The 144,179-nt window shown below is 44.4% G+C and overlaps 2 protein-coding genes and 1 long non-coding RNA gene across 3 annotated transcripts in view; all 3 read left to right on the forward strand.

Annotated features, from left to right (window-relative positions):
- The first annotated feature begins 1,268 nt into the window (after positions 1–1,268).
- On the forward strand, positions 1,269–7,726 carry LOC143766160 (uncharacterized). The gene is made up of 2 exons (XR_013213543.1): positions 1,269–3,274; positions 3,358–7,726. It is a non-coding gene; the product is annotated as an uncharacterized LOC143766160 (long non-coding RNA).
- Positions 7,727–18,725: 10,999 nt separating this feature from the next.
- Positions 18,726–83,466, forward strand: LOC143766156 (gastrula zinc finger protein XlCGF66.1-like). The gene is made up of 6 exons (XM_077253622.1): positions 18,726–18,776; positions 36,591–36,738; positions 36,868–37,047; positions 37,131–37,254; positions 45,147–45,296; positions 81,109–83,466. The coding sequence occupies exons 2-6, from the start codon at positions 36,658–36,660 to the stop codon at positions 81,810–81,812; spliced, it is 1,239 nt and encodes a 412-aa protein (XP_077109737.1). The 5' UTR covers positions 18,726–18,776; positions 36,591–36,657; the 3' UTR covers positions 81,813–83,466.
- A 47,629-nt stretch (positions 83,467–131,095) lies between these two features.
- Positions 131,096–144,179, forward strand: part of LOC143766157 (gastrula zinc finger protein XlCGF66.1-like) — an 82,015-nt gene continuing 68,931 nt past the window's right edge. Inside the window, exon 1 of the mRNA XM_077253623.1 lies at positions 131,096–131,143. The gene's annotated coding sequence lies outside the window, so the exon portion shown is untranslated. The remainder of the gene's footprint in view (positions 131,144–144,179) is intronic.

Raw genomic sequence — 144,179 nt, forward strand, 5'->3', positions numbered from 1 at the left:
GGTTACAGCTGTTATGAGATTTTGATGAGACCTTGATTGTTGCAACCTCGGTAGAACATGAGACTGAGGGTGTATTGTTCTACAAAACTTTGACGCACAGATTGTTCCTGTATTCTTATAGGCTAAGAACCGTGAGCGTGTTCTTATGCTGATTGGTTGAAGTGTAATTTCTATGACTATGATAAAGTCATGCAAAATAAACGGGGGCTAGAGATCAGCTCGATCCCCCATACAGAGACACACGTCTCCGTCTGGTCATTTTCAGTTGCCGGCAACACTTTATATATTAATTTGGAAATCACTGGGTTAACCGTGAAGGATCACTTTAAATCCTCCCTCAACAGTTGGTGCCGAAACCCGGGACCTAAGCAGGAACGCCTCTGCCCCCCCCCGGAGGACAACAAGACAAAGGACCCTCGGACCGGACGCAGGCACTGGAAAATTGGGACTGATCATCCCCCACAACAACCACGGTAAGTTGGCAGTTATACTGTCCAGACTGACCGTTTGGTGTGGTTTTCCTGTGTTTGTTGCTGCAAAGAGGATCTGAGGTTTGTCCCCGGAGTGGGATGATTCTTGGGTGGAATCATATAGAGGTGTAGTTCCGTTGGAAGCCCAGTGCTTGAACCGTACCTCATAAGGGACGGACACCCCGGATTAACCAGTGATGTAATTCTCTTTATAGTCAAAATATCCTGAATTCCTGATCACTGTTAGAATCAGGCGCGGTGAGGTGATCGAAGATTGGGTAGGATGCGTAACTCAGGAATACATAGATATATATGTGTATGTCCAGGGGCGTCCGGAGGGTTAAGTCTAAGACGCCCTCCTCCTTTCACTGAGTACCGCGATTTTGGGTTGTCTCAGCGGGGGACAGGTAAAAACCCTAGTGGAATAGGCTACACAGCTGCTCTGGTATCTATACACGACTAAGTAGGGGTATTTCGCTTTAAAGGAGAATCAGTCCGTGGAAGAAGAAGACTTTGAATTGTGTGATAAAAATTTTATATTGTTAGCCCAAAGAAGGGAAAAGAAATCTGTCAGGAATGCAGGGAAAATATTCTCAATCTGGTATGTGAATTGTGCGATGAAGATTTTATAGAAATTAATTAAGTCTGAGAACTGCTGTATTTCCGGTTCTGTGTTTGTCTCTAAAATATCCGATGGGCGGGGGGAGTTATACAGCTGCGTTATGGCTTTCTTCTGTGCTGAGGAATGCTTTGATTCTTCCTATTTCCGTGTTTCTGGTAGGGAGGGGCAGCAGCAGGTCGCTGCGCTCTTGAGTCTCTCTGTGTTTTCTCAGTGTAGTACACGCTGATAGATCTGTGTTTTGTTTAAAGCGACAATATTGTTTTGAAGTACAAAGAAATATAATCTGGAAAATTGAAAGTGAAATCTAGTGTCTAGTTTTAGAAGGAAATTTGTAAGTGATTGAAAGATTGGTAAAAGTAAGTTGAGTGGTTGATATATAGCAAATTGAGGATCAACAGAGAAAATGAATTCTGATTGTTTTTTGCTACGTTGAAAAATGAAAGCTGTCTACTCCTATGATAAAGTCTGGATGTTTTGTGGTGCAGGAAGGTATTGAGAAAGCGTTTGAGAATAATGTGTCAGAAAGACAAACAATTAAAAATGATGATCTGGAACAGGGGGTCTCCCTGCTTGATGATAAGGTCCCTCCCCAGGAAATCAAGCCTCTTCTCCCGACCGTAAGCTCTGTGGGTTGCCAAAACTTAGTGCGCCTCCACCCTATGATCCGGCTGCGTGGATCTGTGATGTATGCGGAGTTACTAATTCTCAAGAGAGGTCTGTTACCATTGTGAAGCAAGAAGACCCGGAGTTGTAGCCCCCACCTTTCCCTTGCTAAACGCTGACAGCAATTCCCCCGCTCCAAATACAGCCCCCCTTTCACAGCTGCAAGGACGCTCATTATCAGCGGTTCATGTAACAGATTCTAGTTTCTGCCCTCCTCCCATGGTACACAAGTCCAGTCTCATACTAAAATATCCCTTTTAACCCTGTCTGGGAATCTCCCTCCCCAGCCCCATGTCAATTCTCAGATCAAGAGCTTGTTTTAATTAGAGTAGATAACAGACCCAATAAATATACTCTTATAAAACCTATCCCTGTGGGACCTTTCCCTGAAGTTACTGCTCAGTTCGTAATCTCTCCCTCATGTCTGGTAAATTTACTGGGGGCAGATTTATTATCACAGTTCCGCTCCAGAATACAATTCCAAGATGATGGTCAGATGGTCCTTACGTTATATAACCCCTATGCAGATGAATATAATGAGATCTGTATCCTACATGCCCTTCCCACAGTTATGATGGTCCTGATAGACCCAGATTCTCCCCCAATAATGCCTGTAGAACCAGTAAAAGTGTTTCTCAAACCTGGTGCCCCTTTTTCTAAAGTCCATCAATACCCTTTGAAATATGATCAGGAGCAGTGTCTCAAGGGGCAAATACAAATGTTATTCGATAATGGTGCCCTGATACCCTGTGTTTCCCCATGTAACACACCCTTGTTTCCCGTTAAGAAAAAGACCCCACCCGGCCAACCCCCTGTGTACCGGCTGGTACAAGATCTACAGGCATTTAATGCAGTTACTGTTCCAGAAACTCCGGTGGTGCCTAAGCCACATACTCTTTTGTCCCAGATATCTCAGGATGCTGCTTGGTTCATGGTTACCGATCTTGCCAATGTCTTCTTCAGCATTCCATTACACCCAGATTGCCAGTTCTGTTTGCATTCATTTATCAGGGATGACAATTGACGTGGACAGTTATGCCAAAGGGGGGCCAGTCATAGCCCAAGAGTGTCAGGCCTACCTTGCCACTTATGGCCCCTTGCAACCAGGAGAGGCTATGGCCACCCCACACGATGTATATAGTATCCTTAACCAAGTACAACCTAGCCACATGTCCATGGCTGGACAGCTGCGACTTCAGTGTGCTATTCTCATGCCTACTAATGTGACTTTAAAAAGGTGCACTGTCCTAAACCCCGCTACTCTTCCCCTAGTTCCTATGGATCCAAAGGGGGGAGGAGTAGGTGATATGAAAAAGGACTCTTTCTTTCTAGAATGGATCCAGAGGAACAAGATTAGGTTTCCAAACCACATGATTGTCTAGAATTGATGTTTCAGGAAACGGCTGGTCTCTAGTGTGCCTATTCTAATGCTGATTTTGAGCTTTTTGTAGATGGATCCCGTCACCAAGATGACCAAGGACGCTTCTGTACCAGATATGCTGTGGTCTCAGAACATGAGGTAATCAAGGCAGAGTCAATGCCAGCTCATATGTGTGCACAACTAGCAGAAGGTAAGACTGTAAATATCTACACTGATTCCAGGTATGCTTTTGGCATTACACACGGTTATGGGCCTATCTGGAGAGCCAGGGCTTTCCTGACAGCAAATGGCCACCCCTTTAAACGTGCTGAGGCAGTCCAGCAACTTATGAATGCACTACAGCTTCCCACCCAAACAGGCATCATAAAGGTAAAGGCACGTACCAAAGGCACTGATGGACGGACAAAAAGGGTAACGCACTGGCAGACCAGGCTGCCAAGAAAGCAGCAAGCACTCCTGTAGCCTCTCAAGTACATCACCTAGACACCCCACCATCTCCATTTGTGTTGAAAGACATCTTAGCCCAGTTACAAGAACAGGCAAGTAAGGAGGAGAAAAATAGGTGGCAAAAGATAGGGGCTTGCTCTGATACCGTCACTGGACTATGGGGGAGGGGTGAAAAGGTCTGCCTACCACAGGTACTGTACCCAATGATGGCACAGGTTCTGCACGGGAATGTGCACCACTCGAAGACGGCCATGTGTGACACCCTACAGAAACAATGGATTGCCCCCGGGTTTTCCACCTGCGCAGAAAGGCAGGTACAGAGCTGCATGATATGTGCCACACATAATCAGAGTAGGACAGTGAAAACTCCATCCAAACACACTCCCCGGCCCCTTTACCAATTCCAGAGACTGCAGATTGATTATATTCAGTTACCCAGGGTACGGACGTATGAGTATGTGTTGGTCTGCATTGATTTATTTTCAGGTTGGCCAGAAGCCTACCCAGTTGCCAAAGCTACGGCTAAGACAACAGCGAAGAAACTGATGGCTGAGATCATAAGCAGGTATGGAGTTCCTGAAGTCATCAAAAGCGATCGGGGTTCCCATTTTACTGGAGAGATCATGTCAGAGGTAATGGCAGCACTGGGGGTAAGTCAAGCATTGCATACTCCATCCGCATAGTAGTGGAAGAGTGGAGAGACTAAATGGAACTCTTAAGCTTAAAATCCAGAAGGCAATGGCAGAGACTGGTAAACCATGGACAGAATGCCTTCCTCTAGCTTTGTTTTTAATAAGACATACCCCAAACAGGAAGACAGGACTGTCACCATATGAGATTCTGTTTGGCAGGGGCCCCAATCTTGAATGTTTCTTTCCACAACAGTTGCAGCTCAAGTACCAGGACTTGACTAGCTATGTGCAGGCCTTACATGGACACCTTGCCAAAGTGCATTTAACCGTTTTCAGTTCTCTTCCAGACCCAGACAAGGTTCCTGGACACCATCCCTTTGTGCCAGGAGACCTGGTGTATGTGAAAAAGTTTGTGCGCAGAGATTGTCTCCAGCCGAGATTTGAAGGACCCCACACGGTGATCCTGGTCACCCCCACGGCAGTAAAACTCGAAGGAAAAGAGCACCTGGATCCATGCCTCACACTGTAAAAGAGACTGTTGTTTTTGATCCTGGAACTGAGGGCTATCCTCGCCCCTACCTCTTTGGTCCCTATTGTAAAAATAAGAATTCTGGTCCCACTATTCTCTGGGAAACCTGACAGCCCCGGCAAATATCTGGCGATTTGATTTTTGTGATGTAGTCAAGTGCCTCGAGACTGAACGGGTGGTAGAGGGGACCATCCAGTTTTATATGTGTGTTACCAGAAATGACAACAATAACCGTTATTATTGGTCAGATGCTGCCTGGAATACGGGAGATGATTGGGGATATAAATCTAGTGAAGCCATGTTCCCAAGGATGGGACGGGTAGGAGTCTCCGTGAGAGAATGCATCTAACAGCCCTTCTGCAACCACTTAGGGGCTGTAAATGGGGTAAAAGTTGTCACCCCCTCCTCCTAAATCTCGAAAGCCCCCAATCTGCTGACCTGCAGACATTTGTACTGGGAAGGCATTATAATTATGTATTTAGTAGTGGATACCATGAGAATTTAGGCCATATACAGCTCCAGGATATTAGTTTCAGACCAACCATGACCCCTGTTACCAGTACAGCTAAGACAGGCCCAGGTGAGCGTTTGAAAAATGTAGTCAATGAAGTGATCCCCATTCCAGGTCTCAGTTGGCAAGAAGTTCTCCATAGAAACACAAACAACCCCAAGGAAAAACCTATGGTTCGAATGGGTGAGATACAATGTAAGAGTCCAAAATATCTCTGTAGGATGTATTGCTTGTGCTGCTGCGAATACACACCTATACATATATGCATTGCTTTTCCCTGATGACAACACCACTGCCTGTGTCATGAATCTGTTGAAAGGTTTGAAGTCCACTGATTGCCCAGATTATGTCCCACTAATTCATGAGGAACCTAAACTAAAGGTTCCAGGAGAAGTAACCGTATTAGCTGACAATTACACCTGCTATAATTCCCACGACACCACAGGTACACTAGTAGGGATCTTCGAGACAGGTTTCTGCAAAGGGAGCAGTTCTCTAGATACTGATTTGCTAATCAAACATACAGAATATATGTACGACATTTATTGGTTATGTGGAGACGGTAAGCTCCGTCCTAGGTTTCCTAATGCCTGGATAGGCCAATGCACCCTTGTTAAACTAGCTATGCAGTTCAAGATTTTACTTTTGGGATCCAAAGATACCTGATGAACTTACCAGAAAGAGGAGAAGTTTTGATCAGCTCCACATGAGTTATGAAGAAGATCCACTAATATATATTGATGCTATTGGAGTGCCAAGGGGGGTGCCTGACCAGTTTAAAGCCCAGAACCAGATTTATGCCGGCTTTGCTTCTATAATCCCACAGGTGCAGATTAATAAAAAATGTTGAATGGATCAAATATATATATATATTACAGTGAACAAAGATTTGTCAATTATAGCTGTGATGCCTTTTAGGGTATAGTTGAGGATTTGGGCCCTAACATTTGTATGACCCGTGCTGCAACCCAACCTAAGAGAATTACACTGAATCCTGTCCAGACAAGATCACATGCAGTGACATAAGCTGACACAGGATTGTGGTTGGTGGATACTGGAGACATTAACTTTTGGGAGTAGGCTGACAGTAATCCTTTTGGGAAGGAGCTGTAGACCAGCATGTCATGTCACCCCCACCACCAGAGAACCAACCACATCAGGTAGGGTAAGACAGATACAGGAGTATTATCCCTGGAGGCCCTCTGACTAGCTATGCAAAAACAATTGGCTGACCCTGAGAACCAACCTTTCTCATTTTACAAACAAATAATGATAATATGATGGACGTATAAGTACACCTGGGCAGGCCTAGGTAGTTAGTGAAAGCAACTCCGACTGGCACCTTCCTCAATTAAGAAGTAGACCCACCAGAGTACGATGGTACTGATCCAGGGGAGATCCCTAAGTATGTCCCCCTCAAGAGAGTAGACAAAACCCCCCATTCTCAGATGATGTTAAGAGATTTAGTTTAGGGACAGTGGGAGAACTCCATGTGAGGTTAGTGAAGGGTTCAGCTGCCTGGAGGCCTCTCGCTAGGGGAGAGTTTCTGAGGTGTCTGGATGAAGAAATCCACCTCCCCTTTTCCCATCACATGGACAGTCTCGAAGGATCTTTCTTTAGGAAAAAAAACTTAGTATTTAGGGGGGATTGTCAAGGTGAAAATATATTTTCTTATACCTTTTTGTACTGCTATACTCATACTGTGAAACAATAACTTTTTCCTATGCTTGCAGATATAACTGTATTTAAAATGGCTGCCAGTATTCACCTTTATCTTTGTCATGTATGTAATACTAAAACTTGTTTTTTGGTGTATTTCTGTGTGTATTAGGAAATTCTGCACTAGGATAACTAATGATGAAACCAAAAGCGTTGCCACCCCTGCTCTTCTCTACACCGATTTCACAAAGTTACCTGATGAAGATGTTGAAGCCAAGCGCATGGCTGTCTTCAAAGGATCCCCACTACTGTTATCAATAATTGTTATTCGTAAATTCTAGTATACAGGGGGGACGGGTACGCCGCAACAGCCATGGCTGGTAACATGGCACCAGCCATGTGAAGACCAGTACCCCTCGAGCTTAGAGCTTGGGATAGTATCTCTGATGCTGGACATTAATTAACAAAATTTATCTAGGGGGGAATGTGAAGGAAGAAATTAAGAAAGAATCTCCATTTTGTGCTTTTCGACTCCATTTTGTTGTTTTGATATAAATTTTGTTAGTAGGCTAAAGGTTACAGCTGTTATGAGATTTTGATGAGACCTTGATTGTTGCAACCTCGGTAGAACATGAGACTGAGGGTGTATTGTTCTACAAAACTTTGACGCACAGATTGTTCCTGTATTCTTATAGGCTAAGAACCGTGAGCGTGTTCTTATGCTGATTGGTTGAAGTGTAATTTCTATGACTATGATAAAGTCATGCAAAATAAACGGGGGCTAGAGATCAGCTCGATCCCCCATACAGAGACACACGTCTCCGTCTGGTCATTTTCAGTTGCCGGCAACACTTTATATATTAATTTGGAAATCACTGGGTTAACCGTGAAGGATCACTTTAAATCCTCCCTCAACAGTGGGAAAGTGTCACAAGAGGTGGAGGCTGATGAGACACAATTGCCAAAAAAGGAGGAGGACCAGGGTGCTTAAGTGAAAGACAAGGTGGTGGATGATATAGGAACTGACCCAACCTGGCAGGAGGACATGCAGAGTGAGGACAGCAGCACACAAGGGGAGGGAGGCATAGCACCCCAACAAGCAGGAAGAAGCAGTGTGGTGGCGGCAGACAGAAGGCGGGCAACCTTCCCTGTAACACCAACACGACAGAAGTTGCCAGTACAACTGTTAGGTCTTCCCGAATCTGGTTATTTTTTAAAGACTGCCGATAACCCCAAAAAGGCCATTTGCACCACCTGCCAGGACATCATCAGCAGGGATAGCAAAATTACCAACCTGACCACCACCAGTATGATCAGGCACATAGCAGCAAAGCACCCGACTTTGTGGGCTGAACCTCAGGGTCCAGGAACAGTGTCTGCGGGTGACACCACTGCTTCTTCCTGCAGTTGTGCATGCAAGCCAATCCCCTGTCCATGGTGCATGCGAAGATGCTACCTGCCCTGCACCTGTCATTGCACACACTCAACTAGCACCATCATCAAGCATGTCCATGACCTTGTCCCAGCGCAGCGTTCAGTTGTCCATACCCCATCCTTGTAACGCAAGCGCAAATATGCAGCCAACGCCCAACAGGCCACACTACTAAATTCCCACATTTTGTGACTGCTTGCACTCGAAATGTTGTCTTTTAGGCTCGTGGAGACTGACGCTTTCCGCAACCTGATGGTGGCGGCCTTCCCAAGGTACTTGGTCCCCAGCCGCCCCGGTGTGCCGTCCCAGCATTACAAAAGCACGTGTCCCACAACATTAGCCATGCCCTCAACAATGCAGTTATTGGGAAAGTGCACCTAACCACAGACACCTGGACAAGTGCTTGTGGGAAGGGACGGTACATCTCGCTGACGGCACACTGGGTTAACATAGTGGAAGCTGGGACCCAGTCGGACCTTGGGTTGGAACACGTCCTCCCTACGCAGAGGATTGGTGGCCCTACATCAATCAGGGTTGCCCCCACAGTCTACAGCTCCTGCACCTCCTCATCCCCTTCAGCCTCCGTCTCTGAAATTACCACATCAGTCACAAGCTGGAAGCACTGTAGCACTGCCAAATACAAGTGTCAACAGGCTGTACTGAAGCTAATATGCCTTGGTGACAAACCGCACAATGCTGAAGAGTTGTGGACAGCTCTGAAAGACAAGCAGATGTGTGGCTGACGCCGCTGAACTGACAGCCAGGCATGGTCGTGTGTGACAATGGCCGGAATCTGGTGGCGGCTCTGAGGCGAGGTGAGCTCACACACATATCAAAGCAAAAAAGGGGAGAAGCCAGAGCTGCTTATGGTCAGAACGCAATACATAAAGTGCACATGCACATATTGATTTCTAACTGTATTTCACAATGAGATATTTAGCAAACAATTGATCAATTCTTTGAGCCACCCCGCCACGTCAAGGCATTCAGGTACAGCATGCATTTAATGTGGTCTTGCTTTTAATACATTTAGGAGGCCTTTATGTCACAGCGAATATAAAAAACGTAGAGTATGACTGCCCCATTATGAGAATGCCTTGACGTGGCAGCGTGCCTCAAAGACTTGATCAATTGTTTGCTAAATGTCTCATTTTGAAATACAGTTAGAAATGAATATGTGCATGTGCACTTATGTATTGCGTTCTGACCATAAGCAGGGGCTTCTCCCCTCTTTTGCTTTAAGCTCACACACGTACCATGTCTGGCCCATGTGCTTAACCTCGTGGTTCAGCGGTTTCTCAAAACCTACCCACAGCTGCCAGACCTGCTTGTCAAAGTACGCCGACTGTGTGCCCATTTTAGGAAGTCAGTAACAGCTTCCGCCGCCCTTGCCGTGTTTCAGCAGCATTTGTAGCTTCCGGCTCACTGACTGGTGTGTGATGTCCCTGGTTGTTGAAACTCTACACTGCAGATATTGGGAAGGATTTGTGAGCAGAAGAAGGCAGTTTTAACAAGGCCCTCTGTATTCAGTTCAGACTCCACACATAAGACCTCAGGAGTGGACATGGATGTCAGACATATGTACCATCCTCCAAAACTTTGAGGACTCCACCAAGATGTTGAGCGTCGATGATGCCGTAATTAGCACCACCATCCCGCTTCTCTACTTTCTGAAAAGCTCTCTGCTCACAATGAAGGAGGATGCATTGCAGGCGGAGCACGATGAGATGGACCAAGGTACCATACAGGGTGAATAAACACAGCCCAGCCTCATGTCATCCCAAGTTGGATTGGTTGACAATGAGGAAGAGGAGGAAGAACAGGAGCTACTTTCATACGCTATAGACGGTACAACAAGCACATCTGTCATACTGTCTGTTCAACGTGGAAGGTCTGAGGACAGGGAAGAGGACAGCATGGTCAGTCATCCTGTTGATGTGGACACGGAAGTTTTGCCTGTTAGCAGTCTGGCACGCATGGCTGATTTTTTGTTGCGCTGCCACTTATAAAATGTGTTCAAAGTGCTGCCCATTGTGTTGGATTGTCAATGCAACCCTCTTCCCCCACTCTTGACACACTGATAGCAACACTGCAGAAGAAATGTTTTAACAACATACAGAGAAAAAGCTACAGACCACAAACTGGGTATCACCAGACATAAATAAAGGAATAATAATTTTATTGAATACACACCAACAAACTTATTAAAAACAATTAAAAAGTCAAAAATGACTTGAACATGAAAACACTCAAACAGCTTATAATAAAGCCTGAGGCTGCCCCTCCCAAGGCTGATAAAGAATCCAAATGACTTTTGTAATGTCACAAAGTGAAGTAAGACTATTGCTAATAGTAATCAAAACGATATATATATATATATATATATATATATATATATATATATCTCAACAATGTGAGTCCCAATAAAACACTTGAATGATAACCATGGATATACACCTACAACATAGTAATAAGTCCAACAGTACCAAAGCTGCTATGTATAAGTTCTGCCTAGTAAACAAGTGAATGCTGCATAAACTGGCTGAAAAATACTAATATCACCAAGAGTGCTCGCACAACTATGAAATCATGCTGTGCAGCATGGCAGAGTAGCTAATACAGACCCAAAGCAGCACATGGTACATGAAAAGAGCCTGGGAGCGGGGAGCTCGTGGAGATGCCCCGCAGAAGAAATGCTATCACAGTGATAGCAACACCACAGAAGAAATTCTAGCACAGGCTTCCAGTATCCATTGTTTTCAGATGCTGCACATGTTGTATCGTAAGGAAATTGTCTATGCTGTGAAGATACGAGATGTGCAGAATCTGAAACAACGGATACTGGAAGCCTGTGCTAGCATTTCTTCTGTGGTGTTGCTATCACTGTGTCAAGAGTGGGAGAAGAGGGTTGCATTGACAATCCAACACAATGGGCAGCACTTTGAACATATTATATAAGTGGTCATAAACTTGTAAATAACTAATGAAAGAATAAGGTTACGTTATAACCAAGTACACTATTGTGTTTCTTGTGAAATTCTCAATAAGTTTAATGTCACATGACACTCTTCCCATTGAAAAAAAGTTGGAAACAAAATGGCCGACTTCAAAATGGCTGCCATGGTCACCACCCATCTTGAAAAGTCTTCCCCCTCCCATATTAACGTGCCATAAACAGGAAGTTGATATCACCAACCATTCCCATTTTATTAAGGTGTATCCATATAAATGGCCCACCCTGTACTTCAAAATCATATGTTAGCCAGATTGGTGACTCTGAAAGTACTTTACATCACCAGCATAATTATCCCCTATCTCCATCTGTTACCCCTTTAATTTTGACATCAATACCTCGTCAAACACCCACACTCCAGCCCCGAATGTATAGAGACCAAATGGCCACACACTCCTCCAGCCCAGAATGTGGAAGCGCAGAAAATCCCAGGGACGAATCACCAGTCATGATGATTTTGTTAATTTGTAAAGAAGCTAGAGAAATACATAGCTTCATTATCTGATTTACAATTGTTTGTTTTTTGATCCACAATCAAAAAAATACACGTGTTGTGAACAGAATAAAAATCCTTGGTTAATTGTTCATATTCTTAAAAAATGGCAATTATACTGCATGTTAAATCAAACACACAGTAATCAGAACAAATAACATTTATGACAGTTTGTTTGGTAAACAAAAACAATGGCACACAGCAATTTCTGACAAAAATACATAAGGGATCATCTTTAGTAAATATGTGGCATTTTAATTCACATGGACAACAACAAACATTACTTTAAACACATTGTGATGAAAGAAGGTACATTCATGGGCTCACAGTTTATTTCCACTTTGGCAAAGTGTTACTTAGTGCTCATTCCCCCTGGTGACGAAAATTGTGAAATGCTAACAAAATGGATTTTTTTTGCATTTGGAACAATGTTGGTCTATGATAGTGCATTAATTTGCTTATTTCTTGCTAGCTCGCAGTGGATCAAGATCCGACTGAAAAGAAGTCACGGCATTGTGCAATTGTAATTTTAAATAAGATGGCAACACACAATAGAAGTGAATGTGTCGTCACAATAAACAAATCAAACACTTGTGCCATACAAGTGCTGTTGTGTTTTGACACAACAAGCGCATTGTAAAAGCTGGCAAATCATGCGCCGCATACATTACACACTGTCAGGTTTCAATATACTAGATATATACGCATACAATACATATACGGTATATTTCTCAGTGACACACACATATATATGTTTATACAATACATACATAGATATATCGAGAATATATAAAAAAGCCAAAATGTTCTCAGGCATGTTGTATTAAATCCCAGCATGAGCTGAAAGGATAGAACACATGGTTTTCACAGAGTTAATACATATAGAATGTGTAGATATATAGAGGTCAGAGACAAATACAATTAGTTTGTGCCAATTACTGTACATGTATTTACTTAGGCTCATTTTATTTTGAATAACAACAATGGTGTGTCCTCCAGTGCAATGTTTGAAACCAGCAAAGTGAAAGGCAGCGTCTGGGGGGCAGATGATTATAGCCTGGGAAGGGGTAAATACCTATATAACTTCCCAGGCTAGTAATATCAGCACACAGCTGTATATTTAGCCTTTACTGGCTATAAAAAATTGTGGTCACCCCCCAAAAAAATTTACATTGTGTCTCCCTCTATTAAATAACCAGCAAAGGGTATACAGACAGCTGTGGACTGATATTATTCGCCTAAGAAAGGACCCTGGTTATTGCAACCCACCCTTGCTACAAACATCAGCTCTCACCCACACCAGAAAAGGAGCATCTCTAAGATGCGCCAATTCCAGCCTCGCTCTTCTCACTTGCCCTGTAGCGGTGGCAAGTGGGTTAATGAGGGTTAATCTCACCTTTGTTTTGTAAGGTGACATAAAGGGCAACTTAGTAATGGAGATGTGTCATTAAGACACCTATCCATTAATAATCATATAGATGTTAAGTGGCGAAATTAAGACACAGCCAGGACCATTTATTACAATAAAACAAAACACAGTTTAACATCTTTATTATTATGCTAATTCATGCGATGCCCTCGTTATCCTAAATAACATAATGACAAAAGAAAACAACAAGATAACATACCTGTCCACCGTTATGTCCCATGCAGTAAACCATATCTGGGCCATAGACCATTTACAACCAGGACGGTGCTAAGATGCAACCGCCCCGGCTGTAAACGACTGTGAAATGAGGAGATGCTGGCGGCGCGCGCAGCTTCAGTGACTAGAGGTGAAGTCACTGAAGCTGCATAGCCTCAACTGCGGTGAACTATTGACCGTGGTAAAATGCCAGGGAAATTGGATGCTTCCAGGTCAGTATCTGCACAAGCTGATCTGCAGGTGTCACACTCTCCTTCAAGACCACAGACAATGCTTCAGGGTCTTTTTTATTTTGTGAAGCACAAAAATTAGCCAATCAAATACATACTGTACTACATTTAATACTTAGCATACCAAAAGTAAAAACATTATAATGAGGTATTAGTAATTTGTTATGGGGAACAAAAAGCCTTGGAGAAGGCCATGTATCAGTTAACCACATCAAATGTAAGCTCGCAACCCACGTCAAGGGTCCTCATTGTCTTGCGAGTCCCTAACCAATTTTTTTTAAAAATCATGAAATTGTTAACAAAAAATAAACCATAAACCTTTGTACTGAATACATATGTAATGCTAACATTAGTTGGTCACCTCCATTTGCCATGGCACACTATCCTCTGGTGTCAAAAACTAATCTGCAAAAATATTCCTGACTTGAAGGCCAGACTGAGCAACTCGGGGAGCATGCTGAGTGTCCTCTGGTAATGGCACATTTAACACTCTCCCATCCTCAACATCTTCCAAGGATGCTTCTTTTCGGCAAAAATAATGCAAAATTAGGACAGCCTTTATGACTGCCTGGACATTGTCTGGATTTGTGTCTCAAAGATACGCCATTTACAAGTACAGATCCCAAAAGCACACTCAAGCAATCGACAGGCTTTCAACAGTCGAATGTTAAAAATTCGCCTATGTACGGGACATTAGAGGAGAAAGTGGCTCTCTACGCCGATGACATTCTCCTGTTTTTGGCTGACTCTGACGAATCGCTCAATGGAGTAATGTCACTTTTTGCTGCGTTTGGGGCTATATCGGGTTTGGCCATAAATTGGGAAAAGTCTGCTATTTTACCATTAGACCCAACTGTGGTTAGAGCTCCACAGGTGCCAGTAGTGTCATGTTTTAAATACCTGGGTATTAATGTATCAAACAACATATTAGATTATGAATGCTTAAATCTTTCCCCACTTGTGGCTAGGATTAAACAGAAGATTAAGGCCTGGACTAAGTTACATTTGTCAATAGTTGGGAGAGTGAACCTGTTGAAAATGGTGATTATGCCTCAGCTTTTATATGTTCTTCATAACTCCCCAATTTGGCTTCCCCAAAATAGGTTCTTTAAAATTAATGCACTGTTTAGGGAACTTATATGGTTGAAAAAGGGTGCGAGAATTAAGTTAGAGCACTTACAAAGGAGTAAGGAGGAAGGAGGGTTGGCATTGCCTAACCCTTGGCTATATTTTTTATCTTCCCAGTGTCAACATCTGGCAAGTAGAGTGGAGGCACATCTGTGGAAATATGGGGAGGTCGAGGGATTTTTCGGTTTCTTGGGGGTCGAGGTCCCCTATTGTCTAAGTTAGAGGCGAATAAATTTAAACCGTGGGTGTCTAAATTTCCGACGGTAATGCTTATGGTCAAAGTGTGGGGTAAAATTAAAAGTTTAAGGGGAATTACTGGGTTCACAAGGTATACCCCTATATGGGATAATCCATATCTGCCGCAATTGAGGACATTGAAGGGGTTTGCGCAATGGCGACGAGTGGGTATCTGGTGGCTCTCACAGCTGATAGATGGGGGTGTCTTTAAATCATTTGAGGACTTACGAAAGGAGTTCTCACTTCAGCATTCTATATTTTATCAGTATTTACAAGTAAGACACGCTTATATAATGCAGACTCATATACACCCTATTATTATACATCATGATACTGTTATTAATAGGCTCGGTTTACAGGCATCTACAAGGGGACTAATTTCATTCGTGTACGGGGAGCTCCTCTCGAGGGTGCTATTAGGTCACCCGATGATGGCATTAGCGAAATGGGAACATCAAGTGGGGGGGATTTCGGTAGATCAATGGCAATCAATAATGCAAATGATAACTAAGTTGTCCCTCAGTGAGCCTAACCGTCTGTCTCAACTATATATCATTTATAGGGTTTATAGGACTCCTAAGTGGCTGTTTGATTTAGGTCTAAGGCCAAATTCAAAATGTCCCAAGTGTACGCTCGATAATGCAGATATCCTACTGGACGTGTCCCTGTATACAAATATTCTGGATTATGGTTCTCAACTTAATATATATGGCCACAGAGCAGGATATTCCCAGAGATCCTATTGTCTGTGTGCTTGGATATGTTGAGGAGGTGGGAGGAGATGATCATTCACAAATAGCTGTTGCCAGAATGCTTTTTACTGCTAGAAAATTAATAGCATATCACTGGATCTCAGATACAGTTCCCACGAGGAAAGAATATGTAAATAAGCTAAACCTCATACTATGCAGAGAGAAGGCCATTTATCTTAAACGGGGTAGACCGGCAGTGTTCGAGAAAATTTGGGCAGGATGGTTGAATGTTCCAGGCTTACCGTCTGTAAGTTTATTCTCGTGATACCATGTTTATATCACCCTGAAAGTGATTTAGTTGTACTCCATGACTGGTGCCTTGGGATATCTGTCTTATCTATGTATGTATTTTTCTTGTGATATATTTTATCATTGGACCAGGGTTGGGTAGGGGGGGAGTTGTTGGGAATGGGAAAAGATTGTGGGGTATTTTGGAAAAAAATTCTGTTATGTTCTGAAAACTTTAATAAAAAATATCTGATTAAAAAAAAAAAAATTTGCCTATTGGTGTCCAAACCTCGACATGGAAATGGTCGAAGAACATGCCTTGAGAGCACAAAACCCTCATCAGCAACCATAATAAACGGTGCAGGTGGGGACGAGGCTCCTGGAAGCACGCATGGTTGGGGAAGATTTAAATTTGTCTCAGCAAGTCGCCTAGCTAATCTTGAATATCGAAATATGCGAGCATCAGAGGCACTCCCATATGCCCCAATGTCAGCAATTACAAAACAGTAGCTGCTGTCAGCTACAGCCAGCAGCATTACTGAAAAATATTTTTTGAAATTAAAGTAAGGGGAACCAGAGTTTGGCGGCTTCTTCACACGAATGTGATTACCATCCAGGGCACCAATGCAATGTGAAAACTCTGTGGCTTCCATGAACCCCTGGGCAATCCTCAGCCAGTCTTATGTGGTTGGCAGAAGCATGAAGCGTCTCTTTAGCTTGTCACAAATAAGGTCACAGGTTGAGCGTACAATCCCAGATATGGTTGACATGCCAAGGAGGAACTCAAAATGGAGGGAAGCATATGAATTGCCAGTAGCCAGGAATCTGTTAACAAGACCATAGTTTAGGTGGATAATCATCACCACAAATTACATAATATGATGGAAATTCTACCAATATTTAACATGGTGAAGCTTATACAGCACATATAAACATAATATATTGAATATGTTGCCTCAAATATAAACAACACCCATGAAGGAAGCACATAGGTGTAACTTATAAAATATACAGCTCCCAAATTGTGCAGGTTATGAGTTTGGGTGAGGGGAGTACTATTAGGTTGTTTGTAATAATATGAAAAGTATATGGTGGTCTTTAGTTCTAGGACAATGGTAATCAAAGACATGAATGGCAGATAAAATAATGTTAAGTGCCTAACCTAGTGAATTCAAACATTACACAAGATATCCTTAAACCACGAAAATAATGTGTTGTTCCAAAAATTTACCTCAAGGTTACTAGCAAACGCTCCTCAGGAGAGATGCTTAGTCAGATGCAGGTGTCTTGTCTGAGAAGGTAGGGACCCAAATACTCAAGTAAGGTGTCAAATCCACTAGTGGAGAGATGACAAAAAGCAACAAACTTCAACGGGTATTTGCAAAGTTCCATTTATAAATTTTAAAACTGACCATGTGCCCCATGTAGCAATAGTAGAGGGTGAACCCGTTGTGGTTCCTCAACAAGCTTATGTTGCCAAACCCCAAAGCGACGTGACACAAGCCATGCCAACCACAACAACGCCTCATTGGAAATAGACATATTTGTGACACCAAAGGACTAAGAACACACAACCCTAAGCTAATATGTCAGGGTACTGAACATTTTTCCAATGGTTTTAACACATAATCACTAATGGCTCACCCCTTTGACATTTCAAACCATTTAATAAATGCATTAACCCTTCATTTGGACATAGAAATCTTTGGGTGTGATACGTATTCACATGGACTGCAGACGGATCACACCCAGATGTGACACACGGACACGGATATCTCCGGTACTGTTTTCCGGGACCGGAAATATCAGGAAGTGTGAAACCGGCTTGATGGTGTCCCATGAAGAGCTCCAGCTCTGCTACATCTGGGTGGTTTGTAGAGCGGTGGCTTGACGTGAGCACTCAGCAAGCCAGCCAGAACACATTGAGACATGAGCGTGAGAACGCCCCGGCAGTGTCTAGTGCTGACGTAAGGTCACCGGATGTCAGATGGATGGTAGGTGAGGAAAACCACATTGTACTCGAATGACACTCGTCCTACTTTTCAGGAACAGCATCGGACCTATTTTATTTATGCTGATGAGTGTGAGCTCTAAGAGGAAAACTCTGATATCATAGAAACAACAGCAACTAAAAATTGTCATTGTCAGAATTGAAGTCAAAATCATTAAGAAATGGCTCATTTCATGACTGACTATGTAGAACAGTGTGCTCAATTTCTCACAGTACACATCATACACACACGGCTCCACTTGGTACACAAATGGCACCACCCTGTACATGTCGTATACACGGCTCCGCTCCGCATAAGTTGTACCCACACACTTCTCCACTCCGTACACACACGGCTCCAGTTCCACTCTGTACATATCATACACACGGCTCTGCTCCGTACACCTCGTACACACACGGCTCCGCTCCGTACACCTCGTACACACACGGCTCCGCTCCGTACACCTCGTACACACACGGCTCCGCTCCGTACACCTCGTACACACGGCTCTGCTACATCCACCCTGTAAACCCCTCCTGACCCCACACAGAAACTTCCCCTCATCCAGCACCATGACAACCAGCACAGCAGAGTCCTGCATACACTGAGGGCCCTGATCATGTGACCCCTGACTCCTCCCATCCTGTGACCTCATCACAGGTCCTGTGCGCACAGAACAGCCATATATGTGGTGTGCGGCTCTGCAGGTGGAGGTAGGTGCTGGAGATTCCCCATTACTGGGCGGGGGCAGGGGGCAGTAACCCCTCCATTCCCGGAGATAGTGCCCCCAGCTCTGCCATGTGTATATAGATATCTGCCAACTATAAAAGATGAGAGGGACAGATTGTGGTGAGTGCAGGAACAGGAAACAGCTGGGGCAGACTCCTTATTAGACACACACCAGCTGAGTCTGGCTGTCCTCACTGACTATAATGAGCTCCAGGGATATAAAAAGCAGCCCTGCCACACAAACCCCACCAGCCCGCGTTCTATAACGCTCCCCCCACACCCAGTCAGTGGATTTTGCTATACTTTGTCGTGCCCTTCTACAATCCTTTGAAAGGCATTATTTGAAGAGCCACATGTGAATGGCGCAGCAGTGTGCATGATCGACCACAGCTTATTTACATGTTGCTCTTTAGAGCTCCAGCTCTCGGGATCATGGGGGTTCTAGCGGTTGGACCCCAGCGCTTGGAAAGTTCTCGGGAGAGGGGATTACTAAGCTTGCATAATTGCTTTAAATGATTTTTCCAATTTTTTTTTATTTTCCCATAGAAATATTGAAAATAATAAAACAATATTGACCTTCCTAAAGTCCAATGTCGCCTCTCTGAGAACAGAATAGGACAGGAGGAGCGGTAGTGTGCAGTGTATATATACAGGACAGGAGGAGTGGTACTGTGCAGTGTATATATACAGGACAGGAGGAGTGGTACTGTGCAGTGTATATATACAGGACAGGAGGAGTGGTACTGTGCAGTGTATATATATATATACAGGACAGGAGGAGTGGTACTGTGCAGTGTATATATACAGGACAGGAGAGGTGGTACTGTGCAGTGTATATATATATATAGGACAGGAGGAGTGGTAATGTGCAGGGTATATATACAGGACAGGAGGAGTGGTACTGTGCAGTGTATATATACAGGACAGGAGGAGCGGTACTGTGCAGTGTATATATACAGGACAGGAGGAGTGGTACTGTGCAGTGTATATATACAGGACAGGAGGAGTGGTACTGTGCAGTGTATATATACAGGACAGGAGGAGTGGTACTGTGCAGTGTATATATACAGGACAGGAGAGGTGGTACTGTGCAGTGTATATATACAGGACAGGAGAGGTGGTACTGTGCAGTGTATATATATATATATATAGGACAGGAGGAGTGGTAATGTGCAGGGTATATATACAGGACAGGAGGAGTGGTACTGTGCAGTGTATATATACAGGACAGGAGGAGCGGTACTGTGCAGTGTATATATACAGGACAGGAGGAGTGGTACTGTGCAGTGTATATATACAGGACAGGAGGAGTGGTACTGTGCAGTGTATATATACAGGACAGGAGGAGTGGTACTGTGCAGTGTATATATACAGGACAGGAGGAGTGGTACTGTGCAGTGTATATATACAGGAGGAGTGGTACTGTGCAGTGTATATATACAGGACAGGAGGAGTGGTACTGTGCAGTGTATATATACAGGACAGGAGGAGCGGTACTGTGCAGTGTATATATACAGGACAGGAGGAGTGGTACTGTGCAGTGTATATATACAGGACAGGAGGAGTGGTACTGTGCAGTGTATATATACAGGAGGAGTGGTACTGTGCAGTGTATATATACAGGACAGGAGAAGTGGTACTGTGCAGTGTATATATACAGGACAGGAGGAGTGGTACTGTGCAGTGTATATATACAGGACAGGAGGAGTGGTACTGTGCAGTGTATATATACAGGACAGGAGGATTGGTACTGTGCAGTGTATATATACAGGAGGAGTGGTACTGTGCAGTGTATATATACAGGACAGGAGGAGTGGTACTGTGCAGTGTATATATACAGGACAGGAGGAGTGGTACTGTGCAGTGTATATATACAGGAGGAGTGGTACTGTGCAGTGTATATATACAGGACAGGAGAAGTGGTACTGTGCAGTGTATATATACAGGACAGGAGGAGTGGTACTGTGCAGTGTATATATACAGGACAGGAGGAGTGGTACTGTGCAGTGTATATATATATATATATACAGGACAGGAGGAGTGGTACTGTGCAGTGTATATATACAGGACAGGAGGAGCGGTACTGTGCAGTGTATATATACAGGACAGGAGGAGTGGTACTGTGCAGTGTATATATACAGGACAGGAGGAGTGGTACTGTGCAGTGTATATATACAGGACAGGAGGAGTGGTACTGTGCAGTGTATATATACAGGACAGGAGGAGTGGTACTGTGCAGTGTATATATACAGGACAGGAGGAGTGGTACTGTGCAGTGTATATATACAGGAGGAGTGGTACTGTGCAGTGTATATATACAGGACAGGAGGAGTGGTACTGTGCAGTGTATATATACAGGACAGGAGGAGCGGTACTGTGCAGTGTATATATACAGGACAGGAGGAGCGGTACTGTGCAGTGTATATATACAGGACAGGAGGAGCGGTACTGTGCAGTGTATATATACAGGACAGGAGGAGCGGTACTGTGCAGTGTATATATACAGGACATGAGGAGTGGTACTGTGCAGTGTATATATACAGGACAGGAGGAGTGGTACTGTGCAGTGTATATATACAGGACAGGAGGAGTGGTACTGTGCAGTGTATATACAGGACAGGAGGAGTGGTACTGTGCAGTGTATATACAGCACAAGAGGAGTGGTACTGTGCAGTGTATATATACAGGACAGGAGAAGTGGTACTGTGCAGTGTATATACAGTGGGGCAAAAAAGTATTTAGTCAGTCAGCAATAGTGCAAGTTCCACCACTTAAAAAGATGAGAGGCGTCTGTAATTTACATCATAGGTAGACCTCAACTATGGGAGACAAACTGAGAAAAAAAATCCAGAAAATCACATTTTCTGTTTTTTTATCATTTTATTTGCATATTATGGTGGAAAATAAGTATTTGGTCAGAAAAAAATCAAGATTTCTGGCTCTCACAGACCTGTAACTTCTTCTTTAAGAGTCTCCTCTTTCCTCCACTCATTACCTGTAGTAATGGCACCTGTTTAAACTTGTTATCAGTATAAAAAGACACCTGTGCACACCCTCAAACAGTCTGACTCCAAACTCCACTATGGTGAAGACCAAAGAGCTGTCAAAGGACACCAGAAACAAAATTGTAGCCCTGCACCAGGCTGGGAAGACTGAATCTGCAATAGCCAACCAGCTTGGAGTGAAGAAATCAACAGTGGGAGCAATAATTAGAAAATGGAAGACATTCAAGACCACTGATAATCTCCCTCGATCGGGGCTCCACGCAAAATCCCACCCCGTGGGGTCAGAATGATCACAAGAACGGTGAGCAAAAATCCCAGAACCATGCGGGGGGACCTAGGGAATGAACTGCAGAGAGCTGGGACCAATGTAACAAGGCCTACCATAAGTAACACACTACGCCACCATGGACTCAGATCCTGAAGTGCCAGACGTGTCCCACTGCTTAAGCCAGTACATGTCCGGGCCCGTCTGAAGTTTGCTAGAGAGCATTTGGATGATCCAGAGGAGTTTTGGGAGAATGTCCTATGGTCTGATGAAACCAAACTGGAACTGTTTGGTAGAAACACAACTTGTCGTGTTTGGAGGAAAAAGAATACTGAGTTGCATCCATCCAACACCATACCTACTGTAAAGCATGGTGGTGGAAACATCATGCTTTGGGGCTGTTTCTCTGCAAAGGGGCCAGGACGACTGATCCGGGTACATGAAAGAATGAATGGGGCCATGTATCGTGAGATTTTGAGTGCAAACCTCCTTCCATCAGCAAGGGCATTGAAGGTGAAACGTGGCTGGGTCTTTCAACATGACAATGATCCAAAGCACACCGCCAGGGCAACGAAGGAGGGGCTTCGTAAGAAGCATTTCAAGGTCCTGGAGTGGCCTAGCCAGTCTCCAGATCTCAACCCTATAGAAAACCTTTGGAGGGAGTTGAAAGTCCGTGTTGCCAAGCGAAAAGCCAAAAACATCACTGCTCTAGAGGAGATCTGCATGGAGGAATGGGCCAACATACCAACAACAGTGTGTGGCAGCCTTGTGAAGACTTACAGTAAACGTTTGACCTCTGTCATTGCCAACAAAGGATATATTACAAAGTATTGAGATGAAATTTTGTTTCTGACCAAATACTTATTTTCCACCATAATATGCAAATAAAATGATAAAAAAACAGACAATGTGATTTTCTGGATTTTTTTTTCTCAGTTTGTCTCCCATAGTTGAGGTCTACCTATGATGTAAATTACAGACGCCTCTCATCTTTTTAAGTGGTGGAACTTGCACTATTGCTGACTGACTAAATACTTTTTTGCCCCACTGTATACAGGACAGGAGGAGTGGTACTGTGCAGTGTATATATACACAGGACAGGAGGAGTGGTACTGTGCAGTGTATATATACACAGGACAGGAGGAGTGGTACTGTGCAGTGTATATATACAGGACAGGAGGAGTGGTACTGTGCAGTGTATATATACAGGACAGGAGGAGTGGTACTGTGCAGTGTATATATACAGGACAGGAGGAGTGGTACTGTGCAGTGTATATATACAGGACAGGAGGAGTGGTACTGTGCAGTGTATATATATAGGACAGGAGAAGTGGTACTGTGCAGTGTATATATACATATATACATATATATAATTGTCCAAGGGGTACTTCCGTCTGTCTGTCCTTCTTTTTGTCTTTCTGTCACGGATATTCATTGGTCGCGGCCTCTGTCTGTCATGGAATCCAAGTTGCTGATTGGTCTCGCCAGCTGCCTGTCATGGCTGCCGCGACCAATCAGCGACGGCTACAGTCCGATTAGTAACTTCCCTACTCCCCTGCAGTCACTGCCCGGCGCCCGCTCCATACTCCCCTCCAGTCAGCGCTCACACAGGGTTAATGCCGCGGGTAACTCACACCGTTACCGCCGCTATTAACCCTGTGTGACCAAGTTTTTACTATTGATGCTGCCTATGGAGCGTCAATTGTAAAAACATCTAATAGTAAAAATAATTTAAAAAAATAAAAAATCATTATATACTCACCTTTCCCGCTCCTCGCGAAGTTCCAGGCAGGTTCCGGTGGAAGGATGGTCTGCGAAAAGGACCTGCCATGACGTCACGGTCATGAGACCGCGACACGGTCATGTGACCGCGACGTCATCACAGGTCCTGCGCAAGAAGCAGGCAACAGAACTACAAGGGTACCATCGCAAGGTGATTATGTTTATTTTTTAACCTGTCACATACGTGGCTGGGCAATATACTACGTAGCTGGGCAATATACTACGTGACTGGCCAATCAATATACTACGTAGTTGGGCAATATACTACTTGACTAGCCAATATACTACATGGCTGGGCAATATACTACGGGGCTCTGTGCTGTATACTATGTAACTGGGCAATATACTACGTGGCTGGGCAATATACTATGTCACTGGGCAATATACTACATGGGCTGGGCAATATACTACGTCACTGGGCAATATACTACGTCACTGACCAATATACTGCGTGGCTGGGTAATATTTTACATCGCTGTGCAATATACTACGTGGCTCTGTGCTGTATACTATGTAACTGGGCAATATAATACGTCACTGGGCAATATACTACGTCACTGGGCAATATACTACGTGGGCTGGTGCAATATACTACGTCACTGGGCAATATACTACGTCACTGGGCAATATACTACGTGGGCTGGGCAATATACAGTGGTGTTCAAAAGTCCTGCATAGGTATAGGATAAATTGATTTTTCAAGTTTTAAACGTTTTCTGTTGAATATCTTCGATGCTAATATGACATATTATATATGGTTTTGTTCAGAATACAATTTTGCATTCTCTCCCTGTAATATTTTTAGCTTTTGAAGCAGTTTTGCATGAAATTATTGCAACAATATGGGAATTGAAAGCACAACTAAATATTGTACAGCTTCAGATCCAAAATTAGCCAATCACAGATGAGGTTCTTGTGACCAATCATAACCTGGATATGGCAGCCAATCACATTACATCCCATCTGCTGCTTTGTTTGTTTGTTTTATCTGTTGGTCTATCTAGTGAATCATACTGTAGAGTTTTATGATGGGAGCCTTCAGATTTTTGTCAGCGGAGGATCGTGTGCGAGTTGTGGTGCTACATGAAGAGGGTTATACTGGCCCCCAGATCGCAAGGAAGGTCGGCTGTAATCAGAGTACAGTCGTAAGAATTTTGCAGAAACATAAGCAGCTTGGAATTACCCAGGACAGGCCCAGATTTGGTCGGCCCAGAAAGTCAACTAAAAGGGAGGATAGAGTACTGATAAGAACATCCCTTGCCAATCGAAAGCTCACCTCTCCTCAGCCTCTGCGAGAATGGCAAGAAAAGTGCAATATTGAGGTAGGAACATCAACTGTTAGGAAGAGATGTTTGGAAGCAGGATTGAGAGGTGCAAGGCCCGAAAGAAGCCATTGATGACAGCCATACAAAGACAAAGGCGAAAACTGTGGGCATTGAAATATTTAAAATGGAGGAAGGAGGAGTGGGAAAAAGTGCTATTTAGTGATGAAAGCACTTTTTGCATTTTAGGAAATGATGGCAAGTCTTATGTGAGAAGGTTCCCACATGAAGAGTACAAGCCAGAGTGTTTGAGCTGTGTGAGTGAGGTGATTGAGGCTCTGATACAGGCCTGGAACCACATCATCACTCGTGAACATCTGCAGAAGCTTGTTCACTCAAAGCCACAGAGATGCAAGCTGGTGCTCAAGAGCAAAGGCTGGCCAATAAAGTATTAGAAGCTAAAGATGCACTCAAAAGGCCCTTTTCAGGACTCTGAAATAAAAAATAATAAATCTTAAAAAGTAAAATTTAAGTCTGTGTGAACTTGCATTGGAAGTTAATGAACTTAGAAACCTGTTCACCATTCTACACACTGTACTGGTGTAGGTATGGTTATGCTGTAAAAAAAATTATCAAAAATGCGCATACCATAACAATTTATACACTTGGGACATTCAAAAATGAGTATGGCATACAATGAGGGATTACAAAAACATATATGTTCCATATGTTCCACCAGTTTCACTGTAGAGATGCAGAAGTATGAAACATATAGTTTTCTTCATGCCTATGCAGGACTTTTGAACACCACTGTACTACGTGGGCTGGGCAATATACTACGTGGGCTGGGCAATATACTACGTGGGCTGGTGCAATATACTACGTCACTGGGCAATATACTACGTCACTGGGCAATATACTACGTGGGCTGGGCAATATACTACGTCACTGGGCAATATACTGCGTGGACATGCATATTCTAGAATACCCGATACGTTAGAATCGGGCCACCATCTAGTATATATATATATATATATATATATATATATATATATACACTCACCGGCCACTTTATTAGGTACACCTGTCCAACTTCTTGTTAACACTTAATTTCTAATCAGCCAATCACATGGCGGCAACTCAGTGCATTTAGGCATGTAGACATGGTCAAGACAATCTCCTGCAGTTCAAACCGAGCATCAGTATGGGGAAGAAAGGTGATTTGAGTGCCTTTGAACGTGGCATGGTTGTTGGTGCCAGAAGGGCTGGTCTGAGTATTTCAGAAACTGCTGATCTACTGGGATTTTCACGCACAACCATCTCTAGGGTTTACAGAGAATGGTCCGAAAAAGAAAAAAAATCCAGTGAGCGGCAGTTCTGTGGGCGGAAATGCCTTGTTGATGCCAGAGGTCAGAGGAGAATGGGCAGACTGGTTCGAGCTGATAGAAAGGCAACAGTGACTCAAATCGCCACCCGTTACAACCAAGGTAGGCCTAAGAGCATCTCTGAACGCACAGTGCGTCGAACTTTGAGGCAGATGGGCTACAGCAGCAGAAGACCACACCGGGTACCACTCCTTTCAGCTAAGAACAGGAAACTGAGGCTACAATTTGTACAAGCTCATCGAAATTGGACAGTAGAAGATTGGAAAAACGTTGCTTGGTCTGATGAGTCTCGATTTCTGCTGCGACATTCGGATGGTAGGGTCAGAATTTGGCGTAAACAACATGAAAGCATGGATCCATCCTGCCTTGTATGGAGCATCTTTGGGATGTGCAGCCGAAAAATCTGCGGCAACTGTGTGATGCCATCATGTCAATATGGACCAAAATCTCTGAGGAATGCTTCCAGCACCTTGTTGAATCTATGCCACGAAGAATTGAGGCAGTTCTGAAGGCAAAAGGGGGTCCAACCCGTTACTAGCATGGTGTACCTAATAAAGTGGCCGGTTAGTGTAATATATATATGTATATATACACTCACCGACCACTTTATTAGGTACACCATGCTAGTAACGGGTTGGACCCCCTTTTGCCTTCAGAACTGCCTCAATTCTTCGTGGCATATATATACAGTACAGACCAAAGGTTTGGACACACCTTCTCATTTAAAGATTTTTCTGTATTTTCATGACTATGAAAATTGTACATTCACACTGAAGGCATCAAAACTATGAATTAACACATGTGGAATTATATACTTAACAAAAAAGTGTGAAACAACTAAAAATAGTAACATAGTAACATAGTTAGTAAGGCCGAAAAAAGACATTTGTCCATCCAGTTCAGCCTATATTCCATCATGATAAATCCCCAGATCTACGATCTTCTACAGAACCTAATAATTGTATGATACAATATTGTTCTGCTCCAGGAAGACATCCAGGCCTCTCTTGAACCCCTCGACTGAGTTCGCCATCACCACCTCCTCAGGCAAGCAATTCCAGATTCTCACTGCCCTAACAGTAAAGAATCCTCTTCTATGTTGGTGGAAAAACTTTCTCTCCTCCAGACGCAAAGAATGCCCCCTTGTGCCCGTCACCTTCCTTGGTATAAACAGATCCTCAGCGAGATATTTGTATTGTCCCCTTATATACTTATACATGGTTATTAGATCGCCCCTCAGTCGTCTTTTTTCTAGACTAAATAATCCTAATTTCTCTAATCTATCTGGGTATTGTAGTTCTCCCATCCCCTTTATTAATTTTGTTGCCCTCCTTTGTACTCTCTCTAGTTCCATTATATCCTTCCTGAGCACCGGTGCCCAAAACTGGACACAGTGCTCCATGTGCGGTCTAACTAGGGATTTGTACAGAGGCAGTATAATGCTCTCATCATGTGTATCCAGACCTCTTTTAATGCACCCCATGATCCTGTTTGCCTTGGCAGCTGCTGCCTGGCACTGGCTGCTCCAGGTAAGTTTATCATTAACTAGGATCCCCAAGTCCTTCTCCCTGTCAGATTTACCCAGTGGTTTCCCGTTCAGTGTGTAATGGTGATATTGATTCCTTCTTCCCATGTGTATAACCTTACATTTATCATTGTTAAACCTCATCTGCCACCTTTCAGCCCAAGTTTCCAACTTATCCAGATCCATCTGTAGCAGAATACTATCTTCTCTTGTATTAACTGCTTTACATAGTTTTGTATCATCTGCAAATATCAATATTTTACTGTGTAAACCTTCTACCAGATCATTAATGAATATGTTGAAGAGAACAGGTCCCAATACCGACCCCTGCGGTACCCCACTGATCACAGCGACCCAGTTAGAGACTATACCATTTATAACCACCCTCTGCTTTCTATCACTAAGCCAGTTACTAACCCATTTACACACATTTTCCCTCAGACCCAGCATTCTCATTTTGTGTACCAACCTCTTGTGCGGCACGGTATCAAATGCTTTGGAAAAATCGAGATATACCACGTCCAGTGATTCACCGTGGTCCAGCCTATAGCTTACCTCTTCATAAAAACTGATTAGATTGGTTTGACAGGAGCGATTTCTCATAAACCCATGCTGATATGGAGTTAAACAGTTAGGGTACTGTCACACAGTGGCACTTTGTTCGCTACAACGGCATGATCCGTGACGTTCCAGCGATATAGTTACGATATCGCTGTGTCTGACACGCTACTGTGATCAGGGACCCCACTGAGAATCGTACGTCGTAGCAGATCGTTTGAAACTTTATTTCGTCGTCAAGTGTCCCGCTGTGGCGGCATGATCGCAGCGTGTAACAAAGGTGTGCACGATATTCCCAATGTCCCGTATGACTTCTACATCGCAACTACGTCATGAAATTATCGCTCCAGCGCCGTGCGTGTGACCGCAGTCTACGACACTGGAGCGATAATCAAGTGACGCTGCAACGTCACGGATCGTGCCGTCGGAGCGATCAAAGTGCCACTGTGTGACAGTACCCTAATTCTCATTGAGATAATCCAGAATAACATCCTTCAGAAACCCTTCAAATATTTTACCAACAGTAGAGGTTAGACTTACTGGCCTATAATTTCCAGGTTCACTTTTAGAGCCCTTTTTGAATATTGGTACCACATTTGCTATGCGCCAGTCCTGCGGAACAGACCCCGTCGCTATAGAGTCCCTAAAAATAAGAAATAATGGTTTATCTATTACATTACTTAGTTCTCTTAGTACTCGTGGGTGTATGCCATCCGGACGCGGAGATTTATCTATTTTAATCTTATTTAGCCGGTTTCGCACCTCTTCTTGGGTTAGATTGGTGACCCTTAATATAGGGTTTTCATTGTTTCTTGGGATTTCACCTAGCATTTCATTTTCCACCGTGAATACCGTGGAGAAGAAGGTGTTTAATATATTAGCTTTTTCCTCGTCATCTACAACCATTCTTTCCTCACTATTTTTTAAGTGGCCTACATTTTCAGTTTTTATTCTTTTACTATTGATATAGTTGAAGAACAGTTTGGGATTAGTTTTACTCTCCTTAGCAATGTGCTTCTCTGTTTCCTTTTTTGGCAGCTTTAATTAGTTTTTTAGATAAAGTATTTTTCTCCCTATAGTTTTTTAGAGCTTCAATGGTGCCATCCTGCTTTAGTAGTGCAAATGCTTTCTTTTTACTGTTAATTGCCTGTCTTACTTCTTTGTTTAGCCACATTGGGTTTTTCCTATTTCTAGTCCTTTTATTCCCACAAGGTATAAACCGCTTACAGTGCCTATTTAGGATGTTCTTAAACATTTTCCATTTATTATCTGTATTCTTATTTCTGAGGATATTGTCCCAGTCTACCAGATTAAGGGCATCTCTAAGCTGGTCAAACTTTGCCTTCCTAAAGTTCAGTGTTTTTGTGACTCCCTGACAAGTCCCTCTAGTGAAAGACAGGTGAAACTGTACAATATTGTGGTCGCTATTTCCTAGATGCCCGACGACCTGCAGATTTGTTATTCTGTCAGGTCTATTAGATAGTATTAAGTCTAAAAGTGCTGCTCCTCTGGTTGGATTCTGCACCAATTGTAATAGATAATTTTTCTTGGTTATTAGCAGAAACCTGTTGCCTTTATGGGTTTCACAGGTTTCTGTTTCCCAGTTAATATCCAGGTAGTTAAAGTCCTCCATAACCAGGACCTCATTATGGGTTGCAGCTTCATCTATCTGCTTTAGAAGTAGACTTATATGTCTTATATTCTAGGTTCTTCAAAGTAGCCAACTTTTGCTTTGATGACTGCTTTGCACACTCTTGGCATTCTCTTTGTGAGATTCAAGAGGTAGTCACCGGAAATGGTTTTCACTTCAAAGGTGTGCCCTGTCAGGTTTAATAAGTGGGATTTCTTGCCTTACAAATGGTGTTGGGACCATCAGTTGCGTTGTGCAGAAGTCTGGTGGATACACAGCTGATATTCCTACTGAATAGACTGTAAGAATTTGTATTATGGCAAGAAAAAACCAGCTAAGTAAAGAAAACCGAGTGGCTATCATTACTTTAAGAAATGAAGGACAGTCAGTCCGAAAAATTGAGCAAACTTTGAGGCCATGTGCACACGTTCAGTATTTTTTGCGTTTTTTCGCTATAAAAACGCGAAAAAAACGCTTACATATGCCTCCTATTATTTACAGTGTATTCCGCATTTCTTGTGCAAATGTTGCATTTTTTTCCGCGAAAAAATCGCATTGTGGGAAAAAAAGCAACATGTTCATTAAATTTGCGGAATTGCGGGTATTCCACACACTTAGGAATGCATTGATCTGCTTACTTCCCGCACGGGGCTGTGCACACCATGCGGGAAGTAAGCAGATTATGTGCGGTTGGTACCCAGGGTGGAGGAGAGGAGACTCTCCTCCACGGACTGGGCACCATATAATTCGTAAAAAAAAAAAGAATTAAAATAAAAAATAGTCATATACTCACCTTCGATGGCCCCCGCAGTCTTCCCGCCTCTCAGGTGCATGCTGCCGCTTCCGTTCCTATAGATGGTGTGGTGAAGGACCTGCGATGACGTCGCGGTCACGTGACCGCGACGTCATCGAAGGTCCTGCACCACACCATCTATAGGAACGGACGCCGCTGAGGAGATCGGCTGTCTGCAGAAGGTGAGTATAACCATTTTTTTAATTTTTTTATTATTTTTAACATGATATTTTTTACTATTGATGCTGCATAAGCAGCATCTATAGTAAAAAGTTGGTCACACTTGTCAAACAGTATGTCTTTTTCAAGCGATGCATCTCCCTGAGGCCGCGCGTGCGCAGATGGAGTGCTCTGCTTCCCGGGGCTTCAGGAAAATGGCCACGGGATGCCGCGCGCGCGCAGATGGAGATCGCGGCGGCCATTTTCCTGAAGCCGAGTTCGCATCTTGGGAAGCAGAGCACTCCATCTGCGCACGCGCGGCCTCAGGAAGATGGCCGCCCCCACCGATAAATCTCTGAATAACACAGATCGCGCACTTTTTTTGCCGTTGCGCAGTGCATTCGGCTGTTGCGCATGCGCAAAACACTACGCCAACGCCGGGAAGATAAGCAAGAGGTGGGGTAGAAACAGCCATTTCACCACGCCCTTTTGACCAGACCTGCATGATTGACAGCCAAAAACGGCGACTTTACTAAGGTATTTTGGCAGCAAAGGTGGGGAATCGGGATAATAAAGACACTATTGTCCAGCACAGCTCAGGCCCTATTGAACACTATTTTTACCTCATATTGAAGAAACGGGGTGACAGGTTCCCTTTCAGCTCTGCTGCGAGCCTGATTTGAGTGTCAGTTCTCTGTGCCCTGATGGTCTCGCAGCAGAGAATTAAATAGCAAAGCCACTAAAGACTCAAAGTCTCCAAAAATTCGATATAAACAGCAGAAAAAAAGGCAGCAACACTTACCTGTCTAGATCTTGGAACAAATTCACTACAGGGTGCTGCCAGCCCATAAAGCAAGATGTTAGCAACACAGGTGCAAAATACCAGATCAACAGTCGCTCTCCACCTACCCATTCCTGGAGGGGGTGACTGCCCAGTATACAAGTGCACAATAAAGGCCTGTATAGGGCATTGTTCAGACAAGGGTACTGCATAGTGTCTGGTTCACAGCCTATTAGTCACGCCCCTACATTTCGATCAAGCGGAAAAATTCCGGGATGGGCAGATTATCAATCCGGGCCTGATGAGTTCCATTAACGTTCTGTCAATATTCCCATTGTATGTCACATCTACCATATATACTTGAGTATAAGCCCACCTGAGTATAAGCCGAGACCCCTAATTTTGCCACAAAAACTGAGAAAACTTAATGACTCAGGTATAAGCCTAGGGTGGGAAATGCAGCAGCTACCGGTAAATTTCAAAAATAAAAAGATACCAATAAAAGTTAAATTGATTGAGACATCAGTAGGTTAAGTGTTTTTGAATATCCATATTGAATCAGGAGACCCATATAATGCTTCATACAGTTCAGGATGGGCCCCATACAAAATACGCCCCATATACAGTCATGGCCAAAGTATTCACAACCCTGCAATTCTGTCAGATAATACTCAGTTTCTTCCTGAAAATGATTGCAAACACAAATTCTTTGTTATTATTATCATCATTTACCGTATATACTCGAGTATAAGCCGACCCGAGTATAAGCCGACCCCCCTAATTTTGCCACAAAAAACTGGGAAAACTTATTGACTCGAGTATAAGCCTAGGGTAGAAAATGCAGCAGCTACCGGTGAATTTCAAAATTAAAAATAGATACTCCATACCATTCATTATGGCCCCATAGATGCTCCACATAAAGCTGTGCCATATATAATGCTCTGCACCGTTCATTATGGCCCCATAGATACTCCACATAAAGCTGTGCCATATATACAATGCTCTGCACCGTTGCCCCATAGATACTCCACATAAAGCTGTGCCATATATACAATGCTCTGCACCGTTGCCCCATAGATAGCTGTGCCATATATATAATGCTCTGCACCTTTGCCCCATAGATAGCTGTGCCATATATATAATGCTCTGCACCATTGCCCCATAGCTGTGCCATATAGTGCTCTGCACCGTTGCCCCATAGCTGTGCCATATATATAGTGCTCTGCACCGTTGCCCCACAGCTGTGCCATATATAGTGCTCTGCACCGTTGCCCCATAGCTGTGCCATATATATAGTGCTCTGCACCGTTGCCCCATAGCTGTGCCATATATATAGTGCTCTGCACCATTGCCCCATAGCTGTGCCATACAGTGCTCTGCACCGTTGCCCCATAGCTATGCCATATAGTGCTCTGCACCGTTGCCCCATAGCTGTGACATATAGTGCTCTGCACCGTTGCCCCATAGCTCTGCCATATAGTGCTCTGCACCGTTGCCCCATAGCTGTGACATGTAGTGCTCTGCACCGTTGCCCCATAGCTGTGCCATATAGTGCTCTGCACCGTTGCCCCATAGCTCTGCCATATAGTGCTCTGCACCGTTGCCCCATAGCTCTGCCATATAGTGCTCTGCACCATTGCCTCATAGATACTCCACATAAATCTGTGCTGCTGCTGCTGCAATAAAAAAAAAACAAAAAAACACATACTCACCTGTCTTGCTTACAGCTCCTCGGCGCCATCTTCCCGGCGTCTCTCCGCACTGACTGATCAGGCAGAGGGCGGCGCGCACACTATATGCGTCATCGCGCCCTCTGCCTGCACAGTCAGTGCGGAGAGACACCGGGAAGATGGCTCGGCGCCCGGCGTGTGGAACGAGGACAGGTGAATATGTCATACTTACCTGCTCCCGGCGTCCCGCTCCTTCCCCCGGACAGCTGGTCTTCGGTGCCGCAGCCTCTTCCTCTATCAGCGGTCACCGGCACCGCTTCATTAGAGAAATGAATAGGCGGCTCCGCCCCTATGGGAGGTGGAGCAGCCTATTCATTTCTCTAATGAGCGGTCCCACGTGACCGCTCAGGGGAAGAGGCTGCGGCACCCGGAGACAGTGGGACGTGCAGGGGGGGCGCCAGGAGCCCCGGAAGCAGGTAAGTATATGACAGTGCTCACCCGCCGACCCCACCACCGATCATGACTCGAGTATAAGCCGAGGGGGCACTTTCAGCCCAAAAATTTGGGCTGAAAATCTCGGCTTATACTCGAGTATATACGGTAATTTGTCTTAAATGAAAAAAACACAAAAGAGAATGAAGCAAAAAGCAAAACATTGATCATTTCACACAAAACTCCAAAAATGGGCCAGACAAAAGTATTGGCACCCTCGGCCTAATACTTGGTTGCAAAACCTTTAGCCAAAATAACTGCGAACAACCGCTTTCGGTAACCATCAATGAGTTTCTTACAATGCTCTGCTGGAATTTTAGACCATTCTTCTTTGGAAAACTGCTCCAGGTCCCTGATATTTCAAGGGTGCCTTCTCCAAACTGCCATTTTTAGATCTCTCCACAGGTGTTCTATGGGATTCAGATCTGGACTCATTGCTGGCCACCTTAGAAGTCTCCAGTGCTTTCTCTCAAACCATTTTCTAGTGCTTTTTGAAGTGTGTTTTGGGTCATTGTCCTGCTGGAAGACCCATGACCTCTGAGGGAGACCCAGCTTTCTCACACTGGGCCCTACATTATGCTGCAAAATTTGTTGGTAGTCTTCAGACTTCATTATGCCATGCACACGGTCAAGCAGTCCAGTGCCAGAGGCAGCAAAGCCACCCCAAAACATCAGGGAACCGCCGCCATGTTGGACTGTAGGGACCGTGTTCTTTTCTTTGAATGCCTCTTTTTTTCTCCTGTAAACTCTATTTTGATGCCATTGCCCAAAAAGCTCTACTTTTGTCTCATCTGACCAGAGAACATTCTTCCAAAACGTTTTGAGCTTTTTCAGGTAAATTCTGGCAAACTCCAGCCTGGCTTTTTTATGTCTCGGGGTAAGAAGTGGGGTCTTCCTGGGTCTCCTACCATGCAGTTCCTTTTCATTCAGATGCCGACGTATAGTACGGGTTGACACTATTGTACCCTCGGACTGCAGGGCAGCTTGAACTTGTTTGGATGTTAGTCGAGGTTCTTTATCCAACATCCGCACAATCTTGTGTTGAAATCTCTTGTCAATTTTTCTTTTCCGTCCACATCTTGGGAGGTTAGCCACAGTGCCATGGGCTTTAAACTTCTTGATGACACTGCGCACGGTAGACACAGGAACATTCAGGTCTTTGGAGATGGACTTGTAGCCTTGAGATTGCTCATGCTTCCTCACAATTTGGTTTCTCAAGTCCTCAGACAGTTCTTTGGTCTTCTTTCTTTTCTCCATGCTCAATGTGGTACACACAAGGACACAGGACAGAGGTTGAGTCAACTTTAATCCATGTCAACTGGCTGCAGGTGTGATTTAGTTATTGCCAACACCTGTTAGGTGCCACATGTAAGTTACAGGTGCTGTTAATTACACAAATTAGAGAAGCATCACATGATTTTTCGAACAGTGCCAATACTTTTGTCCTCCCCCTTTTTTATGTTTGGTGTGGAATTATATCCAATTTGGCTTTAGAACAATTCTTTTTGTGTTTTTTCATTTAAGACAAATTAAATGAAGATAATAATAACAAATAATTTGTGTTTGCAATCATTTTCAGGAAGAAACTGAGTATTATCTGACAGAATTGCAGGGGTGTGAATACTTTTGGCCATGACTGTAATGCTCCATAAAGTTCATAATGGACCCCATAAGATGTTCCATATTAAAATATGCCCCATAAAATGCTGCACAAAAGGTTAACGATGGCCCTTTAAGATGCTCTATAGAATTTTATGCCCCTTATAATGCTGCACAAATTTTGATGGCCCCATAAGATGCTCCATAGATTATGCCCCATACAATCCTGCACAAAGGTTGATGGCCCCATAAGATGTTCCATAGACTATGCCCCATATAATGATACACAAAGGTTGACTGCCCCATAAGATGCTCCATAGATTATGCCCCATATGCTGTTGCTGCTGCGATGAAGAAAAAAAAATGACATTCTCACCTCTCGTCGCGACGACAGGTGAATATCGCATGGCTCACCCTCCCCCGTTATACTCACCCTCCTGAAGCGGTCCCTGCTTCTCCGTTGTCCCTGGCCGGCAGCTTGTTGCTGTGTTCAGCAGTCACTGGTACCGCTCATTAAAGTAGTGACTATGTGGCTCCACCCTTATGGGAGTGGAGTCGCGTCCATATTCATTACTTTAATGAGCGTACCATGTGACCGCTGTATATACGAAGAGCTGCGGGCACCGGAGAAGCAGGGACATGCAGAGACGCGCCGGGAGCAGGTGCCGCTCCCCCTTCCCCGCCGACCCCCTGGGACAATGACTCGAGTATAACCTGAGAGGGGCACTTTCAGCCTAAAAAAAGGGCTGAAAATCTCAGCTTATACTCGAGTATATACGGTAAGTTCTTTTTCTGATAAGTCCACACTCGCGCCTTCTCAGCGTTCCTCTGTGACCTTTTGTTGTTACATGGGATCTTTATGATGTTACATCGTCATCTTCTTCCCATTCAGGTCCCTACAATATTGGATCCTTTCGGTAGAGATCTTCTATAAGAGAATTTTCCTGATTGACCCGTCAATGATGGATAGTGGCAGGAAAGAGATGGCAAAGAGGCTGTTAAACCTCACCCTAGAGATCATCTTCCAGCTTACTGGTGAGGTGAGAGATTCTGATGACGTCACATTACATCATTCTTATGTATGGGAATAACAGATGGACAGAACTGGAGAGGTGAGGACTCTGGAAATGTCTGTAGGGAGATTTATTAATGTGTCTCTCCATGACCAGGATTACACAGTAGTGAAGAAGACCTCTAGTGAGCGCTGCCAGGACCCTGTGTCTGAGGGATGGGAAAGACCCATGAGCCCAATCACAGGGCCTCCACCTCACCCACTGATACATGAGGACATCAATGACCAGAAGATCCTGAAACTCACCTACAAGATGATTGAGCTGCTGACTGGAGAGGTGACACTGCTGGGAATGCTGGGACATTATATAGTAACGCTATGAAGGGATCGGGGTGATGACGGTATCATTGTGTGTGTCAGGTTCCTATAAGGTGTCAGGATGTCGCCGTCTATTTCTCCAAGGAGGAGTGGGAGTATTTAGAAGGACACAAGGATCTATACAAGGATGTAATTGTGGAGGTTCCCCAGCGCCTCACATCACCAGGTAATTGATATGAATAAATTCACTGCTTTAATAATAAATGCTGAAGTAAAGCTAGTTTTACAGAATTTTCAAACCCACAGGTTCTCTAAACCTATATAGTGAGTATGTAAATTTGTTTACATCATTTTTGATGACTATAATAAGAATTGTATTTTTTTTTATTTCTATTGCGCCAACATATTCCATAGTATTTTACAATTCATAGGGGACTTGTACAGACAATAGAGATATGACAGAGTAACACATAATTCTACACATACCAAGAGAAGTGGGGGCCCTACTCACAATCTTACAATCTATGAGGAAATAGATGAAACCACCAAAGGTGAATGGTGAAAAGTGTGGTTAAGCCATCAATTAAACAACCGGGTATTCAAATAACGCTGCATGAACTGGTCACCAGCACAGAGTGCTACTAAGTGTATGGAGGGTGTATAAACAGATAATGCCAGATTCTGAGGAAAATGTAATAAGGGCAAAAAGGAAATAGATAAATCAGGTATTTGGTAGTCTAAAGAAATGCGTTTTTAGAGCATGCTTAAAACTGTTGATACTCGTAATTAATTGAATTGTTTATAGTAATTCACTGGAGAACTAGTGCAGAGAGCATAGCGAGCGTGGTAGACAGAGATGAGGCAGAAGATCTTGGATGGTGCAAAATTGTGGCAAGCTTAGAGTGTTAGAATAATACGTTTATATTGTATTCAATAGCGGATGGTCAACCAGTGTAAAGAGTGGCACAGGGTGGAGGTATCATTGTAGCCCTTTTCTTATTTATTGCAGTATTCCCATGTCCTGTCACAAGTGTGTATATATCTATATATATAATTGTCTAAGGGTTTTTCCGTCTGTCTGTCTGTCCCGGAAATCCCGCGTCGCTGATTGGTCTCGCCAGCTGCCTGTCCTGGCTGCCGCGACCAATCAGCGACAGGCACATTAGTCCCTCCCTACTTCAGTCCAGTCAGTGCCCGGCGCCCGCTCACAGTGCCTATGCAGCATCGATAGTAAAAAGATGTAATGTTAAAAATAATAAAAAACAAAAAACCTGCTATTCTCACATTCCGTAGTCCGCTGAGGAGCGTTTGGCTGCCGCCAGCTTCCGTTCCCAGAGATGCATTGCGAAATTACCCATAAGACTTAGCGGTCTCGCGAGACTGCTGTCATCTGGGTAATTTTGCAATGCATCCTGGCAACGGAAGATGGCGGCAGCCGCGCCCGCATCAGCACAGCTTCGCTGGATCCCAGCGGGTGAGTATATAACTATTTTTTATTTTAAATACTTTTTTAACAGGGATATGGTGCCCACACTGCTATATACTACGTGGGCTGTGTTATATATACCGCTTGGCTGTTATATACTACATGGCCAGTGTTATATTCTGCGTGGGCTGTGCTATATATTACGTGGCCAGTGTTATATACTGCGTGGGCTGTGCTATATATTACGTGGCCAGTGTTATATACTGTTTGGACTGTGTTATATACTACGTCGCCTGTGTTATATACTGTGTGGCTGTTATATACTGCGTGGGTTGTCTTATATACTGAGTGGCCACAGTTATATACTGCGTGGCCACAGCTATACACTGCATGGCCTGTATTAACACATCAGGAATTCTACAATATGTATGTATGTACTGTATATAGCAGCCACATAGTATATAGCACAGGCCACATAGTATTTGTCTGCTATATACTACATGGCCTGTGGCTATATACTATGTGGCTGCTATATACATAGATACATAGATATTCTAGAATACCCCATGCGTTAGAATGGGGCCACCATCTAGTGTATGTGTGTGTATATATATATATACACTCACCGGCCACTTTATTAGGTACACCTGTCCAACTTCTTGTTAACACTTAATTTCTAATCAGCCAATCACATGGCGGCAACTCAGTGCATTTAGGCATGTAGACATGGTCAAGACAATCTCCTGCAGTTCAAACCGAGCATCAGTATGGGGAAGAAAGGTGATTTGAGTGCCTTTGAACGTGGCATGGTTGTTGGTGCCAGAAGGGCTGGTCTGAGTATTTCAGAAACTGCTGATCTACTGGGATTTTCACGCACAACCATCTCTAGGGTTTAAAGAGAATGGTCCGAAAAAGAAAAAAAATCCAGTGAGCGGCAGTTCTGTGGGCGGAAATGCCTTGTTGATGCCAGAGGTCAGAGGAGAATGGGCAGACTGGTTCGAGCTGATAGAAAGGCAACAGTGACTCAAATCGCCACCCGTTACAACCAAGGTAGGCCTAAGAGCATCTCTGAACGCACAGTGCGTCGAACTTTGAGGCAGATGGGCTACAGCAGCAGAAGACCACATCGGGTACCACTCCTTTCAGCTAAGAACAGGAAACTGAGGCTACAATTTGTACAAGCTCATCGAAATTGGACAGTAGAAGATTGGAAAAACGTTGCTTGGTCTGATGAGTCTCGATTTCTGCTGCGACATTCGGATGGTAGGGTCAGAATTTGGCGTAAACAACATGAAAGCATGGATCCATCCTGCCTTGTATGGAGCATCTTTGGGATGTGCAGCCGACAAATCTGCGGCAACTGTGTGATGCCATCATGTCAATATGGACCAAAATCTCTGAGGAATGCTTCCAGCACCTTGTTGAATCTATGCCACGAAGAATTGAGGCAGTTCTGAAGGCAAAAGGGGGTCCAACCCGTTACTAGCATGGTGTACCTAATAAAGTGGCCGGTGAGTGTATATATACATATATATATATATATATATATATATATATATATATATATATATATATATATATATATATATATATATATATATATATATATATGTATATATACACTCACCGGCCACTTTATTAGGTACACCATGCTAGTAACGGGTTGGACCCCCTTTTGCCTTCAGAACTGCCTCAATTCTTCGTGGCATAGATTCAACAAGGTGCTGGAAGCATTCCTCAGAGATTTTGGTCCATATTGACATGATGGCATCACACAGTTGCCGCAGATTTGTCGGCTGCACATCCCAAAGATGCTCCATACAAGGCAGGATGGATCCATGCTTTCATGTTGTTTACGCCAAATTCTGACCCTACCATCCGAATGTCGCAGCAGAAATCGAGACTCATCAGACCAAGCAACGTTTTTCCAATCTTCTACTGTCCAATTTCGATGAGCTTGTACAAATTGTAGCCTCAGTTTCCTGTTCTTAGCTGAAAGGAGTGGTACCCGATGTGGTCTTCTGCTGCTGTAGCCCATCTGCCTCAAAGTTCGACGCACTGTGCGTTCAGAGATGCTCTTAGGCCTACCTTGGTTGTAACGGGTGGCGATTTGAGTCACTGTTGCCTTTCTATCAGCTCGAACCAGTCTGCCCATTCTCCTCTGACCTCTGGCATCAACAAGGCATTTCCGCCCACAGAACTGCCGCTCACTGGATTTTTTTTCTTTTTCGGACCATTCTCTGTAAACCCTAGAGATGGTTGTGCGTGAAAATCCCAGTAGATCAGCAGTTTCTGAAATACTCAGACCAGCCCTTCTGGCACCAACAACCATGCCACGTTCAAAGGCACTCAAATCACCTTTCTTCCCCATACTGATGCTCGGTTTGAACTGCAGGAGATTGTCTTGACCATGTCTACATGCCTAAATGCACTGAGTTGCCGCCATGTGATTGGCTGATTAGAAATTAAGTGTTAACAAGAAGTTGGACAGGTGTACCTAATAAAGTGGCCGGTGAGTGTATATATATATATATATATACAGTACGGACCAAACATTTGGACACACCTTCTCATTTAAAGATTTTTCTATATTTTCATGACTATGAAAATTGTACATTCACACTGAAGGCATTCAAAATTATGTCTTATATTCTAGGTTCTTCAAAGTAGCCACCTTTTGCTTTGATGACTGCTTTGCACACTCTTGGCATTCTGTTGATTAGCTTCAAGAGGTAGTCACCGGGAATGGTCTTCCAACAATCTTGAAGGAGTTCCCAGAGATGCTTAGCACTTGTTGGCCCTTTTTCCTTCACTCTGCGGTCCATCTCACCCCAAACCATCTCAATTGGGTTCAGATCTGGTGACTGTGGAGGCCAGGTCATCTGGCATAGCACACCATCAAACCAGATGGAATAGCATGCCAACTGCAAAATGCTGTGGTAGCCATGCTGGTTCAGTATGCCTTCAATTTTGAATAAATCCCCAACAGTGTCACCAGCAAAGCACCCCCCCGCCATCACACCTCCTCCTCCATGCTTGGAGTCCATCCGTTCACCTTTTCTGCGTCGCACAAAGACACTGTGGTTAGAACCAAAGATCTCAAGTTTGGACTCATCAGACCAAAGCACAGATTTCCGCCAGTCTAATGTCCATCCCTTGTGTTCTTTAGCCCAAACAAGTCTCTTCTGCTTGTTGCCTGTCCTTAGCAGTGGTTTCCTAGCAGCTATTTTACCATGGATGCATGGTGCATAAAGTCTCCTCTTGACAGTTGTTGTAGAGATGTGTCTGCTGCTAGAACTCTATGTGGCATTGACCTGGTCTCTAATCTGAGCTGCTCTTAACCTGCGATTTCTGAGGCTGGTGGCTCGGATAAACTTATCCTCAGAAGCAGAGGTAGCTCCTGGTCTTCCTTTCCTGGGGCAGTCCTCATGTGAGCCAGTTTCTTTGTAGCGCTTGATGGTTTTTGCCACTGCACTTGGGGACACTTTCAAAGTTTTCCCAATTTTTTGGACTAACTGACCTTAATTTCTTAAAATAATGATGGCCACTCGTTTTTCTTTACTTAGCTGCTTTTTTCTTGCCATAATACAAATTCTAACAGTCTATTCAGTAGGACTATCAGCTGTGTATCCACCAGACTTCTGGACAACACAACTGATGGTCCCAACACCATTTATAAGGCAAGGAGTTCCACTTATTAAACCTTGCAGGGCACACCTATGAAGTGAAAACCATTCCTGGTGACTACCTCTTGAAGCTCATCAAGAGAATGCCAAGAGTGTGCAAAGCAGTCATCAAAGCTAAATGTGGCTACTTTGAAGAACCTAGAATATAAGACATAATTTCAGTTGTTTCACACTTTTTTGCTAAGTATATAATTCCACATGTGGTAATTCATAGTTTTGATGCCTTCAGTGTGAATGTACAATTTTCATAGTCATGAAAATACAGAAAAATCTTTAAATAAATATATATATATATATATATATATATATATATATATATATATATATATATATATATATATATATACATGTATGTATATGTGCGTGTGTGTGTGTGCATATATATATATATATATATATATATATATATATATATATATATATATATATGTGTGTATATATATATATATATATATATATATATATATATATATATATATATATATATATATATATGCATGTATGTATGTGTGTGTATATATATATATATATATATATATATATATATATATATATATACACACATCTTCAGATTTTGTGTTATACTACGCCTGGTGAAGAGACCTGAGTCGTCTCAAAAGCTTGCTATTTGTTACCTTTTTAATTGCTAACTGAAGATATGGTAAAAACCACTGAGGACTCTCAGATTTTAATATTTTTCAATCTACTGGCTAACACAGTACAAAGATATATTTTCCTTGTATTATGAGCTACAGTAAGAATTTTTGAACAGACAAAAGTCAGGAAAAGGTCAAATTCTAGTGATGTTTTTTGAGATACAGGTGACATGAGCAAGTGAATGATCAGATATATGTAGTTAAAGAAAGATCTGAGTAAAATGTAAGCTCAAATGTGACATTTGCTAATCTTTTTGAGATATACTCTTTCATAGCAGGCCAGAAAGATTGTGCAAATGGGCCTTGGGCAAATTAGCACCCGGGATAAGATTAATAGTACAATCATAGGGGCGATGTGTTGGCAAGACCTCAGCCTCTTTTTCTGAAAACACTTCTCAAAAATCTTTCAGGTACTCCAGAATACCCTCCAGATTAACGGACGACACCAGAACAGCAAAAAAACAAACATTAGAACAATTAAGACCCCATTTAACAATATCACGAGATTCCCAGTCAATAACAGGATTGTTCAACTGTAAGGCTAAGTTCACACTGCGTTAGTAGCAGCCCGTTCAGCACATACACTAACGGGCTGCTGCTAGCGCAAGTGCCGGCGTTTGCATCCCGCTAGCGCAGATAGAGCTCTGCTAGCTCTATCTGCGCTAGCAGTGACGGACCCGGAAACGCTGCAGCCCGTGTCTCGGGTCCGTCACTCAATGACGGCACATCGCTAGCGCACGCCCATTGTGGGTGTGCGCTAGCGATGCGTCCGCCATTGCATTCAATGGCAGCGTTAACGGACTACGTTACACCGCGTTATGCCACGGTGTAACGTAGTCTGTTAAACGGTTCACACTAACGCAGTGTGAACCCAGCCTAACCAGGGGAATCCCAACACTAGTCCCGCTGGAAGGTTATCCAGAACATAACATGAAAATTGTTCCTAGTGCAAGGACCTCACCTTGAGGAGGAACTCCTCAGAGACAAACTTAACCACATTTTGAGCTAACGGGGTCTTATCAATGGCAATGATATGAAAGGGAGTCTTTAGCCTAACTGTCCCTAGCTTATTCTTGGACACCAGACTAGAGTCAATAAAGTGCATGGATGACCCACATTCCACAAAAGCTGAAGTGGTTGCGTAACCATCTCCACAACAAAGTTCCACCTCTAACAGAATCTTTTGAAATGAGGAGAATGGTACCTGAGAGTCTAGGTGACCTCCTCGACAATCACCCAGACTTAAGTGTTTTCCCGGCAACTTGTTAGTCGGTGGGCAAGAGGAGCAGTCCTTCTTCCAATGTCCTGGATTTCCACAATAAAAACATCTCCCCTCGCGACACTGCTTCTTCTCCTTCTCCTTGAAGTTAGTGGCCCCAACCTCCATAGGTTCTGTATATGGCATAACCTTGGATTTAGGAGGATATACTGGAACCTCTCGCTGGATAACGCCTCTCTCCCTCAATCTCCGATCCATGCGAATGGCCTGAGTCATGGCCTCCTCCAAAGAACTGGGTGGCGGATGGAGCACCAGAGCATCCTTGTGATGATCCAAATGTCCAATCCTGAACTGGCATGTTAAAGCAGAGTTATTCCAGGACATCTCAGGGGACCACCGTCTAAACTCTGAACAATACCATTCATCAGTGAGTTTACCCTGGGAGAGATCCATGATCGTGTCTTCTGCTACCCTGACCCGGTCTGGTTCATCAAAAATCAGACCTAAAGCTTCAAAGAACATATCCACATACATACATTCAGGGGCAGTAGGAGGCAAAGAGAAAGCCCAAATTTGAGGACCCTCCCAGAGTAAAGAAGTAATTATCCCCACCCATTGACTCTCTTCTCCTGTGCGACCGGACGCACAGGATGTGTTCCCGGCGTTGCCAAGGTTGCGAAGACGCGGCCCAGACCGCAAGGTGCCGGCGAAGCACTCGCACCACTGGGGGTATGACATGAGCAGTATCAGATTTTGCGAGGTGTTCAGTCAGTTATACGCACTGCTGGAATTAAAGTGGGCGGTGATAAGTAAAGGATGTAGTGAAATGTGCAATAATTGGATATGTAGTATGTGACACTGACAATTAGAGAATAAAATGTAAAATGATAAATAAAAAAATAACAATAATTAATAAATAATACAATATATATGAGAAAAATACAAATAAATCAATAGTGTGTGTAATATATAGGCGACACCTTATAATAATAAAATACACTAATTCATAACAATGATACAGGATAATCATAATAGAAAAAGAGATAATTAGTGACAACTACATGATGTAGAGCAAAGAATTGTTTCATAATAAACATGATTTCAACAACTATTTAATCATTATTTCAACAGTCCGATGTGTCCAAACCGGATCAATATCTAAGTCGGAGTCCTCACAGTCCGGTCCGGACCAAGGAATAAGAAATCCCCGAACAGAAATACCCAGGTCATACAAGCGAGGTCCTTCCAATAAAGTCCAGCACAAAAGAGACCCTCGCAAAGGTAAGTAGTCTAAGATCACCTATAATGGTATAAAAAATTAAAAATTAGTACAGGATAATTACAGTATAATAAACATCTTCCGGTTAACAATAGTAAAATGCAATATATACATATTTCTTAATAAAAAGAGTAAAAAAATCGAAATATAAATATTCATAAAAATGGTATACAAGGATGGAGTAACTATTAATACAAGAACATATACAGAAATGGAGCAAAGCTCAGATGCTCGTTTAGGCCATTGGGAGAAACTGCTCTGGAAGTGCATGTAATTGAGTGTTTGATTTTATATGTTACAGTACCTTTAGTATTTTTACAAAATTGCGTTCTCACAATATTAGGGCAGGCCACACAATTTACGCATGGTCTGCAGCCCAGTTGAGGTTTAACTTTAGTTAGAAAAGAAGACGTAGAGTCCCTAACATAGTGGCTTTTTTTTTTTTTAATTCGTTTATTAATTGCAGAATAAATCATACACACAGTAGCTTTGTATCCATCATTATCCTTAAATTACAGACAATTACCATGCATTGCCATGTCTAAAGTGTTACAAAGATAGCAAACAGTGCATATTGATCATTAATATCCTATTTTATAACCTTAATTACAATAACCTCAAATAAAAAAAAAAAAAAGAACCTTCTAAAACTAACATACAGTGCCGCCAAAGGAAGGAATCTGTATTAAATTCCGCCCTGCAAGTAAGTAATGCCTCCAAAACCGTACACCCCACCACTCACGCATATACTGTATTATTACTGCCTATAAAGTATGACAGGAGGAGTTCCATCTTCCCCATATTTTTTCAAATTTAGCTGGACATCCTCTATTTTGATACAATGTCCGCTCATACGGAATAATTGAATTCACTAATTCAACCCATGCTTTGAGAGATGGGCTAGAACCACCCATCCACCGTAGTGCCAACACCTTTTGTGCCATAAACAGTGTCTCTCTCAGAAAAATCCCAGTGTAATGGTCCCAGGCCTCCGCTTCCCATACTCCAAACAAACATATCAATGGCTCAAGTGGGACAGGGATCGATACCAAGGATGTCAATAGTGTCGTCACCTCTTTCCAATAATGGAAAACAATAGGACATTTCCAAATCATATGAGTGAAATCCGCATTACTGGAGAACATAGTGGCTTTTTACAAGTGAATCACCAAGTGTAATAATTATAGGGGATAACTCAGGAGACTCTTTGCGTGGAACAAGACAACTACAGGACACAGTTTTATAAGTGGTAAAGTCTATATTATCACAAGGTGATTCAAACAGGTGCAGAGAGAAACTCAAGTCCACAACACTTGGAGTAAATATTAAATGCAGCTTAGCAGTCTATAGGAAACTTCAGAGGAAAATGCAATCACGCAGAAAGTCTATGAAGCACAATTATTCTTGAGGATACTTGACACGAATAAGTCCTTGCTTAGTCCAAAACACAGATAGATATGCTTATAAGGCAGCTCAAATAATATCTTAGCTCAACCAGGGAGGCCTGGTTATTAGTCTCAGGTTTAAGCAGAGCAGCAACAGCTTACATGTCCAGCAAATGCAGATGGAAGTAAACACGAGCAGCAGATGAAGGAGGATTACTGGAACTGGTGTATGCAGCAGGAACTCAGAGCAGGGTAGCAGGATAACCCCACAGGTTCACAGGAGCAGGTATATAGCCAGGGAGTCACCAGAGGTCAGGAGCTGGATGCGAGGCAGAATACTATAGCACAGACTGAAGGCTGGGGTGAAGTTTTATAGCAGGAGGACACAGTGCACATGAGACCAAATACACCATCTTGGAAAAGGGCAGTAATGCACAAAAGGTAATAAAAAATGTTCAGAGTCCTGACACCAAGATTGCGTGGTTGCCTGAACGTGATGTTGGGATATTTACCAATATATTGTGTCAGTACTGGGTCACTTTGAAGGATCGACCAGGATTTTGTCAAATAATGGTGCATTAATTTGGTCTGGCCATGGAAGTGGGTAATATACCTAATTGGCTGTATCGCATTTGATGATTTTATGGTATATAGGGCCTAATGAGCTTGGTATGTTTTGCCCTGTTATATGCCTTTTTTAATTGATCGGCGACTATATCCCCGCTCAAGAAATCTCCCTTTTAAATTCATTGACTGTTTTTCAAAATCCTCTTCATTCGAACAGACCCTCCGAAAGGCGTAAAAATTGGCCTATAGGTATAGAATGTATCATGGCTTTGGGATGTGAGGATATCGCATGCAAAAATGAGTTTACTGATGTCGGTTTCCGATAGAGATCAGTTTGAAGGAAATTATCTTCGCCCCTCCTTATGCTAACATCTAAAAACTCATTTTGATTAGGATCATATTTGTATGTTATAATATACATCTATGGGTTTTGATTGAATTGAAGCATAAAGGATTCAAGGGATGTCATAGACCCCTGCCAGATAAAGAAAATGTAATCGATGAAACGTACCCACAGAAGGATACGGTCCATCTCTGGCATAAGGTCAGACAAAAGGAGGTCCTTCTCCCACAGCCCCAGGAACAGATTTGCATATGCCGGTGCAAATGAAGCACCCATGGCGGTGCCCTGGAGCTGCAGGTAGAAATAAAAAAATTATGCCACAAGGAAAACTGTAGAAGTTTCAGAGTCAATTCACTCATATTCACAGGTATAGAAGAAGAACTCAGAAAATATTGTACCGCTTGCAGTCCATCGTTATGGCGTATGTTAGTATAGAGTGACTCCACATCACATGACACTAAAAAAGTGTCACTGTCGATGTGTAAGCCATCCATTTTTTTGAGGAAGTCATTCATATCCTTAATGAATGATGGTAATTCCTCAACAAGCGGTTGTAATCTGGAGTCAATTAATTAATTAATTAATGTTCTCCATAAAATTGCCACAACCCGAAATGATGGGCCTGCCCGGTGGTGTAGTATGATTTTTATGAGTTGGTATCACCGCTTTGATAATTTGTAGGGCCAGAAATAAATCTTTGGTTATTACCTCATTATCCCTAGCCTCTTTAAGAATCACCAACAATTCATTACGAAATTTCTCAAGTGGGTTAAAAGTCAGCTTTTTATAGCATATATTAACCTTTAGCTGTCTGAATGCCTCTGCCTCATAAAGTACTTTAGGCCAGATCACAATATTTCCACCTTTATCGGCAGGTTTAATTAAGATGTCATGCTTCCCCTGTAGTCTTATCAGGCTCTTCTTTCCTGATAATGGTGGAAATTTACATGAGCGTGGTTGTATTGAACTTGGGATCTTACCTCCCTCGGGTTCATTATGTTCACGTGCCAGTTCTTCCAGGGTATTCAGTGCCTCTTGTTCCGCCCATGTAGGGAATAGTTGGGTTATATCCTCATTATGAAAATGTTGTTTAAGAATTAATTTCCTCGCAAATAAATGCAAGTCTTTGATAGCAGTAAACTTGTCAAAATTAGTTGTAGGGCAAAACATCAAACCTCTATTTAACACATCAATTTCTGTTTGTGAGAAATTATGAGAGCTTAAATTAATTACCTTATTTGTGTTTCTATTATTTTCGGGAGAGTATCTGAAGTTTCGTTTTGCTGGTATATAGCGAGGTTCCCGTTTTTGTTTTGGAGTAGAAATAGTTGAAACAGAGGTTGAGACGGAAGAGGAGGCACATGAAATATCACCGTAGGTTATATTAGATGATGTAGACATTGTGCACTCACGGATTATGTCCTTTGTTGGAATTTTACGCCATCTATAAATTCTCCCATTGGCAAGATCCCTCTGATCTCTAAGTAGTTTGCTCGTTTGTTTGCCCTGTATATCCTTGACCCACTGGTCTACCAATTTCTCCATTTGGGGATTAATTGATTCAAACTGTTCAATAATAAGGCTCACTTTAGCCTTAGTAAGGGCCTCATCCAACAATTTATCAATTTCAGTTAAAGTCTTCATGTTGTACTGTATAAGTAACTCCATTAATTTTTTTGATGTCTCATTACATATAGTTTCCCACTTCTTTATAAAGTCTTCATCATCAATTAGGAACGATGGTGTGATCTGAATCCGCAGGCCTCTTAGAATAAGCTGGCTGTGGTTGGAGCATGGCTCTTTTAGTCCCTTTTTAGTGGTTTCACTACACTGTTTGCACATATGGTGACCTCTTGGTATTTCAGTATAATTTAATATTTTCCTATAGATATCAGGAGACTTTATATAATACTTGGGTGTCACTACTGTGTTTAATTAGCTCCTGAAGATCTGTGTCTAAGGGAGAAAAGTAGCTTATAACTCTCTCTGAATGTATGAAACTTCTCTCTAAAGAAAGTATCTAGGGGCCTGACCGTAGGTTCAGGAGAGTGTAAAGAAATATCAATGGGGTCAGATTGCCTAAAGGCTGATTGTGTCATGGAACCCTGAAAAGATTTAATAGTTTCAGTAATTTCCCTCTGGCGTTGATTATGGGAAGTGGCAAGAGCTCTATGTTCCACTGGCAATTCTTGCATCATTTGGGTCAAACTTGACATCTGATCCGCCAGGGTATGAAGCGGATCCGTAGAGAGAAAATAAAAAGTGAGGCCGGTTATAATGTCACGCTGTGATACTGAGGCTTAAACAGAGAACACAAACTCCTCTAGATGGCAGCAGAGAGGAGTGAATAGAATAGTGAATAGAATATCTTGCTTTCAAGCAGAATAGTGGTAACACTGCGAAGCTACCACTAGGTGGCAGCAGAATAGTCAGAGAGACAAGTCGTTACCAGAGAATAACACAGTACAGAGGGAAATCCAAAACACCGAGTCAGGAGAGCGCAACAGGTCAGTGCCGGTCAGTAGCAGCGGTATCTAAAGGGAGAGACAGATCAAGTTAGCAACGAGTCAAAGTCAAATACCGGGGAATCCAAACACACAGGGAGATAAGGAGCAGGAGCTTGAACAGATAGGAAGGGGTAAATAGACATGGGTAAAGTCAGGTGTAAGCAGTAGGACAAATCAGGAACTCAGCAGAGCCAGCTGCACACGCCGAAGGCAAGCAATATAACTGGCACTGCATACAGGTAACAGCACAGCTAAATAGCAGACCGGAAACAGGAATGAGGCAGGGAAAATTAACCCCTGACATGACCAGACCGGGAAAGGAGAGGCAATACAAAACCTGGCCTGGATCATGACAGGTACAGTAGTAGAGGGGGAAAACACAAGGAGTTCAGTTTTTGACAAATTTAGCGTTAGATAGAGGAAAGACATAATTAAAGTTAGAGACGACAGATAATCATTGATATTTTGTAGTAATGTTTGGGTGATGTAAAGAGAAGTGTATAATTTGGTATCATCAGCAACAGAGATGGTACTGAAAAGCGAATCTGCGTATGGTTTGTCCAATAAGGTCAGTGAGGTGAGGAGGAGGGGAAGAAAAGCCAGTAATTGGTACACCAAAGAAGCTGTCAGAGAGGTAAGAGGAGAAGCAGGAGAGCTATTGTCCTTGATGACAGTAGTGCAGAACATAGTGAGGAGGAGCTATTGATCCATAGTGTCAAATGCTGCAGAGAGATCCAGGAGAATCAGTAGAGAGTAGTGACCATAAGATTTCGATTTTAGTCGATCATTAGAGAGTTTGGCAAGTGCGGTTTCTGTAGAGCAGGGGTAGGGAACCTTTTTCCAGCCGAGGGCCATTTGGAAATTTCTACCATCATTCGGGAGCCACATAAAAATGATCACCTTGGAAATTACCCCGGTATATTTAGTCAAACAATTAATTACAGTAACTCACCCTTAATGTGACAGCTGGAGCTGCTTCTCTTTGGTGCAGCTGTGATGTTAGGTGATGCTGATCATGTTGCTTCTCACAGCTGCTTTTCTAGGGGTGGCACGAAGATCACAGGGGGCACAGAAATCACAGGGGGGCACAAAAATCAAAGGAGGGCACATAGCTGGGGAAACAGAGATCACGGAGGGGCACATGTTATGACCCCAATGGCGAGGGTCTCAGAGGAACAAGTAAGTCTGCGACGTACAAAAATCCAGCTCATAGGGCAGTGGTAACTGGGTTGACCATATATCTACTCCTAACGCCAACACTAGAAGTAGCCGGGGAACATGCCTACGTTGGTCGCTAGATGTCTCGCGCCAGCCGGAGGTCTAACTACCCCTAGAAGAGGAAAACAAAGACCTCTCTTGCCTCCAGAGAATAGACCCCAAAAGTAGGATACAAGCCCCCCACAAATAATAACGGTGAGGTAAGAGGAAATGACAAACACAGAGATGAACTAGGTTTAGCAAAGAGAGGCCCACTTACTAATAGCAGAATGTAGTAAGATAACTTATATGGTCAACAAAAACCCTACAAAAATCCACACTGGAGATTCAAGAACCCCCGAACCGTCTAACGGCCCGGGGGGAGAACTCCAGCCTCCCTAGAGCTTCCAGCAAGGTTAGGATACAGATTATGTACAAGCTGGACAAAAATGCAAACAAAAACAAATAGCAAAAAGCAAGAAAGCAGACTTAGCTTAATTTAGCAGGAACCAGGATCAGTAGACAAGAGCACAACAGATTAGCTCTGATTACAACGTTGCCAGGCATTGAACTGAAGGTCCAGGGAGCTTATATAGCAACACCCCTGACCTAACGACCCAGGTGAGCATACAAGGGATGGCAGACATTCCCAGAGTCAAATCACTAGTAACCACTAGAGGGAGCCAAAAAGATAAATTCACAACAGTACCCCCCCCTTAGTGAGGGGTCACCGAACCCTCACCAAGACCACCAGGGCGATCAGGATGAGTGGTGTGAAAGGCACGAACCAAATCGGCCGCATGCACATCAGAGGCGACCACCCAGGAATTATCCTCCTGACCATAGCCCTTCCACTTGACCAGGTACTGAAGCCTCCGCCTGGAGAGACGAGAATCTAAGATCTTCTCCACCACGTACTCCAACTCGCCCTCAACCAACACCGGAGCAGGAGGCTCAGCAGAAGGAACCACAGGCACAACGTACCGCCGCAACAAGGACCTATGAAATACGTTGTGGATGGCAAACGACACCGGAAGATCCAGGCGAAAGGATACAGGATTAATGATTTCCAATATCTTGTAAGGACCAATGAAGCGAGGCTTAAATTTGGGAGAGGAGACCTTCATAGGAACAAATCGAGAAGACAGCCATACCAAATCCCCAACGCGAAGTCGGGGACCCACACCGCGGCGGCGGTTGGCAAAATGCTGAGCCTTCTCCTGTGACAACTTCAAGTTGTCCACCACATGACTCCAGATCCGCTGCAACCTATCCACCACGGAATCCACCCCAGGACAGTCAGAAGGCTCCACATGTCCCGAGGAAAAACGAGGATGGAAACCAGAGTTGCAGAAAAATGGCGAAACCAAGGTGGCGGAACTAGCCCGATTATTAAGGGCAAATTCAGCCAACGGCAAGAAGGTCACCCAATCATCCTGATCAGAAGAGACAAAACACCTCAAATAAGCCTCCAGAGTCTGATTAGTTCGCTCCGTTTGTCCGTTAGTCTGGGGATGGAAAGCGGATGAAAACGACAACTCAATGCCCATCCTACCACAAAAGGATCGCCAGAACCTGGAAACAAACTGGGATCCTCTATCCGACACAATATTCTCAGGAATGCCGTGCAAACGAACCACGTTCTGGAAGAACACAGGAACCAGATCAGAAGAGGAGGGCAGCTTAGGCAAAGGAACCAAATGGACCATCTTGGAGAAACGATCACATATCACCCAGATGACAGACATGCCCTGAGACACCGGAAGATCAGAAATGAAATCCATAGAGATGTGTGTCCAAGGTCTCTTCGGGACAGGCAAGGGCAAGAGCAACCCGCTGGCACGAGAGCAGCAAGGCTTAGCTCGAGCACAAGTACCACAGGACTGCACAAATGACCGCACATCCCTTGACAAGGAAGGCCACCAAAAGGACCTGGCCACCAGATCTCTGGTGCCAAAAATTCCCGGGTGCCCTGCCAACACCGAGGAATGAACCTCGGAAATGACTCTGCTGGTCCATCTAGCAGGCACAAACAATCTGTCAGGTGGACAAGAGTCAGGCCTACCAGCCTGAAATCTCTGTAACACACGTCGCAGATCTGGAGAAATAGCAGACACGATAACTCCTTCCTTAAGAATACCCACAGGTTCAGCGACTCCAGGAGCATCAGGCACAAAGCTCCTAGACGGAGCATCGGCCTTCACATTCTTAGAACCTGGTAAATACGAGACAAAGTCAAAACGGGAGAAAAATAATGACCAGCGGGCCTGTCTAGGATTCAGGCGTTTAGCAGACTCGAGATACATCAGATTTTTGTGATCAGTCAAGACCACCACACGATGCTTAGCACCCTCGAGCCAATGACGCCACTCCTCAAATGCCCACTTCATGGCCAACAACTCCCGATTGCCCACATCATAATTTCGCTCTGCCGGCGAAAACTTCCTAGAGAAAAAGGCACAAGGTCTCATAGTAGAGCAACCAGGGCCTCTCTGCGACAAAACGGCCCCTGCCCCAATCTCCGAAGCATCCACCTCAACCTGAAAGGGAAGTGAGACGTCAGGCTGGCACAAAACAGGCGCCGAAGTAAACCGGCGTTTCAACTCCTGGAAAGCCTCCACGGCAGCAGGAGCCCAGTTAGCTACATCAGAGCCTTTCTTGGTCATATCCGTCAGCGGTTTAACAACGCTAGAGAAATTTGCGATAAAACGACGGTAGAAGTTAGCAAAACCCAAGAACTTCTGAAGACTCTTAACTGACGAGGGTTGAGTCCAATCATGAATAGCTCGGACCTTGACTGGATCCATCTCCACAGCAGAAGGGGAAAAAATGAACCCCAAAAAGGGAACCTTCTGTACACCAAAGAGACACTTTGAGCCTTTTACAAACAAAGAATTTTCACGCAGAATCTCAAAAACCATCCTGACCTGCTCCACATGCGAGTCCCAATCATCAGAAAAAAACAGAATATCATCCAGATAAACAATCAAAAATTTATCCAGATACTTCCGGAAAATGTCATGCATGAAGGACTGAAAAACTGAAGGTGCATTAGAGAGCCCAAATGGCATCACCAAGTACTCAAAATGACCTTCGGGCGTATTGAATGCGGTTTTCCATTCATCGCCCTGCCTAATGCGCACAAGGTTGTACGCACCACGAAGGTCTATCTTGGTGAACCACTTGGCACCTTTAATCCGGGCAAACAAATCTGACAACAGCGGCAAAGGATACTGAAATTTGACAGTGATCTTATTTAAAAGCCGATAGTCAATACAAGGCCTCAAAGATCCGTCCTTTTTGGCCACAAAAAAGAATCCCGCACCAAGAGGGGAAGAAGAAGGACGGATATGCCCCTTTTCAAGAGACTCCTTGATATATGAACGCATCGCGGTATGTTCAGGTACCGACAGATTAAACAGTCTCCCCTTAGGAAACTTACTGCCAGGAATCAAATCTATTGCACAGTCACATTCCCTATGAGGAGGCAGTGCACTGGACTTAGGCTACGTTCACATTTGCGGCCAGCGCCGCAGCGTCGGGCGCCGCAGCGGCGCCGCATGCGTCATGCGCCCCTATATTTAACATGGGGGCGCATGGACATGCGGCGCACTTGCGTTTTGCGCCGCATGCGTCGCTGCGGCGCCGCGTCCAGGCGCAGAGGACGCAGCAAGTTGCATTTTTGCTGCGTCCAAATTCAATGAAAAAAACGACGCATGCGGCGCAAAACGCAGCGTTGTGCATGCGTTTTGCTGCGTTTTTGTTTGCGTTGTGCGCTGCGGCGCCGACGCTGCGGCGCACAACGCAAATGTGAACGTAGCCTAAGACTCGCTGAAGACATCCTGATAATCAGACAAATACGCTGGAACTTCCGAAGGCGTAGAAGAAGCAATAGACAAGGGCAGGGAATCTCCATGAATTCCATGGCAGCCCCAACTTGACACTGACGTAGCCTTCCAGTCCAAGACTGGATTATGGGTCTGTAACCATGGCAAACCCAAAACAACCAAATCATGCATTTTATGCAGAACAAGAAAACGTATTACCTCCCGATGTTCGGGAGTCATGCACATGGTAACCTGTGTCCAAAACTGCGGTTTATTTTTTGCCAATGGCGTAGAATCAATACCCCTAAGAGGGATAGGATTTTCCAATGGCTCAAGAACAAATCCGCAGCGCTTGGCAAATGACAGATCCATAAGGCTCAGGGCAGCACCTGAGTCCACAAACGCCATGACAGGATACGATGACAGTGAGCAAATCAAAGTTACAGATAGAATAAATTTAGGTTGCAAATTACCAATGGCGACCGGACTAACTACCTTAGTAAGACGTTTAGAGCATGCTGAGATAACATGTGTAGAATCACCACAGTAGTAACACAAGCCATTCTGGCGTCTATGAATTTTCCGCTCATTTCTAGTCAGGATTCTATCACATTGCATTAAATCAGGTGCCTGTTCAGACAACACCATGAGGGAATTTGCGGTTTTGCGCTCCCGCAACCGCCGGTCGATTTGAATAGCCAGGGCCATAGAATCATTCAGACCTGTGGGAATGGGAAAACCCACCATCACATTCTTAATGGCTTCAGAAAGGCCATTTCTAAAATTTGCAGCCAATGCACACTCGTTCCACTGGGTCAGCACGGACCATTTCCGAAATTTTTGGCAATACACTTCAACCTCGTCCTGGCCCTGAGACATCGCCAGCAAGGCTTTTTCTGCCTGAATCTCAAGATTGGGTTCCTCATAAAGCAAACCGAGCGCCAGAAAAAACGCATCAATGTCAGCCAATGCCGGATCTCCTGGCGCCAGCGAGAAGGCCCAATCCTGAGGGTCGCCCCATAAAAAAAGAAATAACAATTTTTACTTGCTGAGCGGAGTCTCCAGATGAACAGGGTCTCAGAGACAAAAACAATTTACAATTATTCCTGAAATTTCTAAATTTAAATCGGTCTCCGGAAAACGGTTCAGGAATCGGTATCTTAGGTTCTGACATAGGTTTTCTGATAACATAATCTTGTATGCCCTGCACACGAGCAGCAAGCTGGTCCACACTTGTAATCAAGGTCTGGACATTCATGTCTGCAGCAAACACAAGCCACTCAGAGGTAAAGGGGAAAAGAAAAAAAAATGAGAGAGAGAAAAAAAAACTCAGAACTTTCTTTCTTATAATCCCGCTTCTGCAATGCATTTAACATTTAATACTGGCCTGGCAAACTGTTATGACCCCAATGGCGAGGGTCTCAGAGGAACAAGTAAGTCTGCGACGTACAAAAATCCAGCTCATAGGGCAGTGGTAACTGGGTTGACCATATATCTACTCCTAACGCCAACACTAGAAGTAGCCGGGGAACATGCCTACGTTGGTCGCTAGATGTCTCGCGCCAGCCGGAGGTCTAACTACCCCTAGAAGAGGAAAACAAAGACCTCTCTTGCCTCCAGAGAATAGACCCCAAAAGTAGGATACAAGCCCCCCACAAATAATAACGGTGAGGTAAGAGGAAATGACAAACACAGAGATGAACTAGGTTTAGCAAAGAGAGGCCCACTTACTAATAGCAGAATGTAGTAAGATAACTTATATGGTCAACAAAAACCCTACAAAAATCCACACTGGAGATTCAAGAACCCCCGAACCGTCTAACGGCCCGGGGGGAGAACTCCAGGGGGGAGAACTCCAGCCTCCCTAGAGCTTCCAGCAAGGTCAGGATACAGATTATGTACAAGCTGGACAAAAATGCAAACAAAAACAAATAGCAAAAAGCAAGAAAGCAGACTTAGCTTAATTTAGCAGGAACCAGGATCAGTAGACAAGAGCACAACAGATTAGCTCTGATTACAACGTTGCCAGGCATTGAACTGAAGGTCCAGGGAGCTTATATAGCAACACCCCTGACCTAACGACCCAGGTGAGCATACAAGGGATGGCAGACATTCCCAGAGTCAAATCACTAGTAACCACTAGAGGGAGCCAAAAAGATAAATTCACAACAGGCACATAGCTGGAGGGGACAAATCACAGGGGGGCGTATAGCTGGAGAGCATAGAAATCACAAGGGAGGGCACAAAGATCAAAGGAGGGCACATAGCTGGGGGGTACAAAGATCATGGAGGGGCACATAGCTGGAGGGGACAGAGATAACGGGGCATAGATACATGGGGGCACAAATATTGCAGGGGTACATAGCATGGGGGCACAGGGATCAGAGGGGGCACATAGATCACGGGGCACAAAGCTGGAAGCCATAGAGATCACAAGGATGCACATAGCTGAGGGGCACAGAGATCACAGCGGGCAATAGGTGGAGGGCACAGAAATCACAGGGGGAAAAGAGATCACAGGGGGGTACATAGCTGGGGGGCACAGAGATCAAAGTAGGCATATAGCTGGAGGGCACATAAATCACAATGGGGCATATAGCTGCGGGGGGCAGAGAGATCACAGGGGGATCAGAGATCACTGGGGGCACAGGGATCACAGGAAGGGCACAGAGATGACATGGGGGCACATAGCTGGGAGGCACAGAGATCACAGGAGTCATATAGCTGGAGGGCACAGAAATCACAGTGGGTACAGAGCTGAGGGGCACAGAGATCACGGGGCATATAGCTGGGGGGCACCACAGAGGTCACAGGGGACATATAGCTGAAGGGGCAGAGAGATCACAGGGGGAACATAGATCACAGGGGGCATATAGCTGGGAGGCACAGATCACAGGGGGGCATATAGCTGGAGGGCACAGATCACAGGGGGCATATAGCTGGAGGGGCAGAGAGATCACAGGGGGAACAGAGATGACATGGGGCACATAGCTGGGAGGCACAGAGACCACATGGGGGTTTATAGTTAGAGGAGCAAAGAGATCATATTGGGGCACATAGGGGGCACAGAGATCACAGGGGGCACATAGCTGGGGGGCACAGGGATCACAGGAGGGGCACAGGGATGACATGGGGGCACATAGCTGGGAAACCTAGTTCACAGGGGGCTTATAGTTGGAAGTACAGAGATCATATTGGGACACACAGCGGGGGGCACAGAGATCACAGGGGGCACATAGCTGGGGGCACAGGGATCACAGGAGGGGCACAGATGACATGGGGCACAGATCACAGGGGGCACAGGGATCACAGGAGGGGAACAGAGGTGACATGAGGCACATAGCTGGGAGGCACAGAGATCACAGGGGGCGTATAGTTGGGGGAGCAAAGATCATATTGGGGCACATAGCGGGGGGCACTGATCACAGGGGGCACATAGCTGAGGGGCACAGGGATCACAGGAGGGGCACAGATGACATGGGAGCACATAGCTGGGAGGCACGGAGATCACAGGGGGCTTATAGTTGAGGGAGCAAAGAGATCATATTGTGGCACAGAATTCACAGTGGGCACATAGCTGAGGGACACAGATCACCTGCAGACACAGAGCTGCCAGCACAGAGATCGCTCTGGACTCTCTGGCAGCAGCTCCTCTTTCAGGACAGGAGAACAGGAGAGCATTCGGCGCTAACCCTGCCCACCCCGATGACATCAATCAGGTACAGGGCAGGCAGCGTTCTGTGATGAATGCTGCGTGCCGTGCACTTGGAGTTAAAGAAGCGGCAGCAGGCAGGTTGCGGCTGCCGCCCAGACATTAAGAACTCCGGGGACCTTCCCGCGGGCCGCATAAAAAGACACCACGGGCCGCATGCAGGCTGGAGGTTCCCCACCCCTGCTGTAGAGTGTAAAGAGTGGAAACTGAATTGAAAAGGGTCAGAAATATGAGCGATAACACCCTAGACCAGGGGTGTCAAACTGCATTCCTCGAGGGCCTCAAACCATGCGTGTTTTCAAGATTTCCTTAGCATTGCACAAGAAGCAGGAATCATTATCTGTGCAGTGGTTAAATTATCACCTGTGCAATACAAGGAAATCCTGAAAACATGACCTGTTTGCGGCCCTCAAGGAATGCAGTTTGACACCTCTGCCCTAGACGATAGTAGACCAAGCATTCCAGGAGTTTAGAGATAAAGAGGAGATTAAAGATATGTCTGTAGTTAGCAGCGCAGTTCTGGTCAAGGGATGTTTTTTGTAAGTAATGTTTGTATGCTGATGTGTTTAACATAGTAACATAGCAAGGACAAAAGAAGACATTTGTCCATCCAGTTTAGCCTATATTCCGTCAGAATAAATCCCCAGATCTACGTCCTTCTAAAGAATCTAATAACTGTAAGATACAATATTGTTATGCTCCAGGAAGACATCCAGGCCTCTCTTGAACCCATCGACTGAGTCCGCCATCACCACCTCCTCAGGCAAGTAATTCCAGATTTTCACTGCCCTAACAGTAAAGAATCCTCTTCTATGTTGGTGGATAAACCTTCTCTCCTCCAGACGCAGAGAATGTGACCGTCACCTTCCTTGGTATAAACAGATCCTCGGAGAGATATTTGTATTGGCCCCTTATATACTTATACCTGATTATTAGATCGCCCCCCAGTCGTCTTTTTTCTAGACTAAATAATCCTAATTTTGCTAATCTCTCTGGGTATTGTAGTTCCCCCATCCCCTTTATTAATTTTGTTGCCCTCCTTTGTACTCGCTCTAGTTCCATTATATCCTTCCTGAGCAACGGTGCCCAAAACTGTACACAGTACTCCATGTGCAGTCTAACCCTGGATTTGTACATAGGCAGTATAAGGCCATGTTCACACTTTGCGGGTTTTACCACGGATCCGCGGCGATTTTGATGCTGCGGGTCTGCAGCAGTTTCCATAGCGTTTACATTTATATGTAAACCTTATGGAAACAGCAATCCGCTGTGCACATGCTGCCGGAAAAACCGTGCAGAAACGCAGCGGTTTACAACCCGCAGCATGTCACTTCTTTGTGCAGAATCGCTGCGATTCTGCACCCATAGGAATGCATTGATCCGCTAACTTCCCGCGTGGGGCTGTGCCCACGATGCGGGAAGTAAGCGGATAATGTGCAGATGGTACCCGGGGTGGAGGAGAGGAGACTCTTCTCCAGGCCCTGGGAACCATATTTGTGTAAAAAAAAAAAGAATTAAAATAAAAAATAATGATATACTCACCTCTCAGCGCTGCACGCGGCTGTCCGGTCTCAGGGTTGCTGTGCGAGCAGGACCTGCGGTGACGCCGCGGTCACATGACCGTGATGACGCCGCGGTCACATGACCGTGACGTCACGAAGGTCCTTCTCGCACAGCATCTTTGGAAACAGATAGCCGCGTGCAGCGCCGAGGAGATCGGGACATCAGAGGGTGAGTATATAACCATTTTTTATTATTTTTTACATTACTATTGATGCTGCATATTGCTGCATATGCAGCATCAATAGTATAGGAGTAAAACCCGCAGCGGAAACTGGAAGACAAACCGCGATAAATCTGCAGGGATAACCGCAGCGGTTTTGCCCTGCAGATTTATCAAATCCGCTGCGGGAGAACCCGCAGAGCACACCGCAAAGTGTGCACATAGCCTAATGCTCTCATCATATGTATCCAGACCTCTTTTAATGCACCCCATGATCCTATTTGCCTTGGCAGCCGCTGCCTGGCACTGGCTGCTCCAGGTAAGTTTATCATTAACTAGGATCATCAAGTCCTTCTCCATGTCCGATTTTACCCAGTGGTTTCCCGTTCAGTGTGTAATGGTGTTATTGATTCCTTCTTCCCATGTGTATATCCTTACATTTATCATTGTTTAACCCCTTCACCCCGAAGCCTGTTTTCACCTAAGTGACAGGGCCAATTTTTAGAATTCTGACCACTGTCACTTTATGAGGTCATAACTCTAAAACGCTTCAACGGATCGTGGTGATTCTGACATTGTTTTCTCGTGACATATTGTACTTCATGATAGTGGTAAAACTTCTTCGATATGACTTGCATTTATTTGTGAAAAAAACAAAAATTTGTCAAATTATGAAAATGTAGCAATTTTCAAACTTTTAGTTTTTATGCCCTTAAATGAGAGAGTTATATCTCATAATATAGTTAATAAACAACATTTCCCACATGTCTGCTTTACATCAGCACAATTTTGGAAACATAATTTTTTTTTGTTAGGGAGTTATAAGGGTTAAAAGTTGACCAGCGATTTCTCATTTTTGCAACAAAATTTGCAAAACCATTTTTTTTACGGACCACCTCACACTTGAAGTGACTTTGAGGGGTCTATATGACAGAAAATGCCCAAAAGGTACACCATTCTAAAAACTGCACCCCTCAAGGTACTCAAAACCACATTCAAAAAGTTTATTAACCCTTCAGGTGCTTCACAGGAATTTTTGGAATGTTTAAAAAAAATTGAACATTTAACTTTTTTTTCACAAAATTTTTACTTCAGATCCAATTTGTTTTATTTTACCAAGGGTAACAGGAGAAATTGGACCAAAAAAGTCGTTGTACAATTTGTCCTGAGTACGCCGATACCCCACATGTTGGGGTAAACCATTGATTGGGCACATGGCAGAGCTCGGAAGGGAAGGAGCGCCATTTGACTTTTCAATGCAAAATTGGCTGGAATTGAGATCGGAACCCATGTCGTGTTTGGAGAGCCCCTGACGTGCCTAAACAGTGGAAACCCCCACAAGTGACACCATTTTGGAAAGTAGACCCTCTAAGGAACTAATCTAGATGTTTGGTGAGCACTTTGAACCTCCAAGTGCTTCACAGAAGTTTATAATGTAGAGCCGTAAAAAAAATTCATATTAATTTTCACAAAAAATGATATTTTTGCCCCAAATGCAGACTTAGATGGATTGGTCTGCAGGTGTCATGTTGCATTTGCAGAGCCCCTGATGTACCTAAACAGTAGAAACCCCCCACAAGTGACCCCATATTGGAAACTAGACCCCCCACGGAACTTATCTAGATGTGTTGTAAGAACTTTGAACCAACAAGTGTTTCACTACAGTTTATCACGCAGAGCCGTGAAAATAAAAAATATATTTTTTTCCACGAAAATGATATTTTAGCCCCCATGTTTTTATTTTCCCAAGGGTAACAGGAGAAATTGGACAACAAAAGTTGTTGTCCAATTTGTCCTGAGTACGCTGATACCCCATATATGGGGGGGAAACCACTGTTTGGGCGCACGGCAGAGCTCGGAAGGGAAGGAGCGCCGTTTGAATTGCAGACTTAGATGGATTGGTCTGCAGGTGTCATGTTGCATTTGCAGAGCCCCTGATGTACCTAAACAGTAGAAACCCCCCACAAGTGACCCCATATTGGAAACTAGACCCCCCACGGAACTTATCTAGATGTGTTGTGAGAACTTTGAACCAACAAGTGTTTCACTACAGTTTATCACGCAGAGCCATGAAAATAAAAAATATTTTTTTTTCCACGAAACTGATATTTTAGCCCCCACGTTTTTATTTTCCCAAGGGTAACCGGACAAATTGGACCCCAAAAGTTGTTGTCCAACTTGTCCTGAGAACGCTGATACCCCATATGTTGGGGGGAACCACTGTTTGGGCGCACAGGAGAACTCGGAAGGGAAGGAGCACTGTTTTAGTTTTTCAAAGCAGAATTGGCTGGAATTGAGATCGGACGCCATGTCGCGTTTGGAGAGCCCCTGATGTGCCTAAACAGTGAAAACTCCCCAATTCTAACTGAAACCCTAACCCCAACCCTAACCCCAGCCCTAACCCTAGCCCTAACCCCAACCCTAGCCCTAACCCTAGTCCGAACCCTAGCGCTACTTTCACATTAGCGTTTTTTTTGCATACGTCACAATGCGTCGTTTTGGCGAAAAAACGCATCCTGCAAAGTCATCTGCAAGATGCGTTTTTTCCCCATAGACTAACATTAGCGACGCATTGCGATGTATTGACACACGTCGCAACCGTCGTGCGACGGTTGCGTCGTGTTGTGGCGGACCGCCGGCAGCAAAAAATGTTACATGTAACTTTTTTTTGTGCTGACGGTCCACCATTTCCGACCGCGCATGCGCGGCTGGAACTCCGCCCCCACCTCCTCGCACCTCACAATGGGGCAGCGGATGCGTGGAAAAACAGCATCCGCTGCCCCCGTTGTGCGGCGCTTGCACAGTATGCGTCGGTACGTCGGGCCGACGCAGCGCGACGGCCCCTTACCGACGCTAGTGTGAAAGTAGCCTAACGGGAAAGTGGAAATAAATATATATTTTTTTAAATTTTATTATTTTTCCCTAACTAAGGGGGTGATGAAGGGGGATTTGATTTACTTTTATAGCGTTTTTTGGGCGGATTTTTATGGTTGGCAGCCATCACACACTAAAAGACGCTTTTTATTGCAAAAAATAGTTTTTGCATCACGACATTTTGAGAGCTATAATTTATCCATATTTTGGCCCACAGAGTCATGTGAGATCTTGTTTTTTGCGGGACGAGTTGACGTTTTTATTGGTACCAATTTCGGGCACATGACATTTTTTGATCGCTTTTTATTCCGATTTTTGGGAGGCGGAATGAACAAAAACCAGCAATTCCTGAAATTCTTTTAGGGGGGCGTTTATACCATTCCACGTGTGGTAAAATTGATAAAGCAGCTTTATTCTTCAGCTCAGTACGATTACAGCGATACCTCATTTATGTAATTTTTTTTATGTTTTGGCGCTTTTACACAATAAAAACTATTTTATATAAAAAAAATAATTGTTTTTGCATCGCTTTATTCTGAGAGCTATAACTTTTTTTATTTTTCTGCTGATAACGCTGTATGGCGGCTTTTTTTTTGCGGGACAAGATGACGTTTTCAGCGGTACCATGGTTATTTATATTCGTCTTTTTGATCGCGTGTTATTCCGCTTTTTGTTTGGCGGTATGAGAATAAAGCGTTTTTTGACACTTTTTTTTTTTTTTTTTTTACGGTGTTCACTGAAGGGGTTAACTAGTGATATAGTTTTATAGGTGGGGTCGTTACGGACGCGGCGATACTAAATATGTGTACTTTTATTGTGTGATTTTTTTTTTATTTAGATAAAGAAATGTATTTATGGGAATTTTTTTTTTTTTTCTTTATTTAGGAATTTTTTTTTCTTTTTTTTTTACACATGTGGACATTTTTTTTTAAACTTTTTTACTTTGTCCCAGGGGGGGACATCACAGATCGGTGATCTGACAGTGTGCACAGCACTCTGTCAGATCACCGATCTCACAGGCGAGTTCCAGAGGCTTGCCGGCGCCTGCTATTAGGAACTCTCAGCAGGCGCCGGCAAGCTAGGTCATCTCATGACCCGGAAGGAGTCCCGCGGCCATCTTGGATCTGGGGACTCCTTCAGGGTCACCGGAGCAGCGCGATCTCATCGCGTTGCTCCGGTGGGAGAGCGCAGGGAGCCCCCGTCCCTGCGCGATCCCCCTCTATGCCGCTGTCACTATTGACAGCGGCATCAGAGGGGTTACAGCTGACACCCGCACCCGATCACCGCGGCGCTCAGCACGAGACCGCGGTGATCGATGCACCGTACTAGTACTGCTGCTGGCACAAATGCAGTGCCGGCAGCGCCGTACTAGTACGGCGCATGTCGCGAAGGGGTTAATCGCATCGGCCATCTATTAGTCGAAGTTTACAACTTATAAGGATCAAGGGGCCTACACTTTAACTTTTGATTCTTTTACTATTGATATAGTTGAAGAACAGTTTGGGATTAGTTTTGCTCTCCTTAGCAATGTGCTTCTCTGCTTCCTTTTGGCAGCTTTAATTAGTTTTTTATATAAAGTATTTTTATCCCTATAGTTTTTTAGAGCTTCAATGGTGCCATCCTGCTTTAGTAGTGCAAATGCTTTCTTTTTACTGTTAATTGCCCCTCTTACTACTTTGTTTAGCCACATTGGGTTTTTATTCAGTCGCCATGACAGCACAACGAGAGAGGGGATCCACCCTTCAGGGACAGGAAACCTCAGACATAAAAGGGCGGCACCTCACTCCCCCGTCAGTTGGTTTCCTGTCCCTGAAAGCGGAACCTCTTCAGACAGACCTTATGAAGAAGGTTGAAGAAAAGAAGTTATCCCACTCCCGACAGGCCGGTACAGGTAGCGGGGGTCCCATACCACGGTCTGGTCAGGTTGGTGGAAGCACCACACGGCAGGGGGACTGTTGGTGTAGGTGACAGCAGGAGGAAGCAACCCAAGGAAATGGGTTAGCTTCTTTGGTGCCCGCGTTTCATACCTGGTAGGTAGCCCGTGGTGTCACGTCTGCTGGGCCTCTGGGGTCTGTCCGCCGCTGGCGCTGCGGTCTGCTTTGGCTGGGGAGCGCTGCCGTCCTTGTTCGGCGCTTCTTCCCTCAGCGCCGCAGCCGTGACCGGAAGGGGCGTGTCCGGGTGACACGGCGAGCGGCGCGGGGTCATGAAGCGGCCGCGCATGCGCGGTAGCGCTGTTTTTTGCCGGCTAATGGCGGCGCCCAGTGTCCGGAAGGGATTTTGGCCTCAGGGTGTCCGGCGCTCATCATGGGGGCACGGCTCGCTGTGGACGGATACCGATCAGCGGCACCTGGAGGATTTTTCCCTGCTGACCCCCATCCGGGGGTGGTACCCAGGGGGGTGGATTTAAGAGGTGCACAGACGCCTCTGCGTGTTCCTTATCCATTTTTCCTGTATGGAGTCACTGGAGGGAACACCACAGCTGTGCGGTGAACAGCAGCAACCACTCGAGCAGCCTCAGACAGGAAAGTCTCTGAGAAGCTCCCAGCGGCGTTCTAGTGGCAGTAGTCGCGCTGGTGGAGCTAAAGCGGCTCAGAAATCTACCAAGTCCTCAGGCCGTAAAGATTCTCCGGCTAAGAAGGACCCCCGATCACGGTACCATTCGCTGCAGGGATGGGTAAGTGAGCTTCGTGAAAGTATGCTTTCTGATTGCTGTCCCTCCTTGTATTCCCTCTCTCCTTATTAGGGGAGGAAATGTGCTTCCAAGTCCAAGCATAGGGAGTGTGCCATGTGTACGGAGCAACTTCCAGATGCAAATTGACCAAAAACCTGATATTACTCAAATTTTGGAATTTTTACAAAGGGGCCTAGAGATGGGCTTAGCCACTAGCACCCTCAGAGTTCAGGTTTCAGCTCTGGGGGCGCTATATAATTCTAACTTAGCCAGTAATCACTGGATATCTAGGTTCTTCAAGGCGGTTACCAGATCCAGGCCGGTTATCAAACAGAAAATAGTCCAATGGGACCTAAATCTTGTGCTCTCAGCTCTAACACAAGCCCCGTTCGAGCCTATTGATACTGTCCCAATCAAAATTCTGTCGGTCAAAACGGCCCTCTTAGTTGCCCTCACATCCGCAAGAAGGGTTAGTGATCTACAAGCATTGTCTAGACAACTTCCATATATGCAGTTTAGGGAAGATAGAGTTGTTATGAAACCTGACCCCCTTTATCTTCCAAAAGTTGCTTCAAAATTTCATAGATCCCAAGAGATGGTCCTACCTTCATTCTGTTCTAATCCCCCTAATGATAAAGAACATAGATTTCATTGTTTGGATGTACGAAACGAAGGTGTCTTCTCAAATACATTTCAGTAACAGACACCTGGAAAAAAGATAACTCCTTATTTTTATCCTACCAGGGAATTAGGAAGGGGCTTAGGGTACCGTTACACAAATCGATTTACCAACGATCACGACCAGCGATACGACCTGGCCGTGATCGTTGGTAAGTCGTTGTGTGGTCGCTGGGAAGCTGTCACACAGACAGCTCTCCAGCGACCAACGATGCCGAGGTCCCCGGGTAACCAGGGTAAACCGGGTTACTAAGCGCAGGGCCGCGCTTAGTAACCCGATGTTTACCCTGGTTACCATCGTAAATGTAAAAAAAACCAAACAGTACATACTCACATTCCGGTGTCCGTCAGGTCCCTTGCCGTCTGCTTCCCGCACTGACTGACTGCCGGCCGTAAAGTGAAAGCAGAGCACAGCGGTGACGTAACCGCTGTGCTCTGCTTTCACTTTACGGCCGGCAGTCAGTCAGTGCCGGAAGCAGACGGCAAGGGACCTGACGGACACCGGAATGTGAGTATGTACTGTTTGTTTTTTTTTACATTTACGATGGTAACCAGGGTAAACATCGGGTTACTAAGCGCGGCCCTGTGCTTAGTAACCCGATGTTTACCCTGGTTACAAGCGAACGCATCGTTGGATCGGTGTCACACACACCGATCCAACGATGACAGCGGGAGATCCAGCGACGAAAGAAAGTTCCAAACGATCTGCTACGACGTACGATTCTCAGCGGGGTCCCTGATCGCTGCTGCGTGTCAGACACAGCGATATCGCTGGAACGTCACGGATCGTGCCGTCGTAGCGATCAAAGTGCCACTGTGAGACGGTACCCTTAGGGTATCAAAAAATACACTAGCCAGATGGATTAGGGAGGCGATATCTCTTGCTTATACCGCAGGTGGCGTGGAAATTCCAGAAGGTATAAAGGCTCACTCCACTCGTGTGGTAGCCACATCCTGGGCTGAAAGAGCAGAGGTGTCGATTGAAGACATTTGTAAGGCGGCCACATGGTCTTCTCCATCTACCTTTCTTAAGCACTATAGATTAGATCTAGGTGGCTCCTCACGTTTGGGAGAAGGGTGCTGGAGGCAGTGGTCCCTCCCTAGTCACTTTTCACTTCTCTGAAAGTCTCTCGTTGTGCTGTCATGGCGACTGAATAAATACGTACGCTACTTAGCTGGTAGCAGTGTTTTTTCAGGAGCCATGACAGCACCCTTATATTCCCTACCCTCTTTGCTTATTGGGATTGACACTTCCTTTAGTTAATTCCTAAGTTTATTCACTGGGTGAATTGTACCATATTTTAATAGTGTTTATGTGCTACTAACCTAGAAGGTCCTTTCGTACTCTGTAATCCAACTGACGGGGGAATGAGGTGCCGCCCTTTTATGTCTGAGGTTTCCTGTCCCTGAAGGGCGGATCCCCTCTCTCGTTGTGCTGTCATGGCTCCTGAAAAAACGCTGCTACCAGGTAAGTAGCGTACGTATTTCCTATTTCTTGTCCTTTTATTCCCACAAGGTATAAACCGCTTACAGTGCCTATTTAGGATGTTCTTAAACATGTCCCATTTCTTATCTGTATTCTTATTTCTGAGGACATTGTTCCAGTCAGCCAGATTAACCCCTTCCCGACCTTTGACGCCACGTAGGCGTCATGAAAGTCGGTGCCAATCCGACCCATGACGCCTATGTGGCGTCATGGAATGATCACGTCCCTGCAGATCGGGTGAAAGGGTTAACTCCAATTTCACCCGATCTGCAGGGACAGGGGGAGTGGTACTTCAGCCCGGGGGGGTGGCTTCACCCCCTCGTGGCTACGATCGCTCTGATTGGCTGTTGAAAGTGAAACTGCCAATCAGAGCGATTTGTAATATTTCACCTAAAACACTGGTGAAATATTACAATCCAGCCATGGCCGATGCTGCAATATCATCGGCCATGGCTGGAAATACTGAAGTGACCCCACCCCCACCCCACCGATCGCCCCCCCAAGCCACCGATCTGTCCCGTAGTCCCCTCCGTCCTGTGCTCCGCTCCCCCGTCCTCCTGTCCGCTCCCCCCGTGCTCCTATGTCACCCCCCCGTGCTCCGACGCCTCCCCCCCCGTGCCCCGATCTCCCCCCCCTTATACTTACCGAGGCTCCCGGTGTCGGTCCATCTTCTCCATGGGCGCCGCCATCTTCCAAAATGGCGGGCGCATGCTCAGTGCGCCCGCCGAATCTGCCGGCCGGCAGATTCATTACAAGTACATTTTGATCGCTGTGGTAGGTTCTATCACAGCGATCAAAATAAAAAAAATAATAAATAAACACCCCCCCCCCTTTATCACCCCCATAGGTAGGGACAATAATAAAATAAAGAAAATATTTTTTTTTCTTTTTCCACTAGGGTTAGGGTTAGAACTAGGGTTAGAACTAGGGGTAGGGTTAGGGTTACGGGTAGGGTTAGGGGTAGGGTTAGGGTTATGGCATGTGCACACAGTGCGGATTTGGCTGCGGATCCGCAGCGGATTGGCCGCGGATCCGCAGCGGATTGGCCGCTGCGAATTCGTAGCAGTTTTCCATCAGGTTTACAGTACCATGTACACCTATGGAAAACCAAATCCGCTGTGCCCATGGTGCGGAAAATTCCGTGCAGAAATGCTGCGTTGTATTTTCCGCAGCATGTCAATTCTTTGTGCGGATTCCGCAGCGTTTTACACCTGTTCCTCAATAGGAATCCGCAGGTGAAATCCGCACAAAAAAACACTGGAAATCTGCTGTAAATCCGCAGGTAAAACGCAGTGCCTTTTACCTGCAGATTTTTCAAAAATCGTGCGGAAAAATCTCACACGAATCCGCAACGTGGGCACATAGCCTTAGGGTTAGGGTTGGAATTAGAGTTAGGGTTGGAATTAGGGCTAGGGTTGGAAATAGGGTTAAGATTAGGCTTGTGGTTAGGGTTACGGATAGGGTTAGGGGTGTGTTGGGGTTACAGTTGTGGTTAGGGTTGGGATTAGGGTTAGGGTTGGGATTAGGGTTAGGATTAGGGTTAGGGTTGGAATTAGGGTTACGGGTGTGTTGGGGTTAGGGTTGTGGTTAGGGGTGTGTTGGGGTTAGGGTTGTGATTAGGGTTATGGCTACAGTTGGGATTAGGATTAGGGGTGTGTTGGGGTTAGTGTTGAAGTTAGAATTGAGGGGTTTCCACTGTTTAGGCACATCAGGGGTCTCCAAACGCAACATGGCGCCACCATTGATTCCAGCCAATCTTGCGATCAAAAAGTCAAATGGTGCTCCCTCCCTTCCAAGCCCCGATGTGCGCCCAAACAGTGGTTTACCCCCACATTTGGGGTACCAGCGTACTCAGGACAAACTGGGCAACAACTGTTGGGGTCCAATTTCTCCTGTTACCCTTGCAAAAATAAAAAATTACTTGCTAAAACATAATTTTTGAGGAAAGAACAATTATTTTTTATTTTCACGGCTCTGCGTTATAAACTTCTGTGAAGCACTTGGGGGTTGAAAGTGCTCACCACACATCTAGATAAGTTCCTTCGGGGGTCTAGTTTCCAAAATGGGGTCACTTGTGGGGTGTTTCTACTGTTTAGGCACATCAGGGGCTCTGCAAATGCAACGTGATGCCCGCAGACCATTCCATCAAAGTCTGCATTTCAAATGTCACTACTTCCCTTCCGAGCCCTGACGTGCGCCCAAACAGTGGTTTACCCCCACATATGGGGTACCAGCACACTCACAACAAACTGGGCAACAAATATTGGGGCCCAATTTCTGCTGTTACCCTTGTGAAAATAAAAAATTGCTTGCTAAAACATCTTTTTTGAGGAAAGAACAATTATTTTTTATTTTCACGGCTCTGCGTTATAAACTTCTGTGAAGCACTTGGGGGTTGAAAGTGCTCACCACACATCTAGATAAGTTCCTTCGGGGGTCTAGTTTCCAAAATGGGGTCACTTGTGGGGTGTTTCTACTGTTTAGGCACATCAGGGGCTCTGCAAATGCAACGTGATGCCCGCAGACCATTCCATCAAAGTCTGCATTCCAAAACGTCACTACTTCCCTTCCGATCCCCGGCATGTGCCCAAACAGTGGTTTACCTCCACATATGGGGTATCAGCGTACTCAGGAGAAACTGGACAACAAGTTTTGGGGTCCAATTTCTCCTGTTACCCTTGGGAAAATAAAAAAAATTGTGGGCTAAAAAATCATTTTTGAGAAAAGAAAAATTATTTTTTATTTTCATGGCTCTGCGTTATAAACTTCTGTGAAGCACTTGGGGGTTCAAAGTGCTCACCACACATCTAGATTAGTTCCTTGGGAGGTCTAGTTTCCAAAATGGGGTCACTTGTGCGGGAGCTCCAATGTTTAGGCACACAGGGGCTCTCCAAACGTGACATGGTGTCCGCTAACGATTGGAGCTAATTTTCCATTCAAAAAGTCAAATGGCACGCCTCCCCTTCCGAGCCTCGCCGTGCACCCAAACAGTGGTTTACCCCCACATGTGAGGTATCGGTGTACTCAGGAGAAATTGTCCAACAAATTTTAGGATCCATTTTATCCTGTTGCCCATGTGAAAATGAAAAAATTGAGGCTAAAATAATTTTTTTGTGAAAAAAAAGTACTGTTTCATTTTTACGGATCAATTTGTGAAGCACCTGGGGGTTTAAAGTGCTCACTATGCTTCTAGATAAGTTCCTTGGGGGGTCTAGTTTCCAAAATGGGGTCACTTGTGGGGGAGCTCCAATGTTTAGGCACACGGGGGCTCTCCAAACGCGACATGGTGTCCGCTAAAGATTGGAGCCAATTTTTCATTGAAAAAGTCAAATGGCGCTCCTTCACTTCCGAGCCCTGCCGTGCGCCCAAACAGTGGTTTACCCCCACGTATGAGGTATCAGCGTACTCAGGACAAATTGGACAACAACGCTCGTGGTCCAGTTTCTCCTTTTACCCTTGGGAAAATAAAAAAAAAATTCGCTAAAAGATCATTTTTGTGACTAAAAAGTTAAATGTTCATTTTTTACTTCCATGTTGCTTCTGCTGCTGTGAAACACCTGAAGGGTTAATAAACTTCTTGAATGTGGTTTTGAGCACCTTGAGGGGTGCAGTTTTTAGAATGGTGTCACTTTTGGATATTTTCAGCCATACAGAACCCTCAAACTGACTTCAAATGTGAGGTGGTCCCTAAAAAAAATGGTTTTGTAAATTTTGTTGTAAAAATGAGAAATCACTGGTCAAATTTTAACCCTTATAACTTCCTAGCAAAAAATAAATTTGTTTCCAAAATTGTGCTGATGTAAAGTAGACATGTGGGAAATGTTATTTATTAACTATTTTGTGTCACATAACTCTCTGGTTTAACAGAATAAAAATTCAAAATGTGAAAATTGCGAAATTTTCAAAATTTTTGCCAAATTTCTGTTTTTTCACAAATAAACTCAGAAATTATCGACCTCAATTTACCACTAACATGAAGCCCAATATGTCACGAAAAAACAATCTCAGAATCGCTAGGATCCGTTGAAGCGTTCCCGAGTTATTACCTCATAAAGGGACACTGGTCAGAATTGCAAAAAACGGCAAGGTCATTAAGGCCAAAATAGGCTAGGTCATGAAGGGGTTAAGGGAATCTCTAAGCTGGTCAAACTTTGCCTTCCTAAAGTTGTGTTTTTGTGACTCCCAGAGAAGTCCCCTAGCGAAAGACAAGTGAAACTGTAGAATATTGTGGTTGCTATTTCCTAGATACCAGACAACCTGCAGATTTCTTATTCTGTCAAGTCTATTAGATAGTATTAGGTCTAAAAGTGCTGCTCCCCTGGTTGGATTCTGCACCAATTGTGAAAGATATTTTTTCTTGATTGTTAGCAGAAACCTGTTGTCTTTATGGGTTTCGCAGGTCTCTGTTTCCCAGTTAATGTCTGGGTAGTTAAAGTCCCCCATAACAAGGACCTCATTATGGGCTGCAGCTTCATCTATCTGCCTTAGTAGTAGACTTTCCGTGATTTCTGTTATATTTGCGGGTTTGTAACAGACCCAATGAGAATTTTTTTACTATTTTTCCCTCCATGTATTTCAACCCTTATGGACTCGACATCCTCATTCCCTTTGTTAATATCCTCCCTTAAAGTGGACTTTAGACAAAACTTTACATAAAGGCAAACCCCTCCTCTCCGATTTTTACGATCCTTTCTAAACAGACTGTAACCATGTAAGTTAACTGCCCAGTCATAGCTTTCATCTAACCATGTCTTTGTTATTCCCACTATGTCATAGTTACCTGTAAATATTTCTGCTTCTAGTTCTTCCATCTTGTTTGTCAGCCTTCTGGCGTTTGCGAGCATGCAGTTTAGAGGATTTTGTTTTGTTCCAATTTCATCCCTGTGGATTGTGTTTGAAGGAGGGAAAGGTAAGGGATGAAACAGAGAGGTTACATATTTTAGTTAAGATTGTGGTGACAGCCGGCGAGAGGGACTGAAGGAAGTGAGAGGGAATAGGGTCAGTGGTGCAGGTAGTAGGGTGAGAAGAAGTGAGAAGCCTGATAACTTTTATGGTTCACAGCAGATCACCGTGATAATTTCTCACTGTGAACTGCTGTGAAGTCACTGGGTTTGAACTGCGGTGACCTCATGACTGACTTTTTCCCACAATGCTGATGTCACCACAGTTCAGCCCGACTGGGAACGCAGCCTCACTGATGAGAGGTGAGAGGTAACCACAATGATGTCACCACTGGTCAATGATGCTAAGCTCGCAGCAGCTCATTCACCAGTAGTTCTCAGTATGAACGGTTGCATCTTGGCACCGTCCAGGTTGAAAACTATATATCCCCCAGACATGGATTATAGCATGGAACAGAACGACTGATAGGTGAGGGATATTGTTGTTTTTTTATTTTTGTTTTATGACAGGAGACAAGGGATTCAGTGGAACTAGGTATTAGGTGAGTATAACTATGTTTTTCCATTTTTACTTAAAAATAACAACTGTGTTTTGTTTTATTTCTAATAAAATACTTTATTCTGGCTGTGTCTTTATTTACCATATAACTATAGGATTAGTAATGGACAGGTGTCTTTTAGACTTCTCTCCATTACTAAGCCGTGGGCTTGATGTCACCTGACAATACAAAGGTGACTTCAACCCCACTTGCCACCGCTACAGGGCAATTGGGAAGAGCCGGGCAAAGCATCAGAATTGAACCTAATAGATTTGCTTTTCTGGGCTGCTCTAGGATGCTATTTTTAGGCTAGAGGGGTCAATTTCAATGGCCCCTTACCAGCCTGAGAATACCATCCCCCAGCTGTCTGCTTTAGCAAGGCTGGTTGTCAAAAGTAGGTGAGAGCCCACTCCATTTTATTACATTATTTAAATAAATAAAAAATACGGTGTGGGGACCCCTGTATTTTTGATAACCAGCCTTGCAGAAGCTGACAGCTGAGGGTTGCAGCCACCAACTATGAGTTTTGCCTGGTTTGTTATAGAAAATACAAGGGAACCCAAGCTGGATGTTTTATATATTCATATATGTTTTTAATATTTATAACACAGGCAGCCACTCCTGCTGTCACTGGTATTAGGGCAACAGGTGTAGGCTGATGAGAGTAATAGTCCCATCAGCCACCGTCTGCTGTTATTGTGATCACTTGAATACTTTGAACTTTGATCGTTCTCCCTGATCACCATCAGAGCAGGGGAGAATGATGAGAGCAGTCTTCAGCGCCGGGGAACAGTGCTTACTGTACCGCTTCTTCCCTGGGGCCCGTGCATGAGGTACTGATGCAGCACACAGTTGCCACACGTGTGCCGCAAGTATTAGGCTAGGTTCACATTGCGTTAGGGCAATCCGTTTAGCGCTAGCGGATTGCGCTAACGCAATTTTTTTTTCGGGGTCGCGTTAACGTCACAAAAGAACGGCACATCGCTAGCGCGAGCCGAAAAAGGCACGCGCTAGCGATGCGCTACAGGCGAAATTTACATTGCTGTCAATGGGTGCGCTAACGGACCCGTTGCACGGCGTTAATTGCGACGTTTTCGCCGTGCAACGCTGTCCGTTAGCGTGCACACATTAACGCAATGTGAACCTAGCCTTACACACACACACAGACACTGTTATCTTTGATACTGTTTTTTTCCGGTACCAGAAATATTAGGACGTGTGAAACCGGCCTAACATGTATGAAACGTTTTTTTTTGTTCTGTAAGGGTATGTTCCCATGGTCAGTAAATGCTGCGGGTTGGACGCCGCATACATTCGCAGCATCCAACCTGCAGTGTCCAGATGTTACAGTATAGTGGATGGGATTTCAAGAAATCCCGTCTCCACTATGCGGCCAGAGACCCCTGCGCATCACCCGCGGAGACGGACATGCGGCACGTTTTTCCAGACTGCTGCATGTCAATTTATCTTGCGGAGGCTTGCTTCTCCGTAAGATAAATGTCACCCATACAATGTAATGGACGCGGTGATTCCGCACGGTTCAATGAACACATGCGGAATCACCTGCGTTCAAAAGCCGGTAGTGCTTTGGACTTTGCGGACATGTGCTGCTTCCAAAGCGATTCCTGACTGTGTGCACATACCCTAAATGTTATTCCTTGCTGATGAATGAAAAAAACTAATGTCATATGGATGGCAAACTTAAGACGATAGAGATGAAAGTCTTTTTTTTCTGGCTACGTAGTTATATAGGTTGAAAAAATGCAAAGGTCCATCAAATCAGCCTTTCTCCATCAGTTCTACATACTCTATTATGATTACTAATAACCTACAATGTCACTCATTGTGATACAAGCATCCAGCCCTTTTTTAAATGTTGATAGGCTATGTGCACACATTTTAGATTTTGATGCGGATCCGCAGCCTTTTTTAGAAGCATGGAATTGCATCATATTCGCAGTGTAGTGCACAAGCAATGTTAGTCTATGTTAAATTGACATTTGGTGTGCACATGCTGCGGAAAAAAATGGGCAAAATCGAAGCATGTTTTTTTTCCGCAGCATGTCGATTCTTTTTGTGGATCTGCAGCTTTTCTGCACCCATTGACTTCCATTGTGTCAGGCCAATCCACAGCAAAACCGCAGGTTTAAAAAAGATCTGCTAATTTGATGCGGATGTGCCTACAAGAAACGCTGCAGAGCGGGAGGGGGAAGAGTTTGTGGGCGGAGACTGTGTGGGCGGAGACTGTGAGCAGAGAAGATGTACGTAGCTGTGTGTGGGTGTTTGTGTGCATCTGTGGGTGGGTGTGTGAGTGGGTGTGTGGGCTGTATGCAGGCTGGCATCGTCCGATGGGACTACTAGCCCCATCCGGCTATACCTGCTACAGTGACAGGTAGCCGGATGATGGGACAGTAGTAGTCTGTGTACAAGTGTAAAAATAAAAAACACATACACACACATACACATACAGTACATACTCACCAATCACCTAGTCCCTGAAGCCCTCGATCACCTGGAAAAAAATACTAATAAAAAACCAACAGTATACTCTCTGATCCGATGTAATCCATGTAATAATGAGTGTCCCACGACGATGTCCCATGGAGAGCTGTCACATCGGCAGATGCGACCGCTCTCCATGGGCACAGGAATACAATGATGGAAGATATCCTTCCGCACTGTATCCCTCCGCCCCTGTGAGTACACTATAGTTCATACTGTCACTTGCGGCAATGCTGTGGGAAAATTCTCACGCAGCAAGGCTGTAAAGTGAAAGACCATTGAACCCTCAGTGATAAAACTGCAGGAGCCATTGTCTCCTGTCAGTGTGTCACTGGAGGCCTATAAAGCTGTCACATCTGATGTGACAGCTCTATAGGGAAGATCGTCATGGGACACTTATTTTTAATTGGACTGCGTCGGTCGGACCAGGGAGTATTTGTGTTGGTTTATTATTTTTTCTTTTTTTCCAGGAGATCGAGGGCGTCACATGGATTGGCAGAAAAATAAAGATGGCAAAACTGTGTAGTGTTTTATTTCATTGCAATACTTTATTCTGGCTGTGTGTTTATTTAACCCATTAACAACTACAGATGCGCCATTTCTGGCGTGGCTGAGTGCTGGTGTTTGTAGCCGGGGGGGGTTAATATCTATGGTCCTTTCCTAGGCTATTAATATCAGCCCGCAGCTGTCTGCATAGCCTTTTCTGGCTATTAATTATAGGGGGACCCCACGTCTTTTTTTTTGGGGGGGGGGGGGGCCAGTAAGGCTAAATATACAGTTGCGGGCTGATATTCATAGTCTGGGAAGATCCTTGGGTATTAACCCCTTCCCAGGCTATAAACATCGGCCCCTAGTCGCTGGCTTTCCCTCTCTGATGCAGAAAATTGTGCGGGAGCCCATGCCATTTTTTTATTCAATTTTTCAATAAATTAAACATATTGCATTTAAAGCTAGGGTCACACTTGCAACAAACTTGCACGAGTCTCTCACATCAATACCCGGCACTGCCGCCGGCACTCGGGACCGGAATGTGCGGCTGCATGTATTTCTATGCAACTGAACGCTCTGGTCTGGTGCCAGTGGCAGTGCCGGGTATTGAGATGCGAGACTCGTGTGAGTTTCTCACAAGTGTGACCGCGGGCTAATGCAGATTTTGTGTGTGTGTGTGTCTTTATTTAACTCTTTATGTACCATTTTATTATGTTTATTACTAAACATCGGGCTTGGTAGGTATATCTATATATAGATATACTGTATCAATCTATCAATATATTTATAGCCATATCTATAGATAAATATATCTATCGATATATCGATAGATAGATATATCTATAGATAGATAGATAGATAGATAGATAGATGGATATATCGATAGATAGATAATATAGATAGATAGATCTATAAATATATCTATAGATAAGATAGATACGGTATATCTATAGATCAATCTATCTACAGGGTGGGTCATTTATATGGATACACCTAATTAATTTGCGAATGGTTGGTGATATCAACTTCCTGTTTGTGGCACATTAATATATGGGAGGGGGAAAATTTTTCAAGATGGGTGGTGATCATGGTGGCCATTTTTAAGTCGGCAATTTTGGATCCAACTTTATTTTTTCCAATGGGAAGAGGGTCATGTGACACATTAAACTTATTGAGAATTTCACAAGAAATACAATGGTGTGCTTGGATTTAACGTAACTTTATTCTTTCATGAGTTATTTACAAGTTTATGACCACTTATAAAATGAGTTCAGAGTGCTGCCCATTGTGTTGGATTGTCAATGCAACCCTCTTCTCCCACTCTGGACACACTGATAGCAACACCGCAGAAGAAATGCTAGCACAGGCTTCCAGTATCCGTTGTTTCAGATGCTGAGGTCATCTGAAGGCAATTGTCTATGCTGTGAAGATATGAGATGTGCAGTGGTCATAAACTTGTATAATGGTCATATCTAGCTATAAATATATCTATCTATTATCTATCTGTCTATCGATCTATCTATCTTTCTGTGTGTAAACATTATTCTTCAATGAAGTATGTATATGAAGAGGTTGGACAAGAAATGACATCACAATTCTTTTTTTGTTGTTCAATAATAGATCTTTATTTAGCTTTCAAAAAGGCATACAAATCTGCATGAAAAAAACGCATGAAAATCAGCATCAAATCTGCGGATTTTTGGGTTTTCATGCGGCCCGCGGGAAGGTCCCCGGAGTACTTGATGCCCGGGAGGCAGCCGTATCCTGCTGGCTACCGGCCCTTTAACTCCAAGTGCACAGCACGCAGTGTTCATCACAGAATGCTGTCTGCCCTACATATGAATGGTGTCATCAGGGTGGGCGGGGTTAGCGACAGTGAGGGCATGGTTAGCTCTCCCGTCCTCCTGTCCTGGAAGAGGAGCTGCTGCCTGCCAGAGAGTCCAGAGCGATCTCTGTGCTGGCAGCTCTGTGTCTGCAGGTGATGTCTCTCAGCTATGTGCCCACTGTGATCTCTGTGCCACAATATGATCTCTTTGCTCCCCCAAATATAAGCCCCTGTAATCTCTGTGCCTCCCAACTATGTGATCCCTGTGCCCCCCAGCGATGTGCCCCCTGTGATCTGTGCCCCCGCTTTGTGCCCTAATATGATCTCTTTGCTCCCCCAACTATACGCCTCCTGTGATCTCTGTGCCTCCCAGCTCTGTTCTCCATGTCATCTCTGTGCCCCTCCTGTGATCCCTCTGCCCCCATTTATGTGCCCCCTGTGATCTCTGTGCTCCCCCCGCTATGTGCCCCAATATGATCCTTTGCTTCCCCAACTATAAGCCCCCTGTGATCTCTGTGCCTCCCAGCTATGTGCCCCCATGTCATCTCTGTGCCCCTCCTGTTACCCCTGTGCCCCCCAGCTATGTGCCCCTGTAATCTCTGTGGCCCCCGCTATGTGCCCCAATGTGATCTCTTTGCTCCCCCATCTCTAACCCCCGTGGTCTCTGTGCCTCCCAGCTATGTGCCCCCATGTCATCTCTGTGCCCCCAGCTATGTTCCCCCTGTGATCTCTCTGCCCACCGCAGCTATATGCCCCCTGTGATTTCTGTGCCCCCATCTATGTGCCCCCTGTGATCTCTGTTCCCCTTGTGATTTCTGTGCCCTCCACCTATTGTACCCCTCTGCAATATTTGTGCTCCCATGTGATCTGTGCCCCCTGTTATCTCTGTCCCCTCCAGCTATGTGCCCCTCCGTGATCTCTGTGCCCCCTAGCTCTGTGCCCTCCTTTGATCTTTGTGCCTCCCTGTGATTTCTGTGCTCTCCAGCTATATGCTCCCCTGTGACTTACAAATGGCCATCGGCTGGAAAAATGTTCCCCAACCCCCTGTCTTATAGTATTTGACATTATTGTCTCTTGCGTTTGGCATTCCGCTGTCTTACTGCTCTAAATGTGAAGACGTTTTTTACATTTAACTGCCGGAATCACCTTTCCTCCATCCATAAGGAATATTCAGTGGTCCTTTGTACATTCTTTGGAAGGAATAAGTCATGTTCCAGTCCTTTTGTATTGCCCACACAATGTACTTATGGTTGAAAATCAGATGGGTTTTTTTTGTACGGTTGTGTGAACTTGGCTTTACGGTGAGATGGTGATCTGTTTTACCACAAAAGTTGTAAGGTTGTTGTACACATTAAAGGGAACCTGTCACCCCGTTTTTTAGGTATGAGATAAAAATACTGTTAAATAGGGCCTGAGCTGTGCATTGCAATAGTGTAGTTTGTGGACCCCGATTCCCCACCTATGCTGCCGAAATACGTTACCAAAGTAGTCGTTTTCACCTGTCAATCAGGCTGGTCTGGTCAAAAGGGCGTGGTGTCTTCCCCCAGATTTTGCTTAGTTTTCCGTTGGTGGCGTAGTGGTGTGCGCATGCCCAAGGTCCCGAATCCTCTGCCAGGGGATTGAAAAGAGCGCGATGTTCGCTAATTTCATTGGTGATCGGTGGGCGCGGCCATCTTCCTTTGGCCGCGCGTGCGCAGAAGCGGCGCTCTGCTGGCCGCGGCTTCAAGAAAATGGCCGCGGGATGCCGCGCGTGCGCAGATGGATATCGCGGTGGCCATTTTCCTGAAGCCGAGATGCGAACTCTGCTTCAGGAAAATGGCCGCCGCGATATCCATCTGCGCACGCGCGGCATCCCACGGCCATTTTCCTGAAGCCGCGGCCAGCAGAGCGCCGCTTCTGCGCACGCGCGGCCAAAGGAAGATGGCCGCGCCCACCGATCACCAATGAAATTAACGAACATCGCGCTCTTTTCAATCCCCTGGCAGAGGATTCGGGACCTTGGGCATGCGCACACCACTACGCCACCAACGGAAAACTAAGCAAAATCTGGGGGAAGACACCACGCCCTTTTGACCAGACCAGCCTGATTGACAGGCGAAAACGACTACTTTGGTAACGTATTTCGGCAGCATAGGTGGGGAATCGGGGTCCACAAACTACACTATTGCAATGCACAGCTCAGGCCCTATTTAACAGTATTTTTATCTCATACCGAAAAAACGGGGTGACAGGTGCCCTTTAATGTTATTGAAACCCACCATTTTAAGTTGGACATGGTATTGCTATAGTGTGAATGAAGATGTCCCAGTTTTTTCCTGAAAGAAGATGTCAGGAAAAAGAGGAATTTGGCTTATAGTTTTCAACATACAGTACTTGATTGTTTTGTGTGGAAGGGTTAAACCTTCCATTCTCAGAGTGGTCAGTAGGGGGCCAACCTAAAGCGTGTGGTAAGACTTAATCTGTTAATTATTGAATTGTGCTATATGCTTTGCAACTTGTATGACTTTTTTGTACATAAATGTTATAAAATACGAAGGTAAATTATATAACAAAAATGTTAAAAAAAATCTCACTTTTATTTTTGCTAGGTGATCATATAAGAAGCTTGAAAAAATATGGGATATCTACAGATTTTACAGCCGATCACCGTGGTATCACACAAAATACAAATCAACAGCAAGTCATTGCCCCATCTATACCTGCAGCCACTCACAACATGTATAAATTATGTTACCCTGTCCAACTGGTCTTTGTTCCTAATTCACCACAGACTGTTAATCAAATTAAAAATGAAAGTAAGAATGTTGAACATCAAAGAATTCAAACGGGAGGGACTTCATATTCATTTTTTCAAATGACATGTGTTCCAAAGACATTCTCATGTTCCGAATGTGGGAAATGTTTTGTAAATCAATCAAGTCTTCTTTTACACCAGAGAATTCACATACGGGAGAAGCCCTTTTCATGTTCTGAATGTGGGAAACGTTTTAAACAGAAATCTGATCTTGTTGCTCATCAGAGAATTCACACAGGGGAGAAGCCATATTCATGTTCAGAATGTGGGAGATCTTTCAGCCAGAAAACACATCTCAATAGACACCTGAGTGTTCACACCGGAGTGAAGCCGTATCCATGCCTTAAATGTGGGAGATGCTTTGCTCAGAAATCAGTTCTTGAAATGCATGAGAAGAAGCACACAGGGGAGAAACCGTTTTCATGTTTAGAATGTGGCAAATGTTTTCCCGCGAGAACTCATCTTACTAAGCATCTGAAAATTCATATAGGAAAATAACAATTCTCCTTTTGGTACACATTTGTGTTATTGACAAGTGAAGTAATAAAGCATACATCAATTATAGTCAAGTAATGTTACGTTTCATACATTACAAATGGAGCAAAATGTCAGTCCCTAAATAATTATTAAAAATTATTTGCAGTTACCAATAAACAACTTAATTCCAAAATCTAAATAGCACCCAGGAAACACAGCTATATATCAGTCAGGTCTCTACAATTTATAACATTAGTAGATATAACTACATTTCAAACTTCTGTTTGGCAATCATTAATAACTGTTTGTTAGAAAAATGTTGGGCTATCTTTCTTTTTTTTTTATTCTTTACATACATACCTCAGAGTCTGGAAATCAAATCACCTTAGAAAGAATATCTGTTATTACAGTCCAATAAGTGTGACTACACGAACAGTACCATACTTGACTCCATAAACTTTGTGTGCACCTGCAGTAGCATACATGACATTTTGATGCCCAAACTCTAACCACTTTGAAAGGCCCCATTCAAATGTCTGGGGGGTTTTTTGTGTCCCCTGTTCATCCCCTTTTAACCCCTTAATGACCGCCAATACGTCTTTTTACTGACCTGCTGAGATAAAAGAGAATAGCATCCCCATACAGGTGACAATCCAGCAGCTGTCGGCTGTACAATATAGCGGACAACTTGCTGCATTAGTCATGATCAGTGTTGGGACCGTTCATATCTGTTTAACCTGTTTAATATCTGCTGTCAGTAGTGACCTTATCATATAAATGGTTAACAAACTGTGGGGGCTTCCTCTTTATCCCTATTGGCACTCTGAGATCATGATTGTGTGGTCCTGATGTTTGCCATAGCAAATCATGACCAAATAGCGGCCGTAGAGTCTGCTGACTACAGCGGCCTGTTCAGAAGTTAGCGACATTTAGGTGGTAAAAATCAACTTTTTCTTTCCTGTTATGTCACTTTGCATTAATTCCTGAAAAACACCTGAAGGGTAAATAAACTACCTGACAGCAGTTTTCAATATGTCAGGGGGTGCTGTTTTTAAAATGGTATCACTTTTGGGGGTTTTCCAATATATAAGACCCTCAAAGTTACTTCAAGCCTGGATAGGTCACTAAAAAAATAAATTTTGTAAATTTCCTTTTGTTATAGAAGGGTTAATAGTTTGCCTTTAAGTGCCTTTTGCCTTTAAGTGTTAGAATTACTAAAATCTGTTAATGCAGTAGTCTGATGGTCTCCCCTTCAAGGAGACTACACTTCTTATCATGTATGTTCTCAATAGTCAGTCACAACATGTTTTTGGTACGTTGTGAGGAATAAAGGTCAGTATGACCCTGGGTGATGGTGGGGGCTACATGAATTACATTGTGTGTTACATTTGTTGTAAATGGTATAAAATACTGCATTTTGCTGCATTACATCAGATAAAAGTGACTTGCTCACAGGATATGTGTGAGGTGTCTTTTTGTCTCCAAGCGCGCTTGTAAAATGACGGGCGTAACTACCTGACTTGGCTCTCACTGGTGATCTGTCAGCTGACATTGGGTCAGATCGAAAACAGCTATGACAGTTTTGGCGTCCGAACGGGGGCCGTGGTAACCAGCCTATTCGGAATCCGTATGTGGGAGCTTCCTGAGAGATTGGACATGCAAACACCAGCTGCAGCAAGGTGAGAAATGTTATTCTTACAATCTGTTTTTCACCTGCAATCTCTCTTCTTGATCTGTCCATACCTCTGGGTAAAAGGCTGCCAACACGGTTCAAAGAATCCACATCACCAGTGAGTTTTGTGTTTTGTCTGTTTATGTCCGTATGAGAGTTGAATAATAGAGTAATAAGATGATAATTGTTATCTGTATTATTTGTCAATATCCTAATTGGTTGTGCATTTGTTTAGTGTGTGTGTAATACAAGAGCTGGGATAGGCTCTGTGCAGTGTTGTTATTTTGGTCATTTTGGATTGGCAGTACATTATATGAAGCTGTATTTTGTATAAGGCCGTGGTTTATGTTGTTTGGCCTTAAAGTGCTTTCAGAGTGTCAGTGGACACTGCTGCAGTTTTATTTATATAGAGTTGTGTTAATTCCAAAGTGCAAAATAGGCAGGCTGTGTGAGCCTTGTATGTATGTATGTCAATGAGAACCTCTGAATGAGATAAGAGGTGGAGTGATTGAGATAAGGGATTTTCTTCTTGTAAAATCAACTGAAAAGTGAAAGAAAAAAAAAAAGGAAAAACAATCCCTGAATGAGCATGTATGAATGAGTGATCACATAAGTATCATTACTTATCTAACTGCTGCTGAAGGTACAGGATGAATGAGTTGTGGATATTTTTAATGTACATTTGATTTGCATCTGAGATTCAGTGAGACCTGTGCTGTATATGGTTTGATACTGGATGTGTGTCTATGTGTGTTTTGGCCGGACGCGGTCAGAATCAGCTTTTTCAAGTTATGCAGTGATTTGCCTGTATAGAGAAACTGTTTTTAATTCCGAGAGGATGAATGTTTGAATGTTTTGTAGAGATTAAGTCTGAAAACTGCTGCAATCCGTTTCTGTGCTGAATACCAGATGGGAGGAGGGAGTCGAACCCCTGCGCGAATTGTTTGTGGTTTCTCCTCTCTTCTCCTTATCTGTGCTGCATGCCAGAGGAGGGGGGGCATAGCGCTGCACTCAAATATTCTGTCCTGGGTTTAGTACATGCTGAGAGATTTGTGTTTAAAGCAATAGTACTGTCTGTATTGATGTAGAAATAAATATTGAAGTTGAAGTGAAGAGAACTGTGCCTAGTTTTAGAAGGAAAACTTGTAAGTGATTGAAAGATTGGTAAAAGATTCACCTGCTTCAAGTTGAGTGATTGATATAGCAAATTGAGGATCAACAGAGGAGGTAGCCAACTGCACGGCTGGTGTAGTATAGGTGGTGTAACCTGCTACAGTCAGTCTACGGCATTAGGTGGGGTAACCTTGCCGTCCATGGAGCTGTGCTAGCCAGCTGATTTATCGAGTGGTAGGTGGTGTAACCTGCTTGGTAAAATCCTTTAAGTCCACCGAGTGGTAGGTGGTGTAACCTGCTCGGTGTTATTGAGCGGATAAGTTGAAGCCATGGGCAACTTATTCTGGGTGCAGTCAGGGCCCCCAATGGGATCCAAAACCGCTGTACAGATTGAAGAAGGAAGCAGTGAAAGATGTGAGACCGAGATTGAAAAAGGCAAAAATGCCAGTGTGTGGATGTTTGGATGTTCAAAAAGGCACAGACAAGGGAGGAAAATAGCAAGTGAATAAATGGCGTCTGAGAGAGTGCAGCAGGACGGAAGTAAGGTGTATTATGAATGTTTTGATGAAATCCGACTATGACTGACACATTACTGCTACGGTCATACCTTTGTATAACCAGAGACCCAGACAAGACAGATGGATTTCTCAACACTGTGGTCAGACAAACCCAGACAGGAGAATTACTTGTATGATCTGTGCTGCAACCCGACCTAAGAGAATTGCACTGAATCCTGTCCAGACAAGATCACATGTAGTGACATAAGGAGCTGACACAGGATTGTGGTTGGTGGATAGTGGGGACATTAACTTTTGGGAGTAGGCTGACAGTAATCCTTTTGGGAAGGAGCTGTAGATCAGCATGTCATGTCACCCCCAACCGGTCATCTAGTCACCCCCACCACCAGAGAACCAACCACATCAGGTAGGGTAAGACAGATACAGGAGTATTATCCCTGGAGGCCCTCTGACTAGCTAGCTACGCAAAAACAATTGGCTGACTGTTGTGAATTCCGTTCTTGGGCTCCCTCCGGTGGTTGTAAATGGCACTTTTGTGAATTCTGCCCTTGGGCTCCCTCCGGTGGTTTTAAGTGGAACTGCTGCTCCTTAGGTTTAGCAGAACCCAGTTTCTACAAGACTGGGGAGGCCTCCACCCCTCTTTTTTTGAGCTGTGCGCACAGGAGCCGTTCTGTCCAACGTGTCCACATGGACATTCCTTTTCTGAATCCTGCTCATACAGGTATTGTACATATGACCAGGTTTTAAATACATCAGATAGGGATTACATACATTAGTTAGGACTGCTGTGATATGGGTATACCTTGGCGATTGGTACAGCGGCTTAATATACATTTTTTGCAAAAAACGTATCAACCAAATACCCTGTTTTTTCCATCTTTTTACTAGCACTTGCTGTCCACTGTGATTTTTTTGCAACAGAGTGGTTTTGGTTTTACTGTGCTTTTTTGTGTTTTTCCTTAGGTTTAGCATTAGCAGCTGCTTCCACTGATCATCTCTCCTGGCTCTGCTATTTAGCCTGGCTCTAGTCTTCAGCCAGTGCCAGCTGTCAATGTTTCTGGGTTGAATTCAGATCTCTCCTTGGATTTCTCTGATAGCCTGTCTATTTCAGCAAAGATAAGTCCTTGCTTGTTCTTTTGGTTGTCCACTTGCTGTGGACTTAATCGTTCAGCTCATGTTATGTTTTTTCTTGTCCAGCTTGTCAGTATGATATATTCAGCTTAGCTGGAAGCTCTGGGAAAGCAGATTTGCCCTCCACACTGTGAGTCGGTGTGGAGATTTTTTGTAAACTCTGTGTGGATTTTTTAGCTTTTAATACTGACCGCACAGTATTCTTTCCTGTTCTGTCTATCTAGTTAGAAGTGGCCTCTTTTGCTAAATCCTGTTTTCATTCTGTGTATGTCATTTCCCTCTCCACTCACAGTCAATATTTGTGGGGGCTATCTTTCCTTTGGGGATTTTCTCTGAGGCAAGATAGCTTTCTGTTTCCATCTTTAGGGGTAGTTAGTTCTCAGGCTGTGACGAGGTGTCTAGGGAGTGACAGGAACATCCCACGGCTACTTCTAGTGTTGGTGTTAGGATCAGGAACTGCGGTCAGTACAGATACCACCTCCTCAGAGCTCGTCCCATGTTGCTCCTTAACCACCAGGTCATAACAGCTGACCCTGAGAACCAACCTTTCCCATTTTTCAAATAAAGACAATATGATGGACGTTTAAGTGCACCTGGGCAGGCCTAGGGAGTTAGTGAGCACCAAAGCAGGTGACATACTAGGATGCATATTAAGACTTTTACAGATGTGACAAAAGGAGAGCGTGTAGAGATGTACTTTGGACAGTTACAGCTGAAATGGGCAGACATGGGGTACAGTCCCATAAACCCACTCAATGTTAAAATATTGGTAAATACATTCATTGACGGTATGACAAAAGGCTTACAAGATGCAGTACAGACAACCAGACCTGAATGGAGAGATGTAGATCCAAAGACCTCCTGAAAGGTGCTAAAGGAGTTGAACAAACTAGGACAATAAGACGACGTGTCATGTATACTGGAGTACAAGGACTTAGAAACAGTAAATTGCTGGAATTGTGGAGAAAATGGACACTCAGACCAATTTGCCACTTCCTTCACCTTTAGACTAGGAAACTGACAACCCAGTGACAAATGTGTGCCCTGTTCTTGTCCCCTCCGGACCGAGCTGGTAGAAGATGACCACCATACCAATGCCGGGAGGGAAAGAGACAGAATTCTTGATTGACACTGGGGCAGCCCAAACTGTGGTACACAAAGACTTGATAATGCCAGACATGATTACTGACGAGACTGTGGAATGCGTGAGTGTAGAAGGACAAGCGACTGAAGCCTCTATGACTAAACAAATAAGACTAGAATCACGAGACAGCCAAGAAGTGCTTACAAACTTATTATTAGTAACAATACCCCTATGAATTTGCTAGGAGCAGAGTTGAGTGCTGGCTAGGCCATCATACAGTAGTCTCCTGAGGGTATTACAGTCACAAGTCCCCTTTCATATAAACACTTGGGGCAGAGGGACGCCAGGGTCTTCCACGTGCACATTATACCACAGGTAAATCATGCCCAATTATAGTTACACTTAATTCCATTCATTTGCCAGTTTAGTAGTTTCCTTACACAAGATGGTATAGTTACCATGTATTTCTAGGTTGTCTTCATATGATATATAGTTTTTAGCCATTCATTATATTGGCTCAAACCATAGTCACTGTTTATTTGTCTTTTCCACTTCCTATACCTTATTGCAAGCAACTGGCATTGATATTTGGTATTTTTCAAATCTCTTCTTTTTGTATTTGGAACTGTTAGTTATGAATTTATGTAGGGCTGATACTTTCTTAGAATAAGCTTGTGCTTTGCTGTGGCCTATGGCATTGTGCTCCCCCATTTTATGACTCAGTATCTTTCGGAATTATATATTTTCATATATATAATTTCCTTTTGGTAACATATTTTGTGAACCAAATTTAGTTCTTTAAGGGGTACTCTACCCAATCAAATACGGGTATAAATAATATTTGGTCATTAATGTGAGATTTATATAAACAGTTGTGTAATATTGCAGAAATGGTGTATATGGCAAGAGTAGTGAAAGTAACACCTGACACCAGAATGTCTGAGGACAGGGAAAAGAGTCAGGTACCAGACATTGTTTGGGCAAGGGGAAAAACCTGATGTGGGTCAGCTGCCCATTCCCCCTGTCATGAAAAATTAAAAGAAGGAACCACTCCTCATTGGTTAAAACAATAGCAATACCCCTTTGACCCTAGTCAAATCAATAGCCCTAAGCAGGGATATTAAAGAGTACGGTAAGGCAGGGGTTTTGGTGCAAAGATCTTCCCCCTGCAACACCCCTTTGTATCCCGTTAAGAAGAAAAAGGACCCAAGGGTTCCCCTGACACAGAATAGTTCATGACTTACAGGCTATTAATGATGTTACAGTGAGTGTGAACTTAATTGTTCCTAATACACACACCGTACGGTCACAAAATGTTTCACAGTCATTAATTTGGCAAATGCATTCTTCTCTGTACCCCTGCACTCTGACTGTCAGTATCTTTTCTCTTTTACTCACGAAGGTAAACAATACTGTTGGACGGTCCTCCCAAAAGGGGGAAAGAACTCCCCAACCATCTATTCAACAGCGATGGCAGTGATTCTTGAGCAGTGGCAACCACCTCATCCACAGACTGTACTATTGCAGTACGTGGATGACCTCTTGGTCTGCTGCCCGGACCAGATGTCCTGCAAGGAAGCTACAGTTCCCTTGCTGTGTTTTTTGGCAGAGAAGGGTTGCAAGGTCTCATGTGACAAATTACAGTATTGCAAACAAAATGTGACATTTTTAGGACATTGTATTGCTGAAGGTACAAGACACCTGACTGAAGACAGAAAACAGGCAATACAAAATCTCCCTTTACCCAGGTCACACCAGCATCTACGCATTTTCCTAGGCTTGGTGACCTACTGTAGGCCTTGGATAAGGTCTGCTTAACAAATGATGCAACCACTCTATGACAGGTTGTCATCAGACCCCTACAATCTCACTCAAGAAGCAATTGATTCCTTCTATTCTCTGAAGCTACTCATTGTGTCAGTCCCGGCCTTAGGCATTCCAATCTATGATCAGCCATTTTTCTTATTTTGCACAGAGCAGGGAGGACATGCTACCGCAGTACTGACACAACAACATGGATGGAGAGAAACAGACCAATAGCTTACTACTCAGCACAATTAGACCCAGTGATTAGAGGGTCTCCTACGTGTGTCCGTGTTGTAACAGCTGCTGTATTACTGCTAGGCATGTGAGCTCACACTGACTTTTTCTTTTGACAATTTGTTCCCCACATGACATTAATGCCATACTCGTACAAGTTCAACCAAAACACCTGTCTATGGATAGACAGATCAGACTTGAATGTGCTCTAATACTAATTTAATGAATACGTCACCCTCAAAAGATACAATGTTCTGAATCCAGCCACTCATCTGCTTGTGGATTCAGAAAAGGGGGAATTGGTGACCGCATTAGAGAAAAAAAAAAAAAAAGTACTCTGGTACGTGGACATGACGCACAAACATGACTGCATAGGAACTGATGAGTCAGGATACAGTGTATTTTACATATGTTCATGAAAAACCTGTTCCTAATGCATATGTTGAGGTTTTTATTTTTGTAGATGGCTCCAGATACCACCAGGATGGGCGATTCTACACTGGACATGCAGTACTATCCTCACATGAGGTAATCTGAGTTGAACCACTCCCTCATATGTCGGTGCAGGAGGCAGAGTTGAAGGCACTCACTGAGGCGTGTAGAGCTGCTGCAGGTAAAGTCGCTAATATTTACACAGATTCGAATTGTGCATGGGGAATATCCCATGATTATTGCCCAATCTGGAGAAGCAGAACGTTTCTTACATCAGCCGGTAAGCCCATTAAAAAATGCAGAGCTGGTGAAACAATTAGTGGAGGCATTGACGTTACCAGTCCAGGTTGGCATCGTCAAGGTAAAAGCACACATGGACGGTGACTCTGTGGAGGTAGAGGGCAACAGAAGGGCGGACGAGGCTGCTAAAGTAGCAGCAAGGCGGCCTAGGGAGCAGTGGACGGTGGCGGAGAGTCAGCGTATTCCAGCCACACTAAGCCTAGATGTCCTGAAATCCCTCCAGCTGCCCAAACAGAGAAGGAACACGGGGAGAATGGGAGCTGAGCTGAACTCAAAAAGAGTTTTGGGAGAATAAGGATAAATTGTATATACCAAGGTCCCTGTTCCTAATTATGGCGCAAGCAACACCTGGCCCCACTCACACCTCAAAATGTCACATGTGTCCATGGTAGATGCCTTCTGGATCGCTCCTGATTTCAGTTACACAGCCGCAAAGCTCGTACGGTCATGCCTCATCTGTGCACAGCACAAACCAGGTAAAACAGTAAAAATCCCTAAGAAAGCGACACCCAGGCCTCTCTACCCATTTCAGAGACTGCAGACTGGCTACATACAGCTACCCAAGGTAGGAGTGTGTGGAAAAAGAAAAAATGTCCTAGTATGTGTAGATCTCTTCTCTGGTTGGCTGGAAGCCTATCCGGTAAAATGTGCAAATGCTAAAGTGACTACAGACAAACTGATGAAAGAATTGATCTGCAGGTATGGTGTCCAGAGACCATAGAAAGCAATAGGGGTACACACTCCACGGGAGAAATAATGAGGGAAGTTATGCAGGCCCTGGGAGTACAGCAAGCATATCATGCACCATATAGAACACAAAGTAGTGGGAAAGTGGAGAGACTAAATGGGACACTTAAACTGAAAAATCAAAGGCCATGGCAGAGACAGGAAAGAGCTGGGTAGAAGGTTTATCTCTTGCACTCTTTTCAGTCAGACACACTCCAAATAGAAAGATAGGCTCGTTTCCTTTTGAAGTCCTGTTTGGCAGTTTGCCAAAGGCTGGTCTGTACTTCCCACAGGTGCTACAAATGCAACACGGTGCCCATGTCCAGGCCTTGCAGAAAAGACTTAATGTGGTGCATAAACATGTATTTTCATCTATTCCAGATCTTAATGCCAGCGCAGACACACATCTGCTGAATCCAGGTGGTTGGGTGGTCATACACAGACACGTCAGAAGGAGCCAATATCCACGGTTTGACGGCCCGTTGTAAAGTCCAGCTGACCACATTCACTTGAGGGAACGCCCACCTGGATCCATACCAGTCACTGCAAAAAGATCTTTTCACTAGCAGAAAGACGGTTCTCCTAATCACCTTGCTGGCAGTGGTAGGATGTTTGCACCTTACAGAGACACTGGATACACTTTTAAATGTTGACAAGGACAGCAACTTATTCAACATCTTGCTTTCTTATAAAAGACGTGGAAGGACAAAAACTGCTGGACTATTGAATCTGTATACACAGCCCTCTAGCGGCCTAGAGGGATGGATTATTTTTGACTTGACAGACTTGTATGCAAATTTTGTTGCTTTGCTTATTGTTTTATGTAGCCGTAAAAGCACTAATATATGTATTACCTAAGGCTGAACCTTCTGTAGTGTATCATAGGCCCCCGTATGGCCACTGGTGACGGGGGAGGTGAGTGTCCACATTGAGGGTGGATGAGCGAAGCAGGTAGAAAGCCCCCTTGTGGGTACTAGACCCATGAGACAGTAGCTCCTTTGTGGTCATCAGCTAACCCCGTAGCAAAGGTTATACCATTTACAAAAGGGGGAAATTGTTATAGAAGGGTTATAGAAGGGTTAATAGTTTGCCTTTAAGTGCCTTTTGCCTTTAAGTGTTAGAATTACTAGAATCTGTTAATGCAGTAGTCTGATGGTCTCCCCTTCAAGGAGACTACACTTCTTATCATGTATGTTCTCAATAGTCAGTCACAACATGTTTTTGGTACGTTGTGAGGAATAAAGGTCAGTATGACCCTGGGTGATGGGGGCTACATGAATTACATTGTGTGTTACATTTGTTGTAAATGGTATAAAATACTGCATTTTGCTGCATTACATCAGATAAAAGTGACTTGCTCACAGGATATGTGTGAGGTGTCTTTTTGTCTCTAAGCGCACTTGTAAAATGACGGGCGTAACTACCTGATTTGGCTCTCACTGGTGATCTGTCCGCTGACATTGGGTCAGAACAAAAACAGCTATGACACTTTCAAAAAAATGAAAAATTACTGCTACATTTTTAAACCTCCTAAAATGCTAACAAAGTAAAATAACATTTTATAAATGGTGCTGATTTAAAGCAGGCATGGGGGAAATATTATTTATTTTTATTTTTTTCTGTGGTATGACTACCTGGATTAAAGGGATAATCATTCAAAGTTTGATATTTTTTTGATAAATAAACACAAAACCTATCGACCGAAATTTACCATTATCATAAATTTATAATGTGCCACGAAAAAACAATCTCAAAATCACTGGGATTTGTTGAAGTTTTCCAAAGTTATTACCACAAAAAGTGACACTGGTCAGATTTAAAAAATTTGGCCCGGTCACTAAGGGGTTAACAAACAGGATGTGTGTCCATGATAGTTTGTGGGCTCATTTTCATGACTTTGTTGTATTGCAGCCCATGGGTCCGTGATAGTGATAACCGGACATAATGACTAAGTTTGGTTTGATTCTTCAACCAAACTCTAATGTCAAAGAATGGGTTAAGGAAATAGTCGACAGTACATTGATGTCATCTGTATTACATCAATGTGCTGTCCGTTAAAACCTTACAAAGGACCTATTGCCAATCAGGGGTTGCCATTTTTATTTAATAAAAGAGTGGGTAGCCCCAGATTGGTGATTATATTGAATATAAATTAATGTAGTAAGGGCTACTAATGTCACCCAAAAGAACTCGATTTTTTTTTATTTTTTTTTTTAACAAAATCAGGCTCGAATTTCCAGGCTGTGAGATCCAGGCATGCAGTCCTCGATCCTACAGACCCTCTTGCAGGGAAAGAGTGACATCTCGCTCTTTCCACTAACCCAGTTCTGCATGTACCGAATATACTCGAGTATAAGCCGACTCCCCTAACTTTGCCACAAAAAAATGGGAAAACTTAATAACTCAAGTATAAGCCTAGGGTGGGAAATGCAGCAACCGGTAAATTTCAAAAATAAAAATAAGTACCAATAAAAGTAAAATTAATTGAGATATCAGTAGGTTAAGTGTTTTTGAATATCCATATTGAATCAGGGGCCCCATATAATGCTCCATACAGTTCATGATGGGCCCCATAAGATGCTCCATACAAAATACGCCCCATATAATGCTCCATGAAATTTATAATGGGCCCCATAAGATGCTCCATATTAAAATATGCCCCATATAATGCTGCATAAAGGTTAATAATGGCCCCATAAGATGCTCTATAGACACATTTGCCCCATACAGTGTGGCATAAAGGTTAATAAGGGCCCCATAAGATGCTCCATAGAGATATTTGCCCCATATAATGCTGCACAAATGCTGATTATGGCCCCATGGTACCTCTCATTACAGTAATGAATATGCAGCTCCACCCCTATGGGAGTGGAGTTGCGTTCATATTCATTACTGTAATGAGCGGTACTATGTGACTTCTCAACGCTGGAAGAAGCTGTCAGCGCCTGGAGAACATCGGAGATGCAGGGACCATGCCAGGAGCAGGTGAGTATGTGACAGCCACCGCTCCCCCTCCCCCACTGACACCCCGGTGACAATGACTCGAGTATAAGCCAAGAGGGGCATGCACTTTCAGCCTAAAAAAATGGGCTGAAAATCTCTGCTTATACTCGAGTATATACGGTACTTTGATGTTTTAAATTTTCAAATATTCACATGCTGTGGGTAAGGACGAATAAGACGATACTAAACTTATGTTGTGGTTTTTTTTTTTTTTAACTGTTTTTTTGATTTTAACATAAATGACCATACGGGGGGGGGGGGGCGTGACTTGGCTCTGGATGAGTGAAGACACATCCTTCTTGCTCCTGGGCCTGGATCACTTATCAGCACGATCACAAGCGTTCAAACTGACATACACCGAAGTATGAGCAGCAGGAGACCAGGGAGACTACAGAGGCCCTCATTACAGTTCCCCGGGGGCCCTAAAACCTCTATTCCACAGTTCTTTTCTGAGCAGAAGCAGGAGCCTTCTAGCACAGGGAGATCAAGGATGGCCACGGTGTCCAGGAGAGGAGCCGGGAAAGAGCCCTCCACAGCAGCTGCGGAGTCATCACCTCTGAAAGAGAGCGGAGTAAGCACACCCAGTCCAGCTTAACCCCTTCTAGACATTCCGGAGTCTCAACCAAGGGCTCCTGAAGTCATCCAGCAGATCAGGAGGAAGCTGGTGATAACAGGTAACTGGAAGCTGCAGACAGCCCTCCCATGTTGCTCCCTCAGAGGGCAGCTGCTGGAGCAGGGGGGGAGGAGTGGTATACCCCGGGCCCGACCACACCACAGCAGATTGCCCTGGTGGGTCCAGCAGGGATCATGAGCATAGCAGGGGCTGGAGAGGTGGTGGGAGAGCCCCTTACTGACTTTGCTTCATGTGGAATTATAATGACACCTGTGGGGGGACAGCCAGCAGGCCCCCTCATGAGCTCCCAGTCTGCTCTCCATGACCATTTAACACCCTCTTGGGCAGCTTGCAGCTCTCTGAGGTCGTCCCAGCAGGGACAAGGAGTTTTGGCTGAACTTGCTGACCTGCGGCCATGCATGACCTCTATCCAGACGAGGGAAGATATGGAGTCTTATATTAAAAGCACTAGAGCTCGCCTACCACAGTGAACTATCCAGCCTAACAGGTGAAGTAGAAGGAGTAGATACTCGGGGTCAGGACCACTCCAGCAGAATCCTAGCCCTAGAGGAGGCAAGCAGGTCTCAAAAACAACAAATAGACAGACAATCATGTCAAATCCAATATATCATAAACGACATGGATGATGGCGAAAATAGGCAACAGGAACAACATCAGGGTGAGAGGCCTGCCAGAGTCTGTTGGGTCAAGGGACTTCCCCCGGGTGCTGCAGACTTTATTCAACGAGACCCTGGGTGACCCTCCTACAAACACAATTGAGATGGACAGAGCACATAGGGCTTTGGGCCCTAAACCCAGAGACCCCGAGAGGCCGAGGGATGTAATTTTCAGAGTCCACCGTTATGTCCTGAAGGAGGCCTTTATGAACAAGATCCATAATGGGGGGGATCAATAAATTTCATGATAAGATCATTAAAATACTTTCGGACTGACTCTGCAAAGAAGAGCCCTGCGCCCATTGCTGGAAATGCTACGGGACCAAGACATGCCTTATAGCTGGGGCTTCCTGTTTAGGCTGCAGGTGGTTGCACCCATGTCCTTCGGAACCCGGGGATATTCCTGCTTTCACAGCTGCCTTGGATCTTCCCCCAGTACTTATTGAACAGTGGCCAGATCTCCCCTTGGGATCCCTGGAGGGTCTATCCCAGAGGCCTCGGGGTTCCCTCCATCGGGGAGAGGGGAAGAATAGAGGAAGAACCTTCCCCTGAAGACATCCAGCTATTGTAGATGGTTAAGGGCATTGGCTCTCGCTCACTGTTAAACGGTACGTCCTAGTGTAGATTTACAACTGAGACTCTCAAAAAGGGAGTATGGTGTTCTCCCTGGGTTCCTTCTGATAACCCTATGGTCCAACAGTCTTTTTACCTGTTATGTTGTGATAAGTTATATTGTTCTCTTGCTCCCTCTTTCTTTCCCTCCCATCACCCTCCACCTCTTTCTTTCCTGCCTCCCCACTCATAATGCTGTGTATACTATTACTTGTTATATATATCTGTTTTCTGGTTTAATTGTCTTTCATATGGTCCGGGACGGAAGTTTTCTCATTAAAAAGCCCCTTCCCTACTTGGGACTTTCGACCGCACTAGCATATTGGATTCTTTATTTTCCCACTGAGTTTAGATATTCGCTAACACTACAGTTAACCAGAGTTTCCTATTTAATCCTTAGGACACAGTGCACAAGCATAGGGTGCATATTCTACTTCTGCAAGAGACCCACTTTAAGCTGGGGCACATCCCTGGCATCAATGACCGCCACTACACTACATGGTTCCATAGCCCTAATCCAGAGACTAGATCTGGGGGAGTGTCAATAGTATTGCATAGATCCCTGACACATTCAGTCTTGGACACACTAATATACTCAGAGAGCAGATACATCTTCCTAAAGATCAGGGTGAACTCTGTGGTCTTTACGATAGCTAATTGGTATCTGCAAAATAGAGACCCAATATCTGTATGTATCTCTTTCCTCTCCTCCCTTGCGGACTTTGCTGAGGGGATCCTGGTGGTGGGCGGGGACTTCAATTTTACTCTGGACTCAAGGTTAAACAACTTCTAGGAGACACCCGTTCTCAGGAAAATTAAGGCGTTCAAAAGGGTAGTCCAGAGTCTTCACATGGTCGACTTATGGGGGGTCTTGCACCCTACAGAAAAAGACTGCACATTTTTCTGTGACATTCCTCTTATAGTAGGATTGATTTATTTATTTTTTTAACCAGCCAAACTGCTCTGACCTGGCAGATTCAGTCATCTATTGGTCATATCTGCTGGTCAGGCCATGCCCCAGTGTTTTGCCAAGTGACGCTGCTGGAGGGGAGACCGTCAAGGGTTAGAGCAAATGGCTCCCTTTCTCCCCCTTTTTCTATATGTAACTGCACACGCCAGGGGGTGTCCTCTATCCCCTTTGCTATACGTTATCATAATAGAACACCTTGCAGTTGCCATAAGGCGAAATTCCAATATAATTGGGGGTGGGGTAGCTGGTTGGACACATTGAAAAACTGCCTTATTTGCTGATGATTTACTTTTGTTTGTGTCTCAGGTTCGTACTACCTTCCCATCTTAGATTTAAAAATTTTAAGGGGGGCGTGGCCTAGCGAGTTGTTAGAGCATGTGTGTCGGATCTCTCCTGCCACACTTACTATATCCAGGGCTGAATAGAGGCGCCACCGAACGCCAGGTGCAGCCGCTGGAGTGCCATTAAACCCGGTGAGCAGGAGAAGTTGGCTGGTGTGAATCTCCAACCCCGAGATGACGTGCAGGAGACAAAAGGAGTCTGGGACAGCGGGAAGCGTGTGGGCCCAAGATGTCGCCGATGCTAAGGAGGGGGCAAAGGCAAGCGCAGTTTACCTAAGGAAACTGGAGGTAATCTCCAAGCTGGAGAGATTCGCCAGAACGGAGGAGGTGGTTCAGATGTGGCTGGGATTTGAAGGTGAGGGGGCTGGAGGTGCAGAGGACTCAGGGGAGAGGCTGGATGGAAGTCCCCAGCGACTTGGAAGGCGGTGGAACAATGCAGTGCTCCCCAAGACAGTGATAAAGCACAGGACATGAGTGCTACGCCACCTGCTGCAATAGCTCTGCAAGATCCCACACATTCTGAGGCTCCCACAGTGGATACGGAGGAACCAACCCTGAAAGACATATTTGCAATAGTACTATCCTGCAAGTCTGCAATCACAGCTTTGACCCTACAGGTGGGGGAATTAAAAGGTGAGGTGCCTACCCTTCGCTCTGCTATGCAGAAAGTGGAGGCAATAGAGGAACGTGTGGGGGGCACTGAGGATCAAATTGCTGAACTACTGAACACTGAACACCTTGCGCAGGCGTGTACTCCGGAGGACAGAGAATGAACTTCAATCCAATATTGCGGCCAGCATGCAGCCAGTGGGTAAGGAAAGGGTGAATCAAACACCCGAAAACCCCGCCCATATGACCCAAAACTGGTCCCGCCAAATTCAGGTGACAGGTTCCCTTTAACCATTGATGGTAATTGGTTCTGTATATACCCTGACTTTTCTGCTGTAGTTCAAAAGCTTAGAATGCAGTTCGGAGTGGTCAAAAGGAGGCTGCGTGGTTTTGGACTGGCCTACTCAATGATGTATCCGGCCAAAGGGTTGTAGCCATGAACAGGGTGCATTTTTTCCAAAACCCGGAAGAGGCGACACACTGATTGGACCAAAATTCCAAACATATTGGTGCAGAGAGTGTCCAAAGAAGCTAGTCTCAGGAGTTTGGGACTTAATAGTTGTCTGTTTATAGATATGCAACTGGTTAAAATTTGAATGGTCCTGATTTATTTGTGGAAATAGGGGGTGGTGATATGGAGTGAGTTGTGTTCGGCGGCGCAACAGTTATGTTTTGTTATAAGTGGGTGGGAGAGATGTAATGGAGGAGAGTTAATTACAACAAAGAGTTTAGTGTCTTAAACCTTGGATCTTTGTTAATGCTGAGCTGAGGTATAACTTTGCCATATCTCGTATAGAGAGGGTGAATTTGGTATTCACAAAGAGTTGATAAAGTTGTGCGACGGGGGTGGGTGGTTTCTGTAAGTTGATGCAATTGAGATTTAATAATGGGGAAAGGGGAGTTGGACTGGGGTTTTGGGAGGATGGAGACTATTGGAGAGGCAATAGGGTCTCAATTTTGATTCACACAAGCACCCTGTTTGAAGAAATAGAGGTGGCAATTGACAAAGATGGCCAATATGTATTTGTAGTCTGCAAGATCTTTAATAGAATTTTGAGTATTGTATAAGTTTATATTCCCCTGCCATTCTCTTGGAGAAAGTTACAAGAAATATTGTAGATATCGGGCAGATGGGTTGGGGTTCCTTTACTTATAATGGGACATGTGAATAATATTGCTAATGATCATTGGGATAAGGGAAGTCATGCTGCACTGAGGAAGGAGGGAAATGAGGCATTTGGGTTATTTACAAGAAGTAGCCTGGACGGATTTATGGAGGGTAAGAAATGTGGATAGGTATTGTTTTTCCTGTTACTCGGCAACATATGGCTCTGTGTCTCAGATAGATGTAGCGATGGGAAATTATTTAATGGATAATATAGTGCAGGAGGTGGAATATCTACCCAAAGTTGTATCCGACCATAGTCGTCCATTAGTGATATCGATACAGATAGAAGACCAAAGGAATATAGTGGGACTGGGATGGAAGATCCACCCCTTTTGGGTGCAGTTCTTGGATATGGGGAAGATAGGTGAGGAGATAGTGGAATTTTTTAAGCTTTATGAGGGATGTGCAGGATTACATATTGTGTGGGATGCTATGAAGGCATACTTAAGAGCAGAGGTGTCAAACTGCATTCCTCGAGGGCCGCCAACAGGTCATGTTTTCAGGATTTCCTTAGTATTCCACAAGGTGCTGGAATCATTCTGTGCAGGTGATTAAATTATCACCTGTGCAATACAAGGAAATCCTGAAAACATGACCTGTTGGCGGCCCTCGAGGAATGCAGTTTGACACCTCTGCTTAAGAGGGATTTTGTTTAGAGATACAGTATATCACGGCATAAGACTAATTCCAGGAATGTGAACAAAGTAGTTATGGAGGAATAGAGAGCAGCAGAGGAAGCGCTGAGTAATCAATGTTCAAGGGAAACTAAAAACCGTATGAAGGTGGCTCAGGATGAGGTAAATAAACTGCATATGTGCAGGGCCAAAAGGTCTAGGGCCTTTCAAAATGAAGCTTTCTACGCGAAAGGGGAAAAGGTGGGACACCTGCTCTCGGTGGTGGCATCGGCGCAAAGAGACTCTTCACATGTACAGTACAGACCAAAAGTTTGGACACACCTTCTCATTGAAATATTTCTCTGTATTTTCATGACTATGAAAATTGTACATTCACACTGAAGGCATCAAAACTATGAATTAACACATGTAGAATTATATACTTAACAAAAAAGTGTGGAACAACTGAAATGATGTCTTATATTCTAGGTTCTTCAAAGTAGCCACCTTTTGCTTTGATTACTGCTTTGAACACTCTTTGCATTCTCTTGATGAGCTTCAAAAGGTAGTCACCGGGAATGGTCTTTCAACAATCTTGAAGGAGTTCCCAGAGATGCTTAGCACTTGTTCGCCCTTTTGCTTTCACTTTGCGGTCCAGCTCGCCCCAAACCATCTCGATTGGGTTCAGGTCTGGTGACTGTGGAAGCCAGGTCATCTGGCGTACTACCCCGTCACTCTCCCTCTTGGTCAAATAGCCCTTACACATCCTGGAGGTGTGTTTGGGGTCATTTTCCTGTTGAATAATAAATGATGGTCCAACTAAATGCAAACCGGATGGAATAGCATGCCGCTGTAAGATGCTGTGGTAGCCATGCTGGTTGAGTATGCCTTCAATTTTCAATAAATCTCCAACAGTGTCACCAGCAAAGCACCCCCACACCATCACACCTCCTCCATGCTTCACGGTGGGAACCAGGCATGTAGAGTCCATACGTTCACCTTTTCTGTGTCGCACAAAGACACGGTGGTTGGAACCAGAGATCTCAAATTTGGACTCATCAGACCAAAGCACAGATTTCCACTGGTCTAATGTCCATTCCTTGTGTTCTTTAGCCCAAACAAGTCTCTTCTGCTTGTTGCCTGTCCTTAGCAGTGGTTTCTTAGCAGCTATTTTACCATGAAGGCCTGCTGCACAAAGTCTCCTCTTAACAGTTGTTGTAGAGAGGTGTCTGCTGCTAGAACTCTGTGTGGCATTGACCTGGTCTCTAATCTGAGCTGCTGTTAACCTGCGATTTCTGAGGCTGGTGACTCGGGTAAACTTATCCTCAGTAGCAGAGGTGACACTTGGCCTTCCTTTCCTGGGGCGGTCCTCATGTGAGCCAGTTTCTTTGTAGCGCTTGATGGTTTTTGCCACTTGACTTGGGGACACTTTCAAAGTTTTCCCAATTTTTCAGACTGACTGACCTTCGTTTCTTAAAGTAATTATGGCCACTTGTTTTTCTTTACTTAGCTGCTTTTTTCTTGCCATAATACAAATTCTGACAGTCTATTTAGTAGGACTATCAGCTGTGTATCGACCAGACTTCTGCACAACACAACTGATGGTCCCAACCCCATTTATAAAGCAAGAAATCCCACTTATTAAACCTGACAGGGCACACTTGTGAAGTGAAAACCATTCCCGGTGACTACCTCTTGAAGCTCATCAAGACAATGCCACGAGTGTGCAAAGCAGTCATCAAAGCAAAAGGTGGCTACTTTGAAGAACCTAGAATATAAGACATAATTTCAGTTGTTTCACACTTTTTTGTTAAGTATATAATTCCACATGTCTTAATTCATAGTTTTTATGCCTTCAGTGTGAATGTAGAGTTTTCATAGTCATGAAAATACAGAAAAATCTTTAAATGAGAAGGTGTGTCCAAACTTTTGGTCTGTACTGTATATGCATTAAAATCTGAGAATGATACTTTGGTCACAGAGGGGGAACACATTTTGGAAAGTTATAGAGATTTTTATGGGGAGCTTTATGCATCTGAAACAGAGTTGAGGACGGCTTTGGTGTCTATGGCTGGGGATAGGGCTTCGGGGGCAGATGGCATCCCGGCTGACGTGTATAAGGTCCTTAACGAGGAATTCTTTGCCAAATTGCTGGGAGTATTTAATGAGTCATTGGAGAGGGGTATGCTGCCGGCTTTTATGAGGGAGGCCATTATTGTGGTTATCCCCAAGGCCGATAAGGATCCTCAGTTGCCAGAGTCTTGTAGACCAACTTCTTTCCTGACAGCGGATATTAAGATTCTGGCGAAGGCTCTGGCAAACAGACTGATCCGGGTAATTGATAGAGTGGTCCATTCTGACCAGTCGGGCTTTTTGCCTAATAAGTCCACGGCGGTTAATTTAAAAAGACTATTTAAATTTGCAAGTCCCAGCTGAAAATATGGGCAAAAGAGTAGTGGTATCTCTGGATGCCCACAAAGTCTTTGACAATGTGGAATGGAGTTACCTGTGGTCGGTGCTGGAGCGCTTAGGGTTTGGACCAGTGTTTTGTTCGTGGATAAGTCTGCTTTACTCCTCTCCAACGGCTAAAATTAGGATTAATAACAAACTCTCGGGTGGTTTTTCGCTGTCCACAGGCACAAGACAGGGATGTCCGCTGTCCACACTGCTATTTGCTCTTGCTTTGGAGCCACTAGCTGCTAGAATAAGGGCAACTCAGAAGATTAAAGGATTTATTTATGGGTCAATTGAAGAGAGGGTGGCTCTTTATGCTGATGATATTCTGCTCTTTCTGGGAGATTCTGGGGAGTCTTTGAGGAATGTACTGGAATTAATTGAAGGCTTTGGACAAATTTCGAGACTGAAGATCAATTGGGATAAGTCGTGTGTATTGCCAGTAGATGAAAATAATGATTGTAGTGGGGAAGTGGAAACATATACCAACTTAAAGGTAGTTAAAAAATTTAAATACTTGGGGATCTACATTGCTAATTTGTTAACTAGTTTTGAGGAACTCAATTTAAGTCCATTATTGCAGAGACTACGGCTTAAAATTTCAGTGTGGAATGGGTTGCATCTGTCGGTGGTGGGCACGGTGAACCTCCTCAAGATGATTGTAATGCCACAGTTACTATATATATTGCATAATGCCCCTATATGGCTCCCTCTATGCAGGTTTCATAATATAAAGGCTCTAATCGGGGATTTAGTGTGGGGGGAAAGAGTTCGAGACCTAAGCAAGAAATGTTGCAGAGTCCGGAGAATGAAGGGGGGTTAGCACTTCCCAATCCCTGGATATATTTTTTATCTGCTCAGTGTCAGCACCTTAAGGGATGGGGGGAATGATAGAAGAGGGATGCATCCATGGCAGCTTGAGGTATTTAACTAAATCATTACCGTTGAGTATGGGTTTGGAGGCAGGACTCTTCCAAATGTTGGGGTCGCAATATCCCACTATTAACCTTATCCAGAAGGCATGGCAGAAAACTAAGCATATCATGGGGATTATGGGTTTCACCAAGTTCTCGTCCATCTGAAATAACATTCATCTTCAGAAGTTTAGACATATGGAGGGGTTTAGTGATTGGAAGGAGATGGGTATTAAGCTGTTAGGGCATTTGATTTTTCAGGGGAAGCTTAAATCATATGAGAGGATTTAAGAAGAATTTTTGTATCCAGAGCTGAAGCTTTATTAGTACAGAAGAGTCCAACATGCATTTCAGTCTCAATGTAGAAGAGGACCCATAGAGATAAACGGATATTTTGCTAGAGTTCATTCTTGGGAATGGTGGTACAAATGGGGCAATATCAGTAGTATATGGGGATCTGTCACATGCCTTTTTGAGAGATTATCCTATCGATGCTAAAAGGAAATGGGAGACAGATTTGGGAGAGATTGATGATGATTGCTGGGATTCTATCCTAGAATATGTGCCTAACTTATCCATGAGTGAACCTGGGAGATTGTCTCAACTATATGTGGTCCATAGGGTGTATCGCACCCCTGATATGTTGTTTAGAGCAGGGCTGAGATCTAACGCGGACTGCCCAAGGTGTTCACAATCTCAGGCGGGTATGCTGCATATGCTCTGGAGCTGTCCTAGACTGTCTGCCTTTTTGATTGTGGTGTTAAATCGCATTGTTGTATGGATGTGTTGTCCCTAGAGACCCGTTAGTATGTATTTTGGGATATATAGAGAAAATAACAACAGAAAATACTACTAAAATTGCAATTGCCAGAATTTTGTTTGTTGCAAGGAAATTGATCACAACATAATGGATTAGAGAAGAGCCTCCTTCCAGAAGGGAATTTGTTACCCAAACAAATCATTTAATTCTATTGGAAAAGAGCATTTTCACCAAGAAGAACAAGCTGGAGTTGTTTCACAGACTGTGGCAACCGTGGCTGGACAGTACTGTTTAAGGCCTTACCAATGTTATAAATATGTGATGTTACTCTTATAGCTAATTGACTGAAGCAATAATTATGATCACTATACTGTTCGTTTTTGGAATGGTCTCCAAAGGGGTGGGGGGAGGGTATATGAGGGGTAATGTTTTTCTATACAGTGCCTTGCGAAAGTATTCGGCTCCCTGGAACTTTTCAACCTTTTCCCACATATCATGCTTCAAACATAAAGATACCAAATGTAAATTTTTGGTGAAGAATAAACAACAAGAAGTGGAACACAATTGTGAAGTTGAATGAAATTTATTGGTTATTTAAAATTTTTGTGGAAAATCAAAAACTGAAAAGTGGGGCAATATTATTCAGCCCCTTTACTTTCAGTGCAGCAAACTCACTCCAGAAGTTCATTGTGGATCTCTGAATGATTCAATATTGTCCTAAATGCCTAATGATGATAAATATAATCCATCAAGTCTCTGTATAAATGCACCTGCTCTGTGATAGTCTCAGGGTTCTGTTTGAAGCACAGAGAGCATCATGAAGACCAAGGAACACAACAGGCAGGTCCGTGATACTGTTGTGGAGAAGTTTAAAGCCAGATTTGGATACAAAATTATTTCCAAAACTGTAAACATCCCAAGGAGCACTGTGCAAGCGATCATATTGAAATAGAAGGAGTATCAAATCACTGCAAATCTACCAAGACCCGGCCGTCCCTCTAAATTTTCATCTCAAACAAGGAGAAGACTGATGAGAGATGCAGCCAAGAGGACCATGATCACTCTGGATGAACTCCAGAGATCTACATCTGAGGTGGGACAGTCTGTCCATAGGACAACAATCAGTTGTACACTGCACAAATCTGGCCTTTATGGAAGAGTGGCAAGAAGAAAGCCATTTCTCAAAGATATCTATAAAAAGTGTCGTTTAAAGTTTGAAAAAGCAACCTGGGAGACACACCAAACATGTGGAAGAAGGTGCTCTGGTCAGATGAAACCAAAATCGAACTTTTTGGCAACAATGCCAAACGATATGTTTGGCGTAAAGGCAACATAGCTCATCACCCTGAACACACCATCCCCACTGTCAAACATGGTGGAGGCAGCATCATTGTTTGGGCCTGCTTTTCTTCAGCAGGGACAGGGAAGATGGTTAAAATTGATGGGAAGATGGATGGAGCCAAATACAGGACAATTCTTGAAGAAAACCTGTTGGAGTCTGCAAAAGACTTGAGACTGGGACGGAGATTTGTCTTCCAACAAGACAATTATCCCAAACATAAAGCAAAATCTACAATGGAATGGTTCACAAATAAACATATCCAGGTGTTAGAATGGCCTAGTCAAAGTCCAGACCTCAATCCAATCGAGAATCTGTGGAAAGAGCTGAAAACTGCTGTTCACAAGCAATCTCCATCAAACCTCACTGAGCTTGAGCTATTTTCCAAGGAACAATATGCAAGAATTTCAGTCTCTCGATGTTCAAAACTGATAGAGACATACCCCAAGCGACTTGCAGCTGTAATTACTGCAAAAGGTGGCGCAACAAAGTATTAAGTTAAAGGAGCCGAATAATATTGCACGCCCCACTTTTCAGTTTTTTATTTTCCACAAACATTTAAAATAACCAATAAATTTCGTTCAACTTCACAATTGTGTTCCACTTGTTCTTGATTCTTCACCAAAAATTTACATTTGGTACATTTATGTTTGAAGCATGATCTGTGGGAAAAGGTTGAAAAGTTCCAGTAAGCCGAATACTTTCGCAAGGCATTGTACATTAAGGAAAATGTAAAATGATATGGATCTGTGATATGGTTTCATACAGTTTTATGTTTAATTAATACAAATTTATCTGATTTAAAAAAAAAGAATTTGAAGAATTTGGAAGTCTTAGTAACTTTAAGGTTAATTTCACGAAGTCTGAGGCACTGAATATCTCCCTTCCTTCTGATTAACAATTGCACTTAGCAGATAGTTTTTCATTTAAATGGCAGAATTCAGCCATGAAATATTTGGGAATTGTAGTTCCTAGGGACCCCACCCAACTGTTTGGTCTTAATTTTCTCCCTCTGTTTCAGAGAACACTTGGAGATTTCAAAACCTATCATAAACGGAAGATGTTGTGGTTTGGTCGCATTAATGCGATAAAAATGGATGTGCTTCCTCGGTTCTTGTTCCTGTTCCAGTCAATCCCTATAGGTATCCCTGCCTCATTTTTTGTTAAACTCCAATCGGCTATTTCAGGTTTTATTTGGGGAAATCCTAGACCCATGATTGGAATTAAAACCTTATATAGACATAAACACCTTGGAGGGTCGGGCCTCCCTAACTTTAAAAAATACCATAAAGCGGCCATCCTGTTATGGTTGTTGGACTGGCAACACCATCGAGAATCCAAACAATGGGATTGCATTGGAGCAGTTAGATGTGGCGACCCCCTTGTGCTTGCCCTGAATCTCCTCCAGTGGCAGGGACATGACTGGCCTTGAGACAGGTATGTTGGCAACAACCTTGAGGTTCTGGGATAGAGCGGTTAGGACAGGCAACATATCCTCAGGCATAGGCCCCCTTACACCACTTTACCATAATCTGGACTCCCGCCCCCCCCCCCCCTTCCCCGGCATTGAAAAGAAAGACATTCTTTGGTTGGCAGGAACGTGATGAACCACATCTTTTCCATATTTTGAAAAGACGAGACCTGACGCCCTTAGAATTGCTGACAAACACAGGACCTGCAACGCTTTGGTTCTAATACTCTCAATTAATATCATTTTTGTCCACGGGGGAGAAAACAGGGAGCTTTAAGGCCCCTTTAACTAACTTTGAGGAGTTGCTTGTTTTGGAGTCCCCGTCTGCTCACTGTATTTCCCAGATAAACAATATCCTAAACTTAGGGAATGAGACGACTAAACCAAGATTTTTCGAGAGTTGGGAGGAAGATCTTGAAATGCAGATATCTGGACAGAATGAAGGAAGGCATGCATCTTGTCTCACAGTTTGTCGATGGCCTGTGCCTTTCTTTCCCGTTGGTGTCGTTGCCCGGTGATCCTACATGCTGCTGTCCCCTCTGTCCCTGATGAATGCTGGAGGTGTAACAGTGAGAGAGGCTCTATGTTACATATTTGCTGGAGCTGTGGAAAAATTGAGCCATTTTTGGAGGGAGTGTTTCACATCTATCTGTTAATTAGTAGGCAGATGATAGATGAGACACCCACGATAGCACAAAAACAGGACATACTCCAATTCTGCCTCGCGGCGGCTAGAGCGGTCATTCCAAGACACTGGAAGACACCCCATTGTCCTTTACTAACTGAATGGTTTAAAGAAATGGGTGTGATTTACAAGATGGAAGACCTTATTGCAGAGATGACTGGTGCCAGGGATGGATTCCTTCATACCTGGGGTAAATGGGTCCTGTTTCTTGATTCTCCGAGATTTAACGAAGCATTTGAGGCACCCCTAAATCAAAGTGTATCTGGATAGTGTGAGTTCGCCCGTGCTGGACTTAAATACACTTCCTTTTGATTTTTCTCATCTAACATAGATCTACTTCACAAAACTTAGCCTGCTCAGCATGCTATAGAGGGGTCCCCCCCCCTTTTTATCCTATTGAAACGTCTATCCACTCCTATCTTAGTCCCTAGGTCTCCCCTTATTTTCCCTGCTTTCTCTCTCTTGTTTTTCTTGTTCTATTCTCTCTACTCTTCTTTATCATGTTTCCTGGTATGCTGTACATACAGTAATCTCTGGTTCTCCATAAGTAAATATGGTTGTTAAGATGTTCTAGTTGTTTTTCTGATTTACATTAAAGGCCCCGTCTCACTAAGCGATTTACCAACGATCACGACCAGCGATATGACCTGGCCGTGATCGTTGGTAAGTCGCTGTGTGGTCGCTGGGGAGCTGTCACACAGACCGCTCTTTCCAGCGACCAACGATCAGGGGAACGACTTCGGCATCGTTGAAACTGTCTTCAACGATGCCGAAGTACCCCTGCAGCACCCGGGTAACCAGGGTAAACATCGGGTTACTAAGCGCAGGGCCGCGCTTAGTAACCCGATGTTTACCCTGGTTACCAAAAAAAACAAACACTACATACTCGCCTTTCGGTGTCCAGGTCCCTTGCCGTCTGCTTCCTGCTCTCACTGATTGCCGCCGTACACTGAGAGCAGAGCGCAGCGGTGACGTCACTGCTGTGCTCTCACTTCTCACTGTACGGCCGGCAGTCAGTGAGAGCAGGAAGCAGCCGGCAAGGGACCTGACGGACATCAGAAGGCGAGTATGTACTGTTTGTTTTTTTTTACATTTACGCTGGTAACCAGGGTAAACATCGGGTTACTAAGCGCGGCCCTGCGCTTAGTAACCCGATGTTTACCCTGGTTACCAGTGAAGACATCGCTGGATCGGTGTCACACACACCGATTCAGCAATGTCAGCGGGGCCTCAACGACCAAAAAAAGGTCCAGGCCATTCCGACACGACCAGCGATCTCGCAGCAGGGGCCTGATCGCTGGTACGTGTCACACATAGCGAGATCGCTATGGAGGTCGCTGTTGCGTCACAAAACTTGTGACTCAGCAGCGATCTCGCTAGCGATCTCGCTATGTGAGACGGGGCCTTTAGGTTTGTACCCTCTTCCCTTGATAACGGTTGAGTGACTTGGCTGAGAGGCTTATTTACAGACTAGTTTGCTCCTTTATTTAATAAGTTTAACAGATAAGGAGGACTTCCTAAATATCTTAAGTGCAATTGGAATAATAACTGAGTCCTGTATCCAGCTACTGATGGTTTTGCTTCAAAAAGTTGTGGACTATTGAGTGAAATCAAGAAAATACTCTATCAGGATTCATATTATAATTCTATAGTTGTTCACTTCCTCTAAGTTGACGGGGTTAAGGAAATCGAAAAGTTGCACTGTTGGTATGCCTATAACTTGCAATGTTCTCTACGGTTTATGACGGTATGAATGTTCCCTTTTTTTCTCTGTTATGTTTAATAAAGAATGAACGATAAATGAATATACAGAATCACAATATGCTTGCGATGCTAAGCTAAGTATCATAACAGTACACTAAAATGCTATAGTATAGCCTGTAATTAAACTTCCATTAACATCTTTTATCCCTCCTTCTCTGCATGCATCATTACTCAAACAATTCTTATTAAATTGGCATATGTCCACCAATACATTGTAATACATTTCAAATTGCTTTTTAAGTCTGTTCTTAGGCTCTAAATCAAGAGTGGGAATAAAAGACGACTATCTTGTAAAAAAATTTTCAGTCAATTTTTCTTTGTTTGTCAAAGTCTCCAACCAGTCCATCCTATGTCACGGGGATACTGGGTAGACTACAGCTGATTACCCGGGCCCCTGCAATATCCCTCAAACTAGGGAAACCCTGTCTGTCCCTCTCCCAGAGTTTACACTGAAGGTGTGCATGTCTGGGCCGCCAGGTCTGACCCTGAGTCCTGTTTCAGTACTAAGCCGAAACCTCCACCTGCCACCCAGTGATAAGACCTCTCACCAACCCCTACAGAAAGCACAGACAGGGAAAACTAAAAAACGCACCACGCCGCAGACACACAGGAAAACACTATAATGTGCACAGGGAAAAACAATACAAATATAGGAAGGAGAAATATAACGAAGGATAATATACCACCAGATACGATATTTCCTCTCCTAGACCACCACTCCAGACCGAGATCACCAGGCACAAGACACAAGCTATAATCGGCGACGCCCAAAGCCCAGCAAAACTATTTAAAGGCAATGGGCGTGACTAAGCCTCCAACCCGAGTACCAGCCAGATTAACCCCGGACAATCTGGATCAATCTAGCCGGCGCCCCTGAGCATATAGTGGACGAATGAGGAATTACCGCTGTCTGTCGACGCCCTAGTGTGAACAGCGTTCGACATGACAGTACCCCGCCTTCTACGAGGGACTCCAGGGCCCTCACGACTTATAGGACCCGGCTTGTCCGGATGGCGGCGGTGAAACATACTGACCAGCCGGTCCACATGTATATCCGAGGCTGGTACCCAAGACCTCTCCGCCGGCCCACAACCATGCCAGTGTACCAGGTACTGTAATGTGCGGCGCACCACTTGAGAGTCAACCACCTTGGAGACTTCAAACTCTAAACTGCCATCCACCAAGACTGGAGGAGGCATCGGCGCAGTGTCCACAGAACCCACCACCTTTTTTAATAACGATCTGTGGAACACGTTGTGAATCTTAGATACCGTAGGGAGCTCCAATCGGTAGGCAACCGGGTTAATGATGGTGGCGACCCTAAACGGACCAATAAACCGTGGACCCAATTTAAGGGATGGTATTTTAAGTCTTATGTTTTTTGTGGACAACCACACCCAGTCACCCACACTCAGGTCTGGACCTGGCACACGTCTACTGTCAGCCACACGTTTGTACCTTGCACCCACGGTCAACAGGCGCTGTTTCACTTTCCTCCAGACGGAAGACAGTTGTGCTCCTAACAGGTTTTTGATAAACTTTCCATAATAGTTAGAAAACCCAAGGAACCGCTGGAGCGCTTTTAGGTTATCAGGCCGTTCCCAACACAGCACCGCTTGCACCTTAGCGGCGTCCATTTTAAACCCAGAAGCGGACACAATATAACTCAAGAAAGACAACTCCTGAACGGAAAATACACATTTCTCCAATTTAGCATAGAGCTTATTCTCTCTGAGTAGCTGTAACACCTGCCTAACATGCTCTAAATGAGTATCACGGTCGCATGAATAGATGAGAATGTCATCAAGGTACACAATAACGAATTTTCCCAGGACATGAGAGAACACATCGTTTATGAAATGTTGAAATACAGCAGGTGCGTTTGTCAAACCAAATGGCATCACCAGATTTTCAAAATGACCCTCAGGAGTATTAAAAGTTGTTTTCCACTCATCCCCTTGACGGACTCTTATGAGGTTGTATGCCCCCCTGAGGTCAAGCTTAGAGAACCACCTAGCACCAGCCACCTGATTGAATAGATCGGGTATCAGCGGCATAGGGTATGGGTCATGAACCGTAATCTGGTTTAACTCCCTGAAATCCAGACACGGGCGTAAACCGCCATCTTTCTTCTTAACGAAGAAGAACCCTGCTGCCACAGGCGAGGACGAAGGCCTGTTGTGCCCTTTGCTCAGACTCTCAGCGATGTAGTCTTTTAAGGCTTGCCTCTCAGGACCAGAGATGTTAAACATCCTAGCTTTCGGCAATTTGGCCCCTGGTTTTAATCTAATAGTGCAGTCATTGGGACGATGTAGTGGCAATTCTGAACAACCCTTCTCAGAAAACACATCTGTGAAATCCAGCAGAGACTCAGGAATACTAGGAGTCACAGCGGACACACACGTGGCCAGGCAATTCTCCTGGCAGAATCCGCTCCACTGGATGATGTCCTGGGTTTTCCAGTCAATCACCGGGTTGTGTATAGCCAACCATGGAAAACCCAGAACCATTTGTGCAGGCAGATTACTGAGCACCCTACATGTAACTTGCTCCGAATGTAGGACCCCAATGTGGAGTTTAACCTCAGCCACAAACTCAGTAATCTCCCGCTGTGGGAGAGGAGCGGCATTGATGGTGACCACCCGGATAGGATGAGGCAGTTTTTCGATCCAGAAACCGGCTGTGCGCGCAAACTCCTCATCAATAAGATTAGTGGCAGAACCACTATCCATAAACACAGTGATTGGCAGCTCTCTGCCAGCAACCATAACTTTGGCAGGGAGCATGCATTGAGAAACCACAATGGAGGATAAGCATAAGTTCAAATTGGCCTCCTCCACACCCTCTGAGCTTAGTAGTTTTTCCGCCGTTGCGCTTTTCTTAGATAGCAGAGGACAAGTATTAACATAATGACCAGTTTTACCACAGCAAAAACAGGCTCTCTGCTTCCTGAGCAAAGGGGCACGATGCTTCACATGTGACACCCCTGCGATTTTCATAGGCTCCATGGGCTCACCTGCAGCAACCTCACATGTACCTACGCTCTCTCCCATAGGCGGCGTCTCTTGCACCCCCTGACGCTGATCAATGCAGATTACAAGACTCATGGCGGATTCTAGAGAAGCAGGAGTCTCATACATCAGAAGGGCTTTTTTAACCTTTCCTGAAACCCCATGAAAAAACTGACTCCGCAGCGCGGGATCATTCCACTGTGTATCTACCGCCCAGCGGCGAAATTCAGAACAGTAATCCTCCGCCATACGCTCCCCCTGGCGGATAGCGCAAATTTTAGATTCTGCTAGACCCATTCTGTCAGGATCCTCATAAATGAGTCCAAGAGCAGAAAAAAAACTCTCCACTGAGTTATATGCAGCAGAATCAGATGGTAAAGAAAGCTCCCATGCTTGAGGATCCCCGTTCAGTAATGACAACACCAGGCAAACACGCTGAGCCTCATTACCTGAGGAGATCGGGCGCATACGAAAATATAGTTTACAAGATTCACGAAAAGTAACAAATTTACTCCGTTCCCCAGCAAACCTTTCAGGTAAAGGAAACTTTGACTCAGCAACTCTGCCTGCAGATTCAGCTTGCACATTACATACTACTAGACCCTGTTGCTGAACTGTCCCCTTCAGCTCAGTGACCTGCAGGGACAGCTGTTATGACCCCAATGGCAGAGGGTCTCAGAAATAATTACTAAGTCTGCAAACACAAAAAACCAGCTCATAGGGCAGTGGTAACTGAGCTGACCATATATCTAGTCCTAGCACCACAAATAGCAGCAGCCGGGGAACGTGCCTACGTTGGTTCTAGACGTCTCGCGCCAGCCGGAGAACTAACTAACCCTAGAAGGGAAAAGAAAGACCTTTCTTGCCTCCAGAGAAAAGACCCCAAAAGTTGGATACAAGCCCCCAACAAATAATGACGGTGAGGTAAGAGGAAAAGACAAACGTAAGAATGAGCTAGGTATTTAGCAAAGAGAGGCCCACTAGCTAATAGCAGAATATAGTAAGGTGACTTATATGGTCAGCAAAAACCCTATCAAAATATCCACGCTGGATATTCAAGAACCCCCGAACCGTCTAACGGCCCGGGGGGAGAACACCAGCCCCCTAGAGCTTCCAGCAAAGTCAAGAATCGCATTTAGTACAAGCTGGACAAAAATAAGAGCAAAGCAAATAACCAAAAAACAAAGAAGCAGGACTTAGCTTAAATGCACGAACCAGGACCAGCAGACACGAGCAAACAGAAAGGATCTGATTACAATGATGCCAGGCACTGGACTAAGGATCCAGGAAGTTTATATAGCAACACCCCTGGACTGACGGCCCAGGTGGGTGCCAAACTGAGGAAAGACAATCCCAGAGTCATATCACAAGTAACCACAAGAGGGAGCCAAAAAGTCTAATTCACAACAGACAGCGCCTCCAACTCGCGGGTTATGGAAGTCATGGGATCCATGGAATACAAAAAATATGGCCGATTATAATGTCACGGGGGTACTGGGTAGACTACAGCTGATTAACCGGGCCCATGCAATATCCCTCAAACTAGAGAAACCCTGTCTGTCCCTCTCCCAGAGTTTACACTGAAGGTGTGCTTGTCTGGGCCGCCAGGCCTGACCCTGAGTCCTGTTTCAGTACTAAGCTGAAACCTCTACCTGCCTCCCATTGATAAGACCTCTGACCAACCCCTACAGAAAGCACAGACAGGGAAAACTAAAAAACGCACCACGCCGCAGACACACAGGAAAACACTATAATGTGCACAGAGCAAAACAAATACAAATATAGGAAGGAGAAATATAACGAAGGATAATACACCACCAGATACGATATTTCCTCTCCTAGACCACCACTCCAGACCGAGATCACCAGGCAAAAGACACAAGATATAATCGGCGACGCCCAAAGCCCAGCAAAACTATTTAAAGGCAATAGGCGTGACTAAGCCTCCAACCCGAGTACCAGCCAGATTAACCCCGGACAATCTGGATCAATCTAGCTGGGCGCCACTGAACATATAGTGGACGAATGAGGAATTACCGCTGTCTGTCGGACGCCCTAGTGTGAACAGCGTCCGACATGACATCCTAAACAGATAATGAATCTTTGTTAGTATTAATAATCTCGATGGTGCATCCAAATTTAACCACTGATGCAGTATACTTTTCCTGACCGCTGAGGCCCAAATCACCAGTATGGCCTTCAAATGTGTAGTGATCTCTGAGACTCCTCCAAGACTATGAAAATTGCCCACTGTGGGGAGAGGGGAATGTCAACCCTGCAAATGTGTTACAATTCAGAGTGGATATCATGCCATAACTTTTGAATTTTAGGTCAGTTCCACATATGATGAAATATATCAGTATTATATTGGCCACATTTTGCACATTGATATGAATTCATGGGGACATCTTGAACTGTATATAAGGGGTTATATAAGCCCTGTGCATAAGTAACAAAGCCATATCAGTATAGCTACTATATGGAATAACCTTTCTTTGTGTCATAGTAGCTTCCAAGATATCCCGTACCTCCAACCCCCCAATGTCTTTTGTCCATCTCGCCGGGCCTGTGTCCTTTGCATCAACCATGCCTTTGTCTACTATTAACATACTTAAGGGCCAGGCTGCGTGCCTGAAGAAGCAGAAACGGTCTGCCTCTGAATAAGGGAAAACGATGTACTGCCTCCTCAAAGGTGAGCATAGAAAAGCAATGGTTCAATAGATCTATCACTAAAACACATTTCTGCTGTGCAAGAATCTTATATTCTTTGAGCGGGTTACCTTTTAAAAATAGGGGGTTGTCTAAAAAGGTATAAAGGGTGACACTCCACTCTTCAGTTTACACATTCTCCTTCCTCTTCTCCATGATAAAATACTTTGCCATAATATCGGATGGTCTTTAATATTTTTAGGAAGATCGTCATTTTTCAAATGCACCAAGGCCATCAGTGAAACATGAGGATAAATTTGCCTCTCTAGATGAACATTGGCAAAGTGAGAGGACCCCGGAACCAGTCAATTACATACCAAAGGTTAGCCGCAATATTATATCTACTAATATCAGGAAGGTTAAAACCCCCTCATTCCTTGGTAATTGCAGTTTACATAGCCCAATGCGTGATTGGCCTCTTAATTCCCCAAATAAACTGCCAGAAGGCTTTGTTCAATAGATTGATGTCAGACTGGGGTAATAATAATGGGAGTGTTTGAAATAAACATAATAACTTTGGGAACACTATCATTTTGAGTAGGTGACACCTTCCCGAGAATGTCAAAGTAAAGTGTTTCCAAGAGTTAAGGAAGTTAGTTATTTTAAGAATAAGGGGTTTATAATTAAGTCAATGTAAAGTGTGGGGATCCGCTGGGAGACGTAACCCAAATATCAGATAGATTTCATCCTTCACTGGAAAGGAGTCATCAGATATCCCACCCAATCTAAATACTGCCAAAGGTTCCGACTTGTTATAATAGAGTTTAAGCCCGGTAAGATCTCCAACATTTTTTAGTATTGACACTATGACTGGGATAGCCTGGGTCGGGTTGACAACAAATACTAAAATATCATCAGCGAAAGCTAGTAATTAAGTCTCCATGTTTCTGGAGTGTATCCCTTGAAACTCTGATAAATTTTGAAGAATTCTTAACAGGGGATCTAACACCAAATTAAATAGTAGTGGAGATAGCGGACATCCCAGTCTGGTACCTCGTTGGATTTCAAAACACGATGATTATAAAAAGCCTGGACGTGGGATCTCTATATATCAACCTGATTGCAGTGCAAAGTCATGACCTAAACCCCCTTATTTCCAGTAATTTATGTAGATAATTCCACGAAACCTACCAAAAGCCTTGTCTGCGTCAATACCAACCATTATGTTCTTTTTACAATTATTACGTTTACAACAAGATATTGTGCCTATCGCTGTTCTGATATTATAGGTTATTGACTTCCCGTGTACAAACCCCGTCTGGTGTGGTGAAATTAATTCAGGACGGATTTGCTGAACGCTGTTTGCTAATATTTTTTTGAAAAGCTTAAAGTCGGAATTAAGCAACAAAATTGGGCGATAACCCTCTACCTGCCTCGGATTCTACCCAGGCTTTGGAAGCACAATAATACACTCTTCATTGAATCCATTGAACCCCATCTCCATAATTCCATTAAACACCCCACACAAATGGGGATCCACTAACTAAAGGACCCAAAATTTTATAATATTTGCCACTAAACCCATCTGGACCCTGTGCTTTATAACTCTTAATTGTAGAGATGGCCTGTAACATCTCTGTGGTAGTAATGGGCACATTAGGCAAACTTTTATGGTCCTCCGTAATAGTAGGAGCCACCTCACTCTGAAGGAAACATGAGTCCCCATTGGTCTCTTCTCCCCCGGCTTCATACAGAGAGCTAAAAAATTGTCTAAACTCATCTATTCATTATTTGTCATAATTTTACCATCTTGTTTACGTATTTTATTCTAGTCGCATTTCTATATGGTTTAGTGAGAGGCAGGTAACTTTTATAATATCTGTTTCTGATAATCTTGACTATACAGCACTCTTTCATGTTCTATGCTCTCAGCAGCCTCCTTAGCTTCCAAAATTTTTTGTCTATTTATGGGAGAGTTAGATAATTTGAAGTTCTTATAAGCCTGAGTTAGCTTTCTCTATGTCGCTAATGTCCCCGCTAGCAATTTTTTCCCAACATAAGAGATAATTTGTCCCCCCTAGTATAGCCTTAGAGGCCACCCAGAATAAATGTGGATCACTACAGTGTACTTTATTATCCTCTTTGTATTAATCCCAAGATATTTGTAGAGAAGCCTTAAAATCATCAGATGAGTATAAATAAGAGGGAAACCTTCATCTCCTCTCCTTACATACTGGGTTTGTCAATCTAGATTTAAAGACCACCGGGGCATGATTAGACAAAAGGACAAGCGACACCATCAACAGGCCTAACAACTAATAGTCCAATTTTGCATGGGATTCATGGACATAAGAATAGTGGGAATAGTCCCTTTCAGTGTGGGTGCTGCCATCTCCACACATCTGTCTGCCCCAGATGGTCTATCAGTTTCTGTACAAGACCTCCGTGCATCGCAGCGCCAGGCCTATTTGAACCTGACCTGTCAAGAGACAAGTCGTGGGCCTTATTAAAGTCACCTTCCACTATCAGATTAGATGTATCCCATCCTGCTAGTTTAGAAAGCAATTGGGATTGAAACTGGGTGTCTGGGCTATTTACTAAGCAATATGGGACCACTTCTATGTTGATGTTTACTACCAAGAACCTCCCCATTGGGTCTTCCTACGTCTCTAAAATGTCATAATTAATACATTTATTGATGAGTATCGCCACCCCTCTCTGCTTTTTAGAATATGATGCCTCTGCACATAAAACATACTTTTTATTAAATAAAGATGGATGCTTATTAGTGATGGGAGAGTAGCATTGTTGCTCGGGTCTCCCCAAGCGTGCTCGGGTGATCTCCGAGTATTTGGATGTGCTTGGAGATTTAGTTTTCCTCATCTCAGCTGCATGATTTACGGCTTCTGGACAGCCTGAATACATGTGGGAATTCCCTAACAAACAGGCATTCCTCACATGTATACAGCCTGTCTAGCAGCTGTAAATCATGAAGCTGAGGCGAGGAAAATTAATTCTCCGAGCACTAACAAATACTCAGAGATCACTCGAGCATGCTCGGGGAGACCCGAGCAACAAGTATACTCGCTCAACACTAATGCTTATCCCTCACCCAATGAGTCTCTTGCAAAAAAAATCACATGAAAGTTAGTACGCGGTAAATAGTGCAAAACCTTTTTCATCTTAACTGAGGAATTGAGCTCATTCACATTCCAAGAACACCAATATAGTGAATGCACTGTGGACATAGTAAAATTTCCAGAGTCTGCCAATTCACCTACACCTAAACGCGGTGCAATCAACCTAAGTAGTATCAGGTATGTGTAGACCCCACACTCATCCCAGCGAATGGGCATAAAGGTCATATTATCTAAAACATTAAATGATGCAGGGACCCCCCAACATTAACTTTATCCCACTAATAATCATGCCCAAGGCACAAATGAGCTTGAACCTGTTAAAAAAAGATAGATGTGCATACACATTTACTAAGCAATTTGGGACGCCTTCTGTGTTGATGTGTGCTACCAAGGACCTCCCCATTGGTCTTTCTAGGTCTCTAAAATGTCATAATTAATACATTTATTGACGAGTATCACCATCCCTCACCCAATGAGTCTCCTGCAAAAAAAATCACATGAAAGTTAGTACGCTTTAAATAGTGGACATAAAGGTCATATCTAAAAAATGAAATGAATGCAAGCAGGGACCCCCCCAACATTAACAACTTTATCCCACTAATAATCATGCCCAAGATCAATGTCTCAACAAGGATAAAACATGAAGGATGACGTCACACTATTAGGCAAAGAAAAAAAAAAAAGATCAGTGACCTCAGGTCTCATCCGAGGCCTGCATTGTTGTTTGGGTATTTGCCCAAAGATGTTGCAGTGTTTTTCTGGATCATTAATGACAGAGTTTTTCCAATTCATGGAAAAGCGTAAAATTGCTGGAAATTGCAGGCCAAAACAAATATTCTTTCCAGCTAAGATTGCACATGCGGGGTTAAAGGCCTTGCATTTAGTTGTAACAGCGGCCGAGTAGTCTTGGAAAAGAAACAGCTTATGGTGATCATATGATAATGGTTATTTCGTCCTGTATGCTGAAAATAGGCTAACTTTATTTTGAAAATCTAAGACCCGCAATATTTCTGGGCTTTATCTAGAGACTGCATCATTCCTAGGAGGACCCAAGCGATGGACTCTTTCAATTGTCAAGGCCCCCTAAAGTGGCGTCAAATTTAATGCTTTTGTGAGCCACTCTGAGACTACCTCCATTAAATCGGCTGATTTGATCTATTCAGGGAGTCTGTTATGATCCTTAGTGGCTTAGGATCACAAATCTGACCAGCTAAGTAGGAGAACATAGGACGAGCTCTGGGGATGTGGTAACTGGACTGACCGCAAACCTGATCCTAACCGCACACACTATAGGCAGCCGTGGAACGTTACCTAAAATCCTAGACGTCTCTTCACAGCCTGAGAAACTGTCTACCCCTAGAGAGAAATAAAAGCCTCACTTGCCTCAGAGAAATAACCCCAAAGTTTAGAACAGCCCCCCACAAATAATAACGGTGAGTAAAGGAGAAAGCACAAACGCAGTAATGAAAACAGGTTCAGCAAAGGAGGCCCGCTAATCACTAGATAGAAAGAGGACAGTAAAGAATCTATGCGGTCAGTACAAAACCCTATCCAAAAATATCCACGCAGAGGATGCAAGAACCCCCACACCAACTAACGATGTGAGGGGAGAACCTCAGCACCCCAGAGCTACCAGCAAGCGAAAAGATCACATATTAGCAAGCTGGACAGAACTCATAATATACTGAGAAAACATATTGAACACAGATGAGCAAAAATGAACTAGCAAAAACTTAGCTTCTCTTGGAGAGCCAGATCACGAATGAAGTCAGGAGAGATCAAGACCAGCACTGAATACAACGACAGCAGGCAAAGAGTGAAGGTCCAGGTGAGTTAAATAGAAAACCTGAATAGCAGGTGACGAGGCAGCTGATCCCAGCCACAGACCCGCAGAATAACAAAAGAGCCACCAGAGGGAGCCCAAAGATAGAACTCACACAGTACCACTCACGACCACAGGAGGGAGTCCGAAAACAGAGTTCACAACAGTACCCCCCCCTTGAGGAGGGGTCACCGAACCCTCATCAGAGCCCCCAGGGCGATCAGGATGAGCCACATGAAAGGCACGAACCAAATCGGCCGCATGAACATCAGAGGCGACAACCCAGGAATTATCCTCCTGACCATAGCCCTTCCACTTAACCAAGTACTGAAGCCTCCATCTTGAAATACGAGAATCCAAGATCTTCTCCACCACGTACTCCAATTCTCCCTCAACCAGCACCGGGGCAGGAGGATCAACCGAAGGAACCACAGGCACCACATACCTCCGCAACAAAGACCGATGGAACACATTATGAATGGCAAACGATGCTGGGAGGTCTAAACGAAATGACACAGGGTTGAGGATTTCCAAAATTTTATAAGGACTGATGAAACGAGGCTTAAACTTAGGAGAAGAAACCTTCATAGGAACATAACGAGAAGACAACCACACCAAATCCCCCACACGAAGTCGGGGACCCACACAGCGAAGGCGGTTAGCAAAGCGCTGAGCCTTCTCTTGTGACAACGTCAAATTGTCCACCACATGGTTCCAAATCTGCTGCAACCTATCCACCACAGAATCCACCCCAGGACAGTCAGAAGGCTCAACCTGACCCGAGGAAAAACGAGGATGAAATCCAGAATTACAAAAAAAAAGGCGAAACCAAAGTAGCAGAACTAGCCCAATTATTAAGGGCAAACTCGGCCAATGGCAAAAAAGTCACCCAGTCATCCTGATCAGCAGAAACAAAACATCTTAAATAAGTTTCCAAGGTCTGATTAGTTCGCTCTGTTTGGCCATTCGTCTGAGGATGGAAGGCCGACAAAAAAGATAAATCAATGCCCATCTTAGCACAAAAGGACCGCCAAAATCTGGATACAAACTGGGATCCTCTGTCAGACACAATATTTTCAGGGATGCCGTGCAAACGAACCACATTCTGAAAAAACAGCGCAACCAAATCGGAGGAGGAAGGCAACTTAGGCAAAGGCACCAAATGGACCATTTTAGAAAAACGATCACAAACCACCCAGATGACAGACATTCTCTGAGAGACTGGAAGATCCGAAATAAAATCCATGGAAATATGCGTCCAAGGCCTCTTCGGAACCGGCAAAGGCAAAAGCAATCCACTGGCACGAGAACAGCAAGGCTTAGCCCGAGCACAAATCCCACAGGACTGCACAAAGGAACGCACATCCCACGACAAGGAAGGCCACCAGAAGGACCTAGCCACCAAATCTCTGGTACCAAAAATCCCAGGATGACCCGCCAACACCGAAGAATGAACCTCGGAAATAACTCTGCTGGTCCATCTATCTGGGACAAACAGTCTCTCTGGTGGACAACGGTCAGGTCTATCCGCCTGAAATTCCTGCAACACCCGTCGCAAATCTGGGAAAATAGCAGACAAAATCACCCCCTCTCTGAGGACACCAGCCGGCTCTGAAACTCCAGGAGCGTCAGGCACAAAACTCCTAGAAAGAGCATCAGCCTTCACGTTCTTCGAACCAGGAAGGTAAGAAACCACGAAATCAAAACGGGAGAAAAACAGCGACCATCGAGCCTGTCTAGGATTTAACCGTTTGGCAGACTCAAGATAAATCAAATTTTTGTGATCAGTCAAGACCACCACACGATGCTTAGCTCCCTCTAGCCAATGTCGCCACTCCTCAAATGCCCACTTCATTGCCAACAACTCCCGATTACCAACGTCATAATTCCGCTCGGCAGGCGAAAATTTTCTTGAAAAGAAAGCACATGGCTTCATCACAGAGCCATCAGAGCTTCTCTGCGACAAAACAGCCCCTGCTCCAATCTCGGAAGCATCAACCTCGACCTGGAAGGGAAGAGAGACATCTGGCTGACATAAGACTGGAGCCGAAGAAAATCGGCGCTTCAGCTCCTGAAAGGCCTCCATGGCCGCAGGAGACCAGTTAGTCACATCAGAACCCTTCTTGGTCAAATCCGTCAAAGGCTTAACCACCGCAGAAAAATTAGCGATGAAGCGACGGTAAAAATTAGCAAAACCCAAGAACTTCTGAAGACTCTTAACCGATGTAGGTTGAGTCCAATCACAAATAGCCTGGACCTTGACTGGGTCCATCTCAATAGTAGAAGGAGAAAAAATAAAGCCCAAAAAGGAAACCCTCTGGACTCCGAAGAGACATTTTGAGCCCTTCACAAATAAGGCATTGGCACGCAGGACCTGAAGTATCATCCTGACCTGCTTCACATGAGACTCCCAATCATCAGAAAAGACCAAAATATCATCTAGATACACAATCATAAATTTATCCAGATATTCTCGGAAGATGTCGTGCATGAAGGACTGAAACACAGAAGGGGCATTAGAAAGTCCAAAAGGCATCACCAAGTACTCAAAATGGCCTTCGGGCGTATTAAATGCTGTTTTCCATTCATCGCCCTGCTTTATACGCACAAGATTATACGCACCACGAAGATCTATCTTGGTGAACCAACTAGACCCCCTAATCCGAGCAAACAGATCAGACAACAATGGCAAAGGGTATTGAAATTTGACCGTGATTTTATTTAGAAGGCGATAATCTATACAGGGTCTCAAAGAACCATCCTTCTTGGCCACAAAAAAGAATCCTGCACCAAGGGGGGACGAGGACGGGCGAATATGTCCTTTCTCCAAAGACTCCTTTACATAACTCCGCATAGCGGCATGTTCTGGCACAGACAAATTAAACAGTCGTCCCTTAGGGAACTTACTACCAGGAATCAAATTTATAGCACAATCACAATCCCTATGAGGAGGTAGGGCACTGGATTTGGGCTCATCAAATACATCCTGGTAGTCCGACAAAAATTCAGGGACTTCAGAAGGAGTAGAAGAAGCATTTGACACCAAAGGAGCATCGCCATGAATTCCCTGGCAACCCCAACTTGACACAGACATTGCTTTCCAATCCAGGACTGGATTATGAGCCTGCAGCCATGGCAGACCCAACACGACAACATCATGCAAATTATGTAGCACAAGAAAGCGAATCACCTCCTGATGTGCAGGAGTCATGCACATGGTCACTTGAGTCCAGTACTGAGGTTTATTCCTGGCCAATGGCGTAGCATCAATTCCCTTTAGTGGAATAGGGAACTGTAAAGGCTCCAAGATAAAACCACAGCGCCTGGCGAATGACAAATCCATCAAATTCAGGGCAGCACCTGAATCCACAAAAGTCATAACTGAGTAGGATGACAGAGAGCAAATCAAAGTAACAGACAAAATGAATTTAGGCTGTACAGTACCAATGGTGGCAGACTTAGCGAAGCTCTTTATACGCTTAGAGCATGCTGAGATAACATGAGCAGAATCACCACAGTAGAAGCACAACCCATTCTGACGTCTATGATTCTGCCATTCAATTCTGGTCAGAATCCTGTCACATTGCATAGACTCAGGTTTCTGTTCAGAAAACACCGCCAGATGATGCGCAGGTTTGCGCTCCCGCAAACGCCGATCAATCTGAATGGCCAAAGCCATTGACTCATTCAGACTCGCAGGCATGGGGAACCCCACCATAACATTCTTAAGGGCTTCGGAAATACCTTTTCTGAAAATTGCTGCCAGGGCACACTCATTCCATTGAGTAAGCACTGACCATTTCCTAAATTTTGGACAATAAACCTCTGCTTCATCCTGACCCTGAGAGAGGGCCAACAAAGCCTTTTCTGCCTGGTCCTCAAGATTAGGTTCCTCATAAAGCAATCCTAGCGCCAGAAAAAACGCATCCACATTCAGCAATGCAGGGTCTCCTGGCGCCAGGGAGAATGCCCAATCCTGAGGGTCACCACGTAACAAGGAAATAATAATTTTAACTTGCTGAGCAGGATTACCAGAGGAACGAGGTCTCAAAGAAAGGAATAACTTGTAATTATTCTTAAAATTCAAAAACCTAGATCTATCTCCAGAAAACAACTCAGGAATAGGTATTTTAGGCTCTGACATAGGACTGTGAATGACATAATCCTGAATGCTTTGTACCCTTGCAGTAAGATGATCCATATTAGAAGTCAAACTCTGAATATCCATGTCTGCAGCTAAATTCAGAGCCACCCAGAGATTAAGGGGAGGAGAGAAGCAAGACAAACTGCAGCAAAGAAAAAAAAATGCACTCAGGACTTCTCTTATCCCGCTTCTGCGATGCATTTAACACTTTCGGGCCTGCTGTACTGTTATGATCCTTAGTGGCTTAGGATCACAAATCTGACCAGCTAAGTAGGAGAACATAGGACGAGCTCTGGGGATGTGGTAACTGGACTGACCGCAAACCTGATCCTAACCGCACACACTATAGGCAGCCGTGGAACGTTACCTAAAATCCTAGACGTCTCTTCACAGCCTGAGAAACTGTCTACCTCTAGAGAGAAATAAAAGCCTCACTTGCCTCAGAGAAATAACCCCAAAGTTTAGAACAGCCCCCCACAAATAATAACGGTGAGTAAAGGAGAAAGCACAAACGCAGTAATGAAAACAGGTTCAGCAAAGGAGGCCCGCTAATCACTAGATAGAAAGAGGACAGTAAAGAATCTATGCGGTCAGTACAAAACCCTATCCAAAAATATCCACGCAGAGGATGCAAGAACCCCCACACCAACAAACGATGTGAGGGGAGAACCTCAGCACCCCAGAGCTACCAGCAAGCAAAAAGATCACATATTAGCAAGCTGGACAGAACTCATAATATACTGAGAAAACATATTGAACACAGATGAGCAAAAATGAACTAGCAAAAACTTAGCTTCTCTTGGAGAGCCAGATCACGAATGAAGTCAGGAGAGATCAAGACCAGCACTGAATACAACGACAGCAGGCAAAGAGTGAAGGTCCAGGTGAGTTAAATAGAAAACCTGAATAGCAGGTGACGAGGCAGCTGATCCCAGCCACAGACCCGCAGAATAACAAAAGAGCCACCAGAGGGAGCCCAAAGATAGAACTCACACAGTACCACTCACGACCACAGGAGGGAGTCCAAAAACAGAGTTCACAACAGGAGTCCCACCAATTTCAGGTTGTTACGGCGAGACCTGTTCTCTAAGTCGTCAACTTTGTCACAATGATATGTGACATTTTTGTCTCTCTGATCTAACTTCCCTGAGAGATCCGCAACCATGTCCTCCAAATCTGACACCCTGTGTTCTGCGGCCGTTAGGCGTGCCCCTTGTATTTTAAATTGAGAGGCAATAGCATCCTGAGTCACCTGAAGCGCCACTAGTCGGGAGTCTATTTTTGGCATTAGTATGTCAGTAATGGCCTGAGCGACAGATTGTGTGTCCTCCTGCTCCATATCAGTAGTTATCTTAGGTGGAGAGGTCGTATTCTGTTGCCGAGTCGAGGGACAATTTGTTTTTCCAGATCTGGCCACGTACGTTTCCATATTATATAAGAGACCTGATGCACTTGTGTAGATATGTCAGTGATGTCACTATTGAGTATTCCTCTCACATTGAAAAAATCAAGAGTTCCGCACCTGCAATAAAGAATCTGACCTGGGAAACACTAGCTGTATTATTGCCAAAAGGAATGGGAATTATTCCATAACAGTGTGTGTGCTTCCAGTTATTAATGCAGAGATAATTATACATACTAGTAATGTATGACAGCACTTAAAACCAGCATGGGTCAATGTCCTTCAAGATTTCATCTGAGCGCTGACCACCTGTATAGGAGCCAAGTCACTGAATCAGACTGAATAATTGCACAGCACGGTAACAGTAGGGCAGCCCTCAAATCCAGCAGGGGGCAGCATCATCTGGGATTCAGTTCATGTGCTAATCTATAGTGTCAAAAAGAAGGCAGTAAGTAATAGAAGAATGATTGTGTAGCACCTCTATCTTTTCCTCCATGACCTGGCTCCTCCAGCCTGTGGGCTTACATAGATGAACACAGCCTGCGTTATCCAGCCCCGTCGCTCTCCATATCCTAGAGGCCACACTGTCAGCCGCATCGGCCCGCCACCCTGCACTCACCGCCTCCTGCCTCCTCTGTCACTCGGGTACGTGCTCCTTTATTCCGGTCACCACCACCCCCGCTCTAAACTCCTCTGATAGCAGGTAATCGGCATCTTCCTCTCCCTTATACCTTGTAGCCTGGGGGGATGGTATGGTGTGTTCCGATGCGGCCTCCCACTGCCGCCTCCGTCTGAAGCCGCCTGCTTCTTAGCGCTGCCTGCGCCTGGTACCTCCGGAATCCACGGAGAGCTGGACCCGATGCTGGGGATTCTTGCCTGGGCCTTTTTCCCGCTGCCTGTTGAATTTGGCGGTGTGATGGCAGTGGATTTTGATCTGCCTTCGGGGAGATCGATTAAAATGCAGCCATCTTATATCTACGCCTCCGGGAAGTCATTGAGTCTCCATATTCTGAGAGCCATAACTTTGTACAAATTTCCGTCATGCAATTCTGTGTTCTCTATGGGGGAAATAAAGAAACGCAATAAAAATAAAATACTACCCATCATTTTCAACACTACAACAAGACTTTTCGTTTTAGCTTAGTTTGTGATCACGTGCGGGGCTGTGCATGTGACACAGCACACATCTGTAGTACACCTGTCCTGTCTGTGCAATTCGCTGGACACCACACAATATTGCCTTCCTTTTCTGCACTTAGTTTGGCATTGTACTAGCAATTATCTCTGCAAATCTACCATAGTTTTTTTTTTGAGTGATTAAAAAATATTTAAAAAAATACTGCTAGACTAGTCCTAGCATTTAAACACCACAGACATTACCATTAAATCTAGTTTAGTCTGTGTGAGAAATTGTGCGTGTCACACAGCGCTGATTTACTACTGTCCCATCTGTGCATCGCCACCCACTGCTGCTAGCTGTCACTGTCCTTTTTTTGGCATGTGTTTTGTGGCATTTTACTAATATTTATGTGAATATTTATCAATATTTTGTAAGCGGGAGGGGGAAGTGGGATAGAAATAAAATACAATAAATTAAAATAAAATTTCTATTTGCAAATTGATGAACATTTAACTGGCAACAATGAAATCGCTCGTACATAGTTTGGTCTTTTCTGTGATAATGTACGGAAAGGAAGCATGGACTATAAAGAAAGAAGACAGAAGAAGATTTGGCGCCTTTGAAATGTGATGGAGAAGGATGTTATCAATATCATTGATGACCAGAACAAAAAATCAATTTTGGAACAAATCAAGCCAGACGTCACTCGAAGTAAGGATCACCAATCTACGACTTACCTAGTTTAGACACATCATACGAAGAAAGCAATCACTGGAGAAGGTCATCATGATCGGAAGACTAGAAGGAACAAGGCGAAGAGGAAGACCAGCAACTCGATGGCTTGATACAATCAACAAGATTGTAGATATAAGAGGAGAAGGCACTGGTGGACCCATCTAGGCTTGCACAAGATTGATCTTCATACAGAGTGTTCATCCAGCATGTCGCCATGGCCCCAAGAACAAGCCAAAAGCCATTAACCCCTTCACGACCAGAGGTATTTTTGTTTTTTGCTCCCCTTCTTCCCAGAGCCTTAACTTTTTTATCTTTATGTCAAATTGGTCATGTGAGAGCTTGTTTTTTGCTGGACAAGTTGTACTTTTGAACACCATTGGTTTTAACATATCTATAGCGTCTCCATTTTACCATTTGATCTGGGGCTGGGTGAGAGCTTATGTGTTGCCTGCCGAAATGACATTTTTATTCATAACTAGTGTTGAGCATTCCGATACTGCAAATATCGGGTATCGGACGATATTCGCGGTATCGGAGTTCCGATACTTTCACGATATCGAATACCGGAATCGGAAGTTCCCATAGTGCAATGATGCACTATAATGGAGTGTGGGCGGTGCGTGGCAGGAGACTGCGTGTCTCTGTGTGCTGGTGGGGTCTGTGCGTGATCGTGGGGGGTCTGTGCAGGCCTGCAGGGGGTCTGTGCGGCCTGCCGGGGGTCTGTGCAGGCCTGCCGGGGGTCTATGCGGGCCTGCCGGGGGTCTGTACGGGCCTCCCAGGTGTCTGTACGGGCCTGCCGGGGGTCTGTGCGGGCTGCCGGGGGTCTGTGCGGGCCTGCCGGGGGTCTGTGCGGGCTGCCGGGGGTCTGTGCGGGCCTCTCGGGGGTTGTGTGTGTGAGCAGGCATCGTCCGATGAGACTACAAGTCCCATCGGGCTATGACTGCTACAATGACAGTGATTGACACATTAGCCAATGACGGGACAGTAGTAGTCCTATCATCCGGCTAATGTGTTGAATGTTAAAAAAAAAAAAAATACTACATACAACATACTACATACATACTACATACATACATACTACATACATAAATACAACATACTATATACTACATACATACTACATACATACTACATACAGTACAGACCAAAAGTTTGGACACACCTTCTCATTTAAGGATTTTTCTGCATTTTCATGACTATGAAAATTGTACATTCACACTGAAGGCATCAAAACTATGAATTAACACATCTGGAATTATATACTTAACAAAAAAGTGTGAAACAACTGAAATTATGTCTTATATTCTAGGTTCTTCAAAGAAGCCACCGTGTACACTGGGGTGTCCGGCTTTTTAGGCTCTGCCTGGCCCGTGTTGCTCCACACGGAAAGAGCTCCTCATAAGCCTCCTGCTAGGTCTGATTCCCAGACCAATACTGACACCCAAACTCTCTTGCAGGTTTTTTTTCCTTTCCTCCAGATTCTATGGCCATGGGCCACTATAAGATCTGGGCTGGAGGAAACGGACCGGCCCCACTACCTTCCTGCAGTCCGTTTTCAAAAATAAAAGCCCAATCCGGGTTTTCCTGAATAATTTCTGGGTCAAATAACTTGACCCAGTTCACACTCACTTTTATTCTTCCCTGTGTCTCACAGGCAACCTGCTGTGAGCACAGGGTACTCCAGCGGATCTAATATGCTTCTAAGCACATCCTGGGGGATACATAGCGACCCTCGCATATGACACCGGTCACTGCCTCACAATACATACTACATACATACAACATGCATGCATGCATACATACAAGATACTACATATATACATACATACATACTACATACATACATACAACATACATACTACATACATACTACATGCATACATACTACATACCTCCTACATACATACAACATACTACATACATACTACATACAATACATTCATACATTACATACATATAGACATACAGTACATATAACATAGATTATATACTCACCATCACTTGTCACTTTGTTCCCCGAAGCCAGTATCATCTGTAAAAAATATGAAAATAACAAACAAACAATATACTCCCTGATCCGCAGAAATCCACGAGTGTCCCATGATAATCTCCCGTGGAGAACGGCAGCATCAGCTGATGCGACCGCTCTCTAGGGGCTCCAGGAATACAATGACGGGAGGAAGGTATCTTTCCGCACTGTATTCCTCCGCCGCTGTAAAAAAATAGTCCCAAGTCTCACTTATCGCATTGCTGTGTGAGAAATTTCCCACGCAGCAATTGCCATAAAGTGAGACTCTGAACTAAGGTAACCTCTCAGTGATGCACTGCAGGAGCCGTTGTCTCCTGTCAGTGTTTCACTGAAGGTCCTATAGAGCAGTGACATCACCCAATGTTACTGTTCTATAGGGGAGATCGTCGTGGGACACTCGTTATTAATTGGACTATGGTGGACAGGTAGTATACGGTTTATTATTTTACGTCTTTTTGCAGGCACTGAAGTATGGTAAGTATGGTTAAATGAAGAATATTAAAATACATTTTTCTGGCTGTGTCTCAATTTTTTTCTAAAACTCTTTCACTACACTAGGATTAATAATGTATAGGCGTCTTATTGACCCGGCTTACAATAGCAAGGTGACATTAACCCCTTATTACCCCATATCCCACCGCTACAATATCAATGGCCCCTCTCTAGGCTATGAATATCAGCCCGCAGCTGTCTGCGTAGCCTTTCTGGCTATAAAATATAGGGGGACCCCACGTCATTTTTTTTTCGGGGTCCCCCTATTTTAATAGTCAGTAAAGGCTACGCAGACAGCTGCGGGCTGATATTCATAGCCTGGGAGGGGCCGTGGGTATTACCCCCTTCCCAGGCTACAAATATTGGCCCCCGGCCGTTCCCCCTCTGGTGCAGAAAATTGCACGGGAGCCCACAGTTTTTTCCGTTTTTTTTTAAATTAAACACTCATTAAGGCCTCTTTCACACTTGCACCGGTACGGGTCCGTCGCTTTGCGTCGGGCTGACGTACCGATGCACGTCGTGAAATTTGTGCACAACGTGGGCAGCGGATGAAGTTTTTCAACGCATCCGCTGGCCATTCTGAAGTCCGGGGAGGAGGGGGCGTAGTTTCTGCCACGCATGTGCGGTAGAAAATGGCGGACGCGACGGACAAAAAAGTTCACTTTAACGTTTTTTCATGCTGACGATCCGCCAAAACACGACTGATCCGTTGCACGACGGACGCGACGTGTGGCCGTCCGTCGCGATCCGTCGCTAATACAAGTCTATGGGTAAAAAACGCATTATTTGCAGGATCCGTTTTTTTCCCAAAACGATGGATTGCTAAAAACGCAAGTGTGAAAGTAGCTTTAGAAACATCGGCCTTTCTATTATATATCTATGGATATATCTATCTATAGATATATTTATAGATAGATATATCTATAGATACATAGATGTATCTATCCATATATCTGGCTGCTTTCACACATCAGGTTTTTGCAGTCAGGCACAATCCGGCGAGTTTTGAAAAAAACGGATCCGTTTTTTCCGCTGAATCTGTTTTTTCTCATAGAGTTATATTAGCGCTGGATTGCGCCTTATGGCCACACGCTTCATCCATTGTTTGCTGGATCCGTCAAAAAAGCTGTTTCCGCCGGACGGAAAACATCTACAGAGGAACGGTTTTTCTGTCCAGTGAAAAAACGCACAGCGATGGATCCGGCAAAAAACGTATGAAATTGAGATGTGAAATGATTAATCCGGCCTCCGAATCCGTTTTGTCATGCATGATTCCATTCAAATCATGCACGTTTTCCGTTTATTTATTTATTTCCAAAAACTGCATCAAAACCGCGCAAAAAACGCACCAAAAACTGCATCAAAACTGCACCAAAACTGTATTTCATGGTCAGGACATAGTTAATGTCCTGTCAGGGTTAATTTTGCTAGCCTCTTTTCCAAAATGGGAGGGGTATTTATACTCTGTCAGCTATAGATTCTGTTTCTGTCTGTATGCCTGACTCCTGGAGTGTGTGCCCGGCTTGCATAGCATTATCTTGCTTTCCGTGGTTTACTCTGTTTGTGTTCCTGGCTTCTGATCTCTGGCTTTGCTTCTGATGCTCCCTGTCTCTCTGTTTTGGTACCTGTAATCTCCTGGCTACGACCTCGGCTTGTTTGATTATTCTTTAGTGCTTGTCCCTTCTGTTTCCCCTGCGTCTGGCTCCGCCCCCTTACATCCTCCCACTCTGTCACATGGTCTAAGGTCCTGTTCATTACCTGTACACTCTGTTTCTTGTCAAAGGTCCCGTGGGTTCAGGTTAGTAACTTGGCGTCTTGCTCAGCTGCTGTGTGCAGCTTCCCCTGCAGCATTGATACCCGGGCGCCGTGACATTATAGCTGACCATACAGTCTTTTTCCCTGGTGGGAGGGGTGTTTGTATGCCATGGATCCTGTACAGGTTCTCACGGGGCAGATTAATGAGCTTTCCCAGTTGTTGCAGAAGTTGTCTGGGGAACAGCAAGCCCTGGTCCACTCGCACCAGCAAGTGCAGAGAGATGTGGCAGGTGCTTTACAGATGTCTGCTTCCTTGTGGTCCCGGGAGGGGGGCACCACTGATGTATCCCTGGTGGACCCCGAACCACCTGTAAAGTTACCCGATACTTTTTCTGGGATAAAAAGTTGATCAGGGTCTTTAGGGAGGGATGCAGGTTGGTTTTTGAGTTGCGTTCCCGGGTCTCGGGAAATGAAAGACAAAGGGTAGGGGTAGTTATGTCTTTATTAAGGGGGTCCCCCTAGGCATGGGCGTTCTCTCTCTCTCTGCTCCTGAACGCATGTCTGTGAACCTGTTTTTTGAGTCCCTGGGGCTCATTTATGATGAACCTGATAGAGTGCATTTGGCAGAGGATATGGTAATGAATTTGACACAAGGGAAGCACTCCGCTGAATGGTTCTTCTCAGAGTTTAGACGCTGGGCAGCTGAAATTTCTTGGAATGATGCAGCCCTGAGGGGGTTGTTCCGCATGGGTCTGTCTGATCGTCTGAAGGACGCTCTGACACTTCATCCTCCTCCTAATACCCTGGAGGACGCCATGACTCAGGCAGTTCGAATGGACCAGAGACTCCATGCTAGAGGAGTGATGCAGCAAGAGACTTCCTTGTTTTCCAAATTGCTTGACGCTGCACCTGTATCTGAGCCCATGGAGTTTGGGTCAGTTTCGGTTATGGAGAAAGAAAGGAGGCGCCGGAGAGACAATCAGTTGTGCTTTTACTGTGGAGCCTCTGGACATTGGAAAAGGAACTGTCCATCCTGCTCTTCTTCTGTGAAACCATCTGAGAAACGACTGAGTCTGGGCAACAATCGAGGAGGTTGTCGAGACTCCCAGGTACATGTTTTCTCACTTGCCAAAATTGTGCTTCAAGTGGAATTGGAACTTGCTGGCTGTCCTGTGGTGACCACCGCCTTTGTTGACTGCGGTTCTTCTATTAATTTGATTGATGCCCAAGTTGTGACTCGTAATAAGATAGGGACAGTCAGGCTGAAAGACCCTGTTAAACTTGTGGCTGTTGATTCATCCCCTCTTACCCGGTATGGAATTTGTTTCAGGACTGATGTTTTTTCTCTGAAAGTGGGTTCCACTCACGTGGAAAAATTGTTTCTTTGTAATGAATAATCTACCTGCAGGACTGGTACTGGATATGCCCTGGTTGCAACACCACAATCCTGTCATTGATTGGGTGGCAGGGGAGATCACTCAATGGAGATGTAAGGGTAATGGTCAGTGTTGTAACCTGGGACCTCTTGTAAACCCGATTTAAGTCTGTATCTGTGCCGTCTGTCGGTCTGGAGGGTGATCCGGAGTACCTGAAAGACTTCGAAGACGTGTTTTCCGAAAGTGAGGCTGAGGCGCTTCCACCACATCGACCCGGTAATTGTAAAATTTATTTAATCCCGGGAGCCAAATTACCCAAGGCTCGTCTGAATAATTTGTCTGGGCCTGGGCACCAATCTATGAAAGAGTACATCACAGAGAGCCTCCGCAAGGGGCATATTCTGCCCTCTGTCTCACCCGTTGCAGCGGGGTTTTTCTTTGTCAAGAAAAAAGATGGTGGTTTGCGACCGTGCCTCGACTTTCGAGAACTAAATAAGATTGCTTTAAAAAACACGTATCCTCTTCCTCTGATTCCTAATTTATGTAATCAACTCACTGGGGCCAAGTGGTTTTCCAAGCTTGACTTACAAGGGGCTTATAACCTGATAAGGATCCGAAAGGGAGATGAATGGAAAACAGCATTTCTGACGACCGAGGGCTTGTTTGAAAATTTGGTCATGCCCTTCGGTCTCACCAACGCTCCTGCTGTTTTCCAGAGTTTCATTAATGTTATTTTTTCTGACCTGATTGGGCGTTATGTTATAATTTATCTGGATGACATCTTGATATACTCTGAGGACAGTCAGTCACACTTACACCATCTTCATTCGGTTCTTGTGAGACTCGGAGAATCATTAATATGCTAAGCTGGAGAAATGCTCGTTCTTTATGCAATAACTGTCTTTTCTGGGATTAATTGTATCTGGGGAGGGATTCCACATGGATCCTGGGAAGGTTCAGGCCATTTCTGATTGGGTGCAACCTCACGATCTGAAGGGGTTGCAACAATTTCTGGGCTTTGCTAATTATTATAGGAAGTTCATTAAAGGGTGTTCGCAGGTAGTGAAACCCTTGACGGACCTCACACTCAAAGGGGCGGATGTAAAAAATTGGTCAGTAGCCGCAAAAAATTCCTTTCTGACACTGAAGCAATGTTTCACTTCAGCACCCGTGTTGATACAACCCGATCCATCGAGACCTTTTATCGTGGAGGTCGACGCTTCGGAGGTGGGGGTGGGAGCAGTGTTGTCTCAGCACCCGACCACCTTTACTAACCTTAAACCCTGTGCTTTTTTCTTTAAAAAATTCTCTTCGGCCGAGAGACATTATGATGTCGGCAACAGAGAATTGTTAGCATTTAAATTGGCCTTTGAAAAATGGAGGCATTTTCTGGAGGGGGCTGTTGGCCTATATCGAGTCCGCTACGAGATTGACCCCCAGACAGGCTCAGTGGGCACTTTTTTTTTCTCGGTTTCATTTTACCATTACGTTCCGACCAGGGTCTAAAAATGTAAAGGCAGATGCCTTATCCCGAAGTTTTGATTCTGTGTCCCCTCCAGAACCTCCTTCTTCCATTCTTCAACCTGGAGTGGTTGTGGCTGAAGTCTCATCTGAGTTACAGAGGGAGATTTTGGATGCACAAGCACAAGCTCCCAGGAATAAACCCCAAGGTAAACTGTTTGTACCTGATCATTTCCGTCTCACACTTCTGCAAGAATTTCATGACTGTGTTGAGTGCACACCCTGGGATTGCATCTACCCGGGGGGCAGTAGCTAGGAACTTTTGGTGGCCTTCTATGGGTTCTGATATCAAAAAGTTTGTGAATTCTTGTGGGGTGTGTGCTCGTTCTAAGAGCTCACTGGTCCGGCCGGGGAATTGGTACCTTTGCCAATTCCGGATAAACCTTGGACACACCGTCTTCCAAGGGCAACTCGGTAGTTTGGGTTGTGGTTGATAGGTTTTCGAAGCAAGCCCATTTTGTGCCGTTACCTGCGTTACCTTCTGCTGAAACCTTAGCTCGCTTGTTTATTCAACATATAGTTCGGTTGCATGGAGTCCCTGTGAATGTGGTATCTGAGGTTTTGGAGGGCTTTTTGTAAGAAGTTGGGGGTTACATTGTCATTCTCCTCTGCTTATCACCCACACTCCAACGGACAGACTGAACGCACCAACCAGTCGTTGGAACAAATTTTGAGATGCCTGGCCTCTTCCAGACAGGAGGACTGGTGTGAGGTTTTACCCATGGCTGAATTTGCGTTCAATTGTCGTATTAATCAGTCTACTGGCAAATCTTCCTTTCAGGTCAATTATGGGTTTGTTCCGCAGTTTGGAGAATTTTCCCGCATGGATTCTGGTTGCCCTGGTGCCGAGGGTTCGGTGCAACAGTTAAGAACCCTTTGGAGGGAGGTTCAGGCGAACATCTCCAAAGCCCAAAAGAGGTACAAACATTTTGCGGACAGGAGGAGGGGGTCAGTTCTCACACTAACTGTGGGGGAGAAGGTGTGGCTGTCTACCCGTAACATCAAAGTATATGAAAAGCTAGCACTCAATCAATGTGGTTCACGGTGCCAGTGAAAGGGGCTTTAAGTCCCATAAATCATGTACAAAAGAGATCACTGCACTCGTATATTTCAAGATGCTTATGCCAAAAGTTTATTCGGATAAAAGTTTGTGCAAATAGCGACAGGCGATAACGTTTCGGCCAGCCCGTGGCCTTGATCCCAAAATCGCCCAAATAGACTTAATTACAGTAAGGACACTGTGTGCTTGCTGAGTCTGGAAAAGGACGCAGTTATGTAACCAAATTGGTACGGTATAGGTGCTTGCCCGTGCAATGTGAACGCAGTCCCAGCTGGAATCAATCCTGTTTTATATACTGGGTCTGGGGTACAGATAAGGCTGTATGGTCCCCAAGTGGCTTGGTATTCTCCAGTGGGAGTGAGGGTAGACAGTGCTGTCTTGCCTATAGGGTCAGGGGTATAGTTCAGGTTGTATAGTCCCTGTATGGTTTTACAAATCCCAGAGGGAACAGGGGATGATATCAGTCCTGGTTATTGCGCTTTCTGCACCTGGGGCGAGCATTGGTGGCCAAGTGGAGGGAGCCGACACAATCATGTTTCCAGGCTATGGATAGGCTACCCGTAACATCAAACTTAAGATTCCCTCCATGAAGTTGGGCCCCAGGTTTATAGGTCCATACAAGATTATTGAGGTGAACCACCCGGTGGCCTATAGGTTACAGTTGCCCACCTTTCAAAATTTCTAATGTCTTCCACAGGTCCCTATTAAAACCTGTGGTGACGGTTAGAGAAGATTCTTCATCTAATGTTGCGCCAGTATTGGTAGAGGGTCAGCTGGAGTATGAGGTAGAGCGTATCATTGATTCACGGTGGGTGCGTCGAAGGCTTCAGTACCTAATACATTGGAAGGGGTTTTCTACTGAGGATAGGTCATGGGTTCCGGCCAGTTCTGTGCATGCTGATCGACTGGTGCGGGCTTTTCATGCAAGATACCCTGAAAAGCCTGGGGGTCCAGTGCCCCCCCCCCCCCCGTTAAGGGAGGGGGTACTGTCATGGTCAGGACATGGTTAATGTCCTGTCAGGGTTAATTTTGCTAGCCTCTTTTCCAAAATGGGAAGGGTATTTATACTTGCTCCTAACCTGGTTTCTCTGTCAGCTATAGATTCTGTTTCTGTCTGTATGCGTGACTCCTGGAGTGTGTGCCCGGCTTGCATAGCGTTATCTTGCTTTCCGTGCTTTACTCTGTTTGTGTTCCTGGCTACTGATCTCGGGCTTTGATTTTGACGATCCCCTGTCTCTCTGTTTTGGTACCTCGAAATCTCCTGGCTACGACCTCGGCTTGTTTGATTATTCTTTACAGCTTGTCCCTTCTGTTTCCCCGGAGTCTGGCTCATATGGTCTAAGGTACTGATCATTACTCTGTTTCTTGTCAAAGGTCCCGTGGGTTCAGGTTAGTAACTTGGCGTCTTGCTCAGCTGCTGTGTGCAGCTTCCCCTGCAGCATTGATACCCGGATACCCGGGCGCCGTGACACTGCATTTCACCGGACAGAAAAACCGTTCCTCTGTATGTGTTTTCCGTCTGGCGGAAACAGCTTTTTTGACAGATCCGGCAAAAAAACGGATGAAACGTGTCCATCAGATGCAATCCGGCGCTAATACAAGAAAAAAATGGATCCGGCGGAAAAAATTGATCCTTTTTTTCAAAACTCGCCCAATTGTGCCTGACGGCAAAAACCTGATGTGTGAAAGCAGCCAGATATATTACATAGTTACATAGTTACATAGTTATTAAGGTTGAAGGAAGACTTTAAGTCCATCTAGTTCAACCCATAGCCTAGCATGCCCTAACATGTTGATCCAGGGGAAGGCAAAAAAACCCCATGTGGTAAGAGTAAGCTCCATCATGGGGAAAAAAATTCCTTCTATATGGATAGATACATCTATGTATCTATAGATATATCTATCTATAAATATATCTATAGATAGATATATCCATAGATATATAATACGGCCGATGTTTCTAAGGCTACTTTCACACTTGCGTTTTTAGCAGTCGGTCGCAATCCGTCATTTTGGGAAAAAAACGTATCCTGCAAATGTGCTCGCAGGATGTGTTTTTTTACCCATAGACTTGTATTAGCGACGGATCGCGACGGATGGCCACAGATCGCGTCCGTCGTGCAACGGATCCGTCGTGTTTTGGCAGACCGTCGGCACAAAAAAACGTTCAAGTGAACGTTTTTTTTGTCCGTCGTGTCCGCCATTTTCTACTGCGCATGCGCGGCCGAAACTCCGCTCCCTCCTCCCCGGACTTCAGAATGGGCAGCGGATGCATTGAAAAACTGCATCCGCTGCCCACATCGTGCACAAATTTAAAATAGGGGGACCCCCCCAAAAAATGACGTGGGGTCCCCCTATATTTTATAGCCAGAAAGGCTACGCAGACAGCTGCGGGCTGATATTCATAGCCTAGAGAGGGGCCATGGATATTGGGCCCCCCCCCGGCTACAAATACCAGTCCGCAGCCGCCCCAGAAATGGCACATCTGTAAGATGCGCCAATTCTGGCCATTAGCCCCTCTCTTCCCACTCCCATGTAGCCGTGGGATATGTGGTAATAAGTGGTTAATGTCACCTTGCTATTGTAAGGTGACAGTAAGCCGGGTTAATAATGGAGAGGCGTCAATAAGACGCCTATCCATTATTAATCCTAGTGTAGTGAAAGAGTTAAAAAAAAATAAACACACAGCCAGAAAAAAGTATTTTAACCCCTTAACGACCGCCGATACGCCTTTTAACGGCGGCCGCTAAGGGTACTTAAACCACAGCGCCGTTAATTAACGGCGCTGTGGAAAAAGTGAATAGCGCCCCCCAGAGTCGGATTTTCTCTGGGGTCTCGGTTGCCGAGGGTACCCGAGACCCCAGAGAACATGATTCGGGGGGTTTTTACCGACCCCCGAGTTGCGATCGCCGGTAATTAACCGTTTACCGGCGGTCGCAACAACAACAAAAAAACGCGATTTGCCGTTTAATTTCTCTGTCCTCCGATGTGATCGCACATCGGAGGACAGAGAAATGTGGTCCCCGATGGCCCCCAATAGCCCCCCGATACTTACCTACCTCGCCCGGTGCTCCTCGTGGCTCCCGATGGGCGCCGCCATCTTTTTTCCGGGAAAAAATGGCGGGCGCAGTGCGCCCGCCGCCCGGCACCCGGAAGATCTTTGGGGTCTCGGCTGCCGGGGGTAGCCGAGACCCCAAAGAACATGATCGGGGTCGGTTTGCACCGACCCCTGTTTTGCGATCGCCGGTAATTAACAGTTTACCGGCGACCGCAAAAAAAAAAAAAAAAAAAAAAAAAGCGATCGATCTGTAATTCTCTGTCCTCTGATGTGATCGCACATCAGAGGACAGAGAAATAGGGGGATTCGGGGACCCTAATATACTCACCCGGTGTCCCTGGGTCCTCTTCTGTCTTCTCCTGCCAGCCGGCTTTTTCATCATGGCGGGCGCATGCGCAGTGCGCCCGCCATCTGCTGCCATCTGCCGGCCGGCAGGAGAAGACGAGTTGGGGCTAAAATTAGGGTTAGGGTTAGTTAGGGTTAGGGTTAGGGTTAGGGTTAGGGTTAGGGTTGGGGCTAAATTTAGGGTTAGGGTTAGGGCTAGGGTTAGGGTTAGGGTTAGGCTACTTTCACACTAGCGTTTTTTGGCTTCCGTCGCAATGCGTCGTTGGAGAAAAAACGCATCCTGCAAAAGTGCTTGCAGGATGCGTTTTTTTCTCCATTGGCTTGCATTAGCGACACATTGCGACGGATTGCCACATGTCGCATCCGTCATGCGACGGATGCGTCGTGCTTTGGCGGACCGTCGGCACAAAAAAAGCTACATGTAACTTTTTTGTGTGACGTGTCCGCCATTTCCGACCGCGCATGCGTGGCCGGAACTCCGCCCCCGCCTCCCCGCACCTCACAATGGGGCAGCGGATGCGTTGAAAAAACAGCATCCGCTGCACCCGTTGTGCGGCGCTTACAACGCTAGCGTCGGTACGTCGGCCCGACACACTGCGATGGGCCGAGTACGACGCTAGTGTGAAAGTAGACTTAGGCTTCTTTCACACTTGCGTCGGTACGGGGCGGTCGCAATGTGTCGGCCCGACGTACCGACGCACGTTGTGAAAATTGTGCACAACGTGGGCAGCGGATGCAGTTTTTCAACGCATCCGCTGCCCAGTCTATGTCCTGGGGAGGAGGGGGCAGAGTTACGGCCACGCATGCGCGGAAATGGCGGACGCGACGTACAAAAAAAAGGTTACATTGAACTTTTTTTGTGACGACGGGGGCTAAAGTTAGGGTTAGGGTTGGGGCTAAAGTTAGGGTTAGGGTTGGGGCTAAAGTTAGGGTTAGAGTTGGGATTAGGGTTAGGGTTTGGATTAGGGTTGGGATTAGTGTTACGTTTGGGATTAGGGTAGGGATTAGGGTTAGGGTTGGGATTAGGGTTAGGGGTGTGTTGAATTTAGGGTTTTGATTAGGGTTATGGTTAGGGTTGAGATTAGGGCTGTTTTGGGGTTAGGGTTGTGATTATCGTTAGGGTTGTGATTAGGATTATGGATCGGGTTGAGATTAGGGTTAGGGGTGTGTTGGAGTTAGGGTTGGAGTTATAATTTGGGGGTTTCCACTGTTTAGGTACATCAGGGGGTCTCCAAACACGACAGCCAATTTTGCGCTAAAAAAGTCAAATGGTGCTCCCTTCCTTCTGAGCTCTGCCGTGCGCCCAAACAGTGGTTTACCCCCACATATGGGGCATCAGCGTACTCGGGATAAATTGGACAACAACTTTTGTGGTCCAATTTCTCCTGTTACCCTTGTGAAAATAAAAACTTGGGGGCTAAAAATCTTTTTTGTGGGAAAAAAAAATATTTTTTTATTTTCGCTACTCTGCATTATAAACTTCTGTGAAGCACTTGAGCATTCAAAGTTCTCACCACATATCTAGATAAGTTCCTTAGGGGGTCTAGTTTCCAAAATTTGGTCACTTTTGGGGGGTTTCTACTGTTTAGGTACATCAGGGGCTCTGCAAACACAACATAACACCCACAGACAATTCTATCGAAGTCTGAATTCCAAAATGGCGCTCCTTCTCTTCCGAGCTCTGCCGTGTGCCAAAACAGTGGTTTACCCCCACATATGGGGTACCAGCATACTCAGGACAAATTGGACAACAACTTTTGGGGTCCAATTTCTCTTGTTACCCTTGTGAAAATAAAAACTTGGGGGCTAAAAAATCTTTATTGTTAAAAAAAATATATTTTTTATTTTCACGACTCTGCATTATAAACTTCTGTGATGCACTTGGGCATTCAAAGTTCTCACTACACATCTAGATAAATTCCATGGGGGGTCTAGTTTCCAAAATGGGGTCACTTTTGGGGGGTTTCTACTGTTTAGGCACATCAGGGGCTCTCCAAACGCGACATGGCGTCCGATCTCAATTCCAGTCAATTTTGCATTGAAAAGTCAAATGGCGCTCCTTTGCTTCCGAGCTCAGCCATGCGCCCAAACAGTGGTTTACCCCCACATATGGGGTGTCGGCGTACTCAAGACAAATTGTACAACAACTTCTTGGGTCCATTTTCTCCTGTTACCCTTGGTAAAATAAAAATTTGGAGGCAAAAAGATCATTTTTGTAGAAAAAATGCGATTTTTTTATTTTCACGGCTCTACGTTATAAACTTCTGTGAAGCACCTGGGGGTTTAAAGTGCTCACCACACATCTAGATAAGTTCCTTAAGGGGTCTAGTTTCCAAAATGGTGTCATTTGTGGGCGGTCTCCACTGTTTAGGCACATCAGCGGCTCTCCAAACGTGACATGGCGTCCGATCTCAATTCCAGCCAATTCTACATTGAAAAAGTAAAACAACACTCCTTCTCTTCCAAGCTCTGCGGTGCGCCCAAACAGTGGTTTAACCCCACATATGGGGTATCGACGTACTCAGGAGAAATTGCACAACAACTTTTGTGGTCTAATTTCTCCTGTTACCCTTGTGAAAATAAAAATTTGGGGGCAAAAAGATCATTTTTGTAGAAAAAATGTGATTTTTTATTTACTATATATATTTATATAAACTTCTGTGAAGCACTTGGGGGTTCAAAGTGCTCACCACACATCTAGATAAGTTCCTTAAGGGGTCTAGTTTCCAAAATGGTATCACTTGTGGGGGGTTTCCACTGTTTAGGCACATTAGGGGCTCTCCAAACGCGACATGGCGTCCGATCTCAATTCCAGCCAATTCTGCATTGAAACAGTCAAACGGTGCTCCTTCACTTCCAAGCTCTGCGGTGCGCCCAAACAGTGGTTTACCTCCACATATGGGGTATCGGCGTACTCAGGAAAAATTGCACAACAAAATTTGTGGTTAAATTTCTGTTTTTACACTTGTGAAAATAAAAAAAAATGGTTCTGAAGTAAAATGTTTGCAAAAAAAAGTTATGTTCATTTTTTTCTTCCACATTGTTTCAGTTCCTGTGAAGTACATAAAGGGTTAATAAACTTCTTGAATGTGGTTTTGAGCAGCTTGAGGGGTGAAGTTTTTAGAATGGTGTCACACTTGGGTATTTTCTATCATATAGACCCCTCAAAATGACTTCAAAGGTGATGTGGTCCCTAAAAAAAACATGGTGTTGTAAAAATGAGAAATTGCTGGTCAACTTTTAACCCTTATAACTCCCAAACAAAAAAAAAAATTGTTTCCAAAATTGTGCTGATGTAAAGTAGACATGTGGGAAATGTTATTTATGAACTATTTTTTGTGACATATCTCTCTGATTTAAGGGCATAAAAATACAAAGTTTGAAAATTGCAAAATTTTAAAAATTTTCGCCATATTTCCATTTTTTTCATAAATAATCGCAATTAATATCGAAGGAATGTTACCACTAACTTGAAGTACAATATGTCACGAAAAAACAGTCTCAGAATCAGCGGGATCCGATAAAGCGTTCCAGAGTTATAACCTCTTAAAGTGACACTGGTCAGAATTGTAAAAATTGGCTCGGTCATTAAGTACCAAATTGGCTCTGTCACTAAGGGGTTAATAATCTTCTTTTAACCATACTTACCATACTTCAGCGCCTGCAAAAAACGTAAAATAATAAACCGTATACTACCTGTCCGCCGTAGTCCAATTAATAATGAGTGTCCCACGACGATCTCCCCTATAGAACAGTGACATCGGGTGATGTCACTGTTCTATAGGACCTTCAGTGACACACTGACAGGAGACATCGGCTCCTGCAGTGCATCACTGAGAGGGTACCATAGTTCAGAGTCTCACTTTATGGCATTTGCTGCGTGGGAAATTTCTCACACAGCAATGCCAAAAGTGAGACTAGGGACTATTTTTTTACAGCGGTGGAGGAATATAGTGCGGAAGGATACCTTCCTCCCATCATTGTATTCCTGGAGCCCCTAGAGAGCGGTCGCATCAGCTGATGCTGCCGTTCTCCATGGGAGATCGTCGTGGGACACTCGTGGATTTCTGCAGATCAGGGAGTATATTGTGTTTGTTATTTTCATATTTTTTACACATGACACTGGCTTCGGGAACAAAGTGACAAGTGATGGTGAGTATGTAATCTATGTTATATGTACTGTGTATGTATGTAATGTATTGTATGAATGTAGTATGATGTATGTATGTAGTATGTTGTATGTAGTATGTATGTTGTATGTAGTATGTATGTTTGTGGGGTTTTTTACATTCAACACATTAGACGGATGATGGGACTACTACTGTTCCATCATTGGCTAATGTGTCAATCACTGTCATTGTGGCAGGCATAGCCTGATGGGACTTGTAGTCCCATCGGACGATGCCTGCACACACACAACCCCCGAGAGGCCCGCACAGACCCCCGGCAGGCCCGCACAGACCCCCAGCAGGCCTGCACAGACCCCCGGAAGCCCGCACAGACACCCCACGGTCCCGCACAGACCCCGCCCGCACTCACAGACACAGTCTCCGCCCACGCACCGCCCACTCTCTTCCCCACTCCGCAACTGGATGTGCAAAGGAAAGAAAGGGCTTTTTTTTATTCCAATATTTGTGTCCCATTGACTTGCATTGTTTTCCGGTATCCGTATCGACGATACCCGATATTTTTTAGGTATCGGTCCGATCCAATCCGATCCGATATTTCCCGATATCGGAAGGTATCGCTCAACACTATCCATAATATTTTGGTGTAGATACGATTTTCTGATCTGTAGTTATTGCATTTTATTGCAATGTAAGGGCGACCAAAAAACGTAATTCCGACGTTTTGATTTTTTTTTTTCGTTAAGTCATTTAGTGATTGGGTTAATTCTTTTTTTATATTGATAGATCGGGCAATTCTGAACGTGATGATAGCAAATATGTTTATCTGGTGTTTTTTTTTTTAACTTATTTTGAATTGGACGAAAGGAGGGTGATTTGAACATATATATATATATATATATATATATATATATATATATATATATATATATATAATTTTATTTTATTTTTTTTAAACTTTTTGCATGATTTAATAGACTCTTTAACGTACGTGTAGATAACAGCAACCCGCACTGCCTGCTCGCTCGAGCCGAACTCTGAGATGTGAACTCCAAACCAACTTCTTACTGACTGCTGCCTTGTCAGCCTTAGATCTTCGGTGCCATGGCCAGAAAGATGCTTTCACAACGATAAAACAGTAGAAATAAAGGCCGCACTCACCGATCTCTTTGCAGGTGACTTTATTAAACATCCATCTTCACGGCACGGGGGGGTGTATTACAGACATCCTGTAATACACACCCCCGTGCCGTGAAGATGGATGTTTAATAAAGTCACCTGCAAAGAGATCGGTGAGTGCGGCCTTTATTTCTACTGTTTTATCATTTAATAGACTCTATTGGTGACTAAGGCTACGTTCACATTAGCGTTAAGCTAATGTGCGTCGGGTTTGCGTCGGCGACGCAGCGGCGACGCATGCGTCATGCGCCCCCTATACTTAACATGGGGGACGCATGCGTTTTTTTTTGTTGCGTTGTGCCACACATGCGTCTTTTTTGCCGCAAGCGTCGGACCAAGAAAACGCAACAAGTTGCATTTTTCTTGCGTCCGATTTTCGGCAAAAACCGACGCATGCGTCGCAAAACGCAGCG

Source organism: Ranitomeya variabilis, chromosome 4 (genome assembly GCF_051348905.1).
Source record: "Ranitomeya variabilis isolate aRanVar5 chromosome 4, aRanVar5.hap1, whole genome shotgun sequence".
Classification (NCBI taxonomy): Eukaryota; Metazoa; Chordata; class Amphibia; order Anura; family Dendrobatidae; genus Ranitomeya; species Ranitomeya variabilis.

Bases quoted from the DNA above. Each gene is read 5' to 3' on its own strand.
- LOC143766156 (XM_077253622.1), top strand. From the start codon at position 36,658: ATGATGGATAGTGGCAGGAAAGAGATGGCAAAGAGGCTGTTAAACCTC. The intron at 37,048-37,130 runs GTGACACTGCTG...TGTGTGTGTCAG, and splicing joins TTGAGCTGCTGACTGGAGAG to GTTCCTATAAGGTGTCAGGA. The intron at 37,255-45,146 runs GTAATTGATATG...TTATTTCAACAG, and splicing joins CCAGCGCCTCACATCACCAG to TCCGATGTGTCCAAACCGGA.